This window comes from Erpetoichthys calabaricus, chromosome 1, assembly GCF_900747795.2.
Source record: "Erpetoichthys calabaricus chromosome 1, fErpCal1.3, whole genome shotgun sequence".
In the NCBI taxonomy this organism is placed as follows: domain Eukaryota; kingdom Metazoa; phylum Chordata; class Cladistia; order Polypteriformes; family Polypteridae; genus Erpetoichthys; species Erpetoichthys calabaricus.
In genome coordinates, this window is record NC_041394.2 from 51,353,474 (window position 1) to 51,497,652 (window position 144,179).

At 37.7% G+C, this 144,179-nt stretch overlaps 1 protein-coding gene across 3 annotated transcripts; it reads left to right on the top strand.

Moving 5' to 3' along the window:
- The first annotated feature begins 6,351 nt into the window (after nucleotides 1-6,351).
- On the top strand, nucleotides 6,352-115,797 carry LOC114649914 (transcription factor 7-like 1-A). Of its 3 annotated transcripts, XM_028799293.2 has the most exons (13): nucleotides 6,354-7,613; nucleotides 7,763-7,832; nucleotides 7,982-8,109; nucleotides 55,899-55,982; nucleotides 96,529-96,661; nucleotides 97,218-97,320; nucleotides 99,382-99,465; nucleotides 105,924-106,067; nucleotides 109,101-109,260; nucleotides 109,861-109,968; nucleotides 110,167-110,221; nucleotides 111,162-111,218; nucleotides 114,850-115,797. In XM_028799293.2, exons 1-13 carry the CDS (start codon nucleotides 7,428-7,430, stop codon nucleotides 115,347-115,349), a joined length of 1,812 nt encoding a protein of 603 aa, XP_028655126.1. In that variant the 5' UTR covers nucleotides 6,354-7,427; the 3' UTR covers nucleotides 115,350-115,797. The 3 variants fall into 3 exon arrangements, with proteins under 3 accessions (XP_051775863.1, XP_028655126.1, XP_028655132.1); XM_051919903.1 differs by lacking the exon at nucleotides 55,899-55,982 and having other exon boundaries at nucleotides 6,352-7,613; XM_028799299.2 differs by lacking the exon at nucleotides 111,162-111,218 and having other exon boundaries at nucleotides 6,355-7,613.
- Nucleotides 115,798-144,179: the final 28,382 nt, after the last annotated feature.

Here is a 144,179-nt window from a genome sequence, read left to right on the forward strand (position 1 = left end):
GGAGTTTTGAAATTGTGGACTAATTTTGTTTACTTCTAAGCAAATCTTTTTTCAAATCCAAATATTAGCAATGTTGTTTTTGTTATTTGGGCCAGAGGTTTGACAGTTCCTGTGTGGGCTTATAAAAGTAGTAAGTAAGAAGAAAACAAGTATAAATATGATTTTGAAGCATAAATAGAGAAACATCATGAAATACAGGTAAAAAATGTATATGGATATGATGATTGTAAGTTTTAAATAATACTGTATGTGAGTAAATACTATGTATTTTATATCATCTGCATCATCTCTAAGAATTATTCATTTTCTAACATAACTTAAAAAGTATCTGATTATAAAGTTTGAATAATGCATATCCATTCAAATTCCAGTTCTATGCCCACACCCACACTCAAATACAGTAATGACTGTTTCTACTCAAGTGTATTCATTAACATGAGCACAGGTAGATAAATGACTTTGTCAATCAAAAACAACAGACCGACCTAAAGGCAGGTTTAGCTAAAATTATACTGATTTTAATTTTGAGTGACGGAGGATGGATTCCTCAAAAAACAAAAGTTTCATACCTCCTGAAGAGATGGTTAACACCTTAGAGGCTTTCATGCATGACCGCATATAACAAAAGGATACTTTATAAGAGTAGGGTCATTGCAGACGTATACTAGTAAAAATGTCCAAACTTAGAAAACTCCCACTAGTAAAAAACAGAATGTGAGGCAGCAGCTTTGGGCACAGAGATAGCAGACCAAAGACCTACCTGTTTTCTCTGACTTCTTAATTGCTTTCCCTTCATATTTCAATAGTCCCTTCTATTTATTGACATGGTACTATACTAACTTGGTCTGCTAGCTTTGAAAGCTCAACCTAGAAATGATGAGATCAGCCTGTAATCTAACTTTATGTGTCACTTTTTTCAGGATATTTGCTATTTTTGATGTTATTGTATTATAAACATGTTAGAAAATGGGTAGATGAATGGGTGGATCTTTTTGTTTTTGCTCTGCAAAGCATCTGATGGTAACACATGTTTTAATACTGTTAATTAAAGATAAACTGACAGCATGCTGGTGTGAGCATCAGTAGACTGTCCTTCTATATAGCCAAAATATTTAATGAGTATTTAATGAAAAAAGTCTCATCTAAATGGGTACAAATCATGCACAATTATTTTAGCCTACATTTTTTTTTTGCTCTCGAGTCTGGATTCATTATAGAAGTCTGTCTTTTTTACTTCTGATGTGACCTTCTATAGTTTCTGCTGGATAATACGACAAAGTCTCATTATTGTCAAACTACATGTTTCTCAAATTATTCAATTAGAGATCACATATATTCTTTCTCTGGGGTGATTTTTAGACTATAACACCTGACATATTAATTAAAATTAAATGCAAGATGTGCATTACCTTCTAGATAATGCTTGTGTTATGTTAAATATTTTCCTAATGCCGAACTGCACTAAAAGAGTGAATTATCACTCCACTTTTGACCCTTAGCTATTTGAAATGCTGAGACATTCAGCTGATACAGCTGCAGATTTCCCTCTGCCCAATACCAGGCCAAGTATGCAGCCAATTGGCAAGTTTCCCCTCCCCAGCCAGGTGGCAAAGAGTAACATGGGGGTTGGAGGGGGAGGATTTTGATTTCAGACCTCATGAGGCATACCCCCACTGTGACTTAACAGTTGAGAGGAACCAAAAGAGGTGTGGAGAGAAAAGGATTCAACATCTGGAGAGAATGGCAACACTCCCAGTTCTCTCTGATTTCCTCACCAGTTTCCAATTTTTTCCCTTAATTTGCTATATTTTCTAGGAAGCTTTAACATAAAAAAATGCAAGAATACTACCTTATCTTTTCATTTTACAGTGTTAACAAACAGCCAGTTCTGCCTTCTTATGTCTTGTGCAGTAAGTGTCAGATGAGTTAAGGAAAGAGAAGTGGAAGACTTTTTTTAAATGACGTCATCAGTACAACTGCCATATGGTAAACAGATCTTTGTGAGTGATGCATTTTAACAGTAAACCTCTTAAAAAATGTTCTTAGAATGTGGTATTGAAAAAAACACCACATTCATACAGTTTGCCTGTATAAATATCTGAATGTACTGATAAATATTTTACACAAAAAATGCAAAGTTCTCCATACAGGAAAAAAGAGAGATTATTTTTTTTTTGTACTAAATGTGCTCTGTGTTCTTTTTGGAATTTGATCTTCTGCAACTTGGAAGGCCATGCAGTCAAAATCAATGCGTGGTTTTCTTTAAAAGCAAAATGTAAAAGCCAAATCTAATTAGGTGAGTGGACCATCACTTCGCTTGTTTATACTATGCTGTGAAAGCTCAAGCTGTCCTCAGGGTGCCACCAGTGGCAGACAGACTCAACTTGGTTTATCAATAATTGAAGAGTCAACTGTCCAATACATTGTGGCCACAAACATAACATTTGAAAAGCTTTATATTCTAGGTTTTTGTTCTTGTAGAGTGTGGAGTACACTAAACAGGTCTTATTATTACAAATAACAATTACATTCTCCTGAGCAGGCATTCTCCACTGTCTTGTGAAAATCTTCACATCTTTATATGTTTTTCATATTCTGCTGCCTACAACATACAATATAAAATATTTAACTTAAAATTGCCTTCACTTATCAACACAACATACAATCCAATTTTTGTAAGACAAGAACAACACAGCCCACGGATGATCTCTATTTAACTTTCAAGAGCATACAAAGTTTTGTGCAATTGTTTTTACTGTATGTAATTGCCCCATGTCTTTATCCTTTACTCAAGACAACTTATGAGATAAGAATGAGACAACTGTTTACAAATAGATCTTACATTTGGAGCAGAGTCACACAATGGGTCAAATGTGGGAAATGAACTGGCAGATTTGGGGATTAAAGTTCAATGCCTTAGCCAATACACCATAGCATATTTCGTAAGAATGATACGTTTGCCAAACAAGAGGAACCCATTCAGTCCATCGACTTTCATTGTTTCCCTGATCTACATAAAATTATCCATATTTTTCATTTGAAAGAAGACTTTCTGCCTATCTGTTTTGATGTAATACTTTAACTTGATTCAAGCTGCAGGCAAATCATCTATGGACTGCATTCTTCAATCATGTCTACTACACTGAATGTTTCTTTTATTCCTTACCTGTTGACAAGGCAGAGATGTGAAATACTGAATAAAATTAAATGACATATACAGTATATGATGGTTGAATTGGGCTACACTGGATAGTACTGCTGTTTCTTCCTAATAATCTTGTTTCCACCTACATTACAAAGGTAGCCAAGTCTGGATAACTGTGAATGTGTTCACAAGTTTGCCCTACTATGAACAGACATCCAATTTAGAGATACTGCTTCTGCCTTGTGCTCAATATAACTGAGACAGTCCGCATGTCTCTGAGAACATGATGTGGAAAAAGCTTACTCAGAAAATGGGTGGATGGATGACTAATGTATAAATTAGGGTAGATTAACTGTATAGTAGTTAGTAGCTACTACCTTACTGCCCAAATTCAAACTAGGATTTTTTTAAGAAAAATTGAAGTTATATATTTTATCACAGTTATATCATGGTGCCAGAGAATGGCACATTGCATGTTGGTTTGGCATGCAAGAAGGAATCTCACTGTACTCTAAACACATGACAATGCTACTATTACTACTGCAGCTATTGGGACTTGTGTCCTCTTTTCTAGCTTGGCCACTGTCTCTGTGGAATTTGCATGCTCTCTGAAAACTCTGCAGTGGTTTTCTCTGGAGTGTTGTGTTTATTTCCACATGCCAAAAATCTGCATGCTTGGATAACTAAGGAATCTAAACTACTTCTATTTTAGCTAAAGTGATCATGCTTGTAGGCATGTGAACTGTGGAGAAATCGGGTTCAGAAAATGTTTTTGAATCATATAATATAGATAACGGCACTTGGACTCCAGTTATATTCCTATCTGTGGTGCCTTCTGAGTGGATTTCTCCATGTTTTCATGTTGTTCACACGAGTATTTACTATGGACTCAGATTTTTTCCACAATGAACGAGTTGTGTTTGCAATGACATCTTGTAATGTCCTTTGAAACCATATGGTGTGAGAAAGGCTTTGGGCAATCTGGTACTACAATTAAAAAAACAAAATTTCAGAAAATAGAGATAAGTTATTTATGACACAACCTCCTCATCCAGAATTCAAAGTGGACTCCTAGTACTCTGAGGTATTCTTTATGGAGTTTTTGTGTTATTTCTGTATCTGCAACAGTATTCTTCATGAACTGTATTTCCTAACAGAGTTTAAATGTTTTGTTAAAGAAATTACTTAAAATTTTTAAACAAACAGGAAATAGTATGTTTGGTTAGGTCCCCACCACTCAGACTGTCTCTGTATCTGCACAGGTCCTGCTCATGGCTGTGTACTTTTTTTGCCTACTCTGTTCCCTATACACCAATGACTGCAGGTCCACTGATCCCACAGTACAAAAAAAGCGGATTTATTTTGTTACAGCAACTACAGAAAATGAATATTTACAGTCCATCATAGTACAATGCCTAATTGAAAATGTGATACCATTCTCCATTGCTGTCTGGTTTGGTTCAGTAATGGTCCCTTCCAAAAATAAATTACAGCATGTTGTGAGGTCTGCTAAGAAAATAATGGGTTGTTCTCTTCCATCTGCTGCAGACCTGTATGCATCTAGTCACTAACCATGTCAAAAGGATCACAACTGACTCATCTCACCCAGGTCATCACTCTTCTACAAACTGCCCTCTGGTAAACACTTCAGTTCAATTTAAACTAAAGCTAACAGACACCTAAATAGTTTCTTTGTCAAAGCCAAAGCCTTCACAAACCATTAATTCCACCCACTTTCCTAGCTTACGTATTTATGTGTTCTTTCATATATGAAGGTGAGTGTATGTGTGTGCATACTATAAACACATACTTTCATTTATACATCTAATTCAACTCAAGGCAGAATCCAGCCCTGGACAAGAGGCCAATCCAACACCCAGGGTCGATTTAAATAAGCAGTTAATGTAACCTGCATATCTTTACAGACATTGTCTACTCCACACAGATATGGGAAGAAAATACAACCTCAACTTAGTCAACCAACACACACAGGACTGGAACCCAGAACAATAGACCTGCACTATTGTGCTAATGGGTTAAAAATGTATATAGACTAGTGAAACACACAGACCTATGACCTAAAATAAAATGCTACAAAAGGCTAGATATAAATAATAGTAAATTCTCTGCCCATTGGTTACAAAAGTAACAACTTACACATCATTACAAGTTCAGAACACGTTTGTTCCATGTCTTAGGAGATTATTGAAAGACGGGCTTGCAGGGACCATGCTTTAATTACAAGAAACTTTTCTGCCTACAAGTAAAGTGTCCACCTTGTTGCTGCTACGTAATATTATATATACATCATTAGTTTGCATGACAGATGGACAGACATTAACATTTTATATATCGTGAAAAGCACTTTACACAGACAGTGGGGAGTCTCTTTAGCCACCATCAATGTGTAGCATCCACCTGGAAGATGCAAATGCTGTCATTTGTGTGCCAGTACACTCACCACACATTAGCTATTAAGTGGCGAGAGACACAGGCAGTTAGAGATAGGGGGTAATTACGCCTTGATGGGCAACTTAGCTAGGGTAAACCATACACTTTGTGAAGGATAATCCGGAATCTTTTATAACTACTGAGCGTCAAGACTTTGCTTTTGCATCTCATCCGAAAGACAATACCAATTTTTACAGCACATTCTCCAGGTCAGTGATCTCAGTTCCACAGCGCATTGACAGGTATCGCTTTTTGGATGAGAAATAAAAGCTAGAGCTCCCTGTTAGGCTCACCAACACTTTGTGCAGCAGCAACCAAAGCTTTTCCTGGTTAGACGCCCATCCAAATACTGGCCTGGGACAACCACGTTTGGGTTCAGGAGGATTACTTTTCCAGAAGTCGCTGGTGGTATGGCTGCAGTTTGCTAAATTAAAGTGTGTGGTCTGAACTGACATGACAGAGAGTGATACTGTGTGACTTTGCCATGGTAACTATCCCTTGCATCCAATGTTACGGAGTCAGACACAGTAATTAATGATGCAAATTCGTAAAATGAATGTATTGATGGGTTTTTGTGTCCCGTCCAACACGATTTCCAATCTGGGAAAGATTCATTGCCCCCCAAAAAAATCATAAAATAAATGGAGGATCTACGTAAAATACAATCTCAGTTGCAACAAAACTAGTTAGTTCAGGCACCCCCAGCAATACATTCCGTAAATGAGTGTGGACAGTTGCGTTTATCTTTGATTTCCTCCCCGGTGTCAAGGCAGACGCGAGCAGTCTGTTGACTATTTTCAGCCCGCTGTGAAAGTGCTCCAGGCCCCTTTAAGGATACCCCCCGTGGCGCCCTGTTGAAAAGGGTGTCGGTTTTCATGGTAAAACTCCTCCTTCTGTGTTCTAATCAAGCGAGCCCTCTCTCTGCTCAGACTCATGTCTCCGCACATTCCTCGGCGACTCTGAATGCATTCGGATCCGCAACTGCCCTTGTTTTCGCTTCGCTGCCATGCGGGTACTGGGCTGTCTGTAGCAGCAGCCCCACATACCTGAACTGGACAGGTAGCTCCTGCAGGAAGAAACGCTACGAAACACAGCGTGGACAAAACTCCAAACCGGACGGGGCAAAAAGTACACGCTTGCATCCCAGCACGGTTCCGTCCGCTTGTACATCGAGGAAGGAAGCGTAAGGCCACCCGAGGGATCAGTAAAAAAAAAAAAAAAGAAAGAAGGAAAAAAAGTTTGGCAGAGAAGCCCCTCGATTGTCTTGTCAGTCACCTCCATGAGGACTCCGGATTAGACGCCGTATCTGCTGCCGCGGTCGCCCTAACTTTTCACGGCGTAGCTCAGTCGAGTGCAAGGAATGGTTTTAACGACTTTGCCAGCTTTAAAGGGCTCCTTTTTTCCAAGTCTACCTCTTAATAAGCGACACCAGCGGAGTCCGGGAGAGGTGTTCACATTTCAGCCAATGGAATAGAAGAACCGAGTTTTCACTGATGTCGCGTGTTCCTGCGGCTTTTTAACTTTTATACCGTACAGATTCCACGCCTGTCTTCTTTTGGAATACTTTTATTTTAATATTTGCTACTAGGCTTTAATTTTGTTTTTATCTGGCAAGAAAATGTCGAAAATGTTTCTCCGCGACAACAATTAAACCATCGGGAGCGGCGGCTCTGAGCACAAGAGAACAGCTGCGAAAATCTTGCGGGGTGAAAGTTTGCACAGGACCGCCAGTCTCAGGATTGAAATCCAGTGTATATTTTTCGTGCCTTGGTGGGAATTAACCCTTTTTTTCTCCTCTTTTGGCGTTTCCTTGTGTTTCTACGGTGCTACAATGCCTCAATTAAATGGAGGTGGGGGCGATGACTTGGGAGCCAACGACGAAATGATTTCTTTCAAGGATGAAGGAGAACAGGAGGACAAGATATCAGAAAATGTTTCGGCCGAACGAGACCTGGACGACGTGAAGTCGTCTCTGGTGAACGAATCGGAGAATAACAGCAGTTCGTCCGATTCTGAGGTAAAAACAAAACGAAAAAAGTGTTCTAAAGTTTGTGTTCTCACGCCATATAGCAACTTTAATGATCAGAACTGTTACATGCCTCGTAGATCGTCGCACGAGATGGTGTTTTTTTACCTGCTTTTCTGTGTGTTTTGCTGCTTTAACAGGTAGAGCGGAGACCCCGAGCGAGGCAAGACCCTGAAAGTTATGAAAAACCTAGGGACTACTTTAGCGAAGGTAAACAACCGGCACGTTGCGCTTCTAAATATGTGCATTTACTTGGTGGATGTAGAGTGTTAATTGCTGCTGTTGCGTAATTTTGTCGCTTCTTTGTAACACGTAATGTTTTTTTTTTTTCTTCTTATCCCATACCCTTCTTCCTAAAGCTTTACGAAGACAGCAAGATGGAGGTTTTTTTAAGAACCCCCCTTATCCTGGATATCCCTTCCTAATGATCCCGGATCTCTCAAACCCGTACCTTTCTAATGGGTCTCTGTCCCCAGGCGCCAGAACGGTAAGCAGTTGAACGATAGTATCCATACCACCGCCGCTGTTCCTCCACTACTACTACTACTACTACTACTGTGTTTGTATATACGGAGTACGCCAGTTCCCATGGAAAGTTCCCAGTAGTAAGACGCGCTTCTCTTGACAGAGCAAAAGCGCCATGTTCCCTTGAAGTGGCCTCTCGAGGTGAGTTCTTTGTTCACTTTGGGAAGTTACAGAGCCCTCCTTCTACCCCTGAGCTTCAACCCCGGGTATTTTCTTACACTTCTAGTCGCAGATGTACACTCCTTCAGCTTTTCCTTTCACACGCCCGCCCCGATCACCGTCTATCACGATACGTACATGCGGACTGTTATGAGGAAAAACACAACAAAAAGTTTCCATATTAAGTTTTAACCCAACCCCCCCTTAAAGATACAAACATCTTGTCAGTGAAGGATCTTCGGACTTGTCAGTAAGAGTTGGCTCAAAATAAGCCGCTTTTAGAATGCCACATACTGCACTTTCTTATTCTAACAAAATTGTGCAGTAGATTTAATGTTGGAAGCACAAGCGCATTACTTTAGTGACATACTAATAAGAGCTATTTAACACATTTTTTTCGACTTTTGCACTTAAGATAAATCAGTATTCCTTGTATATAGCGCCAGTAGGCAGCATTAAAGGGACCTTTATGGAAGCAACGGGATTGCAATACATTATCAGACGGAGAGGCTCGTGAGTAGAATAAAATTAAATCCAACACAAGTTCAAACAAGAAATGCAGTATTGACAGACACTAGGAGGAGCTTGGCAAGGGCATGACACCAAGAATAGAGAATAATGCATTGTGGAAGTGTGTCTCGGAGCACAGTCGGTTAACAGTTGTCATGACCTGATTTCAGGCAAAACTTAAATTCCTGCTGGCATTGTTATCTGGTCTGATACTTGCATTGAAAGGCCTCCAGTAAAATAACTGGTTAGGCATGCAAGTCTGCAGCTGATGTTGGTACATTTTGTTGATGTTTGATACTCCTGTTAAGCTATTTAAATTGTACCAAAGTACTGTAAAGTGGTATTGATTGAGTGTATGTGTTTAGGCATTATTCATTTCAATTGGTGAGTTTGTATGTGTTGGCTACTGGGTTGGGGCAGAGGATTTTTCAAAAATTTGTAAGCAAACAGTTTTTGTAATGCACATGATTCTTGATACCTTTACATTTTCTTAAATTATTTAAAATCTTTAATTTGGAATAGTCATGTTTTTCATCAGTCTTATCTTGCACTAACACTTCAAAATACATAAATAACAGTTTCTGTATCATAGGATTCTCTTGCCACTTTTAACTCCGTTTTCTTTTGGGTTGCGGGTTTGTTGCTGGGGAGTCTTTTTAGGGGTTATTTGTAATTTGTTTACAAATACTTGTAAAAGTTATATAAGATGATTGGGGAAATCTTGAGTTTTTATTGGAATATCATATTGTTCCTTCCTATTGGTTTTTCACATTCACACATTTAAATGCATTTTTTGTTTCTGTTTTGGACATTTATTATTTATTTCTAATGTTGGCACAGTGGGTTAGCAGTGCTGCAGCCTTATTGATCCAGGTTTGAATTTTGTCCCCAGTCACAGACCCTTTGAGTTGACTTAATAAAGGTGGATAAAGACATGCAGGTTAGGTGGATTGGTGATTCTAAATTGGCCCTAGTGTGTGCTTGGTGTGTGGGTGTGTTTGTGTGTGTGTGTACTGCGGTGGGTTGGCACCCTAATGGATGGATGGAAGTCTGGATATCTACCGTATGCATCCCCCTTACCCTATACTGGATTAAGCAGCCTTCACAAGTATATCGGTTCACTTCCAAAAAACTGAAATTTAAATAAACCCAACTCTATTACGTTATTTTGACATCTTTGTATGATAAGTGGAATAACTGACAAATATGAATCAATAAAAGAAGTCTTGTTTAACTGAAGTTTGGTTTTGCATGTGCATTTATCTTAGCAGTGTTTAAAGTTATAACCAGTAATATCCCATTTTGTTTAAAAGTTATTTTCTTTTTAAATAGTCAAATAATCTGCTTTGTAATTGTAAAAACTCTGCATAATTATCCAAATTACCCTGTTGCTGGTTAAGAAACAGTGAGCATTTCATTTTCTAACTAGTTTGCTTGCCCTGGGCAAAATAAAGCAATTTAGAATCCCATTAGTCTTTATCAAGCACATTTTACCTTACCAGGTCAGGCCCACTCTTTAGGGGACATTGACAGACTAAATAACAATTAAAATTTACACCCCTGCTTCCCAAGAATGCCTTACAAATTGAATTAGTCTTGTGAAACTCAGTTAAAATCAAAGCTGATGTATAGCACAGCATGCATGAAGCTCTTAAACTTCCAGGTTCATGTTATTTCTTAATAGCAGTCAGAATACATAATGTATTTAATATTTCTGCTCTGATAGAATCAGAGTGCTAGTATTTTTTAATGTATGTATTATGCTTCTGGGGCCAGCATGGTAATTGTGAAGGTGTCTGATACAGTTTATTAACAGCAAGTTTTGAAAACACTTTTTTACTTGCGGAAATGTATCCTTTAAACCAAAAGTAAATGTCTGTTGTGTTTGATTGCTGTCTTTAGGAAAGACACCTTGATTTTCATTGTATTCTTATCCTAGTCCAAGGTATTTCAATTTGCACCTAACTGGTGTTGAATTCTAAACATTCTAATATCCAGTTTTTTGCTTTGATTGCCTTTGTCCTCTTCCTTTTTTCCTTCATTTTATTATGGTTTCATGTATAAACCTAATTGTTTATAGTTAATAATGTTGGAACTTTAAGTTTTAATTTGAAATTTTTATTTACCGTATGTCTAAATGTTACTTATCATAAGGTAGGGCTGTATGGCCTAGCTGCTCATGAGGAACATAGTGTTTACACTCCACCCCCTACCCCCCACCCCAGTAATGTACTGAGTGGTGCTTTGATTGTCAGTCCTCCAGTATAGAAAATTGATCTATAAATCTGCTTATACCGTGTATACTTAACCCCATTAAAAACGATTACTGTGCCAGGTTTTTGGAATAAAACAGTTTGACCATCTTATAGTTTACTCAGGGACACTGGCTGGGACAGAGGTGGTGAGGAAGATGCTTGTATGTTTGTCTTACAGATTTGCCAAATACAGATGTTTAATATGGTGGGTGTGAGTATGTGGTGTTCCCCCCCCCCCCCCCTTCCTTAATAATGCCATAGATACCTCACCTTTTAACACAAAGTATTCCAAAATCTTTATTCTGCATTCATTCTTAATATGGTTCAAAGTTTTAAGTAATTGATAATAGTGGTGGTGGATCTCTCACCTCTCTAACTTTGCAATATATTCAGGTATTTTGCTCAGCATGGTACCATACTGTGTAATGCCTCTGTGTACGAAGTGAAAGTATTCTTACTTTTCAAGGTAAACCTCGAATATTAATGTAGTTACTTCTAAGCATAATAAAACTTAGTAAATACTAATAAAGGTCAACTTTAATCAATCTTAAAAACACCTTTGATTATAGACTAAGCAAATATGATCTTAGCAAACTGATAATTGAATGCACCTTCAATTTTGTTGTTCCTTTGTAAAAGTGACAATGACAATAAATATCTATCTATCTCTATTTCTATCTATCAACCCGTTTGCATTATGATATTTGTTGTTTAGTCTGACATATGTAGCATTCAACCTTCCTGAAAAAGTATTTCTTGCATTCTTCCTGTTTTTTCCCTTTTTTTTTTTTTTTCCCTGTTGAATTTTACAGTTTTGATATGTAACACTTTAATGTTAGCACCACTTTATTGGTGGATCTGATATTTTAGCTTGCTAAATTTGACCCCCTTTTTAGGCCATTTCTGTCTAAAACCAAATGCTGTGGTTTGTCAAGAGGAAGGGGAGAAGTCCTGGTGGAATTCTCAATGAAGAACTGTATTTTTATGCAGGCATCTGGTCTTAATACTCCACAGAAAGGGTGTTTATTTATTTATTTATTTATTTTAATTACATCACTGTGCACCAGTGGTGGTTGTGGGGTTGGTATCAACTAACAAATGATAGAAGCAGGTTATACCACAGAGCATTATTCATTGTAGGCAGCCCTGAACAATCCAGGTCTTAATGCAAGAAGGGCAAAGCGGGCATCTGTTTCAATGGGATTTGCAACTTGTATGTATTTCATTTATGGTCAGTATTCTATTGGGGGGGGGGGGGCTATTTTTCAAATGTGAAGTACAAAGTTCACCAAACCTAGTCCAGTGAAGTTGATGATAAATTATTTGTAGATCCAGCACAATTTTATATAAATTGTGTGTACCCTGCTGAAAAATGTTTTTAAAGGTTGTTTTGCAAATTTTTTTATTTTTTTTTGTTACTTCATACAATTAAGTACATAAGATGTACTTTTCATGAAGGCATGTAATGACTATCTTAAAGATAAAACAACAAGTAACCTCTTAAAATCTTTATTAACTTTGATCTTTAAAAGGATCAATAAAGAGACTATTTGAAATGCAGAGAGGGATTAAGGATAGTCTTCACTTTGCATTACGATGTCTGAGTTTGTCCTTGTGGAGCTGCATATCTTACAAGTTGTCTTACAGAATCCACCTATGAAAATACTAGAGCAATTAGTTGACGTGTGTGTTTTGTTTGTTTTAAACGTTAATAATATTTATTCTGCATGGATTTTTTTTGGTTTGTTTGTTTTGGTGGTTAATGGTTTGTGTTTTTTGTTTTGCTCCTCTCCATACTCAAATTTTTTTGTAGGCTTTTAGTATGAACGTGTGCTATTTATTCCATATCCGTGTCCTCCTCAGCTTCCCACACTAGTGTTTCCAGGCAGGGCATATGTTGTAACTGTTCAGTTTTGCTTGGCTGTCCTAACACATTCAGAGATAGCATCCAAGCTTTCTGAGCTTGGTTTAATTTGTGCATAGCTTTATGATTTCTATAGCTTGAAAATCTGTCATGTCAGCAACAACAGAAGAAACGTTTCATTGAATGTGTTAACAAAACAAATCTAACCAAAAATAAATAAATAAATAAGAGTATCTTTGACACCTCTGCAACATACGGGTAGTCTGCAGACTATAAAACTAACAGTGTTCTTTGCCTAGGTCCAGTAGGAGACGAATATATTGCCTCTTGTTTGATCCAACCATGAATGTAGAAATAGTGTGCCGATCATAAGACAATCTACCAATATCAACCGAAGGAAATGTGTCCCATTTACTTAGTAACCATGGCAGCTGTAGGAGGGCATGTGATGAGAGGATTACCACTTTGCCACAAGTTTGGCCAGCTTATTTATAGTAGGAAAATGAAGGCCCTGCTGTGGCTTAGCTAGCTGGTTCTGAAATATGTTCATTCATCCATGTTGTTTAATAAAAATAGTTGATTTTTTTTTTTCTTTCCCCCTGTCCTCCGTTGGTGATTTCTGGAACTTGACTAGATGTGAGTGTGTCTCACCACAACCAGTGGCATTTTCCCCGTTCAGTATATTGACGGTGAATGCTGAAGGAACATTTAAATACTGGTTGTCACTGCACAATTTTGGTGAAAATTACATAGAACTTTGTAATAAGGTAATTTTCAAATCCATGTTACCAGACTTAACTAATGGTTGTTATTTTGATACCACTGACCATTCTAACACCGGCAGTGTTAATGTATTTGGTTGTTTATTTGCACTAGATCATTTTTTTGTTTTTGAAGTACATTTTAAAGCAAAGATAATTTAAAAATCATTTTTTGGACATGTTAGGTTTATGTGGCTTAACAGATTCTCAATGATTTTGCAAGCAATATTTACTAACCACAGTGGTATTAACAAGCCGCTTCTGTAGTTTTCTAACGCAAATTTCTATATTTTTGAGAGATGGTTGCAATGAGGAATTTGTTTTCTGAAGTTCAAGTGGAGAGAGTGGATGGCCATAAATTATTTGTTTGGGCTTGCTTATTCCAGATATTACATTATTATGAGAATCTCACTACTTCAACTATATTGTTGTTTAATCGGTAGGAGCATTGCATTTTAATCTTGTATCATTTAAAATTGAAAACCTAGTCATGGCATATTTATATTCTGCATTGTTGTATTAGTGGACTTGTGTAGCAATTGAAGAGTTGTGCTCTGCCCAGGGATGCCTGATGAATTACATTTAGTTTTCTGTGACGCTGATTACATTTAAAATGTTATCTGTGTTTCTGATTTTAGTCTTGAGGTGAATGCTGTATCCAGAAGTTAATCTGTTCCTCCTTTCTAATGTAATAAAGTAAAACTTTTTAAAATATAGCACACAGGCATTACTTTACTGTCAAGTCTATTTTTACTTTGTAAACCATAAGGACATTCCTTCCCTCTATCTGGTACAAAGAGTGATGCATAGCTTGAATGTATCTTTTTATGCAGTCCTTTGATCACATCTGACATTGAGAATCTCTGTATGGTAAGTCAGATAAATTAATGGTGGTTAGAACAAGACCAAAACTAGTCGAGAATTTAGTTAAGGTAAAGAGTGCTTTGCAATGGTGCACTCTTTGAAATCTACAATATGAAATAAAGACTCCCTGTTTACTGGACTGAGGTATAAGATCTACATATGCTAGACAGCATAAAATTGAAAATGAAAACATTCTTTCCTACAAATGTGGTGAGAGAAACTCTGTGCACATGATACTTTGGATTTTCATCAACTTGTCAGTCCACAGTCATCTTTGGTTTTCCTCTGGTTTTTACAAGCTAAATGGCTCGCTAACTTGCCAATAACTAAATAGATGCAGGTTCTTCTTGCTGTAGCCATTATCTGCAAGTTAGGCAGCATGGACCAGCTACACAGGCTGAGTGAGCGACTTTGCATTACAGTATATGAAGCTGCACAAACAAATTAACTAATTTGTGCAGTATTAAAGTTGCCTTAGGTTCATTGGACTTGTCTGGAATCAAATACCACAAAAGACAAGCTTCTCAGATACAGGGATCAATTATGAGTAAGTATAATAAAAATGGCTTCTCTATACCTCTCTGAGAGCATTCTTTGTGTGAAGCACATCAAGAAAATAGAACTGAAATAGCCAATGTATTATGGTGGTGCTTAATATTATACAAATTTATTTCCTTTTCACTATAAATTCTTTTTATTGTATATATTGCTGATGCCATTGTAATTGTTTACGTTTTAATGCTTGGATCATAACCTAGATATGTCCCACAATATCTTGATGTGCTTAATGCTTAAGGTTTAGGTTGATTTCAAAATTCACAAAAGTCTTTTCTTCAGAGTACTAATTGTGTATACCTATATCTTGTGAACTTTGGAATAGTGGTTTGGCTGCTGTTGGTATTAGCTTCAAGCTTTTTAAAAAGCCGAATAGCTAGGATTGACGCAAAACCTAGTCCGCTTTTAAGACAAGTGCCGCTTGTCCAATAAAATTTCATAAAAATCAATCCATTTGTTGTTGAGTTATACATTGTCCTCTAAATGTTTACAACGCACACATTGTCAAATCCATGGCAAGCAGTGGCAGGCAGGGAGGCAGTGTGGTGTAATGGTTAAGGTTTTGGATTTCAAACCCTATGGTTGTGTGTTCAAAACATGCTACTGATGTTGTGTGACCCAGAGCAAGTCAATTGATCTGCCTGTGCTTCAATTGGAAAACCAAAAAGAATTCATAAATGTTGTAAGCTGCCTTGAATAAAGGTGTCTGCCAAATAAGTAAATTAAATATACTGTAATAAAAACCCTGTCAGTTTTCCTTTCATTAAAATAATATTCCAGCTATATATGAAATGTGAAGAAAGTAAAAATTTAGTTCATAATATTGGATATTTTAGTCACACAAAGTCAAATCTGCTTTTTAAATTGAAACAATTTAAAGGAGAAGTCTTCAGTGGTATTGTATGTTGCATATGTTTTTGTAAATTCTGTACTAGCCAGCCCGCGGCGTACCATACGCCGCATAATTATGTATTGATGGGTGAACACTTCCTGAAAGACACAGTTGTCCAAATGGGGTGGGTTTGAGGATACGACTGTAAGTGAATGAAAAGATGGAACTCTGGAGAGCGCAACATACAATTGTCCGTGACTGAAAACTGGAGGACCGCCGCTGCGCCCCCACCTCCCAGAGTGAGGGACGGGGCTGGACGGCGGTCGGGCGCGAACGGGGGGAGTGGGGAAGGATGCCCCCTCTGCCTCTCTGGAGAGAGTGTGGGGAAGCGGGCCTGAGAGTTTTTGGGTCCTAACCGTCCAATGACGGGTCGGCACAACTGGTAATGATCCTTCCGCAGGTTCACCTATGGAAACCTTGTTACGACTTTTATTTCCTCTAGATAGTCAAGTTCGATCGTCTTCTCGGCGCTCCGCTAGAGGCCACGAGCGACCACGGCAGGGCTAATCTGAGGACCTCCCCAAACCATCCAATCTGTAGTAGTGACGGGTGGTGTGTACAAAGGACAGGGACTTAATCAGTGCGAGCTTATGACCCGCACTTACTGGGAATTCCTCGTTCGTGGGGAGCAATTGCAAGCCCCGGTCCCCATCACGAATGGGGTACAAGGGCTTACCCACGCCTCTTGGCGCCGGGTAGACACACATTGATCCATTCAGTGTAGCGTGCGTGCAGCCCCAGACATCTAAGGACATCACAGACCTGTTATTGCTCAATATCATGTGGCTGAAAGCTTAGCAGCTGTAATAGTTTTACACTCTAGTACATTGTGGTGAATGCTGGTAACAGTCAGTCAGACGGGCGGGCGTTCTCGTCCCATGGTCTTAGAGTTGGTTGGCGTGGCTCTGTGAGTTGTCGTCATATCCCATGGTCTTCGAGTTGGTGGGTGGGGCTATGTCGTGCATATCCCGTGGTTGTCTTGCATGCCCTGGTCGGCTGCTTAGTGAATTTTATATATATATACTGCACTCATTTATTATGTAGAAAGTCACGCACTGGCCAATTTATTTTTTAACTTTCTCTTTAGTTGATGTGTCTGTCTGTTCTATTAATAAACATCATAGTTTGGCCTAAACCAAAACTAGTCTTGCAGAATATTAGCAAAGTTTAATATCAGTGTTTTGCGACTTTCCCCAAGTCTATGATAATTGGATGTTTTTTTTTTTTTTTTTTTTTTAAGATTAGTACTGCTTACACATTTGCACACTAAAATTTAGCTATTACAGAAATAATTTTTGAATTCTGTCTGGAAATGGTAATGAGAATTGTCATGCGCTCATGCAAGTTAATACATTCAAGGAAATGGTTTTGGTAAAGCAGAGGGTTTTGTAAATTGTGTATGAAACTTTATTTCCAGTGTAGCTTATGGCTAGAAACTCATACCTAGTGCCATAAAAAGTCAGCCATGTTTCTTGGTGCTGGAAATATGGATGTGAGAGGGGTGCAAATGAATATTAACTCTCAGCAAATTCCCACCTTTGTTTTAAACATAAGTGGCTAGTTCTAAACTTTCTTTAGAAAAAGGATGGGGTACCCTGGTATTACTGTAAGGTCTCTCAGTTAGTGTTTTCATAAATTTCTTTTTACCCTTAAGAGTTGCTGAATTCCATTTTTATAGCATATAGCCTGCATAGTGGTGAAATAATTTATCTGCCTGACAAGCTCCTTGAAGGGGTATGAAGACCAGACTGGTCATTGTTCTAGGAGTGTGTGAGAGCACCCCATGTTCATGAGAACTTTTCTCCCACTTCCCAAAAATGTGCATGCTAGGTTTTTTAGTGACTTTACTGGCCTACTTGTGTGTAAGTGTGCATCAGTATTGTGTTCAATTTGGGTCAGTTGACCTTTCGTTGTAGAAAGAAACTCTGGCATTTCACAGTGGTAATGAAGGAAGTGATGAATGTGTGTTCTTTTGTTGTGGACTTCATTATTATTATTATCATCATGGTGCCATTAATATCTTCCTGTAACTACTGTTCACTTCCAACAACTCAAATATTAAATCATTATTGTGGTCAGTGCCTTTCATGATTCTATTCTGGATTTATTCTGAGATTGAACATACTATATGATGGAACCAATAAGCAACAATGAAATCTAGGTATTTATGTATTTACTTATTTCTAGGTCTGCTACTATCCACTATTTTGCTAATTGATTATTTGGACAGTTTTTTTTTTGTTTGTGTTTATCAAGCTTATAAAAAGTTGCCACATTGTGCAAAAGTGTGAGTATTCAAAAATAAGTTTTATTCCTTGCCCCTTGTTTTTTTTTTTTTATAATAAGTATGCAGTAGAATTAAATTTGCCAGAAAAGGGTATAGCAACAAGTATTGTTATTGAGTTTAAAGTCTGGCTTAACTCTTTCAAGACTGTTGAATGTCGAGGTAAAAAGCTTGAACTATTTTAAGTATTGATAAAACTTGCCTAGAGTGTATTCTTTGATTTTTATCTGGTAGATGGCAGTGAAAATCTTAAGGTGAACTGAATGTTGTGTATTTCATGTCTCCTTTTCTTGGCATCAAGTACCGACTTTCAAAACAAATACTTGGCCAAATTTTACATATTGTTCATGAGTCCTGATTCTGCCCTGTCGCATAAGGACTTTTAACTGCTAGAAAAAAGTGAAATTAAGAGTGAAGGCATCCCAGTTATGCTTATTTTGAGTTCTTTTGATTTTTCAACCTTTTCCCCGTTACTACTCAGATCTCAATGTGATTTACATTGCCCTTGGTCAATGAAGTGATGTACATAATATATAAAGGGTTTGAATTTCACATATACTTGACAATAAACTTGACTTACTGTAGATGAGATTACAGTGTGGGGTTTATATCAAAATATTTGATCCAGTAAATGAAATAATAATAATTAAAACCTCAGTTAATGAAGTTGATATGTTACAGGACTTTATTATAAGAAGCTTCTTCATTGGCATTAAATGTACCTTAAGAGGAATAAGTGTACTGGTGTAATGACCTCTGCTGCTGGGGAGTGTCAGTATTGTTTATTCCGCAGCCATGCCAAAACTACCGTCTTCCTCTTCAGTTACCCTAATCCTACATTTTGCCTTTTCATTTACCTCAAGCACTGCTTTTCTGCATATTCACACAACTGAATTGCCTCCTGCTGATCACCTGGGGTCAGAGTCAGCACTCTCTGCCTTATTTTCCCCCATCTCCATGAGCGATCCAAGTCAAGATCCTTAAGGAGATGCGTCTTGGCCACACACCCAGACCAATCTCATGCTCGGCACTGGCTCCTTTTGTGACTGGGTGCAAACTATTCATTGAACTATGTGGTACAGCTACTCCATGTACAGAGGTTTTACACTGACCTTCAGAGCATTCTAGCTGTACTTGAACTTGTGCCTGTGCCATAGAATGTTTTATGCCACCTTTGTTATAAAGGAGTTTTGTTCTGAGAATTGTATGAGTGATCACCCTGCAATTTGGCTGTTGAACTGTTCTAGTTTTGTACTTAATGGTTGCTGGGATAGGCTGTAGCTTTCCCACAACACTGCAGTAAGTTCAGAAAATTAATGAATGAATAATATGGCTATTTCTTATGAAGAGTAATATTTAATAGAGAGATCAATTCAAAGTCACAAATGCCTGATATTTTCCAATTCACACCCTCCATTTTTTTTTGATTTATCCTAATTGTAAGGATACCTTTTGTGAAATCAAACTTGCCTATTTAATATAGTATTTGAGAATTACATTAAAACTGTCTGTTTTCTTGTTTTTCAAGCATCCTCACATTAGTGATCAGACATTGCTATTAGATATGTCTGTGAAGCAGTAAAGAATTGGCTGTTAAATTGGACAGTAAGTTCAGTAATTTATTCTTAACTGGAGATGACATTCTCATTCACAGCTATACTTTTGAAAAATATGTCATGTACTTTCAATACCTAATTCACGTTTTAGTAGTTGTGCTAATAAACATTACTCTCTTAAATCCCAATGAACACAGAATTTTAATGTTTAGTTTTCAGAAGTGTGCTATTTTAGCAACTTACCTGCACATATACATATATCATTTATTATTTTTTTGCTTTCATTACATCATGTAATGCATTATTACTGCGTTGCCACTTACTTCAAAGCATTATGGGCTAAGCCACATAAATACTGTATCTGGCCAATGTAAAAGTAGTTGCAAGTGTGGCACCACATCTAAGGCTGAATTTGGGATAGACACTAAACCTGTTCATAACAATCAAGATGAATATAAAGCCTTTGTTTCTTTATCATGCCTATGTATGATATTTTATTAAACAGATTATCTTTTTCAGCCCCCCTCAAATGTGCGCCACTACAACTTAACACACTATGAGGTAACTGATAGTTGATTGGTCACATCGTTGATCTTTGAAGCATGTACAAATCATGCATTTTTATTTCTTAGACCATTCATAATGGTGTAAGACTGGCAATGACAAGTGTTTTTGCTTTGAAAGGACATCAGGATTTTTCCACATACTGTACCTGAAACTATGCAGGATTTTTTAAAATTGATGCAATACCCACAGTTCTGCACTGCAGCTCAAGCACTGGTCTTTCAATGCAGCTAACTGATAGCAAAATTCATTGACCATTATTAACATTATGGATTACTACTTCTAAAGTCAATTAATTTTTGCAGTTCTGGTTGTTTTCACTTTTGAGTGAGAGCATGCAATTTTTAAAAACTGGAGCTAAGATTAAGAAGTAGTAATCAAATCTACAAATTAAAGAGTCCTAAAAATTGAATTCACAATGGGTTTATCTTTTATATAGTGCATTTAACAGCATACACCTTTTACTTTCGTTTCTTTATAGTTCTAACAGTAAAACATCTAAAGTAACTTTATATGAAAATGTTGAATGTAAGTCAAGTTGCAAGACTGCTTAAAGTAAACAACGGTAGCAGACTATGTCAAAAAAAAGCAAGCAAGCAAGTACATCCTTAAAGGGCATGGTCCTATTTTGGAAGTCTAAATAATAAGCAGAGCATCTTCAATCTTCAGCAAAGAAGGCAATAGTAGATAGGAATCTAATGCAGATTTTCATAGTTGTCATGACATTGATTTTAAAGGTAATTTGAGGTGGAATACATCAAGCTAAAATATGAAATATGTACTCTCAACATTGGCAAATGAAAGGGAAGTGTCCATCCATCCATCCATTGTCTCCCGCTTATCCGAGGTCGGGTCGCGGGGGCAGCAGCTTGAGCAGAGATGCCCAGACTTCCCTCTCCCCGGCCACTTCTTCTAGCTCTTCCGGGAGAATCCCAAGGCGTTCCCAGGCCAGTCGAGAGACATAGTCCCTCCAGCGTGTCCTGGGTCTTCCCTGGGGCCTCCTCCCGGTTGGACGTGCCTGGAACACCTCACCAGGGAGGCGTCCAGGAGGCATCCTGATCAGATGCCCGAGCCACCTCATCTGACTCCTCTCGATGCGGAGGAGCAGCGGCTCTACTCTGAGCCCCTCCCGGATGACTGAGCTTCTCACCCTATCTTTAAGGGAAAGCCCAGACACCCTGCGGAGGAAACTCATTTCAGCCGCTTGTATTCGCGATCTCGTTCTTTCGGTCACTACCCATAGCTCATGACCATAGGTGAGGGTAGGAACATAGATCGACTGGTAAATTGAGAGCTTCGCCTTGCGGCTCAGCTCCTTTTTCACCACGACAGACCGATGCAACGCCCGCATTACTGCGGATGCCGCACCGATCCGCCTGTCGATCTCACGCTCCATTCTTCCCTCACTCGTGAACAAGACCCCGAGATACTTGAACTCCTCCACTTGGGGCAGGATCTCGCTACCAACCCTGAGAGGGCACTCCACCCTTTTCCGGTTGAGGACCATGGTCTCGGATTTGGAGGTGCTGATTCTCATCCCAGCCGCTTCACACTCGGCTGCGAACCGATCCAGAGAGAGCTGAAGATCACGGCCTGATGAAGCAAACAGGACAACATCATCTGCAAAAAGCAGTGACCCAATCCTGAGCCCACCAAACCGGACCCCCTCAACACCCTGGCTGCGCCTAGAAATTCTGTCCATAAAAGTTATGAACAGAATCGGTGACAAAGGGCAGCCCTGGCGGAGTCCAACTCTCACTGGAAACGGGTTCGACTTACTGCCTGCAATGCGGACCAAGCTCTGGCACTGATCGTACAGTTACTGCCGGCAATGCGGACCAAGCTCTGGCACTGATCGTACAGGGACTGAACAGCACAAATTAGGTGAGATTCTTACCCTTTCATTCTTTTGCCTGATACACCAAGGGTCCTCTGAAGTTCTTGGGTAAATTTCTGATGAGTTGTTAAAAGTGAGTGATTTTTAAACTATTTTATTTAACTTGACTCCTTTGTCTGTTTGTCGGGTCAAATCTTGCAACTGATTTTAAACCTACTTTTGGCAAAGCGAATTTCTTTAGATTTTGCATACGTATTCAGTATCGATGACAATAATCAATCAAAACCGATGCAATTACGTAACAAATTTCGCCATAATTTAATGGTTTTATATGATTCCAATTAACGCACACACAACAATGTCAGAGAGACAGTATAGTGAGATATAGGAGCATACTGTACATGTGAGAGACGCATCAGGGTAAATATGCATGCTGACTTTACTCTTGTGAAGGAGTAGCCTTGATGATCGCAGTAAGGAAGTGTTGCCGTAAGCTTAAACTTTTATCATAAAATATATAAAAAAAATTAATTCTCCACCATGCTAAACAAGTTTCAAAATTTTTTTGAATCAATTAAATTGTGTACCCCATGATTTTATTTGGTCACATATATCCATGAAAATTGTGGTTAAAGAAAAATGTACTTTTTGCTTTTTAGTGCATTTATAACTAAAGTAAAGAAAATTGTTTTACTTAACGTTTTTTTATATATTATAAATTGGCAGGTCATCAGATCTGCCTACACTTATGAGAAACTGGCTTCCTTTTGGCAAGTGAGTGGATTAAAAATGTAATCTCAAAAATAATATAAAATCTTTGATCATTGTACTGCAAATGTATTTTAAATGTATGAAATGTTAAACAAGGAGAATATGTTGAGGTTCATTTCAGGGCAGAAAGTAGCCTTTGGTTTTGATAACATGCCATTCCAGTTAACACATGCCCCAGATAATACCATATATTATTAGTTTAATGCAATATTTAAATTATAAATAATAATATGCGCACGGTGACTGGGTGGCTCCCAGTTCCATCTACTTCAACTCAATCTGTGTATTATTAATTGGGTTGTTTGCCTATTTTCAAGAGCCTAGAAAGCATTTCTACCTTATCTGGGGCCATCTGTGTGGTCTGAGGTGGATTGCTCAATGAGTAGGAGGAGTTGTTTGGGATTTAAGAAGCTGAGACAATGCTGAAGTAAATAGTTCACTTGTATCCTAGATAAGTAGAGTACCTCCCTATGTAAACAAGGTAACAGTATGTGAGGCAGACCATTTTTAGGTGTACTCTGTATTTATATATTGATAGACAGCTCCTTATGTTCGACTCTCTGGCTCCACCCGTCTGTCTTTATTTATTTATTTATTTTTAATAAAACTTATTTACTCAGTAGAGCATTGCAGGGGGCCAGTCCCTATTGTTACGATATTGTTATAAATGTGGTCCCAGATGAGACTGCTGGGTAGACTTGTGCAATCAGCTCATCATCTTGTCATTGGACTGTGGAAGGGAGCAAGATAAATTACCTGGAATCCAGATGAAGTTGGGGGAGAAAATGTAAACCTTTCACCAGAAGTTTAGTATCTCTAAGTCAGAGTAAAATATGCACATTCTGTAACAAATATTTGCAAACACTTTCTCTCTTTTACAGCATAGTTGGAGGCACCTCTGTTTTCTCTGTATAAGTAAGACTAGCGGAGTCCAGCACTAGAGCGCTCACCCCACCCCCTATTTGCCTGAATGGGCTGCACATTCTCCAAAGAAAACAAAACGCTCTTGTCTAGTTTCTCCATGTTCTCACATCTGGCTTCAACACAGCACACTTGGCAGAGTGTAAAGAGTTTGTGAGACACGTGCCCCTGTGTCTAAGGCATTAGAGGAGTGTGCACCTTTCAGACAGTTTTGAGTTTCCCTTTATACAGGTGTATGCATGCTTCCAAAAAAACAGGGGTGTCCCTTTTGTCCGTGTTAAGGCTATAGTTGGATGGACCAAATTGTTTGCCTTCCTGATGAAGTTGCTATTTAAACAGTGTTGATGATCATTGCTTTCTTTTCCCCATCTTTTTCAGTAGTGTTTGTGTGTCCTTTGTTTAAATCTACCAGGCTCTTAACCCCTTCCCATTTTCTGGTTGTACATTTATTATCCCCATTTCTTACCTTTCTGTATTGCTGTTTCTGGTGAGGGTTGTGGGCTGAACATATAACACTTAAGAGCATTTCCTCACCAACCCCACCCCAGCAACCCTTCCAACTGATGCAGTTAAACAGAGTTAAAAATTAGCCTTCCACAGGCATCATTACTAGGTGTGTGAACTACCTAAACTGGTTGTTCTTGATCCGCAGGCTACGCTTTCACAGAAATCCATTTCTGACCTTTTTGTTTAACAAGACTCCATTCTGACATTCTAGCTTAACAATGAGAATAATGTGTTCTTGGGCAGCATCACTGGTTTAATATTTTGTGACCTTTTTGCTTGCTGATGACATTGTGATCTGTAGCAATAGTAGGGAGCAGGTTGAGGGGAGACCCTGGAGAGGTGGAGATATGCTCTAGAGGGGAGAAGAATGAAGGTTAGTAGGAACAAGACAGAGTACTTTTGTGTAAATGAGAGGGAGGTGAGTGGAATGGTGAGGATGCAGGGAGTAGAGTTGGCGAAGGTGGATGAGTTTAAATACTTGGGATCAACAGTACAGAGTAATGGGGATTGTGGAAGAGTGGTGAAAAAGAGAGGGCAGGCAGGGTGGAGAAGAGTGTCAGGAGTAATTTGTGACAGACAGGTACCAGCAAGAATGAAAGGGAAGGTCTACAGGACAGTAGTGAGACCAGCTGTGTTATATGGGTTGGAGACGGTGGCACTGACCAGAAAGCAGGAGACAGTGCTGGAGGTAGCAGATTTGCACTGGGTGTGACGAGGATGGATAGGATTAGAAATGAGTACATTAGAGGCTGCCAGGGAAGAAGAAAAGAGGAAGGCCTAAGCGAAGGTTTATGAATGTGGTGAGAGAGGACATGCAGGTGATGGGTGTAACAGAGCAAGATCCAGTTGACAAAAAGATATGGAAGAAGATGATCCACTGTGGCAACCCCTAACTGGAGCAGCCGAAAGAAGATTAGCTAACCTAAGTACTATATAGTATAGTTTCTAGATCTTCAGTCACATCTAACTTTGTCTCAGATCTGGGTTATTCTGAGCTTGTACTTTTCATCCACATGCAACATTTTTTTAGTTTGGGTATAAATGATCATGCTTTCAGTTTTTTCTTTTTCTGAAATAATTCTCTGTGGACTATTAATGTGATTACTGTCATTTGAATGTAAGAAAATATCTGGAGTGCGTAAAGGATACAACAGACTTGAATAATTGTAGGTTGGGGGATTGCTACACAAAGATGAATAGCTGAAGTACCGTATTTCGAGGCTTTTTGTTCATGAGTGAAGGTAAAGATGATAGTGGTGGTTTTCCACATATTATACCAGACTGTCTTGTTCAAGCGAAAATACAGTCAATATACAAACACTGTATTTTGCTTGTTATAAGGTCTGGATAATGCCTGAATAGAGGTTACAGTATCTATCTATCTATCTATCTCTCTCTATCTCTCTCGATCATGGGGCCCACTTTTCCATCTTGTAAGGCATTGTTGTATAGATTCTACTGCTTCTCCAAGTTGTGAGGAGATGAGGAAAAGGAGGGAGCTGTGGATGCTCCTGATTTACCAGGCAAAGCACAATCTGAGAAGACACTCAACCTAGTAGGCGGAGTATGTTTCTTGCCTAGAAACAAGTACCTAGAGAACCTTGTCCATTGAACTTGGCATGTTGCCATCATGAACCTCACCAGAATTTTTTTTTTAATTTAATATTCATATACATGTCATTCAGAAAGTATTCAGACCCCTTTTTCACATTTTTATGTTGCAGACTTGTGTTAAAAATCATTTAGATTTGTTTTTGCTCTCAGCAAGCAACACAATTTTGATAAATTTGTACAAATTTCTAAAGTCCTGTTTTTGTTTTGTTGTTATTAGATATTAAAAACTGAAATATCAAATTGACACACATTTTCAAACCCTTTACTTTGTACTTCGTTTAATAATAATTTTGGCAGCGATTTCAGCCTGGAGTCCTCTTTATTATGATGCAACAAGTTTTGCACACCTGGATTTGGGGATCTTTCTGCTGTTCTTCTCTGCAGATCCTCTAAAGCTCTGTCAGATTTCACTGAGATTTTCCCCAGAGATGTTCATTTTGGATTCAAGTCTGGGTTCTGGCTGGGCCACTCAAGGACATTTCCAGAGTTGTCCCCGGGACACTCCTGTCTTGGCTTCGCTTTGTGCTTAGGATTATTTTCCTGTTCGGAGGTCAGCCTTCGGTCCAGTGTGAGGTCTAATCCAGAGTACATGCTGCTACCACCGTGCTTCACAGTTGAAATTATATTGCACAGGTGATGAGTGCTGCCTTGGTTTCCTCCAGATATAACACTTAAAGCCAGACAGTTCATTCTTTACTTCATCAGACGAGAGAATATTATTTCTTAATGACTAACAGTCCTTTAGGTGCCTTTTTGCAAACTCCAATCAGACCTTCATGTGTTATTCTTTTACTAGGCTCTGACTACTCTGCTAGAAAGCACAGATTCATGCAATGTTGCAGTGATGGCTGTTCTTAAGGAGGATTCTTCCCTCTCCACACAGGTGCACTGGAGCTCAGCCAAAGTGACCATCATGTCACTCTAAGACCCTTCTCTTCCAGTTGCTCAGTTTGGCTGGGTGGCCAACTCTGTGAAGTGTCATGATTATTATACACTTCTTCCGTTTTAAGAGTTATGGTGGCCACTGTGCTCCTTCACCAGGCCTGTGCCTCAACACAATCCTGTCTCAAGGCTCTTCAGGCAGTTCCTTCTGCTTCATGGCTTGGTGTTGGATCTCCTGTGGGACTACCTAAATATTAGTGTATTTCTTTCCTAATCCTGTCCAGCCAATTGAATTTACAACATGATGACTGCAAACAATGTTTGGAAACATTTCAGTTTTGATCAGTGGAATGGGATACATTTGAGGTGTATTTCAAGTGAATAATTCTCTCAATGTTATATTTGTGTGTGGGTTTTTTTTTTTTTTTTTTTAATTGTAAATATAAAATTGCAACATTTCTAAAGTCCAGTTTTTGCTTTAACACTTTGGAGTGCTGAGAGTTGCTTGATTAGGGGAAAAATGACTTTAAATGATTTTAGCATTAGGCCACAACGTAACAAAATGTGAAAAAGTGATAGGAGCTGAAAACTTTCTGAACGCACTGTAAGTGCATACATGAACAAGCATCTTAAGTTGTGAGTGATAAAGAAGGTATCGTCTGTCTTTTTTTTTTTTTTTTTTTTTTTTTTTTTTGTGAATTATGCATCTGCCACTGACTGCACTTATGGGGAAAACCCCTCTTTTTACACTTTTCTTAAGCTTATTCTATTCGTAGGTAGGGAAAAATAGCAATGTCACATCAGCTACTCATGGGCTCATTGGATGAGCTCACGTTCCACACTTGGCTTTACCAAAATCCCTGTCTTTTGTGCCAGTGTCTCTGCCCTGGCTTGTTCCGTGTTTTAACTAGCATATTCTTGAAATAGGTTGCTATGGAAATGGCAAGAGAATAACCTGTCCAATGAATAAAGACAGGATATCTCCTTCTTGGGCCTTTGTGTGTGTGTGCGTGTGTGTGCACGCGCTTACCCAAAAAAGAGAGGAGGGGGTGTTGGTGCATGGATTTGGGCTATATGTTGTCAGTGGAGTGAAATGTTTTTTGTCAGAAAAAAGAAATTATGCTTTTCACATTTTGTCCAGGTTTTCTTAGTCTGTGACCTATCAGTTTTCTTAGTTTTGTTTACTTCCTCCATACTTCACTCACAAAGCATAGAAAAAATGGTGACATATTTCTTGCCATGTGAAAAGATTCAAAGTTTCTAGTGAGTATGACTTTTTGCTGTGTTAAAGAGCTAGCGCTTAGATGCTGAAAATGTATTCAATGAAACCTATTTAGTGATGACTTTCGATTTATTCATCTTTTTCTTACTCTGTATTCATGATCTTAATAATAGAATTGGTAATACTATTGCCGTCGAACTTCCTGATAATGTAGAAAATCTCAATAATGAATTTGTGGTGGTTCTTTAGTATCTGCAGGCCTTTAAAGATCTCGGTGAATCCCACTTTTGAACTAACTACTGAATCTGTAGTCTCATGCAAAAGTGCGCATTTAATTCTATGAATCATTATTTGTACATTCTTCTCCCTTCCCAGAGAAATCTGTTGTTGGTCTTCCAAGCTACAGTACCTCTTTAAAAAGATTGCTTACCTCTTTTGTAAGTCGCTTTGGATAAGTGTCTGCCAAGCAAATAAATATAAATGTAAAATATGGGTATCTTTGCTTAGTCTTATTATTTGTATGCAGGATTGAATCCTGGCCCAGTCTGTACTGGACTGTTCATATGGAGTTTGAATGGACTCCCACTGTCTGCATGATTTTTTTTATTTATTTTTTTTTTCTTTTCTAAAATGGTTTTGGTATTCTTCCCATCATATGCTGATTTGACAATCCTAAATTGGTGTAGAAGGTGTCTAGGTAATCAATTTGCTTCCCTCTGCCCAGTGTTGGCTACTGCCCTGCACCTCTTGTTACCAGGAGAGTCTCTGAAATGTTTATGAAATGAAATAAGAAGGTTGGATGGTTCTGTGAATATTTTTCATTTACACTCAACACTCATTTCGGCTTACGAAAGAGACTTGGTACAGGTCTGAACAGAGCTTGTAATATTTATACATTTAAAAGCTAAAATATCTTGTTGTTCATACTTTGCATTGGTAATTCATAGCATCATTTTTTAGAATTTCCCAGTAGTCTCATTTTGTTTTGAGATAGACAATACTGCTAAAGAAAACGTACAAATGAAGAACTTGATTTATGTATGGTGAAAATTATTTATGGAAATATAAAGCACAGTTCAATCAATAAATAAATTGCAGAAAGAAAAGTCATCTGTAGTTTGTGCATTAAACAGTAGAGTATCTGTGTACCTGTTAAAACCATAGGTAGCAGTTCCTAAACCTTGCACCATTCTGTCCTGCTAACTGGCTTTTACTGTCTTTAGTAATGGATCTAATTAAAGTGGATTGAAGTAAAAGCTGGCTAAAATGAGAGGAACTCCACTAAGTCAATAAAAGTTCATGAGTATAAAATGCAAATTTTTATTTTATGAGCATTGATAGATAGCCACTACTGAATTACTCTATCAATGATGACTTTGAAAACTGCACTCCTGTAAATTATATTCAGCGTATTGTACCTCAGGGTTAATTACAAAGTGCGTACTATATTTATAATAGTGAATATGATTTGAAATAGTTTGTTTTGACATTTCTTTAATCACAAGTCTTATTTATATGTCCCTCAAGAATCCAGTTATTCACAGAAATCTGGTTTCTAAAATGCAATGTAAACTCTTATTCCTGTAAGAGAAATCAGGTTATTGACCTCTTTGAAATCTGGTTAACATAGGTAGATTTCTCCATGATTAACCCTAATATGTAGCTTTGTAAACCCTAAACCAGGTTACTGTTGATGATTTTGCAGTCTGTACATTTCAGTTGCACTATTTCAACCTGCGTAAGTATTTTTGCTTTGCACATGTCTGCAGTTGCGAGTAGAATTGTCGAAAAAACACATTTCCAGAGGCAATGTCCAGGCTATTCTCCTGGTTGAAATAATCTTTCAGTATATCTGAAATCAGTTAATTTATGTTGATGAACTGAATATACAGTGCTAAAATAGCAACACAATGTCGAACAGTAGGGTAACGTGTTTAAAGTAATGTGCATTACATTGTCAGATTACTTTTTAATGTAACCAGTAACCAAACTCCATACTTATTTTATTGAAGTAAAAATGCCTGCATTATTATTATTCCAGTAGTGTACTGGGTGTAAGAGGCAAAGCCAAGCATACTTATAAAATTCAAGAAAATTATCACTGGTGTCAATGTTTAACTGTTGTTTTTTTTTTTTTTTTTTGCGCAGTTTAATGTCTGAATGTTTTGCCAAATTTTAAGAAATCAGGTTTCTGTCTTAACCATCTTATTCATCTTATTCTGGTTATGTGTGTGCAAGTAAATGCATGGAGTGTACTTGACATGTCAGTGTATTTTCATCCCACATGGCTTTCAGAAAAAAAAATTGTTCATATGTTTTTGTTGTCACCTTCTTTGAAACTATTTTTAAATGAGATTATTCATGTGAGTATCCACCTTAGAATGGAAGCACTTCCATGACATTCTTTGGTAAATGGTGGTCAGTTTACCGTAGGCTAGACTGTTAATGCTCTCCCACACAAGTGATGAATTATTTAGAAAACCTAGATAGTCATACATGTTCTCTAATGAAACATAGGTAAAAGTCAGTCTGCCATTTTCTAACCTACTTAGCCCTGAACCAGTTCATGTATGTCTGTTGGAGCCTATTCCAGCTAGCAATGGGCACAAGGCAGGGAAAAAATCCTGGACAGGACGCCAGTTCATTGCAAAGTGAACATAAACACACACAAACACACACACACACACACACACTAGGGCCAATTTAGAATTGCTAGTTCACCTAAACTGCATGTCTTTGGACTTGGGAGGAAAGTGGAGTACCCAGAAAAATCCCATGCAGACACGGGGAGGACCTGTGACGTGACTTTGATCTCCTTCCTGTGGTTGGGCAGCACTACCTTTTTTTTTCCTTCTAATAGATAGAGTCCTGTCTTGTTGCTGACCTTCTTTAGGTGCCTTTTAAAATTGTGCCAAGGATACAAAAACGGGTTATGTATACCAAACAGCCAGAGATTCTTTGTAGGTCAAGTTCACCTCCAAACCTGAACACACAGACCTTAATACGGCATGCTGTTGGCTTTGGGCAGTTGCTTCACAGGAGGTTCATCAGAATATTCAGATGGCAGTGGCAGTGAAATGGACGCCCAATAGGGTTTTTTTTTTTTTTTTTTTCTTCTCTCCTTTTTGGAAAGGAATTGTAAAACAGTCCCTTAGGTCCAATGAAATTGCTTCTTAACTAAACGATGATGTTTCTGTGGCAGCATTGTTCTCTTTACTAGGCTGAGCTCATTTTCATTAAGAAGGAAGTTTTGTTAATTAGTCAATTCATGCCAGACGTAGTTGTTGAAGGCCTGGCTAGTGTGTCTGTCGCTGACGTGAATATGTATGTGCAGTTCTATGTATTTTTTTTAACTGTTGTTCCAGCAGTAAAATAAGTGCTCCACTCCAGGCTAATAAAACTTGATTGTGTTTAAGGGCAGTTTGTTTGGGGGGGGTGGGGGGGGGGGGGTGGAGAGGTAGTCTTGGGGTTGGAAATCATCAGTCTGGCATTCTGAACAGCTGCTTTTAGTTAGAGTTGCAGAGCTGTGGCTTCCTGCGGCCAGTGAGTGAGCAGTGGGGGAGGGAATCGGGGAGTTATGTGTATGTGGGGGTGGTGGTAGTTAGTTGTGTGTTTTAGACAAATTAGAACAAAAAAAATATCTTCACCCCTGTCTTGTGTTCTGGGGCTTAAAGGCCAGATCCTCACTCCTATTCCCACATTTCTGAACTGCCTAAAACAAGCATTATTGCCTATTCCCTTGTCATTCTAGTCTAAGACCCCACTTTTCTTGACCTGCACTTTTTCCAAGTGTGAAAAATGAGGGGTGTATTAAAATCTGAGTCAGCTTATTTTAGTCCCAGTATTGAATTTTACAGGGCAGTTTGGGGTCTATGTGGATTTGGTGCCAAGTAGGCACAAAGCCCAGTGGAAGAAATCAATTTATAGGTAAGTTTAATATAGGTCTTAACTTACTACTTTGGATGTAATGTGGAAAATTACAGTCAGCATCTGAATTGTTCTTAGCGTTGGGGTCATTTTGTTATACACCCTGGTATGTTATAAAACTAGTCAGAGCTTTGCAATATCCTAAACTTCTTATGTAAAATAGATTGTTGTCAGCCCTGCATTATGGATACCACTCTTTCACATTACTGATACATGGAGAAATGTGTGCAAATTAAACATCTGCCTGGCTCTAGACCTCAGCTAAGAGCACCATTCTTTTCACTTACTACTGAAAAAAGAACAAAGCCTTAAATGTGTATGTGTTTAAGTGCAGTGGGTTGATAGTTGTTGCCCATCTCAAGATTCAGACTTAAATTTTTGGTGTTTTGTTTTCTCCTTAATTAGCACAATTGGAAATCCTTCATGTAGGACTGGGCTGTCCGGTTCTCATGTGAATTGAGTAGAGTGAAGGAGAAGGGGGGGGGGGGGGGGTGCTTTTTATTTTTGCTAAAAGCAACTCTCAGCTAACCGCACTGCGCTTTCTGTGTCTGCGTTGGCAGGGTGCACGTTGGGGATGAATGGGGTCTTTGAGCCCCGGCAGGCGAGACTGAAAGGCAGGACAAAGAGCGAAAGAGCGCGGGATAGAGACTTAGAGTCACACAGCTGGGTGAAAGAATAAATTCAACCCCATCCTAGACTCCCACTCCCTTCAGCCTCCCTTTTCTTTATTTTAAGTGAAGGAGAAAAACAGGGTGGGGGGGTATTAGGGGGTTGGCCACATGACCAGAATGAGTTGTCTGAGAGAAGCTCCTTTTTTTTTTTTTTTTTTTTTTTAAAGAATGGAAATACTGGACTGATGTTGGTCAAGTATAAAGCAAAGCCTCTGCAAAGAATATAGAAATGGCATTTGTCCTTTTGGGAGATTTTGAGGGACCCAGTTTTTAGCCAAGCAGCTACTCGCCATTAAATTAGATAATGCTGATGTTTCACATTTGTATTAAATTATGCTATGTACTAGATACTCCTTTTGGTTTATTTTTCAGGTTACTTTCTTGAGGTTCAGTGGGCACTCAGTAGGATAGTACTGCACTAGGACACTAGGTCTTACTCGGGGTGGGGGTGGGGGGGATAAGAGAAGAAATCTATAATTACCCCATTATAGTCCAGACTCTTTGAGAGAGAGAGAGAGAGATCAACTAAAGACTGGGTCTTTTCCTATTTTTCAAATTAATGGTTCTGTTCTTTTCTACTACTTTTATTGCTTTTAATGTTTATTGAACTTTTCTTGTACGTCTTAGAGGATATTTTTCTGTTCAAATTCTTTTAAAGAGAAATTCATCAAGGTACACTTAAAATAGTAAAAGTAACATTTTAGTTGGACGTTTAAGTACAATTTTGAGCATGTGTTTGTTGGACCACAGCTCTACTTATTTGCAAAAAAGTAAAGAGAATTAAAATAAGTTGCCTACATAATGTGTGTCTGAGAGGCACTTGACCTATAATATTGAACCTGTTAACTTTTTTGGGTCTTCAGATATACATTTTTTTGTTAGGCTCCAGCCCTGTTGGTAATGTCATTGTTTTCTGCTTTTAGAAATCATTGCCATTATTTTATGCAAGACTGAAAGTATCACTGAGAATTCATTATATATTAGTACCCGTTTGCCTTTTCTCTCATTTTTAATGTAGTACTAGGGTGTTTTACCGTGTTAGCCATTATAAATGTAGTGAAAAGTCAAACAAAATGACACCTTTAATTGGCAAACTAAAAAGATTACAATATGCAAGCTTTTGAGGCAACTTGCGCTCCTTCTTCATCTTGCCTGAAGAAGGGGCCTGAGTTGCCTCAAAAGCATGCATATTGTAATCTTTTTAGTTAGCCAATAAAAGATATCATTTCACTCTCATTTTAATGAAACTGAGCAAGTGGTTTGCTTTTATTGGGAAGTCCTTTCTCGTGAGAGGTGTTTTTCCCCCCCTCCACCCCAATCTTCCTTCATTTCCTTCTCCAAAATCTATTTTGGTTAAAAATTAAAACCCAGTCTGTTTCATGGAAGGAATGAACTGCTGCTTGGGGGTTAATAGTTTTATTCTGTATAACTCTCTCATTTCTTCTCTGTGGTATCATCTTCCTTTACAGCACGAACTCTTGTTTATCCCACCCTACTCCCCTGGGGTCAGAAGGCCTAGGTCAGGACCTCCAGTGAAGGGATTCCAACTTTTTCTTTTTTTATATAAAGTGGTGTCACAATGCAGATTTACCAATTCAATCACTTCTACCAATTTGACTGCCCTTAACTAACACTGGCTACTTGAGAACTGTGGAATCTTTTTTACATTTGTGTGGTGCTGTGTGTAATTTTTTTTTTTTTTTTTTTTTTTTGTGAGGCACCGCCTTCGCTTTCTCTTAAGAATTTTTCACAGTCTCAAAACTAGGCACAGCCTAGCCCAGCTGTATTTCTCTCAATCTGGATCACATTAGTCCAGGCGCTGTGATTTATAAATTGCTTCTCAGGCTGTAAATCCCTGCAGTAATTGTGCACTCCCCCATTTCCCCCCCACAAACACCCACCCGCTCAAAGCTAATTGTTTGCAGGACAGCTAGCATTTGGGGTGTGGCAATGATTGATAGAAAGTTAATGGGGTATCCAGGTACCAGTGTATATATACAGTATATATGTGTACCTATGTATTTTTTTTTCTCTCTGTCTCTGTCTAAATCCACTCTTCACCTTAATGTGAAAATGGAAAAAGTATGATAAGAGCCTGCACATTTTGTGCTGGTCCCTGGCTGTCTCGCTTGCTGGCTCCCTGGGTCCAACTCTGCATTCCTCTGCACTCGCAGGGTAATTTTCTGGGGCCTCTATTAAGCTTGTGCTCTGGGAATCTGATATTTAGAGCACAAAACTCTTCGTCAAGTTTTTGTGGTTAGATAAATGCAGAGAAGGCTTTCCAAACTTGGGATAGTTGGGGGCTGGGGGTTTAGAGCAGTTGGAGAAATATCTTTGGTTTATGAGCATGTCTGTGTGTGCATGTGTTTACCGTCACAGTAAGTGACTATCTCTTGTGGACCCTTGTTAACCTAATCAAAAGCAATCAGACTTTCTGCAAGTTATGCTTTTTGTCCTCCATTTTCTTTGATTTTTTTTTTTCTTGGTTTTGACATCTTTTGTAGTATGATTTAGCCTTTATATTGAATGCTTATTGATTTATAATGGTGTTTAACTATTGATCACAAAACTGCAGAAAAAGGTGTGCAGAGATTTACTCTCCCATTACAATGGTGAGGGTGAAAGATCTTTGTTATGGATTGTCACTGGGAGTAACACATGGATACAATGCTTTGAACTGTACACAGAAAGACTGTCATTCCTATGAAGAAAAAGTGGAAGGTTAGCACCTTCATTGGATATAGTCATGGACACTATTATTTTGGGAATGCAGAACAAGTGTGTTTTCTTTTTTTTAATATAGTAGAGATTATTCAAAGTGGTCAAACCATTACCTCTCCTCTTTACACCGAAATATCATTGAAATCCTCTTTCAAACAATAATACTCAACTTTAAAAACCTAGGCGGCAATAACAACTACTCTTTCCCCCTCTGATTTATGGTATATTTGTTGGTGCCTCAGATTTAAATTCTTTGTAACCTTTTAGTCAAATGATCCTTGGAGGAGGAAAGGTTTGAGAGCAATAATTAAGGCTGTTAAGGAAATGAAGAAGTAGCATCAAGTACAGGATTTGGAGGAGTACAAGAATGGGATACATAAGGTTCTTTGTCTCTGGTGCAAGGAGGTGGCAGTTCATATCAACAAATGAGGAATGTAGCAAATACAGTAGTTATTCTAGGATTATGTTCAGTCCGTTCTGTAATAGTTTAATGGTTGCCCGATATAATTTTTGCAGATATCGGTGCACTAGCTGTTCACTCTTACTTTTATTCATACTTGCCAATTTTAAGCCTTAAAACACTATGCTAACTACCATAGATACTGGCGTATTAGTCGATCTCACAGATTAGGCGAGTGTATTTTTAAGCCAAAAATTAGGAAATTTGTTATGACCCGTGTAGAAGTCGAGGGTAAAACTTGACAGCTGTCAGAGATAGAGGGCAACAATCAGCTGTTAATGGCGACAAAACTCACTGTCACGTCACAGGCATTCCCTCTGTGCTTGGAGAAATGCTAGACTCGTTGATTCGGCAACTAATCCTTGCGTGTGCGTGAGTTGCGAAATGTAAACAAATGTAAACAAAGGCAAGATGGTGTCGATATGTCACAAGGGAGCGAAGCGAGTGCAGAAAAGACAACACTCGGCAGACGATGTTTTGCACATTATCGCTGAGTCGGACTCTGATTTTTCAGAGTCGGATTTTATTGACAGTGATCAGGAATCGAGCAAGAGAGTGAGAAGCCGGCATCAGCTGATCGGACACCAGCCGATGCCGCGGCAGCAGATCGGCTGCCAGCTGAACTGATTCGCGCAGCCGGCGCACCTACGGCAAGGTTCGCATGAGAGGAATACCCAGACATTGATCCGTGGGAGCCGAACTGGCTACCGGACTTCACAAGACAACATGGCTTGCTGTTGGACACGACCGATCACCCGCTGCTAGACTACTTCAGGCTGCTCTCTCCTGATGCTGCTTTTCAGCTACTGTCAGACGAGACAAACAAGTAGGCAGAGAAATTTTTTGAATCGTGGGCTGCGCTTGCATCGCATTGATAGCGTGCGTTGCCTTGGTTCTTTCAATTCCAAATCTGGTTGCATGTGGCAGCTAATGGCATGTTTGTTATCCAAAACCTGCAAAAGCTAATGCTCAAATTCAAGTATTTCACAGTTTAAAGAATTATTTAATGAAATTAGAAAAAAACTAGCTAATTAGCAATAGTATTGCTGGCTTATAATTATTTCAAAGACCATGGGAAACGGCAGATGACCGGTGACTTAACACCGTGAAGCGTTGAGTGTACAGTGTCATTACCCAAATTCTATGGACAATTGTGTTGCCCCGCGGATAAGTCGACCCTGTTTTTTTGAGTGAATTTTAAGGCATAAATTTTTCAACTTATACGCGAGTATCTACGATATGTCTGGTTATCTTGGAGAAAAATAAATTATAAAAAGAGTGTTGCTTACAGTTGTGCAGTGAAGCAGAGATTGTCACAACTAAAGCATGCATCATATGTTGGTGTTTCTAAATTAACACCCAAAATGGCTACATTTACACATCTCCAACTGCCTGTTTTTTGATGGACTGGGTTTCACTGTCATTGTTGAAATAAACTGCTTTTTGTCTAGTGTGAGAGCAGGCAGTACATTTTGAATTTCAGCAGGACCTGTTTGTAATGTTAAGATTGGTAAATAAGACCATTTCATTATGCATTTGATCTAAAATACCTTCTTTCTTAATGACTAATTGACCTATTATTAGTGTCTACTAGGTAACATTTCTTTTTTTTTTAAAGGATCAAAGAAGAATCTCAAATAAGCTTGATATGTATGTCACTGTGCTTTTATTGTTTTGCATTTAAAATGCATTGGCCAAAATAAAGCTTAATTTAAGAAACTTTATCAAGTGTAGGTAGAATTGATGATAAGTGTTAATGGTTTGTCGAATAATCGAATGCAGGGGGCCTTTAGTCATCCTCTACACTTACATACAAGCTTTTGTTGCGAGTGTTTACACTGATGACATTTTTTTGTAACATGCCTTCAAGCTCATTATAAGTAATCATACTTCTAGTCTTCTGGATGAAATATAAAGAGTGAAACAGTAAAATTTCTCTTGTCTATGTCAAGATAAATAGATTCTTTCTCTCTAGGTAAGGCTGTATAAATGTGTAGCTTGGCTAATTCTGTTAGGTGATACAAGTATTTAATCTGTGTTCATGTTGCACTGGGTGGGGAGAGAGAGAGAAGAGATGGTATTCTTTTGTTTCCTCTCTGTTCCCTCCTTCTCCCCCTGAAGTAGTTATATGCATTTGGACACCTCCTGCTATCTAAGATATTACCTTTTTGGAAGCATGTTCTGCATAAAAACCAAAAAAGAAGTGTGTGTTATTTATTTTGTAACATGGGAATTACATGATTTATTTTTTTTAATCTGGCCAGGTATAGCCAAAATACATCACGTTGGGCCAAAATTATAGGTCTGAAACAATTGTTTGCAGTAAACTTCTCAGTTTGCACTTAAACGTCTCAGCTATTGTGCTATTTTCTGTCACTATACTGGTTCATTCAACAGTGATAGTATAACTACAGTACAACAACAGGGTGTGGTAATTTTATGTTTGATGTTTATGCTCTGAAAAGACTCATTCACTTTGTTAAAACTAGAGCATAACTGAAAACTCTTGTTTGTCATTTAATGCAAGATTAAGAGAGTTCTGGGAGTTAAACTCCAGTTTAAAAAAAAAAAAAAAAAACCTGGAGTTTGTCTGCTGATTTGGGTTTACAAAGATGTTGGCATGTAGGCTTCAGTCAGTGTGTAATGCTTTGCTGCATAAGTATTTTGCTTTCAATTGCCAAGACTTTAAGTCTAAAACTTATGATAGTGTTATGACATTCTATTTAAAATTATCTGTACATCTTATTGTCATGTTGCATTGATCAGTCATGAGCAGAGTGATTATACAGAATCAGGTTTGTTAATGAAAGGATGACAAGTTATGTGTAGACAGGTACTGTATTTGAGTGTACATCAGTGGCTCACCTTGTTGAATTAATTTATGATTTTGAGTTTTGCTGAAACTTGGGGAAACATTGCATTCATTAATAATCCTTCATTAATATTAGTATGGTGCATTTCCTTTGCTCCTGTTGCTTATTAAGTATTCTATAGAACTCTCCTCCTGCTTGACTTGTGTCATAACCATTGAATATTTGTGGGTAACTGCAGGAAAAGGTAGGCATTTTCAGGGCTGTACACAGAACATATTTGTTATTTTTACTAACTTCAGACATCTAAAATTACTAGCTGCAATTTTCTGAAAAGATGGAAGTTGTTTAGAGGGTGATTTATTGACCCTGGAGTTGGATGTTCTCTGGTGGATTCCTTTTTTATGCATTTAATGAAGATTATGAACCAATCGTCAAAGATCAAAGTGGTGTATATTAATTTGCATGTTATGAGTGTCAAATTAATTTGGGATTAGAGAATTGTTAGTTATGTACATCATCTTTATTCAGGTGTTTACAGAGAACTGTATGATGATAATACCTGAATCTTAAAATCAGCATTTTTTGGCAGATTTGAAAAAATCCACCCGAATGATGTGATGACAAACTGTATTACTGCGTAAGGGATACAATTAGAAATCTTCCAATTAATGTTTCTAATGTTTAGGAGTCCAGTGTATTTGAGCACAGGTCTTCTTACTTCAGTTTTAGGAAAAAAAGGGACTAGAACTTGTCAATTTGAAGCATTATCTGTTGTGTTAAAACAATTGTTATGATGGTGTTTTATTTTCTCTTTCAAATAATCATTTACCTTTCTTAGGAAAGTACTGTTTTTAAATGAAATTCTCAGGAGAGTTGAATCGTTGGACTTTCTTTATTGATGCTCATACAGGTTTGTTTACTTTTACTCTGAAAAGATTTGACCACTAAAAACAGTCTTTTTGAGACTGAAATTTACTGTGGCAAAAGTTGGTGTTTTAATTTGGGACAGTAACATTTGTAAAGCTTTTTCTAATAAAATAATTCCATTTAGAGTAAATGAAAAGGACTTCTGAATATTACTTTTGGCTTTCATGCTAGTGCCAGTAAGATGACTGTCCTTGAGTTGTGTGTTGGGAAGTGTTTTGAATGTCCTTATCCCTTTTCCAGTTCCATCCCCAAACATTGTCCAGTGAAAACTATTGCACATGAAGACTTGTGTTCTTTGAGGAATTTTTATAAATTAAGTGGAAATAATCCTGTAGATCATGTGCTTTCCCTAATTGACAGTTCATTTTTGACATTGATTTTTGCCTTTTCTCCATAGTCTGTGTGCAACATCTTCATTTTTGGGTCGTTTTAACTTTGTCCTGTCACTCTGAAAGCATGATGGACTATATGAGCATGCTACCATTGCAAAATGGGGGAGTAAGGCAGCTTTGTGTCAGATTGGAGAGTCCTTTTGGCAAAGATTCTTCTTTTTTTTTTTCAGTCCTTAGTAGTATAGGATTGGCACTAAAATTTTGACTTTGGCATTGATTAAAAGCATTTTTGGACCTCTGTAGCAGTACCAAAATGGTTTAAAAGCAAATAACAGATATCTCCACGACCCCTATCCTACTCCAGCCTCCCTTGTATGCCTCAGTTATACAATCGGGACACATTAACCATCACTTCTGTCATGATACACATGAAGTCCTGATAGCATTAGTAGTGGGGGTAGTTCCAGTTGTGTCAAAGAGAGAGTAGTTTTGTCTACAAAGCAATTTTTTTAACGACTGCAATAGTGAGTATCAACTGAAGTGAGGGTGTTAGAGAGAGGAAAGCTGATGTTTACGTCTAACCCAAAATGCTGGTTCTGGACTGTATTTAAGGGTTTTTTGGCACTTCTTCAGTACTGGTATACTGAACAACCCTATTCCAGAATATCATCGGAGCAAAACTAGATGCAGTTACACTGGTAATTGTTTTAATATTTAAATTTGCATAAAGAGATAATGTAGGGACAGTGTCTATTGTTTCTAAGAGCAGCATTTTATGTCAGTTTTAATGTTGCGTGTATCTATTACCTTTATTACAATATATTATCTTCTGTTGTATTTTATGAAGTTTTTTTTTTTTTTTTGCTTTTTGTGAAATATATGTAAGAAATGGAGAATAAGGAAAAAAAAATGTGGTGATAATATTCATTAGTTGACTGTTGGCAATGAAAGTAATCAAAGGTTTTGATGAGTGGTTGAGATTTTTGTAGCAGTGTGCATCCAGATATATTATGGGAGGGTGATTTTAAGCAAACGTATAGGTACTGAAATGGATATTTAGTTCTGTACTAATAACCTTGCCAAACATGTATTTATGGCCTATTAAATATTTTATTTAACTTTTAATTAAATAGTATTACATACAGGCTTTGCCCTTTCGTGTCATTAATTTGAAGCAGAGATTGTTTTGCTTAGACCAGGGGTGTCGAACTCTGATCCTGTAGGGCGGCAGTGTTTACAAGTTTTCATTCCAGTCACACTCATGCAGTAGTAATTGGTTTCTAATCAAGTGGGACCAAATTTTCCTTTCCTTTAGCTGACTTGCTTTTTTAAGACTCCCATATTATTTCTTTATTGTTTTATCTGTTAGTTAAAAACGATATGCAAAGCTAGCCAGTAGATGACTTGCACTAATGTCTGTCACACAATTTCTGTTGCAATACAATATTGGAAAAAGTAAATGTCTAGGAAATAACGATCATTTCTGATCCACAGAACTTCTGCTCTAAAAAAAGGAAAAAATGTTTTGCAAAATGTCTGTGTGGCAGAATGAGAGCACAAAAAAGCCATAGAATTAAATAACTTATTCAATTATCTTCTAATTAAGAAATTAGTTGGAATGAAAATGGCAGCCTTCCAGGAACAAAATTTGAGACCCCCGAGATACATGTCATCTGTTGACTCATTTTTCATCTCATTATAGATTAACAGTAATGTTAGTGTACATATTATTTTGTTCCGTTTGTTAATCAGTTGGGAAGTACATTGCTTAATTTGCCTTTAAACAAATCTGTATCTTTTAATTTGTAAAGTTGTAACTGCATTTTACCTGTCAGCTTGTTATAGTTATCTAGGCCTGCATTCAGTGGAGAGTGCTATGCTAAAATAAACTTCAATGAAAAATTGAATTATTGCTTGGCTTCCAGTTAATGAAGAAATAAACAATAAAGGATTCTGAATGCTAAAAAGCAAGCCAATTTCAATCAAGGCAAAGTAGTATCAGTAATTGATTATTAATTAAGGAAGTGGCAGGAATGAAAACTTGCAGCCACTGCGGCCCTCCAGGAATGAAGTGTGACACCCTGATTTTAGGCTATGGAAACCAGGTCACTATCTATATTTAGTTTGCTTGTTATTCCCTTGACTGCACAGGATTTTCTCCGAGCACCTCAGTTTTCCTTTGACATCCTAAAGTAGTACATCTCAGGTGATTCAAACTTCGTTCTATTTTGTTTAACCCTCAGGAATTCTCTCTCTCTCTCTCTCTCTCTCTCTCTCTCTCTCTCTCTCGAATTTTGCCTCCATTAAATTAATATTTATGTACAAGTTGCATGTATTAATGAACCAATCATAACCTTATGAACCATGAAATTTCTTTATACTTAAGACTGGATCTCACATGAAAGAAGGTGCTGAATGCACCTTAATTTCATGAATACAGATTTATACCTAAAAGTTTTTTATAAGGGTTGTTAAATAGGACAAAATCAACCATAAAGAGCTGGGACACCACCTTGGTGACTCCATATAATTGAAAGGCTTAAAGCAAAGACAAACACGACAAAACAATTGTGGCATCATCTTCACAGACGCGAGATCATGATGAAAGCTGCTCAAGATGGCTGATTTCTGGGTTATGAGTTCATGAGGCAGGAAGTGGAGGGTCTAGGTAGATGGACACGGACGTGACATCAGATCAAGTGGTTGTCAATCTTCCATTCTACAGACAGAGGAGAAGAGATGACCTTAACATACAGTGCCAGCCACTGGTCCGGAGGGTAATTACCATCACCAGAATCCTTAAGCTGTCTCCCATGTGCACGAGCGTGACAGGATTCATCCTTTGTATTTTGCTGAAATGACATCTGTGACCCATTTTCTGCATTTGCTTGTGACCATTTCCTATATTTTATTAAGCTTTTGTAATCTTATCTCAGTATGCCAAATGTTGGTCTCCATTTGTTATTAGTACTTCTTAAGTTTGCAGTTATCCAAATAGTTTTACAACTAAGCAGCTTGAAATGTCACCATCGCCTTCAAAAATATTTGGAAAGATGGAGTGAAACTGGGGACAGATATTTATGAAGCAGTGTGTGAACACATGTAGCAGTGTATGTAATGTGAGAGAATATGCTTGATATGCCAATCTTTCTTATTACTTTGTTCATTTTGCTCGTTTTTACTTGCTGCTTGTTATAGAGAAGGGAGAGTTAATAGACTCCCTAGCCAAAGGTCTCTTTCAGCTGCATTGTTCTATATTTGCCAGAAGATGATTTAGAGAACCTTGAGGCAGTGTGGGACGGAGTGGCTACTGACCCTTTCTTCCTGTGTAGATTGTTCTCCTCCTTGCCGATAAGATTGCACTCTTTTTGTTTTTGGGATTCTTCAAACCAAACACCCCGCCCCCACCTTTCCGCTGCTGACTACGCAACCAAAATTAATCAACATCTATCTTTTCCTCGAAGTGGATTTTTTTGCAAACCCAGAGACCCCAGAGCATGACATTTTAAATTATTTGTTTATGGCATGAAATGAGTGCTCCTACTTTTGGACCTGTTGCTGTAGTTTCAAACAATGGAAATGTATATGTTGATGCATAACAATGTTGGGATATCCTAGTTTTACTATTTGAACTCCCGTGCTTTACTTAGATGGCCACTGACTAAGGCATTAATTGAAAACTTTATTAAGTGCCTTATCAGTGCCCATGTTCATTTAAAAACTCATGATGTGACTTTAGTTGTGTTCTTTTGTGAAGTGCACCCTTCATCTTGTGTGATACAGGAGTTTTTAAATGGGCTGAATCATTGTGATACCATTAATGCATTTATGATATTAAGGTCATCCTTAGGTTGGAGTAAAATGACTGCTTTTCTTAAAAATGTAAAAAAAAAAAAAAATCTTCCATTCATTTGTTTTTACTAGTTACTTTTAAAAACCTATGAATTTGTAGCATGATTTAACAGGAACTTTTTTCATTCTGATTCCTTACAGTTCTGACTGAATTAATCATTTAAATCTTTTCAGATATGTATTCACATCTATAGTAGCTCATTTTAAACATTATCTGAACATGTCTTGAAAGATGTACATTTAAAAAATAAAGTGTTGCATTCTGTCCTTCAGTGACCAAAACTAACTGAAAATTGGAGATGCAGAAATACCTGTGGAAATTTCAAATGCATAGTATATAATCCTTGTTTTCCAAACATGCCCATTGCTGTACTTCCACTTACTATCCAATCATATTGCAGTTGTGGAAAAAAAACTGCATAACATCACACACAAGATGACCAGTTAATCTTTCTCATTTACTTCAGTAGTTATCAACTGAGCAAATTAAGCAATTTATTTAGTTTTGTGTTTAAAATGTGATGCATTAATTGAGTCTCATTTTCACTTGCATCCAATCTACTCTCCTTATCAGAGTTGTGTACACATTTTACAACTTTTTTGTAAAAACTACCCACCATTAACACTGAGATTTCAAGTCTAGCCACTTCCGCTTCCTGAAGTCTGCTGACAATTCAAGCAACAACACTTTAGGAATGGTGGTAGTCAGGATACAGGCAAACACAATTATACTCCTGCATGTATTGTTTTAGGATAACCTTCTGTTGAATTTGGATACCAATGATTGGACTACTTTGTGTTCTCTGAAGTCAGTGAATTATTAAATTGAGGTTTGTGATCTGCAGTAATGCTTTAATGTAACGTGGCAAACTTAAAAGAACTTTAGAAGCTAATAAGGCTTTTTTTTTTTTTTTTTTTTTAATCAATCTGGTACCCAGAGTTCATTACATTCAAGTGTTTTTAGCATTTCTTTTTAAACTTCTTTCTCTCTCTCTCTCTCTCAAACTTTTATAGAAACAAATTAATGCACTAGCTGCTGACCTCTAACCCCTAGGTCTTAAGAATGTTGATCCTCTGATTTCAACCAGGGCACATCAGTACTCCATCCTAATGAAGTAAAAATGGTTCAGTTTGTCTTAGTTTGGGGGAGTTGCATATTTACAAGGTGGGATGACAGCAATGCAGAGTGGGCTGCCACAGAAAGGAGAGCCAGGCTGCAGCCCTCCATGCAAACACAGGAGGCATCTGTAGGCAGCTGTGAGGAGGGAAAGGAGAATGTGGGGGCGGAGGAGGTGCAGGGTGTGCACAATCGGCTCTCTGTTTTCATATGACTAGTGGTATGTGAGCACTGAAACAAATGTGTTCAATTTGAAACTTTTTTTTTTCTGGTTTTTAATAGACTTCTGCTGTTCTGTGTTTCCTGCCTGGAGCTGTTTCTTAAATAAATTTCATTTTTAACATCATTTTTAAAACCTTAAATGCCTGGGAGTTAAAGGAGACAGGAGTGACTTGTTTGTGGTGTTTTGTGGAAAAAATATTATGCTCGTTTCATCAATTATTTGACCCCAATATAGTACCTTTTTAATTGTGTAATTATTGCAGTCTGCTTTACAGCTGTACAATCGGGCAGCATATATATGTTTTTAATACCTTTTTGTACATAGGTTTCAGTGCTATATGTACTTTCCTGTGTCAAAATGCAGTGCATTAAAATAGGAAGGATAACACTCATGCCCTTTTTGAGTTTAATATGTTTGTCGGGTTGTACTTGTGTGCAAAACCTGTCATTGTTCATGAATAATGTGATAAGTTTCATATTAATTAACCATTGGTGGGGAAAAGATATGGGATGTATTCATGCATCATTGTTTAAAAGGCATACAAAAAAAATGACAATTCAGAAAATTGCTACAATCAACACTTAAACAACCCTTCACAAACACTACAGTAATCTTAGATTCTTCATGTGTAAAATGGCAAAATCAATGAAAAGGCAGAGAATTCAATAAGCTAAAAAGCTTATGTAACTGCCTGTTTCACTACTGCTGTAGTTTATATGAAACAGTCTTAGTTTTTAATCAAATTAATTAATTGAATTTATTAGGTTTAATTAACATTATACAGCAGGTGCATTTATTCAAAGCAAGTAGGTATTGGGATTGTGCTAAGTAACAAATAATACTGAGCTCATCTAGTGAACATTTGAATAGATTAGTGGTAGTCAACTTAAACACACAAGATCCCAGCTCATTGTTGTGAATAGGAGAAGGGAGTTATTTAAATAACATGTAACAGAAAAGACAATCTTTAAAATTTATTTTTTTCAGTTACTGTATTAGTTACACTTTTTGTTTTAATCAATTTGACTGCTTGAAGGTAGCAGGAAACACTCCAGTCATGTGGAAAATAAAAGCAATAGTGTGAAACTGTTATCTGAGGTGGTCTTCTAGGAACTTAAGTTACTGCTATTGTCATCACCCGTATTGCCTTATACAGCAGACACTAAACAAATGTATATTTCAGATTGGCAGTAATGCAAAAGTGTTTCCAGGAGATTATTCTATTGGGAAAATAGACCAGGCCGTGCCACCCACTAAAGATTGTAATAAAGTTGAATGGAACTCCTCGACATATCCTAGCAAAGTTAAACTACTTCCTTATTTTTCCTATAATCCTATAATATGGCCAACCCAAGCTTCAGTATATGGAGCAGATCACCAGACCTCCAATAATGTGGCCATTAATATTACAAAAGGAAAAAAACTAGCTTGTGACACTTTTATTGTTCATTGTTTCTAAATTTTGTAGACATTTAGTCAGATCTCCTTCAAAAGACCATCAGTATACCAATAAGGAGTTTGTCTGCAGGCCAAATTGAAAACTCCAGGTTATGGATGAAAACCTAATAGTGTATAAAAGAAAGAATTGCTTTGCTATGCATGCTGAACAAAGAACCAGTCTTCAGCCTTGCTGTGTTTAAACTTCTATTGGGGAGGTTCTCTGTTTTCTTGGAGATCAAATGTAGACTTGAAAACTGACCCAACAACATTTTTAGAGTTTTTATATATTTATGTATTTATATATATATATAATATATGAGAATTTTGAATTTCTCACATTTTACAGAAATTATAAATTCTTTTTAAGATATGAATTGCACCATGGTGCACAGTGCTTTCAAAGTGCAAGCATATTTTTGTCTCAAGAATTCTAAAGGTGACGTAACTAACAGCACTTTTATTCTCTGCAAGTGTAGTTTTATATCTAGGTGAATTGCTTTTACGCACCAAATGTTCAAGATGAAGACTGTTTTTTTTAAATTTAGTTGAAAAGCACGAAACTTTTTTAAGCAGAATGGAGGAAAAATAGATCTGTGCCACAATGAACCCTCCTCCACCCCCAAACCCCCCCAACACCAACCCGCCTTTCTTCACCAGTCTTTGCTGCTGCTTGCTAATGGCTCTTTTGTATACAAGTAGATGTGAAGAGCCCTGTACGCCTGCTGTAAGTGGTCCATGTTTCCTTGGAGACTGTGGCGGACTGAAGGCGTGCTCTTTGACCCTGTTTCATTACCTGGTTGAGGGGTGTAAATGAAGTTTTGGTTGCAGAGTAAGTTGCCAGATGTGAATGAAAAAAGATGGTTATTGCTTGTTGTAAACCTGCAGTTATTTCATCATCCTGATTATGTTTAAATGGTCACTTTTTACTTTTTTAAAATTTTATTATTAACCCTGTTTTAAGTGTGTTCCGCAAGTGGGCTGGCGAATACTGGTGGTTCTACCCACCAACCTATCAACCATTGAGGTTTATAAGTAATGCTTAATCTTGGACTGAACTGGGCAACATTAAACATTTCATCTGGAAGTTACATAAACTCTGACCACTTCTTTAGGGCATGAGGGGTAAAGGTGGAAATGTCACAAAAATGAGAACTGCATGGATACTTTTAAAGATTCAGTGAACTATATGGGTTTATTTTTATGCACTTGTGAGTTGGAAATGACTTGCATAGGTACATTAATGTCTTAACATTTTGATCCTGCTTACTGCATGTTTTTCCAAGATGGGCATGAATTTGTGCAAGTTGTTGAACTATATAACCTCTTACTCCTGCTACTGACAACAGTATATACAGTATAAAACAAATGCCCATTTAAGTTTTATTATTTTTTCAATTAAGAGTGGTTTGCAGGAGAATTCCTCCTGTAAAATCTCTGTTGACACAGCACAAGTAGTCAGTGGGGGTTAAATTGGTCTGAGTATTGTGTGTATGTGTTGTATAGGGGTGGTCACATTGTCTTAGTTGGAATTCTAAAAGTGTAATCTAAAACAAAGACCAAAGTGTTAATTGCCTGTAAAATGTGAGGATTAAGTAACACAATACAATGTGATTGAGCAATTCCGAGATTGCCAGGGTCATTGTCTTAATGCTAAAGTAGACTTTTCGTGGAGGAGTGTACTCCAGACTGAGGGTGGGATAAAGCTCAGCCCAGTAGATTTAGTGTGGATGGTAGGGGGAGGTCATTTATGTTAGCTCCCCTCCTGGGGGTGGGGTTGCAGTGGGGATAAGGATGGTCATTTCATGGTATGGGTTTCATGGACACATGCATAGATTTCTGTCAGCCCTGGGGGATGGAACTGAGTTAAATTCATTGACTGGGTTTTCATGTGTAAATCCTCCACTTAAGAACAAGTGAATGGGGATTAAAGAAATTACTATGGGCCATCGACTGCTTCTTGATGAAGTTGAGGTTCTGAACCATTGATTTCAGTGACACTAATGAGACTGGACTTCAGATGGTTAGGCTTTGTGCACAAAATCTCTCTCACTCTCTCATTCATTTTATCTATCTATTTATCTATCTCTCTATCTAAAATGTAAAAATGTGTATATTTGTAGACCTTCAAGGACAGTTTTTAGTGACCTTAATGTATGATGCCAGTATAAACATTATAAAATATTATTTTTTTTTTTTTCTGTTAATCCTTTGACCATGCTTGTTTCAAATTCCGGATTATATAGAATTGGAGTCGGATGGTGTTTCCTTTCTTTTCCTTATCATGCAATTTTTTTGGATATAAAACACCTTTAGCCATATGATTGCATTTGATGTATTGGCTACACAGCGTTTTTACAAACACGTTTCCTTAGTGTTTCCTAGTCATGCAACTTTTGGCCCCACCCAACCAATCAATTGGCTAAAGCCACAACTGCCTTCATATACAGTACATATTTTGATAGCATAAAACAATTTGATACTCCTCCTTGACAGTGTCTGTAAATCACATTAAACTCATTCTTCATATGGCTGCTTCTGCGTTTGGTTTTTTTTTTGCGTGTGTGAACAACATCACAGAATACACAGTCTTAATATATATAAATGATACATAATTTTATTACTCTTGAATTGAAATAAGTCTTCCTTCGCTTTATCCTGCATTTCCATGCTAGGTTTCTTGTATAATTTATGCAGTTGCCCTGACAGACCCTATGGTGCATGAGGCCTTTGAGGATACAAGAATCTCATCACTAATTATGTGGCACAAAAATTAATGCTTAAATGCTGCTTTCTTAAATCTCTGGACGGAACAGAAATGAAGAATCCATGGACGACTTTTCCTAAGAACCTACTGTTGAATTTGCAAAGTAGGAACCTCTAAATATGTGTCATATGAAACAATCAAGTATTTAGTGAAGATGTGTGGTAGAACTCTGTTATAGACTGCATACGGTATGTATAATTTTATAATGTACATGGTTTTTCTGTGCCTCATTTTTAAATTCCAAAAAACACTAGTTAGCTTGAAGAGTCACCAGAGAGTTAGCCATGGTGGGATAAGAATACATGAAATCATATTTTGGGACTAAGGCAAAGGTAGTGACTGGTCATCCCAATGGTCTACTAAAGTCCGGGACATGGCTCTTGAAATGAAATTTGAGAAGGGGCCTGCTTTTCAGATGTTGTTATAGTGCATTCACCCAGCTGTCAGGAAGCAATCCACTTGGACTCTGCAGACTGACAAATTCCTGCATATTTTTTATTTTCTTTTAAGACATAATGTCTTTTCCATTTTTATCCCAAAGCCTTATCCAAACTTCCTTCCCTGTGATAAACTTCAGTCCATTGAATAAATAGATACACTCCTCTCCCCTGCCCCCAACTCCAACAAAAAAAGCAAAAAGAAAAACTTGAACAACTTTGACCCTTTTGCTGCCAATTTAGTGTTTTGTGTTACAGTGATAACCATGTATTTGAGTGCTGACTCAAAAGAAGAAAAGAATGAAATTGCAAACTATTTCATATGTACTTTTTAACCTGTAGATCAAATTTTGACAAAACGTTAAAAGGAAAAGTATGATGTCAGGGGAAAAAAAAAATTGCTCAATATACCATCTAATGAAATTTAAGTCAATACTTGAATCGGCCTCTTCAGCACATGAAGGTGTTAAAAGCCAGTTTGGTAGTAAAATGGTTTATGAAGTGGTTTTTAATGTTGAGTTGTGCATCTTAAAGAGAAATTAGACTCTGTGAAGCGCAAATGTTATCAGCAGTATCTGTATAAGTTGAAATTTTTGCACTATGCTAATAATATAAACAGCAATATTCATCCACTTATTGCATCATTCATGTTTGAGTAGATAACTTCACCGATGCAAGGTTCTGGTTGATTTAAGCAGTGAAGCTGAGTTAAAATACAGTATGTTTGCTCTTAAAAATACAGTATGTATTTTAGTAAAATACAGTATATATTTCAGTACAGTTAAAATACAGTATGTTTGCTCTTAACTGTATAAATCTGGGTAATTTTCCTTTTTACTTAAACCAGCAACAAACTGCGTGATTTTGTGTTGTCAAATGCAAGTTAATGGATTGCCTTGAGGATGTCAAATTAAACATCTAGGAGTCATAGGGAGGACTGATTACACGACTGTCTGAAAATTATAATGAAAGCAATAGTTTGAAAGTATTGCAATCTTTCCTCATTCTGCTAGCCAATTAACATGCTGCCTACAGCACTATTGGCTGTACAAATGTTTTTCCCCTCTTTGGGAAGTCATTTTCTTTTTTTATATGCTTCATAAACGTATCAACCAAAAACTATAATAGTAACACAAGTAACTGGGGGGGGGGGGGGCTTTTGTGTGGAGGGGAGGAAATAACATTCCTAAAGCCACGTAATTCAGTTGAAGGTTTTGGGCGACCAGAGCCTATTCCAGTAGCATTGGGTGCAAGGCAGTAATAATAATAATAATAATAATTCTTTAAATTTATATAGTGCTTTTCTCACTACTCGAATCCCTTCAGTGAGTGGTTGAGCCACATCAATTACCCTTAATATGTAGCATCCACTTGGATGATGTGACAGCAGCCAATTTTGCACAAGTAGTTTCACCACACATTAGCTGTTAGGTGCTGAAGTGGTGAGCGAGAGAGAGCCAAATCCAAGACTGGGGGTGATTAGGGGGCCCGAGTGACTAGGTTTTGGGGCAATTTATCCTGTTTATAGGGATTATACCCTACTCTTTACGAAGGATGCTCAGGGATCTTTTATGACCACAGAGAGTCAGGACCTTGGTCTTGTGTCTCGTCTGAAGGACCGGCACCATTTTAATGGCAGAGTCTCCATCACTGCACAGGGGATTTGGGATCCATATTTAGACCACAGGGTAAGTGCCCCTTTCTGGTCTCGCCAACACCTCTTCTAGCTGTAAATCAAGCTTTTCCTAGATGGTCTCCCATCCAAGTACACTGCCTGGGCCAAAACATGCTTAGTGTCAGGTGGATGACCTATTCTGAAGTGCATGTGGTATGGCTACTGGAGAAGTTGCCAGTCCACTTCCACTTTCACAGTTTGCAATCATCCCTTAATAACCTGACCTGAACATCTTTGGGGATATTTAAGGTAAACTGGAGTTCCCAGAGAATTAGTAGAGTTCACAAAGACAATGACGAAGCACAAGATTTAAACATAGGATGTTTGATGTGCTGCATCATTAACTCTGTGTACCATCACTAGCTGAAGATAACCAATTGTAATTTTAACTAGTCAAAATTATTTACTATTCACTCTTGAATATATAAACTTGCTTGCTACTAAAATCCAGAGTTCTAAGTTTGCATATGCAAGGTTTTATTGGGTAGTGATTTTAGGTAATTTGGGTGTGACACCTGTGCTTACAACTTTCTACTGAAGGGTATGGTTCTTTCTTTGCGTCAACTTTTACATAAGGAAAAGGCTTCAGGGTTTTGGCATTTTAAAAGTGATATAAAAATGATGGATCTGTATATTGTCATATGAACTTATTCTTCATTTAGGACTTTTTTTTTTTTTTGGTTTTATTTAGCTGTGTTAACCACAACGAATTCTTACGTTTTTACTTCCTCTTATGGCATCATATAAGCAATAGCAATATGTATATATTTGACTTAACTCAGGAACAAAGTTTTTGACCATTATTTTTATTTTATGCATCAAAATGACAAATCACACACATTCCTTTTTTTATGTAATTGACACCTGTGTTTCTTAATATCAATTCTGCAAATTTGTCTGCTTCTCATTCCTTAATGATACTGAGAAGTGCACTATAATGATTTCCTTCTTGCCCTATGTTAAGCAAAAAAAATATTACTATAGATTGTTCCCCTTTATTGGATTGTTGTACTGATATGCAGAGTACACATTAGTAAAATTTTATGTGTTTAATTTTTTTTGGAATGCTTTTAAAAGCTTTTCTGCTTTGGGCACAATAAAGTGTAATGCTTTCATTCCTCTGTGCCTAAATTGAAATACTGTATTCCTCTTCTGGAGCAAAATGTTATACCTTACATTTTCAGTGTTAGGTTCTCTTTAGTCTCTGTGTTTGCTCTGTTTCTCCTACTTTTCTGTTCTTATTTTGGGTTATTCATTATGCAGAGTTGACAATTCTTAAGTCTTGCAAGACCAAACATGGTTCTCAAGTACAATTCTGGGGACAACTTATTAAAAATTTTGTAGTAAATAGCAATGAAATCCAGTGCTGCAAAGCCTCTGCCAACATGACTAAAACACTGGTTCTCAGTTCCACCATTTTGTGCCCTCTAAAACACCAAGGTTTCAGCGAGAGAGCAAAATAAACTGGACAAAAGGCTTGATGATGAGAGAGAAAATAAAAAGCTGGTATTGCTGTTATCAATTCAGGAGCTCAGTAGTACAAGGTAACTAAAGCTTAATGATTATACATTGTAATGAATGCTACGAGACAGACGTGGACTATTGCTGCTACTTGGCTCCATGCATTTGAGAAGTGCTTCTGTCGGCTATATCATCATTATTTTGAGTATCACATCAATATATGGCATAACAACAGCATATAAAGTTTAGATAAGCATTATGGTTTGTGTGTATACCAAGTGTTTAAATACTGTGGCACTATTCTGGCATGCATGTTTGCATTTCCAATTAGACAGGAACGTTACCTTTTAGTTATTTATTTAGACGTGCAGTCAGAAGTTAGATGTTGTACAGTCTTGTCTATTCTTTTACTGGTTTCATTAAGCAGAATTGTTGATTCTTTTGAGCAATTAAATCGATCTCCTGTGGCTCTTCATTACCAGCTTTCTTAACGGTTGTCCTTTTGATGGATTGTGACACTTCTTGTGTACTTTGAACTACTGTTGAACAGATAAGTAAATAATGCAGATTCTCAACTTTTATTTTTATAAAACATATCTAGCATAAATAACGACTTATGTCTGCTTGTCGCCAAATGGGCAAGTTGATCTTAGAGTTCCACATCAATATAAGAGAAGGAGACGCGTGCCCTATGCATGCATAATTAACCATGTGGGAAATGAAAACAAACCTTGAAAGAGCCTGACACCACCCCCTTAACTCAGGAGACTCCATGAAATAATAATAATAATAATGAAAGATCTATTACTATTTACAAGACATTGTTACCTTTTTGATAGAAGAAAGTGCAAAGCATCAGCACAGACAGTTTGGAGAGACTTCAACATGACTTTAAAAAAAGTCGAACAAGCCAGCAGCTTCAATCATGACACACCAGTTTGATTTTTCTGCCTTTTAATTCTTTTAGGGCTGATTTATTGATTTTTCCTTTTCTCCCAAGGATGAAAATTTAAAAAACTTTTCTGAAAATCACACAAAGCAATAGTTTCTCCCATAAATCAACATAAAATGACCGATTGTATATATATATTTTTTTTCTCTTCTGGGTTTTGACTACAATTTCAGCATTAAATGCATGTGTTTTGACGAAATATGATTTACATTACTCTGTATTCTTTCTTCTTTGATTTCATGGAGGCACAGTGGTGCAGTGGTTGGCACTGCTGCCACACAGCCCATGCTGCCTTTTCAGCTACAATAATTAGTCCTGTATATTTGGCAGATATTTCCAGGGACACTTTAATTGATTTCAATACATTTCACCAAGTTTAGTGAGAGTTGCAAACAGTTCTGTAATTTCTCCAAAATCTAAGCGAACACAGTGGAGTTCAGTCATCACTACTTTGAACATATATTTTGCAATTCATATTTTCAAGAGCATAGCTGCCATTTCTTTCAATCTTACATCTGACACTATTGTCCTAACTAAACGCCAGAGAGCACACATAGCACTTACAACAATGCATCATTCACTTTTATAACAAGTCCATTGATATTTTCGAATACCAATGTATAATCTGATGAAGCAGAAAGGTTTATCAGACAATTTATTGTAATCTCTGCTTTGAATCCTGCCTTCATGAGCCGTTGGGTTGGTTTTGAAATGTGACACTTTGAGCTATCTAATTTTTCCCACCTAGTTTTAAACAAAATTCACTCACGGTTGTGGTCTAGACCAAGTTAGCTTTAGTAATCATTCCAGCAATGCCATTGCTTACATGTTGTAAAACACCCACCACAGTGGTGGAAGATGTGTGAAACATTATTGTTTCTATTTTGTTTTGGATTATACTTTAATTTACCTAAGTATGTGATGGTGTAAATTAAGTGTTGAACAGATATTTAAGCTTTTTTCTAAGCATCTGTTGAATACTTAGCATTGACATTTACCCTTGTGGATGGTAAGAGCTGGTCAATTACATCCCACCCAGCCAGTTTGCAATGAATGTGTGATGCATGCTGGGACTTCCTTCCAGCTGTTTTCTTCCCTCTCACCCCCCATTGGTGAGACTAACTCACACAGCTGTGCTCCCTCTGCTCCACATTCCCCGACAATCCCTGATTTCACAGTCCTGCTGTCAGTCATCACTCACACTCTCCAGCATGACTGCAGCCTCCTTCCTTGGCGTCTTATTGCAACAGGGATGTTCTGATGTTGCTGCAGACCAGCATCACCCACTTTTTACATTTGGCATGTCACGGTTTTCCTGCTTGCCATGTGAAGGGTTAATGTGTAGCTTTTCTATGCCATTTATGTGTCTGTGTGTTGCATCTCTCTCTGGCCTTTTTGTTCTAGAGTTGCCAGACTTTGATTCTGGGTACATTATCCCTAATACCATGTTTTTACCGCCCTATCTTTACAGCTTATGTGGACAGGATTCCTTAAAGTAAACCTGCTGGAAACCAGAACTGGTGTTAAAGGATTATTAATATTATTAATAGGCAAAGAAACTGCATTTAATTATGCTAAACCTTTGGAATTCTGCCTTTTTCCTTATTTTTTTTCTTGGTCCCGTTTTATATTTCTGTTATATGTTCTCTTTCTGGCCCTACTGCTTAGGTATCCCAGTTCCCACCTGTACTCTAACACACCCCCTTTTAATTAAATATCTCATTCCCTTGTTTAATCGGCCGTCTGTCAGTTTCTCCCTCTCTTAGTTTGTCATGGTGCTTATTTTTATTTCAGCAATCTCCATTAACAAATTCTACTTTCCATCTTTTTGCTACAGTTTTGCAAATCTTATGTGTTTTTATTTTCTTTCAATCAGTTATACATTTGTGTTTTTCATTTAAACATTATTTTAATATTCATTCCATTTTTACTTTTACTCCCTCCCTTTTCGAACACCACAGTATCTGCAGATGAAGTGGCCGCTGCTAGATGTTCCGGGCTCAGCTGGACTTAAAGACTCCCGGGCCTCTACTCCAGGTCATCTAGTAAGTACTTTGTATCATCCATCCTTTGAAGTGCCACTATGTATGTCAAAATTATTTTTGTTCTAATTAAAGTTACAGTTGTATGGACAAAAGCACAAGGAAATTTACAACAGTGAATTACAGATATGCTACAAATCAACACTAACATATTAAGGATATACACGTGTGTGTGTGTGTGTGTGTGTGTGTGTGTGTGTGTGTGTGTGTGAGAGACAGATATTCTATGAATATCCTTGATATATTCAAACTAGTTAAAATAAAGTTGAACATATTCTTCACTGTTAGAATGAAATTAAGTTGGATATAAAGATTTTAATGGAGTTGCCTTGTATTTCTGTAGACTACTGCATCTTTGGTCACCTTCTTCCCTTTATTTGCTGATGTAGAAGCTTTTGTTATATTATATCATTGGTACAAATATGAATTCATGTTATTCTTTTATTTTTCCTAGTAATCCCATATACTTTCAGGTGTATGTATGGGGAAATGTTTACATTCAGTTTATTTTTTATGAAAGTCACCTTTACTTTCAAGCTTAGCGTGCTATACACTAATTAGATATGCTATAATTAGAAAGTAATACATGGTTGAATTGTCTACAAAAATATCATGCAGTACACAGTAAAACAGTTTTCCTTCCATTATTCCTTTTTTAGCATAACATTCACAAATTATAATGATGTCCTGTATTAGCATGTGTGGAAGTTGGATGTGTAATTGTGTATGTAATACATTATTTTATCATTTTAATTTGAATATTTGAAATCGGTTACTTGTCTTTCTTTCAATCCTCTATTGACATGTTTAATCATCTGAAGACTTGAGTTCAGGCAAGTAGAGGGCTTTTTATTTTTCCTCCCTATTTTTAAATTCTTGACACATGCTGGGATCTGCCACTTTGAGCCACTAGGAGGCTGTTAAAGTGCAGCAGTTTGACATTTGGAAAGTAGCCCACATTTTTGGGAAATGAATGCCCCTGCAAAAAAAAAAGAAGAAAAATGGAAACAAATAAGATTCAGTTAAATTTCTCTGCGGTGTGGAGCCCTTCTTTGTCACTGCATAGATCGACTGGCGGAAGCTGCAATAAACCTGTCAGCGTCCCACTGTGCACGGTGTCGTTAAACATAGGCTTAAGTTTAATACAAATTAATAAAACAAAAAAGCCTTTAAGAAAGAACTGGGCCTCCTGTACTTTGGCTGCAATTTTCATGCCAATAAAGTGGAATATTAGCACCCAGTTCAGTGCTACACATTATAAATCAATATAGAAGGGTAAGCCTGTTGAAAAGAAATATTTTTTTTGACATCTTTTACCTGAAGAAAGGCTGTGGCCATGTCATTCTTCAACCTCCTATGAGGTTTCTTTTTAACTGTTAAATGCATTGCTTTTTATATATATATATATATATATATATATATATATATATATATATATATATATATATATATATATATATATATATATATATATAATATAAAATATAAATTTTGGGGTTGTACAGTTTCTGTGTGCAATTTTATTTGGCAGGGCCTGATATTTCAGTTAAATTAGGTTTATTTGTCATATATAGGTTAACACAGGGTCAACTTACAATGAAATGTGTATGACGAGAAAAACAAGTCACTCAGCCTAGATCCAATAAAGCTTAAAAAAAAATAAAAAAAATTACAAGTTAAAAATAGACTAGCTATATAAAATAAAATGTGTACGTTTTAAAAGAAGTTATAGAGCAATATGAGTTGAATGAGCAGCAACTACAAATGACAGTTATTGCACAGATAATGTTTTATATGTACAGATGCATATTCCATAAAGTGCAGATGCATGTTCCAGTCAGTATTCAGAGTGTGTGCAGGTACAGTTTGTGTGTGAGTAGTGCAATGTAGGTGTCATGTAAGTGTATGTAAATGTTCAGGTGTTGCTATTGAGGAGTCGAATGGCCTGGTGGTAAAAACTGTTCTTAAGTCTTGTAGTCCGAGCAGCCAGACTCCTGTATCGTCTGCCAGACGGTAACAAGGAGAACAGCTGGCGTGCTGGATGACTGTGGTCCTTTATGATGCTGTTTGTCTTGCGCAAGCACCGATGGAGGTAAATGACTTCAATGGCAGGGAGACTCTTGCCCGTGATGTGTTCTGCGGCCTTCACCACTCTCTGTAGTGATTTCCAGCTGCTGGCAGAGCAGCTCCCATACCAGACGGTAATGCAGCCCGTCAGCAGACTCTCGACCACACTCCTGTAAAAGTTTGAGGTGATGTTGGCATTCATGCCAAACTTCCTCAGCCTCCTCAGGAAGTAGAGCCGCTTTCTTGACCACACTGTCTATGTGAAGGGTCCACATCCTTGGTGATGTTTACTCTGAGGAACTTGAAGCTGTTAACCCTTTCAACTTCTACGCCGCTGATGTAGATGGCCTGGTGTTCTCTGCCTTGTTGTTTCCGATAGTCCACGATCATCTCTTTGGTTTTGCGAACGTTAAGAGACAAGTTGTTATCCAGGCACCAATTACTCAGTGCCAGCACGTCCTCTCTGTAGGCCGTCTCATCGTTGTCAGAGATAAGGCCTATGATGGTTGTGTCATCTGCAAACTTGATGATGGTGTTTGTGCTGTGTTTTGCAACACAGTCGTGGGTGAACAAGGAATACAAGAGGGGGCTAAGCACACAGCCCTGCGGCGCTCCTCTGTTTAAAATGAGTGATGAGGACATGTGTTTGCCGACTCTCACCACCTGGGGCCTGTTTGTGAGGAAAGAGAAAATCCATCTGCAGATGGTCGTCCCCAACCCAAGGTCGTCAAGCTTCAAGACGAGTTTTGAGGGGATGATGGTGTTGAATGCTGAGCTGTAATCTATGAACAGCATTCTTACATATGTATTTCCTCTTTCCAGGTGTGTGATCGCAGTGTTTATTGTTAGCGCAATGGCATCCTCTGTCGATCTGTTTCCAAGCAAATTGGAGAGGATCCAGCGTGTCGGGTAGGGAGGAGCAGATGTAACCTTTGACCAGTTTCTTGAAGCACTTTATAATAATGACATTATTTGATAAAACAGAGTGAAGTTTGTAGTTCTGTTCATTTGGCTGCTAATAGGCCTCTTCTCTGTGATAGTTCTATTATTCGATAAGCAACGTTTAGCTAATTGAGTATTACTATAGTGGAACATATTAAATGTAAAGGTAAACGTGATGGGGTTGGAGATTACAATCATATTTGCTATCTTAAAAACAAAGAATATACCTGCAAAACTGGCTTTGATTGTTGTCTTTTCCCAAGTTTAATTTTACAGTAATGTATGTGGAAACACTAGGAAAACAAAATTGATTTGGCTGAGTGGCACAATACCAAGTTGAGTTTTGTCATTGGAGCACAAATGTACAGTGCTTTTGGTTTATCTTCCCTCTCAATGGTGTTAAAAAAAAATAATGCAGTAGTATGGCACTATTTCTTGTATGAGGAAAATTTCTATAAGAGAAACCAACACTGTCTTTCTTTCTTGGATAAGTGATTAGTGGACACAGGGTTTCCTGTTTGCATTGTTGAGTGGCCAAGAAGATTACACACAACCATTTATAGCTTGCAAATGCACATTTGTAGGTACTACCAGAGACTTGCATTAGTCAGTAGAACATGTCACTAGCAGTCATTCTTATATAAACTGTAACACTTCATGTATTTTTGTATATAGTGTACTTAAATGTAAAAAAAATGGCTTGTATTGATCAGTGTTTCCATTAGAGAGCTGTGCTGCTTATCACTAAGCCAAATCTCGATTTTTCATATTCCGTATGTTCTCCAGTTAATGGCACCCGAGTTTTAAACACATGATTTCCTTTGCCCAGTCCAGCTGAAGTTTGCCCCTGATGAATGTTTAAATCCGGTCTTACACTAAGCACCCTAAGTGATGAAGCCTGCTGTGTACATAGAAAGTTGATTTCTTTAAAGAACTGCATGTACCGATTAAAACTTTTTGTATTTGGTGTGTTTTAGCATTATTGGCAAATGGTTACACTCAAATTTATCTATTTTAAAGCAGATGTTGGTATCTTTTTTCCCCCTACTTTAACAAACTTCTGAATTAATTGACAGACTTGCTGTAGAATTATGCTATTCCTCACAAATGTAAAGGTAAAATTAATCTGTGGAGACCAGCATACTGGATTTTCATAGCATGCTTTCATCATCTGCACCCACTTTGTCAAATTCAGAAGACCAAAACCTGTCCTATCTTAGCAGCGCTGCTGCAAGTCTTTAAGGAGTACGAGTCCACTCAAAGATACACCTGCACGTGAACACCCATGTACCCAGGCCAATATAAAGTTTACAGTTAACCTAATAAGTCCATGTGTGTATATCCAATGTAACCAGAGAATAATCAACACGTTCATGATGAGAACATGCAAATTCCAGACAATAAACCAGCGTTAGATTAAAAATATGTACTCGGGAGCTGTGAGGCAGCAGCATAGCCGCTTCACCACCTTTAAAATATTTCACGTTTGTTTCCTTATAAAATTTAATGTGATTTATTATCAAAGTAAGATTTTTTTGAGAGCATACGATGCTGTCAGTTCTCATAGTTAAAGTTGAAAATAACCTTTTTAATCGGTCTCATCAAACACAGTGATACACGTTGTACAAACTTTTCCATTGCACAAGATTCAGATGTTTACTAGTGCTGTCTCCAAACTAGTACCAACTGTTAAAAAGGACTTTCCTCTATCCAACATATAAAGCTGCATCTTTGTGTTTGTGCACTTGTCTGGTATGCAAATTCACGCCATTTAACCTAACTTCATCAAATTTTGTAAAGATTCTTCATTTGTACAGAGAATATTGAATTTTACGCTTTGTTCCAGAGCTTAATCTGTGCCCCCAACCCCAATTAATGCAGGGTACCCCTGCATATAATGCTCAAAAGCAGTGTATAGGGAGTAGGTTGGTGTTCTTTCATTTTACATATACTGTAAGTAGTGCTGAGCCAGTGTACAGGCCTGAACAGTGAAGCAGTTTTTTGAATGGTGTAAATAAAAGCATGGGTAAGCAGAGCTATCCGAACACACAGGCCATAATTTTAATCTGTTTCAGATAATTTTGAACTGTAAATTACAGTTTTGTTTTTTCCTAATTTATTATGATTTTCTACCCATTTGCATGTGCTGCAATTCTAAGCAAAGCATGCTGCATGGCAGCAGCGCTTTCCTGTTTTTTAATGTAGAGGAAAAGCTACATAAATAGCATGTTGTCCTTTTTTTAACCTCAGCATTAACTTATTTGTGTGTGTTGTTTTTTTTTTTTTTTCTTTCCCCTTCTTGTTCCCACACAACTAAGAATATTCCTCTGAATGGTGTCATTGTGGCTTCTTGTTTGTTGCAAACATTTTGATTTTATTTGCTTAATGTATTAGATTAATGACCACATGAGGACTATTTTTTTTTTTTTTATAAGGTTGAGTAGGACCATGCTGAGAGTTAAGAGTACCACAAGAAATTGTATTCATAAAAGCGTTCAGCATAACAAAATTACCTGGTTGTTTGTATTTTTTTTTTTTGGTAATTTATGACAATATAATGGGGCGGCTCTTTAAGATTTCAGGTTAGCAGTACTGTATGTACACCAAAAATATTTAATGAAATAGTTTTCTTTAATTCTGTTGTCAACAAAAATAATGCTGTTTTTGCCTGAAATCGAATTTGCTATAATAACCTTTAGAAGCTTCCATACTCCCTAAATTCCATTTATGTTTAATCTGCAGTAGGAATCCTTTTATTTTTGCCTTTATTTTTTACGTTTTACGATTTGTAAAGAACCTCATTCTACAGTAATATAGCAAATTTTCATACAAAAGAAATGTTGTTGGAAATATTGTGACTGACGAGGTTAAAAAAGCATTGCAGTACATTTACAGATGAGAAAGAAAGTGAAAAAAATAGAATCTGGAGAGTCAAAACGCTGACAATTCAACCAATAAAACTGTAATTGTTACATTTCACTAGGATAGACTTTGTGACCCTGTATGGACAAAGGAATGAATGAATGAGTGGATGGAGTCTTTTCCTGCCTTTGATTAAACCACCTTTACATAATCTTGTTCTAAGCACCTAAAATTTTCTTTGTGTTAGCAGAAGGCTGAAGTATACACAGATGCCTAGTTTTTGGTTCTGTGGAGGAAAATCTGAATTCTCTATGAACTAGTTACTTTGTTCAGCTTGTGAACGTATGTTCATTAACAATTTACTCCATGTAGTCACTCAAATATATTTGTCTGTCTCGGCAGTTATAGGTCAAAGCCGGTTTACATGGTGAAATGTAACCCTCATTCCATACTGTGGCACTTGGAGAGTAAACTCCTCTGTACTGCCAAGTGATAGGTTGGTTTAGGATGTTTAGGAATTGCAATCTGTCTCTTATAATATCAAAGTGTCAAGGCAGTTTTGGCAGTCCTTAATTTTTAATGTATTTATGAAATGCTAAAGTTCTTGCTCTTAAAGCTGCTCTATGCCATAAAGACTTGTCAGAGTAAAGCCAGGTCATGTGGATTAGTTTTGAGGATAGACTATTGCATACCAGTTATTTTTAATATCTGGTACATTTATTGAATACCAAAACCCATTCCCATGTGCCACTGCTGCTGCAGATATTCATGTTTTTTTCTGCAGCTTCTTTTGTACTACTTTACAATTCAAGCTTTCAAATATTCTGCCTAAAACTAGAGAAATAAAACTTTGGCTGGTGAGTGGTCATTAAGAAAACAAAGTATCTGCAGCTTTTCCTTTCATGCAAGCACCCAATTGTTGCTTATGAATTTGCTACTTTCCTAGGCCTCAGCAACTTTAAATTGTTAACCATGCAAAGGGACTTTCTATATATTAATGACATGGATTTGTAAATTCATCCAGTAGACCAGATAATTGGATTAGGTTATCCCAAAATGATGTCATGCACACCGCCGAACAAATTTGCAGGCTGTGGTGTTTCAACACAAATTCTTGAATTTTACAAATATGGCTTGTTAGAGCATCTTATTTTATGAATGCCTATTAGAATTACTGTCATACTGACAAGGTAACATATTGCATGCATAACGGTTTTGTGAGTGCTCAAGATAAGCACCCCCTTTCATGCAGTATTAACACTGCTTGTATTTTATTTCTTGAAAGCATTAAAATGAATAGAAATTATTATTTCAAAGAAAGATTTTGAATCATTTTGGTTTCCTCAGAAGCATGTTGCTGGGTTAAGTGATGTCTGATGTTGGGCTAGTCCTTTGTCCTCCCTTCCTGTCACTCATTTAGGGCGGTCTGATTTTATACTTTTTTTTGTTTGTTTTGTTTTTTTTTTTCCTCTCTCTCTCTGGTCAAATTATCCCTTTTGATTTAATTCTTAAAATGGCAAATATCTTGGATCAAACATTGCACATACTTTTTAAATCTCAGTAGCTAGCACAGTTGCTTACTTTCCTAGTGAAGTCAATGGCAAAGTCTGCGTTGTTATGCTGACATTCCTTGGTTACCTTACACCATTGGTTTTGAACTGCAGAAAGCATTTAAAGGCCACTTAATGCAAACTTTCCATCTTGTGAATTTGAGATATCAGTTGTACATTTGTAAGAGAACAATAGTAAAACTTACAGTATTAATTTAAAAAAAGCCTAGAAATAAAACTATTGTGCCAGGAGAAGTAAAAACCACTATTACACCAATACAAGTGAAAACTGGTTTGAGGCTCAGATGCTGGTTTCCTTGGAAGCTAATTGCCTCCTGTTGAAGCATCATAATTGCATGAAATTATTTTAAATTTTATATAAAAATGTAGCATGTAGAGGATTGTACAGGTCTTTAGTGGATCTCTCTTTTTGCATATGGTGGTCAGTAATGGTGAATGATTAATTGCAGTTTTATAATTACTGCTATAAGACATTCCAGTGGTAAACCTATCACTGCATCAAATATATGGCTGTGATAAACTTAAGCTGCAATTTAAATTATACAAGTAACTGAACTACAAACTAAAAGGCTGAAAGCAGAGACTCTTTTTCACACTGACGACACTCATTGCAAACAATTACGTCTTCTGTGTATGAGGCACAACAGCAGCTCAGTGTCTGTCAACTCATTTATTGGCAAAGGCAGCAAGCGCATGGATATAGCTGAGACTGAGCTAGCAAGTCTATTGTGTGGCAGTACCTTGGCTTTAAATGGCAAGACCGTTTACAAATGCAAGTATTTTGTAAATCCTGTTGAGCGGTGGTGGCTTCTTTGAGAGTAAACACAACAAACCTGTTCTACCATTTGAAGCACAGTCATAAAGAGCAGTACGAAAAGTGCTGTTCATAAATTTGTGCAAGCAGCATGGTCAGACTGAAGAGAAAATCTGAACCATATCTAAAGCGACCATCGATTTTCCAAAAAGTTTTGAATGCACATCGCCATACAAGCCCAAGACCCGACATCAAAAAGAAACCACGCTGGCCATTACCCACTACCTGTGTAAAAACATGGTGCTGATAAATACTGTCCAGAAAAAAAGGTTTTGTGTACCTTTATCAATAATCTCTATAAACTATACTAGATTCCATCCCATAATATTTTTCCCAAGTCGCCAACTTGGAGATGTATGACTAGTGTTGCAAACGGGTGCTGGAATTTTTTGCATGCATGACTGATCGTTGGTCAAGCAAGACAATCGAACCCTGAACAAACCTGATAATTTACTTAATCGACGTGACTTTGAAATAGACTAACGTCCTGCTTCTCAAAGACCTCAGTGGGGAAAATATAAATATGGGATTAAGCGAGGCTTTGATTAACTGGTGTTTGAGAAGATGGGCTAGTGTGTTTTACTACTGACAATGTGAAAAAATATGATCAAAGCTAGTGAAGTAAATGACTGGCCCAGACTACATTGTTTTGGACACAAACTGCACCTGGCCATTGGTAAGTGTTTATTTCAGATATTTAACTAGCTAGTAACAGAAAGTTACAAGGTTAAAATGTTTGCCATTCTGCTATGCCTTGCACTACTTATATTTACCGTGTTTGGCAGACACTTTTAGGGTGTACTGGCAAAGATTAACTAGATTTTTAGTAAATTGAATATCTGAAGTAAGATTAAAACAAAGAATTTTTTCCTTTCTCTCTTTTTCCTGAAGTGCACTGCCCCCTGTTATGTAATGTTGGTGGCAGTTGCACCGCAAGGCCTGGATTGTTTTGTTACAATCTGATTTGATAGTTTTATTTTTTTAAAATGTAATGTTATAGGCACAGAATAATTTACAGAATTATTTTTGTAAATATTTTAAAGCATGTATTGCTTTCTGCGTGAAACATTTTCACTTTTTTGCAATATTGACTATCATTTTGGTTTTTTTTTTAATAAACATACAGCTAACAATCTGTTTACTGTCTGTATGGCAGCTTGTACAATTGATGATACTGCACAGTATACAACCCTAATTTCTGATTTACCGCGTTTATTGTTTTTATATCATCATCGAGTTTATCTTTCATTGTTTTTTTCCCCAATATCGTGAAGTCTTACTGGCCAGGTTACCTTTTTCTCCTAGATCGCACTTTTCTTAACTAAATTTCAGTCTTAGTCCAACAAAAACTGACAAAGCATAAAGTTGAGTATTTAGCCCCCTGTTCATAACCTAACTTGTGTTCAGTATGTTGTCATTAGTCGATTTAATCACAATCAATTTTATACAGATTTTCTGTACATGAATTTGGGTGTACTCAGAGTGCATATTGTCTACTTGACTCATGTATGATAAACCTTTGTGTTATGATATGGTTGTTTTGGCCCATAGAGAAAGCTTATAAGATATGAAGAAGAAAAACAAAAATCCACAGATAAATGTGGAACAATATCCGTTTGCCTTTTCTCTTGAGGCTCTAAATTTAAAAATTTATCTAGGCAGTGTTGTGTAGTGGTTAAGGCTTTGGACTTAAAATCCTAAGGTTGTGGGATGAAATCCTGCTACTGTCACTGTGTTCAAATGTTTCCGTTTTTGCATTCAAAGTATGCCAAAAAAGCACACGACACTACTCTGCCTAAAATGTCGATACCCATCAGGAAAGATGCACGGACTGGCCTTCCAATACACATGAATCAGTATAGGAACTAGACTAGACAATGATCTCTAGCAATTTAGTGTTGTTTAGTTAAGTGCACCTCTTATTATTGTTTCACAGATGGCACAGAGGCTAGATTGAATCATTTTCTACCTTACTTTGAAAAAGTGGATGAGTTGTATGTTCACGTGCCTCATTCAGTACCACTGTTGTACTCTTGTTTTTAGTTGCTTGATTACAATCTCCAATCAATTTGGTCTCTATCTTTCATTAGCCACTTACATTTGGATCCACAGAGTAGCCATTGTATGGATTTTTTTAGGTGTTGACATCAGTGACTTTGCTCTGTATGAGAAAGTCCAACCATTGTGACTGTTCCTGATGTTCTCAAGCCAGTATCTCTTGTTCACACTGCCAAGCTGCATTCAAAGGCACTTGTATCTTACCTCATCTGCGATCGATTGATACCTGTCTAACTGATTTAAATAGATTTATGTATGCAGACAGTGGTATCACAGAGTCAGTTACTTGGGGAAAACAAAATGGACTTGGCAAGTTAGTCCTTATTTTCAACAGATTCCACACACAATGCTGCTGTTGGTCATCTTGCTTTTTGCAAAACTGTGAAGTGAAATGAGGATGTAACTTTGTTGGGATGAAAGTCCTAAGATCACCCAATAGTATAAGCAGGATGATGTTTCTGACCACTAAGGCAGGGGCTGGTACCAGGGACCTCAGAATTCATTCTTTCATTACCAAAAAAAAGCCTTTAGTTTCAGGAATACTCATACAAAGCAATTCAGTTTTTTTTGTCTATGAGAGATTTGTTTTTTTTCTGCAGGGCTGTTCTAGAGAGAGACCAAGGCATTGTAGTAAAACACCTCAAACAAAAACCTGACTTTCAAACACAACTTTCTGCAAGTAAACATTTTAGTGAACTTAATAGTTATGAAATATCATAGTATATACTTAGTACATGTAAAATTTAAGCCATCATTAAGACTTGGCTAAAAAATGTCAAGGATGACCAATGAAGAACAGTTGGGCCCACAACTTAAGCTTGTGGATGTTTATTAAAGTAAAATGTATTTAGAATGTCAGTGGTTTGGATGAAGGGGTATTTGAACAGGTTGCCATTTATTCTTCATTTTTTTTTCCTGTATAGAAAAATGTTCTGAGACCCCTTGTGGTCAGGGTTTTAGATTGGAACAACTTCGCTCACAGAGCTCTCATGCCACAGGCGTCACTTGCCCTAACCAAAAAGCGACTGTGGGTTTGGCAAGCAAGTGTTTAATGTACATAGAAATTTAAGAGTAAACAAATCCATTGTGCAAGTTTGGCTTGGGATTAAAAAAGAACTACTATAAGCATTTCGTTTTAGATTTAGAATGTGCATTACCATGTGTTTGTTTTATTTACGAAGATATTTATTATGGATCAAGTTGATAGGATTTTTAGCTTTAATTTGGAACAAGGCTGCAAGTGTTGGGTATTTTCAGCAAATACACACATTGGATATCAGTTTATTAAACACAAGTGTGGCAACTACAAAACGGAGCACATAGATTTTATGCCCATCTTGCAAGCTCCATACCAATTTTGAAGAGACATTTGATAATGCTACTGAAAGAGAGTCATGCAGCAACATGCCGGCTGGATTTGTCAATAATTCAGGAAGAGTGGTGTATTTGGCATTCCGGTAGAGACACCCCCATCTTGGAGCCTGCTGACTGGACCAGCTCCTGGGGTTTTGGTGAATCTCGCTTGGCTGCTGTCAACCTCTTTCTGATGCCTTTGGATGGAGTACTGTGCTATTAATAATAGATTAAAAGAAAGCTGGGGCATAAGCAGGTGATGATGTGTTGCTTGTGTACTGGGAGAAAAAAATCTGTTCACTCTATTTATGAAAATAAAAAGCAAAGACGGGAAGCTTTTTTATTTTGTTAGTGACCTTGCTACTGTTGAGAAACATTTGTCTTATATGAAATTTTATTTGGCTAGAGAGATTGAGTGAGATTTCTAACAGGTTAGGGGTCAATTGCTTATGAAATCTCCAGTTTAATTCCACTACTTTCTTCTAGACAGATGCATTTTGGGAATAAGCACAAGCTGTTTTAGGACCATAGCAGTGTGACTGAAAAATGCTGTTTTTTCAGCTTAATGCTGACACTTTGTGGATGTTTTCTCCCATTAATCTTTTAATCTTCTTATATTGGGTTGTGGCCTCACAGTATTGCCATTCATTTATGCCTGCATTTTGCCATATTAAAGTGATGTTTATGGGACAATAATGCCTTTGCCTGTAAGTAATCCGTTTAAAAAATCCAGGTACGGGCAATGTATGTTTTTTTTTTTTTTTTTTCTTTCAATTTAACGCATGTGCTTTCATTAAGAAGTAAGGATTTCTTTAAAGAATCACAAAACGTACATATTCCCTTTTATATTTATTGTAGCTTAAGTGTCTATTTATTCCCTTTAGCCAAACTGGGTTTGGGTACTGCTTTATGTAGACTCTACATTTGATTAGAGTGCCTTTTGTTTCTTGTCCTCCACACTCCACGTCTTTTTAAGTAATTTCCTGCTATATTAGAAATACAGTAACACATTTTAGGAGTCCACAACAAGTTACCGTACACAGCAATGTTTGGTGAAGTTGTGTAGGACAGGTATTGGTTTGTAATGGCTATCCATTTATACATTCCCAGTAAATATTTAATTTTAAATGTAAGCAATGCCTTTTAAGGTGGAAATAAGACATGTCATCTCCCTTTGGTTTGCGGACCGCATACTTGCTGGATTTTTGTAGCATGTCGGATCAGCTTGGTCTTTGGACCACCTGAAGAAAGGGTGTAGCTAAAAGAAGTACATGCAATATCCACAGGGACTAGTAAATAAATTTAAACTGCCTGTGTTAATTTGCTCACAAATTTGGAGAGAAGTGGGTGATACGGCTACTAGCTCACATTGTTAAACTTTGTGTTTAATAATAATAGTGCTGGAGTTGGTATGTCTTATTTTACAGTGTGAATGATTTTGTTTTGCATTATTCTTTTCATATTTTCATTACAATGTGTATATTACCATTTGAGGCTTGCACTGCCTCATCTTATCTCATTTATTTCAAATACTCCCTTCACTACCCATCAAAGCTAAGCATTTTAAATTCATTTAAGTTCCCACAAGTTTAGCACAATATATTTGCGCCTTGTGTTCATTGAAGAGGTTGAATTTTTACTACATTTTGGCAATTTTGCAAAATCTTCTAAATTGTGTACAGTAATCCCTCCTCCATCGCGGGGGTTGCGTTCCAGAGCCACCCGCGAAATAAGAAAATCCGCGAAGTAGAAACCATATGTTTATATGGTTATTTTTATATTGTCATGCTTGGGTCACAGATTTGTGCAGAAACACAGGAGGTTGTAGAGAGACAGGAACGTTATTCAAACACTGCAAACAAACATTTGTCTCTTTTTCAAAAGTTTAAACTGTGCTCCATGACAAGACAGAGATGACAGTTCTGTCTCACAATTAAAAGAATGCAAACATATCTTCCTCTTCAAAGGAGTGTGTATCAGGAGCACAGAATGTCACATAGATAGAGAAAACAATCTCTAGCAAACAAATCAATAGGGCTGTTTGGCTTTTAAGTATGCAAAGCACCGCGGCACAAAGCTGTTGAAGGCGGCAGCTCACACCCCCTCCGTCAGGAGCAGAGAGAGACAGTTTGTTTTTCAGTCAAAAATCAATACGTGCCCTTCGAGCTTTTAAGTATGCGAAACACCGTGCAGCATGTCGCTTCAGGAAGCAGCTGCACAAAAGATAGCAACGTGAAGATAATCTTTCAGCATTTTTAGACGAACGTCCGTATTGTCTAGGTGTGTGAACAGCCCCCCTGCTCAATCCACATACGTCAGGATCAGAGAAAGTCAGCGCAAGAGAGAGAGAAGAGTAAGCAATCTAGCTTCTCAGCTATCTGCCAATAGTGTCCCTTGTATGAAATCCACTGGGCAAACCAACTGAGGAAGCATGTACCAGAAATTAAAAGACCCATTGTCCGCAGAAATCCGCGAACCAGCAAATAATCCGCGATATATATTTAAATATGCTTACATATAAAATCCACGATGGAGTGAAGCCGCGAAAGGCGAAGCGCGATATAGCGAGGGATCACTGAATCAGTAGACTAAAGTAAAAACATTTGAAATTGGCTGATCTCCATTAAATTCTAATAGGATGTTAATGAATATGACAGGGTTACAGTGTCACCCCATATTCCAGCTTCAAGATCCTGATTTTTATTTTAATCATGTGTAAAGGTTTCATGTTTTTACTAATGCATTTATATAAAAGTTGTCAGATTTCATGCTGTCATCCAAACATCAAATGTTATGTTTTTGAGAAATGGTTTATTGTCTGCATGTGGATATATATTCATCTTAAGGGGGGAAATATATTCTGTTCAGACAATGGAGTTCGACAGCACCTGCTGGTTTTCTTGTAGACCAGTGTCTTAACTACCTCTTTGTTGTTTGTGAACTACATTGATAGCTAGGCTTGTGTTTTCCTGTTTCAGAAACTAATCTGAGAATTTAGAATATATTACATGGACCAAAATTAGACAACTAATCTTTCAGTGTTGGTGTGCAGCTCATTATTATATATTTGATTTTTGACTGTTCATCCATCTATTGATCAGTTTTGATACCTATTTAAACCACTTACAGACATAAAGTTAGTTGGCACTTCCCTGCTGCATCAGGCACAAGGCAGGAGCCAGAGACCAGTTCATCATGCATACACTTGCACATTCTAAGTCACCAGTTAAACTAACATGATGTATTTGGAACGAGTGAGTAATGACCTGTGGAGAAAATTGTAATCTCCATAATCTTTTTAAGCTGTGAGGTATTAGCACTATACTGCTTTGCTGATTACTTGTTGCTGTTCATTTTGATGCAAGATTTATGAAAAGAATTTAACAGTCACATAAGAGAGGCAAAGATTTGGTTATGAGAATGAAAATTCCCTAACACAAACTTGTTTTAGTAAGTATTGTGGAAAAAATGCCTCTGGTGTTAGTGTATTCAGAATTACAAATGCAAACTTGAACTGGCAAACTAGAAGTCTAATTAAAAGAAATCCTGTAAGAATGGATTATCAATTGGTCTCGATAAAACCTCCACAGACTGAAGCCCACTATAAACTGATGTGAGTAAGCAGGCACTGAAGGATATGCCATGTACCGTAATGTATGCTTATGCTCTGGTAGCAGACTAGCATAAAGGAGATGATTTCCCTTAAACATTCTGTTAGGGGCAGATTTGGATTTAAACAGCTGTCGCCCAGTATGCGGGGGGCACTATTTACTTTCATAACCAATTTTTCTAGTGAGCAATATACCAAGGTAATTTATTGTATGCATGTCACCTTCTGGGCTGGCTACGTTGGATCCATAGTTCTTGAGGCTGATCCTCCAATTAGCTGTGAGCTATTCAGTTTCGCTGAGATGCACAGGTAGTGAATCAGCTGAGAGTAGTGAAGGCTGTAGGGATCTGTGATATCTGGGGTGAACTTCTCCATTCTAGGGATAATACTGTCATCCTGGCATTGCAAGCAACCTTTGCTTCCATTTGTGAGACTGGCATGAATCATTCCTACTGACTGGGAAACGGGACTTGTCATCCTATCTGGAAAGGGAAGGTTCATCTCCTGGATTGTGGCATCTACCTGGGGATAACACTGCTATTGGTGCCTGGTAAGGTCCTTGCTAGGGTCATTCATAATAGGATCCATGATCACCTGCTCAACATCAAGTGACCAGAGCAGTCTGGCTTTTATGCCTAAAAAGTCTACCATCAACTGCATCCTTGCACTGAGAGTTCTCATTGAGTGTAAACGCAAATATCGGCAGATTTTCTTTTCAGCCTTTGTCAATTTTTGTAAAGCATTTGTATCAGTTGATCAAGCTTCCCTAAGGGATATCCTGAGATTTTGTGGGATCCCCCTTGAAGATGCTGGATATCATGGCCAGCCACTACACTGGTACTGAGAATGCTCTGCAGAGTGAAGGCAAAACCTCGGTTTATCCCAGTTGATTCTGGTGTTCATCAGGAATGTGTTCTTGCTCCTACTCTGTTCAATGCTTGCATGGACTGAGTGTTGGGCAGGGTTGTGGTGTCTAGTGGCTGTTGGGCATCTGTTGGTGAAGAAAGATTCACTGATCTTGATTTTTGCCAACGATGCTGTGATCTTTGTGTAGTCCATGGAGGTTCTGATCGGGGTGCTCGAAAGACTGAGCGAGGAGTCTGACGGTCTGGACCTGTGAGTGCCCTGGATAAAAACCAAGATCCAAGCCTTTAATAACCTCTTGGGTGTAGTCATCGGCAGTGCTTCTCTTTGTAGAGAGAATGTCCGCCTCGTCAAGAGGTTCACTTACCTTGGCAGTGACATTCATGGCTCAAGTAACTTTTCCTATGAAGTTATGTGGATTAGCAGAGAATGGGAAGGGAGTCATGAGGTCACTGGAAAGGGCTGTGTGGCTCCCCTGATATCTGTTCAAAAGTCCTGGTGCTCACTATTTTGTGTTATGGTTGTGAGATATGGATGACATCTAGTGACCTGAGACAAACACTGGACTGCTTCGGTACTGTGTCTGCTTGGAGAATCCTTGGGTACTGTTGGTTTGACTTTGTGTCAAACAAACAGTTGCTTATGGAGACCCGAGTGAGACACATTAACTGTATATTGTGGGCGCGTCGGTTATAGCGATGTGCCGCAATTCCCCAAGGGTGCTCCATCTCGCAAGATCCTCATTGGTGAGGACCGAAGCGTCTGGACCAGGCCAAGGGGACACCCTTGTAATTCTTGGCTGCAGCAGATAGACGGTTATTTTCAGAGGGTGAGACTGGACTGCATGTCTGCCTGGGGTGTTGCCATCCAGGATCCTGAGCTGTTTCATCGTGTGGTGGGAGCAGCTATGCTTTGTACTAGTGCATGCTTCCCAAGCTGACCTGACCTCATTATATTTAGAGTGCTTTCAGATTAATTGGTTTACTCAGTGTCATACAGTAAGTCAGTAGTAGTAACTAAATGTGACATCCTTGTGTTATGTAGTTCAGATCCTGGTCATTCTGGCTCCACAGACTGCAATTAAATTACACATGTCTATTGTACATTTGTGGCATTCATGTTCTTTAGTTTCTTTGTGAGTACAGTCTTAATAAATTAAGTTCATGACAGAAAGCAATAGAAAAGATTTGCTTTCTGCGGACACTGTTCTTCTTACAACAGTTTAAAGTTGGAAAGACTGGAAGTATTTTATCTTACTCAAAATTAAGGTGTCCTGATGTTTTTGTTCAGACATAAGTGTTTAATGTTCTATTTTCCACTTGTCTTCAATATGGTTTTAAATTCCAAGCTTTGTTCTGTCACAATTTCCCATTTCTCCAACCACTACAAACCATACCATCAAGGCTTCTCAGCTTATTATTTAAAATTACTTGTTGTTTAATAAGTAGTGTGCACATTATGTAGACAGATATACCACCTTGTCGTTGGTTTTACTAGATTACACATCGCAGTTTCTTTTCATACAGAAAACACTAAACTTCAGGGTTCTATAGCCATCTTAAGCCAAAGAGGTCAACAGATAGCAAGTGTCAGAAAATCTGACCTGAAAAGGTTTTGTTCTTTTGCTCAGAATGAGATTAACTAGTGGTATTTGTTTTTCAGCAGGGTTGTGAAAATGTGCAGCTGCTTAATTTAATTGACTGGGGGGCTGGGGGCGTTGTGTGGATTTTAAAGTGAAGTGTGCTAAAATAAATAGACATGAGAGTAGCTTTGACTAAAACCAGCATTTACTAAATTGAACAGAACTGTTGATCAGGGTGGGTGTTATAGTTTAAAAATATTATTCCAAAGTGTGATGGAATGGTCTACTGCAATTTGTGTGTGTGTGGGTTTTTTTTTTTTTAACTGGGTGATTCCCTGATGCTTTGTTGCTTTGACTTTATTTTATTCTAGTGTGTTTAATGTTGAAATTGAAATACTTGCAGGAGAGTCTTTTCTCACTTAAAATAAATTGGGGGGGGGGGGGGGAGCAAATTGCCCATTTTTAATATTGAAAATTTCCTGAAACTTCGACATTTCATAGGAAAGCCATACTTATTTAAGTGGGTGACGTGGAAGAGTCCTTTATGCTTTCTGGGCTGCTCAAGTTCTAACTAATGTTTATTTGCTTTGTGTCTCCATAGAATTAGTTTTGTTTTTAGTTTTACTGGCAGAGCTCTGGTTTCTGCATTTCTTTAATGGAACACCATGTTCACTAGAAAAAAATGAGTTGATATAATGACATCTAACTAAAGACTTGTCTGTGATATGCAGAGCATCTTTCTTGTCGTTTTGGGAACATGAGGAAATATGGCAAAATGAATTGTGCCCAAAAATTATTTCCAGTATATTGTGAAACACTGGAAGAATGTTGAGTTTTGAGCAAAATCACTCTAGTGTGAAGTAATGAATTTGCATTTTTGCACACACCTATGCTTCAACTTCAACACAATTTGAACATCAGACATACTTTTCTATAAATGTGCTTCTTCTGGTTTTGCTGTATGTTGTCCTGTAGCATTTGACTGCTAATATCACAATGTTATGGAGATTATTTTTAAATAATGTAAAACATTGCAGTGCTTCTAATGGAACTATATGGAACAGATTGTGATGTTGACTGACTGCAAAGGAGTTGTTGGGATTGTAACAAATGTACTAACATGGCATTCCTTAGAGTAGTGGTTCCCAACCTTTTCTATGCCCTGTATCCCTAGAAAATGTTTGATTAGTGTCCGCAGTCCCTACAAAAGTAATATCACATTTGAGGATCAAAGAAATAAGCTTTTAACTCTGTGCATATAATTTTAAAGATAAATTGAGAAATTTACCTTTATAAATGTAATTCATTTTGTTAATGTGTCCCCTGTGAAGCATGGACACTCGGTTGATGATTGGGGTGAGTTGGGGTATCCTGTGAAGCATCAAGCACTGCAAGAAAATGACACAAGATCAATGGTAGAGTGAGGGATTGGAGACCCCCACTGAAGCAATGGGCGCTGGTCCGCCATTAAAGCAATGCAACATAGCCGAAGAGCTTTGTGCCCAAATGATACCTGCAGTGCAGTTCAAATTTAAAAAATGCTGCGCTCCTGCCAGTAGGAGAGATGGACCGAGTGTAAGCAGAATGTGTCGCATCTAATTCAGTCCCCCACTTTTCCTGTTCGGCAAAAATGTCAATCAAACCTTGAAATCAGTGACATTTTACAATCGGGACTTGCACAGAAATCAATATAAGACCCCTCTATGGATTATTGCAAGGTCCAAATTCCATTGCCTTGAAAAAAGTACTTTGTCTTTATAAACATTCTGCCCATAACAAGGAACACAAGAGTATGCTCATTTCTGTGGCACATTTATAGGTGACAGTTGCGTGCACTTGCTTGATTCTTTTCATATCCATTGAATAGGAGCACAAATTAATAAATGATCTATCAATGATGGCACACTGCAAGACACTGATTGCACCACAATAAATTCAGACAACGCACCTCACTTAATTTTTTTAACGAATTACAACACCGCTTTCCTCTTTGTGTCACCCCTTGGGAAGCCCTGCCTTAGAGTGCATTGTGTTTAAAAATAAACAATTTTATCTTCTATATTGTATCTATCTTCTTCTTAAGTTCAGTTTCCATAAACAGTTTCTTTTTACAGCTTTTGTAGAAGACCATTCAGAGTTCAGTTCAATTACAGGCTGTGTACATTCAGGTATGTACACAGGTATGTAGTGGTCAGTAGTGCTACTCGGCAAATCTGTCATCTTTTATAAATATCATGATCCAAGCATGCACTAGATAAATATTTTGTGATTGACAGACTCAATATAATGAATTAGTTTGATTTAGAAAAACCCACAAGAACTTTAAATTAGGACCACAGAAGAATAATAGGAAACCAAAGTTTAGTTTATTCTATTTATGAATTTCATTTTTGCTGTATGGTGGGACATGCTCATCATTTAAAATATATTTATGAGCTACACACAACACATGAGTGTTTTGTTTTATTCTTTTTTTCAACCATGTTGTAATTTACTCAACTGTATGTCCATTAAAAGCTATAATGATACATATACTGAAAACATTGTCCCATCATAGGTTTTTTGTAATAACTTTTGACTTGACATAATCGAAAGATTTAATCTATGTTGTATAGTAAGAGACATTGTGTCTTAAAATGAGGCAAGTTTAGAAAATTGCATGTAAAGTGCATTAGACTATATCCTACAGATTAGTGATGTCGGTGGCAGACAGGTTGTACTAATCTCATATTTATTTGATAGTTTCATAGTGATGTTCAGGCATCAGTTAGCCTGTGAGGAGCTTGATATAGACTTATTTGTATAAACCAATATGTACCATCTATGAATTGAGTGACAAATGATTATTACATGACACATGCAAGTTTTGACATGGAATCCCTAATAGCAGTTTTGCCCGGCATAACACAAAAGGCCTTATTAACCAAAATACGACTCTTGGAAATTAGTTGCAAAGATGATTGTAACAGATGTGGAAAAAATGTCAGGTTTTCTTTATCTTTGGGAAACCATGATTAAAGGAAGTATTTCATGTGTTTTAGAATGATAGGCAAAAGGATTCATGAGATATAATTTGTGTGCTACTTCCATTTTGGTTTATTATTGTATAATACACTTCACTGAGGAGAGAATTGGCACTGCTCACACAGATGAACCGATATTTACACTATTCACCACACACAGTGAACCATAATCCAGCACAGGATGTTGGGGACTAAAGCCAGTCCATTACAGGGCACAGTCACACATTCCCCACAATTTAGACTAACCTGTTATGTGTGCCTTCAGGATATAGGATTAAAACTAGACAACTAAGTGATAAATCCTCTGAGACTGAAAGAAATGTGCAGTCTTTGTATAGATAGTGGCTGGCTTCAATATTTGGGCTTTGGACTCTGGAGCTTTGATGCTTCAAACCTATATCATTAATTAAATTAGAAATCTTTGTTTTAATACAGTACTCCCCCAAAATTTGCGGGGGTTACGTTCCTAGAGCACCCGCAAATTGTGAAAAACCGCGACTTTTGGATGTGGTTAAATGCTTTGTAAATGCCTATTTTTATAGTTTCAACCCTAAATACAGTGTGCCCCCAAAGCACTTTAATTTTGTTGCAAACTCAGCTTAATACATTAATACATTACCTAAAAAATTACCTTAATACATTACCTTTACATTCTGTTTTTAGGTAAACACGTATACTGTACAGTACTGTACTGTTTTGTCTCCCGCGGTGCTAGAATGTAAAATACCGATGTTACTGCTATACGTACTGTAATTCATGCAAGCACGTTTTCTCTGGTATGCGCTATAGTTTTCTTTGTTATAAGCAGAGTAAATACATAATAATTTCCATCCATCCATCCATTTTCCAACCCGCTGAATCCGAACACAGGGTCACGGGGGTCTGCTGGAGCCAATCCCAGCTAACACAGGGCACGAGGCAGGAAACAATCCCGGGCAGGGTGCCAACCCACCGCAGACATAATAATTTCATTTAATTAAAATACAGTAAAATGTACGGGTACTCACCAATGATGAATGATATTGATGATGAAGAGCTGTGCAGTACAATCCACAGGATTCAAAACTCCTCGGGTGGCGCCTCTTCTTCAGTCGCTTCAGGAGGAGTTGTATCTTTGTACAGGTCATCTTCTGGTGGGGTTTTGTGCTGGCTTTTCTTTATAGGTTTCAGGAACATTGTGATAGGAAGTTGCTACATTGTCTCCTGTAACGAACTGCTGGTACAATTTCCGTGCTTTCTCACGGATGATGTTACCGTCCAAGGGAATGTTCTTCCTGCAGTCGGTGATCCACAGTGCCAAGGCAGATTCCATCCTGACGATATTTTTATTCCTTACGGTTGTTACCTTTTTGGCACCATCACAGAAACTTACAAATATGGTACTCCAGATCGCTGCTTCGTTCTTCTTTATGTAGCATATGGTGCTTTCATTAAAGTCATAATGGCGCGCTACTGCAGCATAACTTTTTAGTTCCCGGAGCAAATCCAGTAGTTCAACCTTCTCCTGGAGTGTTTTAAACTTATTCTGGCACTTAGGCTCAGTTCCAGAAGCCTTAGAAGGTGCAGTGCGATTCAACGACATCATGTGCGTTTAAGAATAAAGAAACAATAACAAAATGGAAAACACGAGGGCACTCAGCTGGACACGCGTCACATGGCAGCAATCAATCAGCAGCAAGGAGAAATGAGTAACGCTCTCGGATTGGCTACTTTCACCATCCCAAACCGCGTTTCCCTCAGCGGTTGCTTCCTGTTCTCTCTACAGCACAGTATTGCCACGAAAAAAGCCATAAAAAATTGTGGAGGATATTTGCGCTTTCCGCTAACAATTAATAGTTGGGTTCTAAGAAAAAATCTACAAACGACTGAGTCCGCGAACCCTGAACCGCGACTTCGCTGGGGTCTACTGTATAGTCACATTCATGCTATTGGAGATTTGACAGGCAAAAAAAGAGAGAGAACACAGACAACAAACTCTTTGCAATGTGAAAAGACTCCTGCAGTTAATTACAGTTGTTAAAGATTCTAACTGTAGTTTTAATATGACAGTGTTTTGGCATTTCAGTAACCTTAGAACTTGCAACTTAGATCTTAATTTCCCAAAACATTAGTTTGAACAGGGTAAGTAAGATGGGTCGTTGATTGGGAAATTGTCATTTACAAACATTCTTTTAAGCATCTATTCCTTGTATGCTCTACACATCAGTTAAGCAAAAGATTTATACCTGTGGCCTCAACAGAATAGGAAGAAAGATTTTTGGCACTATTACTTGTGCCACATGACAAATTGGCACATTTCATTGATCATATGAGTATTCATAATAGGCAATCTTAAATAGCATCACTGTAGGGGACATGGAAGATAACCTAAATAAACGTAGAAGAAAGTTCTATAATGGAATACTAAAGTACTTAATTTACTCTTAAACCAAATCTTAAAATAAACTGTCAAATGTCTCATGGCACAAATTCTCATTCCAGTGTGTTTGCATGGTTTTATCTTTAAGCAGGTATGAAAAATAGGAATGTGGGTCGTTCAGTGTAGATGATTCGAGCAAGTAAGTTTTGTTCTGAAACAAATGTTTTGTTTAAAGTTGTATTTTTCTCTGGGTCATGGTAAATTTAATAGAGATTAGTTTATAAATTTTCATCTGTTTTACTGAATTCCTCCCAGAGTAATAGAATGGCTGCTGGGCTATAGATAAGACATTACACTAGGTACTTTCCCATGAACTTCTTCCACACCCCCGCTGGTGCTTGCTTTATGGTTGGAATGTAGAGTATGTTGGTCATGATCATGGATTTTACATTTTCCTATAGAGACCACTTAGTAGAATTACTCGGAACACCTATTTTACTGAAATACATGGTTCATTTTTCATCCTTAAAGCTGAAAACATTGAGATTGAATTCTTAATATCTCAGTAAGCTGGCCAAACCTTAGAGCTCGAGACTGTGATCTATACAGAGGGCACTAATGTATCTGAGGTGTGCTGAAAAAGAGTAACATTAAGCTTAAAAAAAAAAAAAAAGTAACAAAATGAGTATTATCAACATTGTCACGTAGCGCACCCTACACTGACTTGATATCTTGCATAAAGGTGTCTCTTGAATGCTGTATTGTCCTCCTCTTCCTATTCAGTAACAGAAAAGGTAAACTATGGGAACCGATTAAAAGATAATTGGTAAAAATCAAAGATTACCTTCATTATGCTGGTTGCTTTTATATTTTTAGTTTAGAAAGTACACACATTTACCAAGATTTCAAGGTGTGCTTTTTATTTTTTTTCTTTCACAAAATAGGTCAAGATAAATACATATGTCTTTGACTAGAACTTTATATTTTGTTTCAAACAGTAATGTTTTCTTAGAACTGCTAATATATACTAATTACTAATAACTTCTCCAGGTCTATAATATATATTAACATGTTCATTTTTGCAATTAATATAGCCTGTTTAATGCATTAAAAAATATTGTCTTATACAGGGCTGGCAAGAGGCAAATGCCTCAGGTAGTGCTTTGGTCAGGGTGGCATATTCAATGTTCCGCACTGGGGACGGGGAGAAAGAACACTGCAATAGTGGAATATATGGGGACAAGAAGAAGCAGCACAGTGTGTGAGAACATAATAAAATTTAAATATGGGAGTTTGCAAGTTCTCCCCGTGTCTGTGGGGATTTGCTCCCACAGTCCAAAGACATGCTGTGATAGTGCGAGTCCTGCTCCATGCTCCCTCTTCTAGATTTGGGAGCATCTCGAACCCAACACTGTCAATTAATGTCACCGGATGAGCATCACAAATGGGGACTAAACACTCCAAGCAATGAGATGGTGGAAAAGTGTTCAGTGCTTTAATAGAAAACAAAATTGTGCCCAAATAAATAGTGCAGTGCTCAAAGATAATCCATAAAAACAGGTGAAAAGTGGAGGTTAAAATCCCCAAAAAAAAAAAAGCTTTTAAAATGAGGTTAAAACCATGGCAGGAACCTTTGTTGTTTTTTTTTTTTTTTTTTTTTTATATAAACGTACAGGCTCCATCACCAGACCAACACTTGGGTCCCTAACGACCAGGGCGCTCATGCTGGGCCTCTCTCTTGCTCCTGCACAGGCTTTTATGGCCTCCTGCCTTCTTCTCTCCTTAACCTCCATCTTTTCTCTTTTTTTCCTTCGTTCTCTCCCCCGATCTCCTTGCCGACGTGTACTTATACGGCTCCATGGGCGCAGTGTCTGTCACGCACCGCAGGAAGCCGATGCAGCAACTGAAAACGATGTGAAGATGCGTCTCTTCCCAGTTCCTCATCAGCTCCTTGCGGTTGCACAAGTGCGCCCACGGAGACTGACACGGCCAGACAGGTTATTTAGTAAAAGCTGGTCATCCGTTCCAACCTGCTATATCACCGCAGGGTGAACAGTCTAGTAGATCAACAGTCGAAGAACTCCATGCTTCAGGGCCGTAACACTGAAATGGAAGACTAGTGTATAAGAGTTGAACAAGTCTGATTGCGAGTATAAAAGTTGAGGTGTCTCCCACAGCTAGAACAGTGGGAGCTTACCTGGACAACAGTCGATAAAAGCTCATCAGTTTCAAACTCTTGAAACATGTACTGGTGATGTTCCTCCCTGACTAACTGTGGGTGTTACAATACAGATTTTCTTGATTTATACATACTTACATAGGTTCAGGGGAGTGGGGGGGGATTACATACATTTATGCAATTAGTTATTTTTATTTTATTTTTTTTTTATCAACTCCAAGCCCTAATATTTTATTAAGGTATACATTGTATTGTCTTAGTCTTGCCAGTGGGACCTACTTTAACTGCAAATGACACTGTACCCTCCTGTGTTGAAGATTTTTCTTAAACGTTTCTAAAAGATTGTGGCCTTTGAGAGGTTTATTTTTCCATCCTTTGGACTTTGTTTTAGGTTACTGTTTGTTTATGTAATATGGTTGAAATATACTGTATAATAAGTGCTGCAATATGTTCAAAATTAAATAAACATCACAATGACTTTCTTGCTCGTACATTTTGCCCAGCACTTTCCAAATAGTTCACCTTCATCAAGCTGCTGTCTGCTACACTTCAAAAGCATTTTGAAGACGTATTTCAAAATTAAAATCTAAAAAGCACATTTATAGTGCGGACGATGCGTGATGTCAGCAACTGGTAATTCTTGAAGTGCATGTCCAAAAAATCTTTTTATAATCAAAATAATGTGTACATATAGTGGGCCAAGGGAATTATTCTGGGCAGACAAATTATTGCCTACCTGTGCCTGCAGCTCTTATAACTTCAGTAAGTGTATATCTTCAGTATATTTTTGCACTAGCTGACTTGGCTCCAGCTCTTAAAAAATAATAATAATAAAAAAAATGTTTTTCTCCCATGACATATGAATAAGATCTTGCCAAAGCTTTGTTCAAACATGCAAATGCAAATAGACGTTAATCCTAAGTAAATAAAGTAATCTGCTGCTGTCTGCTCTGTAAGAATGATTTTCCTAATCTGTGAAAACTTTGCAGCTCATTATACAGTATATAATTATAATGCTTCGTAATAATTTAATACTGTGGCTTACTAATTAAAACCATTTCACCTTGGTTATTCCTCAAAGCTACAGGTTCATCAATCTTTTAACATAATGTTGCTGATGGAAAAATGTTTTGTGCTTATGTTACAATTCTTTTTTCCATAATATTCTCATAAATTGCATTTATTTCCAAAAATCTGTATTATAGTATGACAATCAAATGCATATTAGTAAACAAAAAATTAGAAATACAATCAGCTTTTTTTGTGATATGATTAAGGTTTGTAATCTAAAACCCCACTCTTAAAGTGAATTTCATGCATTTTTTTTCTTTTCTAATACACAACAGTTCCTTTATTAATATTTAAAGTGTGCTTAGTAACGATACATTGAATATAATGCATTCCGGGTTACATGACATGTATTCAGTGTATTAAAAAAATTAGGGGTGAACATTTTTAAAACTGTTGAGCAGGTTGATTTATAGGACTGGGTTATATTTGCATAGTAGTGCTAGTGAGTGGATTTGTAACCTCATACTGTATGGTTTCAAGTGATAGCAGTCAAGTGAATCTTAATACTTGTGGTTTTCTCACTACTCAAAATGCTTTACATAGTAAGTGGGGTGCCACTTCAACCACCACTGTTTGGTATCCACCTGGATGATGCCACTACTGCCATTTTTGTGTCAGGACACTCACCACACATTAGTTGTCAGGTGGTGAAGTGGTGAGAAAGGGAGCCAATTAGAGACGGGGCATGATTAGGGGTCAGAATGACAGGATGTAATGGGCAATTTAGCCACGACATCAGGATACACCATACTCTTTAAGAAGGATGCCCATGGACCTTTTATGACCACATCGAGTCAGAACCTCAATATTAAGTCTCATATTTACAGCACAGTGTCCCCATCACTGCACTGATCATTGGGATCATTCAGACCACAGGGTAAGCACCCCCTGCAGGCCTCGCCAACACCTCTTTCAGCAGCAACCCAAGCTTTTCCTAGATGATCTCCGATCCAAGTACTGGCATAGCCAAAACATGCTTAACTTCAGGTGGATGACCTGTTCTGAAGTGCATGTGGTATGGCTTTAAAGTACGTTGGTAAAGTAATATGTAGGCCTACTTACTTGGGAGGCTCTTGTATTTAAATATTTCAACCAAAGAGTAGTGTTATTGCAGTATTCGCTAGGATAAGACAAAACACTTTTTGTTAATCTTACATTTCTAAATTCCATTTTTAGGATGCATGATGTTTTGCTGTAATACATCTTAACAATACAGTAGATCTGATTTTTAGCAGTTCTGCCTAAATTATTTTTGCCAGACTTTACATTTTTAATTCAATCTTTGACAATGGTAAAATAACTTTTTTCTGTTTACTACATATGTGAATCAGACATTTGTTTAAAAGTCCTATCAATGGCATCCTGCAAACACCAGTATAAAGTTGTACTTTTATTATAATGGTCTTAATATTAAAAGATCACTTGCCTGTTGGATTCATTGATAGATAAATTCCCTTATTTTAAAATTTAGTTTAGTTTAGGGATAATGAAATTGTAGAACATGATTTTGTGGATAGATACAGACTTCCTGTAACTGTTAACTGGATGAATAGGTTCAGAAATGGCTGACTGGAGAGACCTGTCCATGGTTTAAAAAAAAAAAAAAAAAAAAAAAAAAAAAAAAAAAAAGTAATAATAATAATTCTTATACATTTATTTGCAGTTCATGTCACATTTCACTAGTAGTATTCTTATATAGGTGTGCCATTACATTGTTGGGGCTCCACTGGCTGAGAAGTGTTTTCTTTTGTCTTTGCTCTTTATTGGTTATCTGTAGGGCTGCACCTAGCAACCTTTTTTATTATTATTATTATTATTATTATTATATAAACAGTCTGGCGATTTTACTTTTTCAGTTAGTCAACTAATCTAATGACTAACTTGTCAATGAACATAATAAAAATTTTGAATAGCTAAAAATCTAACAAATACCAAAAAGCACACATGAAACAGAATGTACTGTGTAATAAAAGTGCAAAAATCATGCAAATGGCATCAGATGTCACAGGTCAGATCTGCTTAACAGTTCAGAAACATTAAGTTCAAGTAACAGTAGAGTCTGTTTGAATCTGATTCCATTAACACACAGACATGATCTGCCCAACATTAGTGCAACAATCAGTTAAAGTAAAACTTGAACACCGCTTAATATCAGCTCAAGTAACACTTCAGATTATAGTACAAAAACTAGGGAAATCTTAATCAGATCAACATTTTTCCATTCTCCACCAGTCTCTTTGTATGTGACTCATTAAGCTGTCCTGAGCCTGGACTAGGGGTTAAGTTTGGCATTACAGTGAAGCAATGCAAGCATGTCTGCATGCTCTGCAATCAGATTTACTCCTTTCTTTACCACAATATTCCCTGCTGTTGAAAAAGGTGTTCAGAAGGAGGGACTGATGCTGACAGGGTTTTCATTCCACCATTTGAGTGGTCTCTTTTCCTTTGGAATCCAAAGTACAGCACTACCCCCTTTTCACCATTTTGCTGTTAGCAGCATATAGCACATGGCCATTGCCTTCCTCACTGCTGCTCTCATCAGGGTCTGAGCCAAATAAAATCTGTCAAAGGGACTTTGGATTTCCCTTTGAATCTTGTGACTGGTTACTGGCTGAGTCATTCTGTTTCACAGTTGTCTGCCAAAGACTGTCCTCCCTCTTTTCCGTTTTTGCATGAGAAACGAGAGCTTCCAAATTAACATGTACTTTTAGGACTACCTTTGTTGATAAGAACTTACGTTTCCAGAATCGTGGATCAAGGGTAGTAGAATTTTTACAATCATCCCTTAACAGGAGTGGACTCAAAGGGTGTTTTTTGGGGGCCTTCCAGAGCGCCCTTTATCAGTGGCGGTACAACCAAACCAGTGACAAACCGTGCCCCTCCCCATCCCAAGCTGAGGATTAAAATGGCCATTCAAGTCGACTCCATTCATCAAGTTTTAAAATTGCATTTGTGCTTCCCTCACTGTGTGATGTCTGGATTGAACAAGGTTTTAATCACAGGGTATCTCTGCTCCAAGAGGTGACCTATCATATAGCAAGAACTGTTCAGGCACCCCTTCCTGCTGCTCTTATGCTTTCAGTTTGCTTCTGATCAGCTGACTCTTCTTAAAATGTTCTTCAAGGCATCTTGAAGCCCTCAGTTTACTTCTGAGCTAAGAATCCTTAAGAGCATGGTTGACCACTAATTGAAGTGTATGGCCAGTGCAACAGTGAGAAGCAACTTCGTGCCTCTCTTCCACAATCCTCAGAGCTGCTACAGAATTAGCTGCATTATCATGTACAATAGCCTATATTTTTTGAAAGAGAATCTAAACACCTCTGCTGTCTTCTCAATCTAAGCAGCAATATTGTCTGCCGTGAGTTGTTCAAGTGGCATTTTGGTCAAGCTAAATAAAGTCTGCTCCCTGTCCTGAATGTTGAAGTGGTAGGTGACTCCTAAGTGTGCCTCTCTGGCAATATTTGTCAAGGCATCTATGGCGAGTGTGATCTTTAAATTTGATACTACATTTTTAAGTGTTGCTTTCACACACTCTAGAGTATCCTGATATATTTTGTAGTACTAGGGTGTTGTACCGTGTTGACCATTATGAATGTAGTGAAATGTCAAGCAAAATGACCCCTTTTTATTGGCCAACTAAAAAGATTACAATATGCAAGCTTTCGAGGCAACTCAGGCCCCTTCTTCAGGCAAGATGTAATCATTTTGCTTGACTTTTCACTGATATATTTTAAAATTTTTATTTTGCTTCACATTTGTAAGCAGTGTCTGGAGGGTAGTGTACACCCTGGGTGAAGTGTGTTAATCATACCTGACAGAAACCCTTTCTGCCACAGTAGCAATAGGTCTCATGTCCTTAATGATCATCTGAAGAATGCTGTTGGAGAGCTCAACAGCCATTTGTGGCATGCACATAGTATTTCTTTTTTGGAAAAACTCAAACACACTACTTTGTCCTTTTAAAAGAAACATAAATCATAGTATATTATTCATGTATTTACAGTTTCTGCGACATGTCTGTATCACTAGAGCAATATATGTATATAAATGAGATATATTGATAACGGCTAACTAATGCAAACTAAGGGATAACTTATTCTAAACCTCACAAAAGTCGCTCATTGACGATTCGTTATCCTTCTTATTATACAGTTGCTTCCCAAATAGATTCTTTCACATTGTACAGTATATTTATTTTAGATTACTTGAACTAGGTGCTGCCGTTTTGCCCTCTTGAAAGATGGCAGAAGTGCGATGTGCCAGCACATGCCTCACAAACAGTCATTTTTGCATACTACTTTGATTATGTGATTGTGCTATAGCAGCACTAGTTATCTGTAAAGTAACACCACCAAAAAATAATCAGATGTAACACATTCTTCATATCACAGGTCCGGATTGCATTTCTAATTTAGCATATTTACAAGACCAAGCTTTACATTTTAACAGTTTAAAAACTGTGGTAGATTTTTTTTTTTTTCCACCCCCCCCAAACCTCCAGTCCCCCCGGGTTCTCTGCTCTGTCTATCTCCTTATGTCTTCGGATTGATTAATCGTTTTGTTATCATTCAATAACCTTAGCATGGTACTGTCCACAGAAAGGAAAACATCTGCCCTTGCTGACTTCTCTCTGATGGCTTTCCGGTAAGGAGGTTGCACTTAGTGAAGATTGTGTGTCTGTTTGTTTCCTCTGAAGAGTTAGACGATTTATCAACCAAGAATACTTCTCATTCCTTCAGTTTAGACTAGGTTTTAGTCAAAAAAATGTATGAATGTTCAGGTCTGTTTGTGAGTTGAACTTTAAATATCAAGTATTTCACTTATGAATTTAAGTATTGTTATACATACATTTCTTTATGTAATTAGATTTTTTTTAATACTGAAAAGGGCTCTTGGACATTTTTTTTTAACCAAATTGGTCGTAAATGCCATTAGTGTAAACTGTTTATTAAATATTCTATTCTATTTTGTTACTGCAGTAAACCGCAACAGAAATAAAAATTCTGTACTCATTTTCATTGACTATTTGCAGTATGCATTAGTTTAGCATTATTCATAAGGTGTTTTTGTTTTTTTTTGTTTGTGTCACCAGATAGTGGCAACATTGCAAGTAAAGCAAGATTTTCATGGTACTCTATCCATATGACAATATCACGGCAACAACAAAACATTTGTTTCATCTTGATAATTTCTGCTTGTATAAATGGATACACCTATGCTGCTTGTTCCCTTCATTACTAAATTGAAAATTACTGTTTTGAAATTGAATGTTTTAAAGAAAAATTTTTTGAAAAGTACAGAATATCACCCTTTTAGTTTTATATATACATGAACATATAAGCATAGAGATTTTGCATTTTACTTGTGCATTTTCAGACTATTTGTTAGCATTGGGAGGCACCTACTATAAATTTAAAGTAAAGTAAAAATTTCTTTCCACATAAGTGTATCAAGCCTGTGATGTGTTACCGTCCCCAAACTCTTGGTTTACTTTTTTTTTTTTTTTTTTTAATTCCTTTGCAAAGGACACCAAATATTAGGACAATGAACATCATCATGTAACATGCGTGTAACATTTAGAATCAGAGAATAAAGAGCTCCAGGGAGCAAAATTCTTATAAAAATTTTCAGTTGTGATAGTGTAAATAATGCACTGAATCTACCCATGATTTTTACAAGTGAGTGTTATTTCTCCAGTGAGCAATATGTACAAATAACTTAAGTAAAATTGGTATATTTTTAATATGTAAAAAGGATATGTTTACCTACTGTGTGTGTGTGTGTGTTTGAGTGTATTTATAATTACATTAATGCATATATAATGTGTATCTAATATTTTACTGTCCTCAAATCAGTCTTCAGTTACTTTGAAATCTGAACTATTGTATAAATAATGTTATTGACATCTTTAACATTTAAAGGTATGCAGAAAACTGAAGTATTTTTGTTACTATATTTTATCCTCAGTGTTTAGTTTCATGTGCTTAAGTTTGATCTGTAACATCTAAAGTGGAAGGTGCCTTAAATTTGTAATGTATTTTGCACTTCAGTACTGTGGTACTGTCAGAAAACCCTTAATTTGTGCACCTTTTTAGTTTTTCCTTGTGATGCTGCCATCTCTTCCTTAGCAAGGGAGTGGCAGATACATAAGGGTACTTGCCCTTAAAACATTGTGCTGTTTTACTAGATGAGCTATGCCAGAAGAAATAATACAGAGGACTTTTTGATTGGTCTTGTTTAAGACACATTCTAAATTGTGTGCCTGAAGCTAGTGTGTCTTTGTTTATTCTTTGAAGTGGTAAATGATAGAGCAATTTTTTAATATGTTGAGCATTTATTTGGATAATAGGAGTAATTAATTGCAGTCTCCAATCCTATCCAAGTACAGTTATTTGATCGGCGTGCAAGCAGAGTACTGCTGGTAGGAAAGCAACGTTCCCAGTGCTGGATGTAAAAGTAGCCTGTTTTTCTGAATATGGCAAAGCTTATCCATAGTGTTTATATAAAAAAAAATAAAATAAATTGGCGAACTTCGGCAAGCGTTTTTCATAAAGCATATGCTAGTGCTGTTACTGAGCATCGACATAGTCTGTTATTTAACTACATCGGTTGGTGCAGCAAACGTCAATGCACTGCATTTTCACCATCTTAAAAGATTTAACACGGCAGCACCTAGTTCATCTACAAGTCCTTCGTGTAAAAGATCGTGGACCTTTGAAGTATGAGAATACTTTAAGCAAAAGCCAAATAATACTGTGCTCTGTACACTCTGTAAATGTGAAATGGTGTTTCATAGCAGCACAACAGCTATTCAGGAGCATTAACACGGAAGCATTCTGGAGTTTTCTATGAAGACGCCGTTAAGATTGCATTGTAAGTTCTAATTACTTTTGTTAGTTCTGATTGGTAAATCACTGCATTCTAGTCATTTATTTTCCAGATTGCTGGACTTTCATAAAGGACCCATCAGCCCAGCAAACAATGCAGTAGTAGGCTAGTGCTGAGTAACAAGACCTCCAGCCCTCCCACCCCCCCCCCAAAAAATGGACGAAGCCTTTAATTATTAAAAAAAAAAAAAATTACGATCCAAAAGTAATGTATGGTTTGACCGCAATAGTGTATGATAAGCGGGATACCATATTGTTAGCTAGTGATTATCTAGAGCTTCATGATACATTGCTTTACACTTACTTAATAGTTAATTAGCCATTATCAGTATATGTCCTACTCATATATATACACTATATGACTCTAGTAACACAGACGTATGCAGAAACTGTAAAATACACCACTAATATACTGTGGTTTATTTTTAAGGAGAAGGCAAAGCAGTGTGGCTTATGTGTTGATCCGATTCAGATTGTCCTCACAGGTGGCGCAGTGGTAGTGCTGCTGCTTTGCAGTAAGGAGACTGTGGAAGATTGTGGGTTCACTTCCCGGTTCCTCCCTGTGTGGATAGCGCTTTGAGTACTGAGAAAAGCGCTATATAAATGTAATGAATTATTATTATTGTCAAATTTTGGTTACATAATTTGAAGTGTTACTTGAATTAATAAGTTGTGTTCAAATGTTACTTAAGCTGATCTTTGCACTAATGTTGGACTGCTAAACGGATTATGTTTGTTACTGAAATCTGATTCAAAGAAACTTCACTGTTACTTGATTTTGCGTTTTTGCACTAATGTTGAGACTGCTAAACAGATCGGAACTGTAATATCTGATTTAAACTGCACTGCTTTTGTTATCAAACATTTACTTATGAACTAAAATTATTTTGTTTTGGAAAAAATTTGTTTGCATTCCTTTCTGCACTTTATTACACAATACAGTGATGATATTCTAATGATAATTTTTCATATTTGCTTTTTGATATTTTAGATTTTTTTAATGAGTAATTCAAATTATTACTTAGACCAACAAGTTATATTTTAGATTAATCGACTAAGTGAAAAAATAATCTCAAGACTAATCAATTTAAAAATAAATAAATAATAATAATAGTTGTTAGGTGCAGCCCCAGAGTATGTGGTGTTTGCCAGTGACATTGTTTGGTGAATATTTGTTTCCCAGTGCCCCATGATGCTTTGCAAGACCACAGTGACATCAGAGCTGTAGCAGCCATGCCTAGAATTTTCTTGCAGGCCTATTGTATGGTCATTGCCATCATACACCTAGAAGTACTCCAGCTTTAATTCCATTTTTTAAGTAAAAACTTGCAATATTTTATTTTTTCTCATTTTTTTACACCATGGTGCCTCTTCTAAAATAGTCGTCTCCTCTGCTTACCCCACACGGGATCTTGCAGTGGACAAGATGCCCAGCTGACAGCCAGAGCTAACTTTTTTTCCCACAGACTCTGGTCCCGTCTGTCCATGGCTTCCAGCAGGTCACCGCACTGAGCTTTCCTTTGTTTGTTCCGCTGCCTTCCCCAGCCTTATGTGGGAGAGAGCCTTGTATCACTCCACATTCCCAGGAAACACTTGGTGGGAGCGACCCTCTGCAACCCTGAGCATCGCATTCAGGCTTCCACAAGGGTCTCTTCTCCCAGCTGTCTGCCTCCTCTCCTTTGCATCAGCTCTCTCCCATTCCTGCCTTCCTATCCTCTCTTCTGTTTTTCTCCCCTTTGTCCCATGCAGACTCCTTTTTATTCTCTGCCTTCCTAATTAGGCGCAGGTGTGATGTGTCACTTTCTTCTAGACAATAATGAGTTGCACCTGACTGTGTATGCATGTGGAAATGCAAGAGTCAATGAGCCGGGCACCCCAACCATCCCGGGAATAAAGTACGTTCACACCTACCTGTGTCCAATTGGAACCTGCGCCTCATGGTGCAAATCTACACAAGTTGCATACAGAGCTGCAACTTCAAATGGTAGAACAAGCCAACCCCATGCTGCCGCTTTATGGCACAGCCAGTTGTGCCCCAAGTCTGGAACTCTTTGAGCTTGATAATCTGTTTTATTTACTTACTCTAGTTTGTAGCAATTTGTTTTTTGTTTGTGGTACTTGTTCTGTTTTCATCTTTTTTGCTGCTTGAGACCCAGTGGTGCACTGGTTGGTACTGCTGCCTTACAGCTCAGATCACATTTTTGGCCTCAATTAGTGCAGCATAGTGGCAGATGGTTCCATAGCCCAAAGGGACACTTACAACACAATTTCACCATTATAATCCACTCAAAACTAGTTCATTTCTTTCTTCCCCATTGACTTTGTTGCGTTTGGTGGAATTCTGCAAAGTTCCTGAACATTTGCATGATTTCACTGAATGGTTTTCTCATCGTTATTTCTCCAAGACTTAAAAAGCATCAAAAACATATTATTATTCTTAAATATGCCTTTATTAAAATGAGTAGTGAGGTGCTAATCCATAAACTGTCCTAAAATTTAATAGGAACTTTTTGTTATTGACCATTTGTACATGCATAAACATTAAACCGCCCATTCTTCTCCCATTTGATTTATTCTTAGGTTTGCATTGTATTATTCTCTTAGCTGCTGTAGCTTTCTGATCTTTAATAATGAGTTCATAGTGTAGTCTGTGGTCTGTGTTTAAAAAGACTATTAAAGTAATTTTTTTATTATTTTCTTTGAGTGCTTACTTCAATATAATGGAGCATATATCAATGAAATACCCATTTTGAAGTAAAATTCAGCAGATGGAACATTCTCACACCCTTATTTGCACAAACATGTTATAACATGGAAGTGCACATGAATAGCATCACTGCACTTGAGAAAAACACAACATGCTATTTCATGAATTTCAAGTTTAAAATGATTGTCATATGTAAATGGTTGCATTGTGTAATTACGTAAAAACATGAGTAATTTGTAGATCATAGTACTATAATTAACATTGTCAAAACTGGCGTCAGTCAAGTTTATAGAGCATGCTTAATATTACTATATTTATTGCATCTTGTATGTTGGGACAGCTACTCTTGCACAGGTGCTTACATGTGTGTGTCCCACCACACTGGTTTCTGAGCAGATAAGAGTTGTTTTTGCTCTTCACACTTCCCTGCGTGTCTAATTTCTATTGGTTTTGTCCTACAAAATGTACTACTTAAATTGTCTTCGCAAATAACATGCATGAGAAGTTTAAACATTCTTTTCTGTATAGCACTAAACCGCAAATGCTCTCTATCCCAGGAATTAATTAGTAATCAGTGAATGAAAGCCAGATTTGGTATACCAACAAACTCTAACCCAGAAGTTTCTCAAGGTGGGGACATATGATTCCCAGAAACTACTGCCTCAGCCTGTGTGTGACCAAAAGGGTTAGCGTTAGGCTTAGGGTTTCAGCATTCAAAATTCTGAAGCGTTCAGAACATAACTGAGGCTTACTAACATTAATGGGAGTAAAGTAGTGATAAGGGATTCTAGTGGTGAGACATACAAATCTGCAAGTAATTTTAACATTTTCAAACAAATGCTTTTGTTTTGCTAGATTAGTAATTTTGTTAAGCGTGCATTTGATGGACTTTGAAATAAGGGACTTGCTGTTTGAGCTAGTGTGTTAGTATCTTCTAGGAACTTCAAAAAAAATATATATATAATTATTTATTTATATTTATTTTATATACCCTGAATCAGTGAGAACCTGGGTCTATCATGTGTTAACACTGTTCTGTGAACATTTGAATTCCCACTATAGCCCTGCAATATCTAACCCTTTAATGTCTCGGACACTTTGTTCTGTTCTGACAAGCCACTTCACATATATGTCAGAATGTCCTTTACAAAGATGTGGATATAGTAGGCATCGTTTAGTATAGCTTAGATAAATTTAGAATAATAAAATTACAGACAGAAGATAGTTGGGTTTTTTTTTTTGCTTTTAAAGTTTAAACATTTTGACTCCAATCAGCAATTTGCTGTCTTTTGATACCATTGTGAGACGTGCTGATGTGCATTTACTTTTCCCGATGAAAAAACTAAATTTAAGAGAATTTGACTAGTTTGGTTTACCCATTGATAAACTGACTGTTGAGAAGCAGGTACTCATTTGAAGGAAACACATTATTTTCTACCAGTAACAGCACTCTGCACGATAACAGGCAGGAAATACAGTTGACTTGAGCATTCATAGTTTTCATACACTTTCTCTATATGTTTAGCATTTGTTTGCTCAGAGGTTGATGCGCTTGCTGCTTCCTCAGCTGTTCTTCTTTCCTCCAACCTAGCGGCCTGCTTCTTCTCTTCTTTTGTCGGCATCTTTTCGTGTTAAAACTGATGAAGTCAGTATTTTTGTTGCAATTACATAGTATGTTTTCCTTAATTTTTCACTTAAGCTGGCACTTAAGTCTTCAATTTGCCTCAAGATTGATTTTAAGATGAGAAGAGGTAGGGGAAGTGACGGCGAACGTGGTAGGGATGAGAACAATGTCCGTACGCATGCGCCACATCTGCCGAAAGTTGATTCTACAATAAAATAAAAATAAAGAGGACTAGCCTTGGAGGTCAATCATCACCCTGAAAGCAGATCGTAGACTTCACATAGTATATGTTTACCAAATTCCAGGCCAATAGGTCAAACGGTTTGCGAGCTACAGGTGATTTAAAATCCTGGACAGACAAATGAGCAGCCACAGTAGCGTATTATATATAAAGAAGATAGCTCAGTTCACCTTTAAATGTTTTTGTTTAAAAACACAAACATTAATCTCTGCCTTCACCTTTTGTCCACACTGTCATGACTATTTCAACTCCTGAAAACAAAGACTTTGTGAAACACTCTCTAGGGCTGTATACTTCTGAAAATCTGGCTTCACCATTGCAATGTGAACAGGCAAAAATGCAGCTTTTTCAAAAGTGCAGACTGTAATCGTGCTCTGAATTGTTAATGTTTATTAAATGGCCCTTCCCTAATTGGATATTGCTCATTACAACATCTTATTCCCAGATTGGCCACCGTTTACGCAAGAAAAACATATTCTAACATTGTGAACATGGAAGAGTTGGATATATTTGAAAATGGTATGTGTTGTGAAGTGCGCTTGCTTGGATTCTGGTGCATTTTGTAGTGTGTGTTGTGTGGTTTTTTTTTTTTAGGTTTTTTTTTCTTAATGTGCATTTATTGTTTTTGGGGGGAATGAGAGAAGTATTCCCAGCTTAATATGTCAAACATCTTGTTGGAAAGGGAGGAATAAAAATTATTTCCACTGTAAAAGTAGTTGAGGCAAATTTAGTATTTTTGAAAATCAAAATTAAAAAGTTTGACTTCACACATGTTTCACAGCTGCATTGGGTTATAGATGGTCCAAAAGCATCAAAACATGAGAGTACTCAAGCTGTCATTAATGCTTACAATTACGTGTGTAAGTGAAAGATCACTCATCCCCCAAATTTGTTTTTTTTTTTTTTTTTTTTTCACTGAACACTTTAAATAGATTAACCAGTATGGTATGGAATGTTTCTGCTCATACTAAACTCTGACTTACTGGACACAATGACCTCACACTTCTGTAGAGCTTTTGCGCAGTTTTAACTCCATTTCTTTCACTCATTTGTGCAAAGCAGCATTCAATTTTTTTTTTTTTTTTAAGCAATTGAATTGTTTGACGTGTGAAAAATGGCCTCATCTGTTGGTCCTTATTACAAGAGGTTTCACCTAAAGTGTCATTATCTTAAAATTGAGTGTGCACTTTGTCTACTTTGTTTTATTCATCTAAAAATTCAAACTACATAGTACATTAAAACTGAAAATAAAGTAACTGTTCTTTTCCACAAAGGTTGGCATTTTAAAGTATTCTTTAAAAATGTTGCTTCATACTAGAGCTATTTATGGGCATCCTGCCACTGCAACTGTGACTCAACACTAGAAAACTAACACCAGCTAGTATTGGATAGGGAATAAATATTCCTGGTGGAGTAACGTTAATGTAGATTGTTGAGGAAATGATTTTTTCTTTTACTATATTGTTGGGCTAAAAAAGGAACCTGTATTGGTAATTTTTCTCTAAATATAATTTTTTTGATTGGATACACTTCTGCGTGCTAGATTGATAGATTGCTTTTTAATTTGTGTTTTATGAGTGAGTGTGCCATTTGGCAAATAGAGTTAGTTCCTTAATTGTCCTCAGTGCTCCGGTGATAGGTTATCATTCCAAACAACCCAAAAACACTGAAGTGAATTAAATTACTTTTAAAAATGGGTGGCAAGAAGGAGAGATGAAAGTAGCAGTTTTATTCCACATATATACTGTAGATCTAATGGCACCATAGGAATGATCATCTGGAATTTTGTTCTTGATAGTAAAACTTTGGAATTCTGTTTGCTTACTTGAGCTACCTGGCATGGCAGTGGAAGTTTTTTGTTTCTTGAGAGAGAGCCAAACCATAATTCACTTGTGAATCAAGTTTTAGATTTGCTAGTCATGCAATAAGTGATCTCTTAAGTCCACGTGCAGGGTGGACTGCCTCTCAACTTGTTATGGTGTGCTTTGTGCTGCTGTGGAAACGGTTTATTTCCAGGCTTTTTGGCAAGTTGCCAGCCTTCTGCATCTCTTGATTTCACTCCAGATTGCATCATGAGTTGATTGTACATGTGCTCACTTGTACCCCCTCCTCTTCTGCACCATGGTTTACTACTAATAGTTTAAGTCTTTGCAATTTTATTTTGGAAATGAGCAGTTTCCATGGGAATGTGTGTTTGTTTAGGATGTCTCATCGTTTAAACTTTTTTGGAACTCTTCCTATTTTTATTCTGAAGCTCATTCAACCTAATTAATTAAATGTGTATTACTGGAAAGTCACTATACTGTTGCTTTAAAATGTTAGTATTTTTCTCCATCCTAATAAGTATTATCCAGTTTTAATTTATTTACATTCTCTGCTCAGTTGTCTCTTATGGTCTATTAGATTCACAATGCTACCTTTGTTTTTAAAATTATAATACATTACTCTTGTATATTTTACAATTTACTTGATTTCATAAATATAAGAGGCAGCACTGATTATGAAAGAAAGGAGCTGTAAAAAAAAAAAAAAAAAAAAAAAAAAGTTCAGTGATAAAGTGTCAAATTCAGATGTGTTGTCCGAAGTTTATCACTGCAGACTGACTTCACTATTACCAGCCTTCAGATTTAAAGCTCATGGCCTTTCTGAAATTAATAAACAGCTGCTACAAACCTTACACACTGATACCATATTTAACCCATGTGCTTCTCTACATTTCTTCTTTTGTCTTACAGTCAAACAAAGTTCCAGTAGTGCAGCATCCACATCACGTCCACCCGCTCACCCCTCTAATCACTTACAGCAATGAGCATTTCTCTCCAGGGACTCCTCCCTCTCATCTTTCTCCCGAGATTGATCCTAAGACAGGTAAGAAAAAGCAGTAAGCATTAATTAATTAATTAATGATGATATAATCTATTTAATTTAAATTATGAAATGGATTATACATACAAGTTTAGCTAATAGCTTACCTTCTTTTTTTACCCCTTTTATTGATATTGCTGCTAATTTTGATCACAAAGCAAAAAGGCAGTAATGTGACATACTTGTTAAACAGGACGACAGTGGTCATAGTTTTATTTTTCAATAAGTTTTATCTTTCAGCATCTTAGCTACATAATGGTTGTCATTTTAGTTTTTTGGTGTACCCGGTATGGCATGTTAGCTTGATTAACTCCAAAGTATTAATGTGTTTTTATTTGCTTGTACTGTGTAATCTTTATACATGTTTGTTTTTTAATGTTGTATTTTCATATCCTTCATTCTGTACAACTCCTTAATGTTGTATTTTCAGTGAAAGGCCCCAGAGTGGAGAGTGGTTTGTGTAGAATTTCCACACTATTATGTGCATTGTCAGCCTGAACTTATTTCACCATACAAGTTTAGTGTTTTGATATTTTCAAATTTGCTGTTTTCCTTGCAGGCATACCAAGAACTCCTCACCCTTCAGAGCTCTCACCATACTATCCACTGTCACCTGGTGCTGTGGGGCAAATTCCACACCCTCTGGGTTGGTTAGTTCCACAGTAAGTCTCCATTTATTTGCAAGTGCTGAGCTGTAGTGTGCCCACTATGTCTTGGCTTATGGAGTAAACCAAACAAATATGAATCTGTTCTCCCCTCTTTGTGCCATTAAATGAATGAAATTGTGCTTTGTACTGTAAAGGTTCAATGCTTTGTTTCCAGAGCCCTCTTAACGATGTTTACTTGTCAAATTTGTGTCCATTATCCTTTCAGTGTCATCAATATAGAAGAAAAGCAAGTTAGAAGTTTTTTGGACTGTTAACTTGTTTGCTCCCCTACTACTAGGCAATGTTAAATATGATGTGTACCGTTTGACTAGGTGAATTTCTGTGTGAAAATGAGCATTTATTTTGTAGATTCAAAATCCCAATATAGTACCAATTTGTCTATCAGGTTATTTAACCACCTTGGTGTGTTAAACTCTATGAAATGACCTCCAGAATGCCACTGATGTGAATGTCTCTGACTAAACAATCAGGAACAGAGTATATGAGGTTGGCCTGAGGGCCCGACGTCCTCTTACGGACCCTATGCTCACTGCCGGCACCATGGAACTCAATTGGCATTTGCCATAGAATACCAGAATTGGCAGGTCCACCACTGGCACCCTGTGCTTTTCACAGATTAGAGTAGATTCACCCAGAGCACATGTGACTGACGTGAAAGGGTTTGGAGAAGGTGGTGAGAGCGTTCTTCTGCCTGTAACATCTTACAGCATGACCGGTTTGATGGTAGGTCAGTGCTGGTGTGGGAAGGCATATCCATGGAGGAACACACAGACTTCTATAGGCTAAACAACGGCTCCTTGATTGCCATTGGGCATCGGGATTAAATCCTTGGACCCATTGTCAGACCCTGTGCTGGTGCAGTGGGTACTGGGTTCCTCCTGGTGCACGACAATGCCTGGCCTCATGTGGCAAGATTATGTAGGCAGCTCCTGGAGGATGAAGGAATTGATACCATTGACTGGGCCCCCACACTTGCGTGATCTTAATCCTATAGAACACATCTGGGACATTGTTTCGGTCTATCTAACGACACCTGGTTGCACTTCAGACTGTCCAGGAGCTCCAGATCTGGGGGATCTGTCAAACATTAGGAGCATGCCCTGACTTTGTCAGGCATGTATACAAGCACATGGGGGCCATACAAACTACTGAGTACGATTTTGAGTTGTTGGAATGAAATTTCGGCAAAATGGACTAGCCTGCCACATCATTTTTTCACTTAGATTTTTGGGGTATCTTGATCATTTTCATTTCCATCAAACAATGTGGCATCCTTTCATTCCTAACACATTACCCAATCCATATCGGTATAGATATCCAGCATGATTTTTTTTTCCCATTAAGATCTGTGTTTTCAAAGGGTTGCTTTAATTTTTAAAGATATATATTAAAAATATAGTGTGTGTATATAATATAAAAATTTGACATAACCCACTGTACTAATTACATATTTGAGCATGGTGTGCTCATATTGGTTATATGACAAAAAATATGCTTTACAGGAGAAGTATATTAACAGACATGTATTTCTATAAACAAAAGGAAGAAATAGTCCAATCAAATACAATAAATCTTATATCACAGAAAAGGTTATGTTAATTTTAAAGTAGGCAAAAAATTCCAGCTTTAGCTATAATTTCATGTCTTTTTTTTCCTAATATACTGTACATTATGATTTATATGATTTTGTGGGTGCAAAGTAGCTGTTTACTTCCTCTGTCTCCAGTCCAGTCTGCTTTTAAAAAGTAGGATATGCATGTTCATGTCAGTTGAAGCATATAGTGTGTGTTGTGTGGTACCCCTCCATTTGCCTTCCTTTTAGATTGTGTTTCCTATATATTTTGTTCTCTGAAATTGCTTTTTGGTTTGTTTTATTTTTTATTGTTTTTGTTAATAAAATGCAACAAGGTTTCTGGTTATGATTTCTGTTCTGAAGTGTGTGCCCATATGGTGCATGACTGTGGATTCAAATGCCTCATATTAACGAGCATTTGTCAGTTGAGAGAGCTTAATTAATGGTGTGTTTGTTTTTTTTTTTTCCCTTCGATTTTTAAGGCAGGGCCAGCCAATGTACTCCCTACCTCCAGGTGGATTCAGACACCCCTATCCTGCACTTGCAATGAACCCCTCCATGTCCAGGTAAGAGACATCCTTTGGACTATAATAAGCTAAATCCTGTGAATCTGCTAAGGGGAGATTATAGAGATGTAGAAAACGTGATCATAATGGACAGCAGGATGTACTATCCATATTCAGTATAGACATTAATGATTAGTTTACATTGGACATGGCATATTTCTACAAACCTACAATGTTGTTCACTTTTGCATAGTTTTGTTCTTTGTGTTAAAAGTGTGTTGATTTAAGCAAATTTATTAAAGTATCTTTTTGATTAATAAAATCTGTAGTACAATTTGACAACATCTTTAACACGTATGAACCTCCCAAAAGATGTCTGTTTATGGGGTATTCATGCATCTGGTTTGTGTGGAGGCCTGACTCACTGAGCCTGGCTCTTGCAACATCAGTTGAGTTGCATGGTTTATTATGAAGGTCATCACATTTTAAAATGTGCATGCTCTCACTGAATGGGAATGTTGCAGAAAGTATTTGACTTGAGACTAATGTGGTCTTCTGTCCCTTTGAATCTGTTTCTTACCAGCTTCAGAACAAATCTTTTTTTTTTTTAAACCCTAATTAATGATGATTACATTTTTTAAGCTTAAAATATGGAATTCTAGAAGTGCTTAGACTGGTTGTAGACCATTCATTTTAATGAAAGTAGGTTTATTTTAAAAACTAGAAACGCTTAGCACGACCCTGCTACTGACTTTAGTGAGTGTTGCATACCTTGTGTCTGTCTAGGCAGTGCATTGTGATAGTTTAATATTAATGTTATTGTTAATGTGCTGAAGGAGGAAGTGCAGAGAAGAGATGAGACCTTGAGATGACAGGCATGTAGGAATGGACTTCACTGACGAGAAATGCCAAACTCTACCCTAGAGGCATGTCTACCTGCTTCACTTTGAATAGTCTGAATGTATTGGATTAGCAGTGTAATACTGAACTGTCATGAGATGTATAAAATGAGCAATGCCTCTTCAGACTTTTATGTTGCGTTTTCTGCTTAATTCTATTGATCATACAGTCCAACTGCTATATATATAGAATCTTCTAAGCAGAACTTTTACATTCTTCCTTACCACTGATCTCAACAAAACTTTAAATCTTTAAGTTTACCACTGCTGACCTTGAGCTGCACTTTGAGTCTAATTAGGTTAAAAGAAGTCCAGGGGCCTCATGTATAACGCCGTGTGTTATAACATGGCGTAAGCACAAAAGTGGGATTGTGCGTACGCACAGAAAAATCCAGATGCAGGAATCTGTGCGCACGCAAACATTCACGTTCTTCCACTACATAAATCCCGATCAGCGTGAAAAGTAACGCACATGCACGTGCCTTCTGTCCCGCCCCAACTACTCCCAGAATTACGCCTCGTTGAATATGCAAATCAATATAAATAGCCTTCTGTGAAAAGACAATGGGAAAAGCACAGGGGAAAATATAAGAATTTCAGCGAATACCAAGTGGAGGCAAAGGAAAAACGTACTATTTGTTAGTTTAAACAGTGGTATAATCAACAAAAGAAAGTTGATCAAGTGACAGAGTGTCGGAGAAACTCGAAGGCTCAAGTTCACAAAGTCACACAGTGCCGAAATAAAAAAGAAATCACATATCAAAGTCGCCGTGAAAAGGCAAGTCGTAGCCCACCTCTGAGTGTCATATGAAAGCTTATTAGGGTAAAGACAAAAAAATAGGCACACAGTGGGGAAAAAAGCACGAAATGTCAACTTTAATCTCAAAATTTCTACTTTAATCACGTAGTTTATTTTGCCATTAAAGTAGAACATCATAAACTTCATCTTAAAATCGTTTATTTTACTAGTTTCTCAAGTAGCACGTTAAATGCTTTGTTCTGTAGGCCTATTTGATATTCTATGTGCTCTGTGTGTGTGAATCACTACGTGCTTCCGTTCTTTCTCTTTCTCCGACAGGACACAGAATCCATTGAATTCGTGATATTACAGCTCTCTGAATAATTAAAATACCGAGATGTATACGTGATATCTTTTTCATGATGATAGGAATGAAAGCATGTTATTAAACATGGAAACACGGTGGCGCAGTGATTGTTCATATCTCGCGCAAGAGGCTTGCTGCGCCATGCACGACCTTCAATGAAATAATTTATTACAGAAGTACTGTCTCTTTCAAACGTACTAACCTCCAATTCCTGTCCTTACTTTTCTATCTCCAAATACCCAATCGCCACACAATAAGCTCTATAATAGACGTTAAGCCATCTGTAAGCTTAGAACGCCGATTCTTCAAACCTTTTAAGGAACACTGAAATATCTTCGCAGTACATGTTTAATTATTGTATCCATCTATCCTTCCAGTGTCGTGTCAGCACCAGCAATAACACAGCGCAAGGCAGGAGCTATCCGTGAACTAGCTAGCGCTGTGGCACCATGTCCTCACATGTTTAATTATTAACAATACAGATTATTTAAATGAAGTTAGTTTTATCTGTATACTATAAGCAACATATTTTGCTGCATTTCATCTTAAAAATGATATTGTCATCATACGCGCTTTATAAAGTGGCGCAGGTTGTGCAATATTATAACTGTAGTGTAAGTTTACAGTGAGGTAATTGTACTTATAAGTACAAACAGATCTACAAGGAGCACTTGATGGACTGATTGAGTGCGTTTATAGTTCTTGGGATGAAACAGTTTCTGAAACGCAAGGTCCGTACAGGAAAGGCTTTGACGCTTTTTGCCGTGGTTGAGGTAGTGTGTGCTTGAAACTGTATACCGATAATTCTCTTTCCAATCAGCTGCTGCTGTGATTCCCCACTCATATTCAGTGATATAAATACTGTGGTGCAGTGAGAGTAATATGGAAAAAGATGATCCGCAGTGGCAACCCTTAACGGGAGCAGCTGAAAGAAGAAGATGCAGTGAGCATAACAACGCTAAAGCAGTTATGGTATTTGGGATACTATGGCTATTCCCTGGACCATTATATTGCTACAGGTTAATTACAATCAGATGCATTACACTAATAAACAATATGCAGTTAATTTCAGTGTATTTATAAAGCCGCGTCAGGAACGTGGGTCTAAGAAAGAAAGGCTGACCACACAGGAACAGTAGCATTGCTTTGACGCTGGGTGCCGCCAGTCTGCAAAACCGAGTGGAGAAATTGCGTACGCCAAGGTATGAGGCACCGTGGAAATGTGCGTGGCTTTACGCCAAGTTTAGGTTTTATACATCGCGATTTGAGCGTGGAAACGTTCGTACGCAACATTTCTGTGCGTACGCACCGTTTATAGATGAGGCCTCTGGTGTTTTTAATAGCCTCTTATTAGGAAAAGAGCCACTAGACTCCAAATTTGACCAAGAATGGGTTTGAAGACTTTGTGGATCTACAACGTGTTACATTATATCACAAGTGGAAAGAACAAATGTTTCTGCAACTTTGATAACACCAGTAATGCCACTTTTGTCGTGACTGGCAATTTTCCAAGGATGTTTTTTTTTCTGTTTTGATGATGCACATCCAGTTCACCTTGTCTGATGTATGCTGTCTTCTCTTAAAGTTTTGATTAAATGAGCAGCTATTAAAACACAACCAAAGATGGTTTGCACAAAGTTTTTCCAGCATTGTGCTGCATTCTTGAGACCAGTAATTACAAAATGTGGCAATCCCACAACCAGCTGGAGAAGCAGAAGTTTCATGATCCAGTCAAACACTTTAACTTGCAAAATTGACTTGTTTGAGTGAGAAATAAATTTTGGATTCTAAACAGATGGAGAGCCTAATGCAAATGCTTACAGAAGTCTTGGCTGTGCTAATGGACATTATTGAAGTTCATCAAAGTCTTTGTAGTGTAAGTCATAGACACAGTTTTAATTTGTTTAATACTTGGTGGCATCAGCTCTGTTAGTAGTCCGTATCCTTTGTAGAGTTGCCTGTTGGATCAAACCTGTTACTAAAATCATGTATTTGAACTTAGAAAAAACAAAAGGACTTTTGGCAGGAATAACTGCAAGAAAAAAAGTTGCACTCTGTGTTCGCAAAATGTTACTGTGTTCTGTCAGGATCCAGCGCACAAAGGACTTTGTGTGCAGATTTCCACAGAAAATGTATCTTTAGGGCTAAACTTTACTCACATTAGAAACCCAATGTAGACCTACAGTGTCACATCTGTAAGCACACACACATTTCTTAACTTAGAGAAGCACTTCAAAACTTTAATCATGTGTCGAATTAACAGGCTACCCATGTCTTGCATATTTTGGGGAGCATTCAAATGTAATTGGGTGATGTTAGTATTTCTTTTTTTTTTTTTTTTTTTTTTATTTATTTTTATTGTAATCATTCCATACAAATAGATCAATTTATAACCAAACAAAATTGAAGACAAATCAAACCTCACCCCTGAGAAGGAGAGCTTAGCCAAAGGAGAATTGCTTAGGGCTTTTTAATAAGGCAACAATAAATAAAAGAAAGGGAGAAATAAATATATAGGTAAATAAGAGATGGAGAAGGGAATTAAATGTGGTAATAGTTATTTCTCTTATTCTAAAATAATATGGATTAGATCCTGCCAGGTTTTGAAAAAAAAATTGTACAGATCCTCTAACTGAGAATTAGATTTTTTCCAATTTCAAATAATATAAAACATTGGTTTCCCACTGACTTATCAGAGGAGAGTTAGGATTCTTCCAATTTAACAGAATAAGTATGTGTGCCAAAAGTGTAGTGAATGCAATCACCGTTTGCTTGTCCTTCTCCACTTCAAGTCCGTCTGGGAAAAACACCGAACACAGCTGTTAATGGGTTAGGAGGAATTGTGATACCAAGGCTGTCTGAAAGGCACTTAAAAATTTTGGTCCAAAATGATGTTAGTTTGGTGCAGGCCCAGAACATTTGACCCAGTGAGGCAGGAGCTTGGTTGCAGCGTTCGCAGGTTGGATCTTGCCCTGGAAACATTTTGAACAGTTTTAAGCGAGACAGATGAGCTTGATATATAATTTTTAGTTGAATAATTCTATGCTTTGCGCATATGGAGCTCAAGTGAATTCTCTGCTTTGCTACCTTCCACTCCTTTTCTGATATATTGATTAAGAGATCTTCTTCCCAATGTCCTCTTGGATCTTTGAAAGGTAGGGACTCTAATAGGATTTTATATAATGTGGAAATGGTGTTTAATTCCTCGAAATTGAGCAGTATTTTTTCCAGCATTGTGGAGGGTGCGAGGTGGGGAAATCGGGCAATTTCTGTTTAACAAAATTTCTAATTTGAAGATAGTGAAAGAAATGTGTAGCTGGGAGGTTGAATTTTGAACATAATTGTTCAAAAAATGTAAATATCTTGTCTATATAAAGATCTCTGAGCATTTTAATCCCAAAACTTATCCAGGTATTAAAAACTGGATATGTTTGCGAGGGTTGAAAGAGGTGGCTCTCTTGCAGAGGTGCCACAGATAAAAGGTTTTCCATCTTAAAATGCTTTCTAAGCTGGTTCCATATTCTGAGTGAGTAAAGCACAATTGGGCTATTAGTATATTTGCGATAACTTGCATTTATTGGAGAGCAGAGCAGGGCGTATAAAGAAGTACTACAGGCAGCAGGAGATTCTGACATCCATTTCCTTGTTTGCCAATTTCCACCAGTCCTTCCACTTTCTAGTTCACACACATGACATTGTCTGTCAACCGCTTCTCAGATTCAATGGTCAAACTGCAATAATTCTGTTACTATTGAATATATATGCTAGCTACTGAGTGAATAAATTAAATTCACAAGCCAAAAAATAGATGTTTATAAAGAAATCGGAGCTGTACTGTGTGACATTTCATTTCTAGAGAGATGCTTAGTTTTAACAAAGCTAGTAAGCGTATATAGGCAACAGTTCTTCACATTTGCTGGACAGTGGAAGCGTTTCAGAGTACATACTTAGAAACTGGAATTGTTAACCTGCTGGTTTTCCAGGTACAAAAAACCTGTGAGTTGTAATTTTGCAATTTACAAATCCGTTTGTATAAATGCTTAAGCTTAATAATTGCAAAAAACTTGCATTTGGGTCCAGGGAAGCCATTTCAGTCAAACCTACAAAGCTCATTGTATACTTGATTATTATGACTTCAGTCTGTTCATTTATGGTTTGTTGGAAGAACTCAAAAGAAATCTGTCAAAGACCAACACAAGCAATGCTACTCAAGCTTGTTTCACACATTTCCCTAAAGCCTGAATAACTGACGAACATTTTAACCTCATCTCATATATTCTTGTTTTCTGTTTTGTCCATCTGTGTTTGTTCGGTCTTCCTTTTTAATTGACTGCACACAGTTGATGAAGACTCAGTAATTGGAATATAACTGCTTTCTTTATGTGGAAATAACTTTCACCTAATTTTTGTTTTTAAAAATTACAAACTTTTGGTTGCAGCTTCCAGATGTACAGATTTTCTTGAATTTCATCTTCTTTTTTTTTTTTTTTCTTTTTCTTTTTCCTCCCCACAGTTTGGTGTCCAGTCGATTTTCACCACATATGGTACCTCACCATGCACATAGTATTCATCAGACGGGTATACCCCATCCCGCAATAGTGTCTCCAGCAATTAAACAGGAACCTGTCCAAGACAATATCAGTCCTACTATCCATTCGTGAGTAATTGTGTTTTTTATTTTTATTTTTTTAACCCTTTCACAGAATGCTTGTAATCACTATTGAAAAAAGTTAAATAAGTGAAACACAATTTCCACATTGGGAGGGCTACATAACTTTTTTCTTAACCTTTTTGCTGATTTCTTTGTAACTTCTGTAGCAGAAGTATGCAGCTTCCTCCCAGACAAAAGGGTCCAAGAAGTCGGGTAAAGTTGTGATATCTGGGAAGGAGTTAAATTTGAAAAAATTGGCTACAAAACTCTTGTCCAATATCTGTTTAACCCATTTGCCTGCTTTGATCAGCAATTTTTAATTATAGCTATTAGTATCTTTACATTAGGTTAATTGTTTTAGTCAACTTGTTTAAAAAGTAACTTTTTTAATTTGTTTACTAATATTTACTAATTAGTAATATCTTCTAGGCCCATATTTGGAATTTTATAAATTAAGTTCCTTTGAACCAAGTTTGTAAGAATATGATGACAGAACATTTTTTTAACCCATTATTGTTTACAGAATCTTTGACCCTCTGTAAAATGATGCATTAACTTGTGATTTTAGACAAGTACACCCACAGCTATAGCACATTAAGTGAATAGCTGAATATTACATTTTGTAGGCAGCTCAAAAAAAATATTTAACACTGGCTTAAAAGATAAGCATGTAATTATTTGAAACTAGTAAATGTTTATTTAGCAGATAATTTTCCATAAAAACAAATTCATTGGTGTGTTCATACAAATGTAAGAGAATTTATAAACCAAATTCTTAAACACGGGTATACAATTAAGCCAAATGGAATTAGGGACATGCATCCCAAATATTCTTTTTTTTTTTTTTTTGCAGTGGATTAGCCTGTAACCTAAATCTGTCTAATTTGACTGATGGTTGTTGTTTGGCACGGCGTAAAGAGCACAAGGGTCCCCAATAGATTTTTGCCTCTTCTTGTTTCCCTGATAAACAAACTACTATCAAACTTAGACATGTAGGTTACTGAAATCTTTTCTTTCTGTATATCAAAGCCCAACATTTCAAGTAGTGTAGCCTTGGAAATACCACTCCTACCCACATTGCATGAATAAGCCTTCTCTCATTCATTAACAACAAGGTGGGTGTCAAAATAAATCCATGTTGCTGCTTCAGTGCACTCAAAACCCAAGGGCACATCGTGCTTATTCATCAGCAGCCAAATTTAGGCTGACCCAGTATCTCTGAAGACCACACCATGACATCTTGAAGAAATGGTATTCCATGAAATCCCTTCCTATCTTTGTGCTGTCAACAGAGTACCACATTTAGTTATGTGACTCTGCCATAATTGAGATTAACAGCCAGAGGAGCTGGCAGCTGCCACTTCACTGCCAATAGGACTGGAGTCCCCTTTCACCAAGATAAGTTTATTGCCTTTTTGTGTAAGCTGGAGTGTAGCTTGATCTACACTTTTGTCTTTCGACCTCAAATCACCCAGAAATCACATAGAAGTAGAAAGAGAAGTTGTCTACTAAGGCAAGAGCTAGGAATTTGAGCAGTGTGAAGGACATTTTTCAGGGTTCATTCTTACTCTGCTTTACAATCATGGCGCGTAAATGTAATAGAGGACACTATGCTAACAGTGTTGCGCTTTGCAGTGGTTGTATTTAGTAAGTAGCTCTTTAGGAAAAGTAAAATGATTAAGACTTCTTAATATTCAAATGTTTCATACAAATGCTAACAATTTTCTAAATGTTTTAAGTGGGAAAAAATCCATTTAATATAGGAGATTAAATATGAGTCTAAAGTTGTGATGTCAGTTAGTTTTCTAGTTGGCACCTTGAGCCACAGGCACTGTAATTAAAACTCTTAACTCCTATGTTGGTGTTTACATTCATAACCGACTCCACATTAACCAAGATTGTCAGCAAACACATCCATGGTCAGTTAGGACTGACAGAAACTTTAGTTACTGTTACCAGTAGTTATATGTAGCGAACTGTTGAAGGCCTATGCTTTAGTAAATCTTTTTAAGGCCATAAAAAAAATTCACACATTATTGCAGTCATTAACATTTTGATTCCGCTTCTACTACCCCCCCCAATAAAGAAAGTCACTATGATACACTATCTTTATGCAGCTTCAAGGAAAAATAAGGACACGTTTTGCGTTTCTCCTTATCAATTTATCTATTCATAAATCCATCCATCACATTTTTGAACCCTCTTAATATAATTTAGGATCTTGGAAGGCCAAGAGCCTTTCCCAGCAGCATATATCTTCTCATTTCCTACAAATATAAAAGATCTCCAATTTAAATTTCTTTCTTTCATTCTCATAGGAATTTTTAAATAATTTTTTGTTTCATTGTGCTAAATATCTATTTTATAAAATAAATATGGTGTGAATATTTTATTTTGGAACTCTATAAGGGGTTAACGTAATAAAAATACGTTTTAATGGACTGCTTCTGGTTCTGGGTGATTTAAATATTCCTCTTGGTTGAAATGATGGAGTTCAGTTTTTAGTACTGTCTTTTCATAAGCTTTAATAAATCTAATGATTTTAACACTAATTCATTCAAATGTCAAGGATTTCAAGTATATTTAATAGCGTAGTTTGAGTATTGAATGCAAATACTTTTTAAGAGGTTTATATATTAAAATGTAATTGAGGGCTTTTTTTGCTGTTCAAGATCATTTTACAATTTTTTCCATCTAATAATAACTTTGTGTAGTTGTACAGCCCTGGTCAAATGTGTTTGTTAATGTAATCATATGTAACTAAAAACTTCCCCAGTGTTTTCCCCATACATGTTTATGAAGTATTTTGAACACAGATAGGGGGATACTTGCATGGCCTGGAAGAGCTTAGAGGGCTCTAGCCCCTTAAAGTTGGATGCAAATGCCAGCAACTGGTTGTGAATTGAGCTCTTTGACATTCTTTGGATTTGTCTTAGGTAGCTGTAGCCTTATTTAACAATGATGGGTGGGGTTCCTGAAAGAGCCATTTTTGCAAAGCTGCAACTAATTTAGGATTCATCTTCAATTGTTTCCCCATAGGAAATCTCCAGTGCAAGTAAAGAAGGAGGAAGAAAAGAAACCACATATAAAAAAGCCCCTCAATGCCTTCATGCTCTATATGAAAGAGATGCGGGCTAAAGTGGTGGCTGAGTGCACACTGAAAGAGAGTGCGGCCATCAACCAAATACTAGGAAGACGGGTAAGAGAAGAAGTTAAGCAGCGGGGTCGTGACACACTTAGAGGCTTCAGTTGGGCACAATGGGCATGAGCTCAGAATGAGATTTTCTGGTAGGGCTACTACTCATAATTAAAGAGAAGAATACGTAAGAAGCTAAATAAGATGTTAGGCTTAAATTAGGTTTCAGTAAATAAAATATTGTATATCAAGGTGTGAAGATGACTATGGTATAATGGGACTGCTAATGCACCAGATTCAGGTTCATTTTGTAGTTTGTGTTAGTGTAACTGAAGTTGTGGAATTGGGAGTTGTCAACATGAATATAGAAAGCGTAACAAAGGAACACAAAAGGCATTAGTGGAGTAAAAAAAAAAAATGAAAAGAAAAAGCATTCTCCAGATATTTCCAGATATCAATGAAGTTCAGTGTTAGAGAACAATGTTTGATATAAAATACTTGATCATTGAGACCATGATGCTGCATGTAAGAAATCAGGCGTATTTAGTGAGAAGAGTTGGATCTTGAGTCTCTAGTTAGCCTTACTTGAAAACTTTAAAAGCTATATATGTATATTGCAGAAACAATAGCTAATTCATCCTTGGGGGCATTTTCTCATTGCAGTGGCACTCCTTGTCACGAGAAGAACAAGCCAAGTATTATGAACTTGCCCGTAAAGAACGACAACTGCACTCTCAACTCTATCCTGGCTGGTCCGCTCGTGATAATTATGTGAGTATCCTTTGCCTTTGTTTCAGTTCTCCAGTATTAGCTGATGTTCACTCTTCTTAATTAGTAATCACGCTCCATACCATTACTAACTAAATAACTATTTCTTCTCTGCCTTTCTCATTAACTGCATACCGTATTTTTCCCCAAAAAAATATATATATATTGTGAAACTATTTGGTGTCTACATCTTATTTTCAGGGCAAGAGGAAAAAGAGAAAGAGAGAATCAAAACAATCTAGCTCTGAACCAGAAGGTAAGAAAACAGCTTTTGTATTGTTTTTATTCAGTTGTCTCTGTGTGTGACAGATGTATGTGTGTTTGCTTTTTTTATATCCTCCTTCTTATACTTTTTGCTTAATTAAGAGAAATACCTATTGAATTTCTAGTTTATTATAGTGAATATGTTGGGGAATACAATCCTTTGTGTTGATCTGAAGTGCAAAAGAAAAGGACGGGAGGCATTGGTAATTTTTGAAAAGTAGCCTTGTTGTATGGAAATATTTTTTAAAAATTACATGTTCGAGTTGGACTCTGTGGATTAAGATGAGACTACTTTACATGTTAGATGACTTGGGTAAAGCAGTGGCTGTTTAACTTAACTGAGCATAGCAAATGTTTGATATTAGCATGAGGGAAAACATTTGTTTATAATGGGTTTCAGATATTCCGATCCCTATTCAGACCCCTTCACCCTTGCACACTTTATTATGTTATAGATTTAAGTTACACAATTTTGCCACTTTTTCCCCATCCATCTACACTTGATAAACCATAATAACAAAGTGAAGGCATGATTTCAGAAAGGTTTGCAAATTTATTAAAAATCAAAAACTGCAGTCTCTTTTTATATCCGTATTCAGACCCTACTTCAGTACTTTGTAGAAGTTCCTTTGTCAGCAATTACAGCTTTGAGTCTTCTTGGTTAAGTCTCTACACCTAGATTTGAGCTGTGTATCCCATCCTTCCCAGTATATCCTCTCAAGCTTGATTTAGATTGGATGAGAAATATCTGTAAAAGGCCATCTTCAGGTCTGTCCACAGATGTTCCATGGGATTTACAGTAAGTCTGGGTTTTGGCTGGGCCACTGAAGGACAGTTAGACTTGTCCTGAAGCCATTCCAGTGTTGCCTTGGTTGTATGCTTTGGATCATTGTCGTGCTAACAGGTAAACCTTTGTTTGTACTCTGGAGCAGGTTTTCTTCATGGACCTCTCTGTATTCGGCTGCATTCATCCTTCCAGTCTAATTCTGGTGAGTTCTTCCTGTCCTTGCTGCTGAGAAGTACCTCCATAGCATGACACTGCCATCACCATGCTTCACTATATGTAGATGATATTAGGCATGTGATGAGCAGTGCCTGGTCTTCACCAGACATTGTATCTGGATTTGTGTCCAAACAGTTCCATTCTTATCTCCTTAGACCAGAGTGTATGTGTGTGCATGTGTGTATGTGTGTGTGTGTGTGTGTGTGGTGTTTTTTTTTTTTTGTTGTTTTTTTTTTTTTTTTTTTGTTTTTTTCCCTCCTCTTCATGCTGTCTGAGATCTTTAAACTCATTTTCATTTTACTCAAGAGTGGTTTCCATCTAGCCACTCTACCATAAACACCTGATTGATTGAGTGTTGCTGAGATAGTCATCTTTCCAATAATTTCTGCCATCTCAGCAGAGGACTTCTAAAGCTCTGTTAGAGTAACCATTGGATTCTTGGTCACCATCCTAGGACCCTTCTTGCGTGGTTGCTTAGTTTGGCCAGATGGCCAATTCTAGGAGTACAGGTGGCTCCAAACATTCCATTTCACAATTATTGAGGCCAATGTGCTCCTAGAAACACGGAAGGCTTTACAAATGGTTTTATCCCTTGCCCCCTGGTCTTGGTCTGGTTGATTGCAATTTATTATTATTATTATTGCAGAGGTCTATAGACTTGGACTTCATGGTTTGGTTTTTGTCCTTACTTGCAGTCTGAATTGTGGGACCTTAAATACAGAGTTATGTGCCTCTAGAAATGATATCCAATCAATTATATTTTCGACTGACGCACAACTAAGTTCTAGACACATCTCAAGGAGAATTAAAGCAAACTGGAGGCACCTGACCACAATTTGGAGTGTCACAAAAAGGAGTCTGAATACTTATACAAATAAGAGATTTCAGTTTTTTAATTTTCAAAAATTTGCAAGCCTTTCAGAACATGTTTTCATTATAGGTTATCATTGATATGTAGATTGATGGGCAAAAATGGCAAATTTTAACCATTTATAATTTAATATACTACACAAAGGGCATAGAAATTGACAGTCTAAATTCTTTCTGATTTCACTGTATTGTATGGCTTTCATTCCAGTTAGCTAGAAAAGTGTTACTTGCTTCATTTGGGGTTAAAGAACTTGAAAAGGTTCTAGTATTAATCTGTGAATGATCCTTTTCAAATTCCTTGTTCTATTTTTATGATTTGTCTTTTGGAGGCTTCACATTGTGCTTGATCAAGAGTCTCTACCTGCTTTTGTGAAATGATGCATGAAGTGAATCCAACTTAGATGAAAATAACATGTTGTTAGTGTCTACTAAACATGCAGGCTTTCCAGACTTCTGCAGTTGGTTTCTCCATTTTATGTTGATTTTTCCTCCCCTAGGCCCTTATCCTGCTATCTGATGCGTGTCTGTGTTGCTGGAAATATTTCTTATGTTTAGTGCTCCCTCCATCTCTCTCTAGTTTTCATATTTACTAACCCTTGTCTACCTGTGTGCCTTTCTCTTTCTCTCCCCTTCCTTGCTTTGTCTACACACCCAGCCTATGAGATTCCCTGCTAGCATTGACAGGTATGACGTTTACTTTGCTGACCCTATCCTGCTGTGTTTGTATGCATCTGTGAACCTCTCTCCAAAAATCTCTTTCCAAGTACATTTTTGTTGTTTAAAAAATGTTCACTTGGACACTGTATTTGACCAACACATTTATTTAGTATTTATTTAGCCAAACCCTTTACCCAAAGTTATTGTGCCATTCTGTACTGCACAATTGGAGCATTGGCAAATTAAGAGATTTGCTCAGGGTCACACAGCAAGTCAGCAGTGGAAACTGAAATAAAATAAATTGATTTTAAGGGTCCTCCTTGATACTTTGCTTACACTGCCTATTTTAAAAACAAATGACAACTTAGTTGTCCTTAACCTTGAGCTTAACCTGACATGAAGTGGCAGGGTGAGATCCGAATCACTACTACACCCACAAAGATAACCCAGAAAAAGTGCTTGAACAGTCTGTATTGTGCATTTAAGTCTAAATATCTGTTGCTGCCTGGCCCGATTTATTATTATTATATCAAGGGTCTAACACTGACGCCAGGGTAATGAAAGAAAAGGATTTGCAAACTGAAATTTAACCAATGTATTTTAGGTTAGAGATTTAGAGAGTAGTCTGGACATTTTAAACCACAGGATGTCAGTTCACTCCCAGAGGAAGTCACTTTTCCTGTGCTCCAGCTGTAAAAATGTGTAGATATATGCACTATGAAATTGTTACTTGCATTCCTTTCAATTATCAATTAAATGATAAAATATCAGTATGGTATAATTGGTATGTAGTCTGTGTTGATAAATGGTCTGTTATCTGCACATTTGGTATATATGTAGCTGTGACAAAAATATAAATTTGTGGAATGTTTTGTGTCTGTAATTTGTTGGGAATAAATAGCTGGGTAAGTAGTACTAAAGTACAGGTGGTTAGGAGAAGAGCATACAATTTGTATATGTCATGTTTTCTGTTATGGTGATTTATGGTGATGCTGGATGTCTATGGTGTCTAGCAGTTAAACTTGTCTGAGTCTTCTATTTGTGTAATTTTTAAGTTCAAAAACAATGGGAACAATTTGCTGCCTTTCACCATATGCTTCATATATTGCAATTGTATGCAGTTTATCTCATTATACTATCTGATAAGGATGTGTGAGGGGGAAAAAATGTAGTTTACTAATCTATATGTAGGATAAACACCTGCTGTCAGAGTGGAACTCGGGGATCCCCGGGTAATGTGTGTGTTTAATGATCAGCTGTATTGACACTTGATTAGGGCCATGTCACATTTGACCTTTTTCTAGAGATTTTCAGTTGTAGCCTTTATTTATATAATTTTCGCAGCTCTGAGGCAGTTCTCAGCGTAGTTTCATCAAACCTGTCATGTAACGTGACATGCCCAGTGACTCACTCTGACAAAATCGATCAAGTTTGATGTTGTCTTAGGTTTTAGGGGTGGGCTCTATGTGCATGAGAGCTGACAACCAATGAATGCTCATTTGAAAGTACGAGGCATGGAGCTCTGCGGCAAAGAATAAGGAATGAACATGTTATAGACCTCACATACAGAAGAGAGGCTTGTCTGTCTGATGTCATGCGTTTCATGTACCATGACAAAATGGGGAAAGAAAAAAGGGCAGAGACTGCTGCTGAACTCGCTGTACCTTTTTAATTCTTCATACAACACCAGGTCTGTCAGGTAGCTATCAGGAAAAGGGGCAAGCATATACTGTTGGAATGGATGGCATGCAGTCACAAAATTTGACATGGTTCACGATTCTCCAGCCATGTGAACTGATAAGTTTTGGCAATGAGGTCAGCAATGCAGACAGCAAGTTTGACAAACCCAATGACTAGAAGCTACTTAGCATAACATTGACGTTATTGGAACTTCTTTGCAGACTTCCTCCATTTGACAGCTTCTGATTTAAATAGTAACTCATTGTATTTAAAACATTGTTCTTTTTTTCCCTTTTGCATGCAGTACATTTAGAATATTGTATCCTAGTTTTGTTTTCAGATTTTTAACTATTTTGTTTAGCAATTATGGCATTGTGTAACTATACATTTTTATTTATTTTTAAATTTAGATAATTTCTCCTCACGGAACAAGAAGCAGTGTGTTCAGTATCTGCCTCCAGAAAAGATGTGTGACAGCCCTGCCTCTTCTCATGGGAGCATGCTAGACTCACCGGCCACTCCATCTGCCGCATTGGCATCCCCAGCTGCTCCGGCACCTACTCACTCCGAGCAAGCACAACCGCTGTCGCTAACCACCAAACCCGAGGGAAGACCACAACATCATTTTCCGTTACCTGGCAAGCTCTCAGCGGCTTCCTCCTCTTCTTCTTCTTCCTCCTCCTCCTCCTCCACCTCTTCCTCCACTGCCTCTGTCCAGCCCAGTCTGTCCCTCCCAATTGGATCTCCTGGCTCCCAGTCTTCGCCTCTTCTGTCCCGACCAATACCATTCTCCTCCCTGCCACCTTCAATGTTAACAACCGCTTCACACTTTCACCAGGCTGCTCTACATTCCCACCATGCATTGCTGCAGTCCCAGCCTCTTTCCTTGGTAACCAAATCAAATGACTAAATATCTGAAAAATGAATATTTTTCTCTTTTTTTAAATGCTGTATATTGCTTTTTACCTTTAATAGATATTGAAATAATAATACAAAAAACCCAAAAAGTAAAAAAAAATATATATATATATTATTGGTCAATATTTGACCTCTTCTTTTTAATTTTTTTCCAAGTTTTATTTCTTTTAAATATTTTTTGTAAAGTTTTACTGCATTTTTTTTTTTCTTTAAAGCATTTATTCAACAAGCGTACATGTATAAAATTCAACAAACTGTTTAAAAAAGTTTTTTTTGTTTTTTTTGTTTTTTTTAAAAAAACACTTGTAGTTAATCGTTTTGTAAACTGGAAAGTTAAGTTCCAGAGTCGGTCGTCTCCTGACCCTTTATCGTTCCCCGAGTGTGTGTGTGGACAGTACTTTGAGTCACATGTTAATAAACCATGGAAATGTTGTTTCTTACCCTGTTGGCTCTTCTTGCTTTTTGTCTTCCTGTAAGCAAACATGATGCTGTACTTCTGGTTCTGGTTTTATGACTCAATGATAATCAGATTGAATACTCCTTTGTGTCCTTGTACATGCAGATACAAACCCGGTGATAAGGTGAGTAACCTGGTTAAGGCAGAACCCTTTTTATATAAGCTCCCTCATCAACATGCAAGTCCACTTGTAGAGATCTCCTTAGGCAAAATGCTGTGATGTCATGAAAATGTGGCTTAAAAAAAAAAATTAAACCTAGTTGATGGCTGCTGTGAATCTGAAAACAGGGGCATAGAGCTTGTCACCAAACCCCCCTCACCCTAAGATTACGCTGCTGAGCTTAGCACTGTATGAACTTAAATGTAGTGATTTCTGAAATATTAAGACAGATTATTTCAACCAGGATAAGAAATGATATGATTGCCAGAGTGTTTGGCTCAAGAAATTTATATTTGTGAACACTTCCACTGTTTTCTACTCATATCTGCTGGATGTGTATGCAAAGCAAAGATAAACAGCAGCTAGGAGAGTGCAGCAAACATGCCTAGACTACGAAAGCCCTAACTGCAACCCAGTTAAGAGTTTACATGGCCTCATAACTAGATTATTGATGGAGAACTCTGTGTGTTAACCCAGCTTCTCAGAGACCAATTTCCCAGTTTCTCTTACTAGAATTAAAATATACAAGGCATTTTTGAAACTGGGCTTCTTTTTATAACTGAGTTATTAAAGGGCACATAAGCAAACTCTTGCATTTCTGTCTACACAACAGATTAAGTGGCAACCTTCTGTTAGTCGTTTACGTCATTATCATTGTCGTCCTGTTCTTACCTTTTGTGACCTGGAAAAGAATACAATAATACTTTAGTGCAATGTGATCTACTAACAAAACTCATTTTGGAGTTACTTTCGGTGGCTTAACACTAGAATTACCAGAGCCTACGAAAAAACTCGTATATCCGGCCCACCTTAAATCGCTTCTTAAATCCGTTCACACCTCTCTGCCAGCATCCTTTGTCCTCTAAATGTGCTGATAAAAGACAAGCTGCCAACAGCCGGCTATTCCATCCCCCCACCGACTTAGAACGTGAGCGAAGTTTTCCCAGCTCAAGCCTTCATTGATTATGTGGGAGTGAAGTGGAGTTTTACAGTGGAAATAAGAGATCATTATTCTAAAGTAATCTGTGTAAACACATTGTTAAAACAGAAACTTTGTCATATTTTAGTAATAAATGTTACAAAATGTAGTAGGCATAAACTATAGAATGTGTAAAGCCCGAGTTCCAAAGATCAAATAAACACTTTCACAAAAGCTTCAAGGACAGTACAACAGCCTCTGTGGCATAGCGCGTTAAGATTTGCCTCTTAGAGCACAACAGCTCTGCCGCCTCTCAGACCTGAGTTCGATTTCCCGCTAGGGATAAAATGTTGCTTTTTTTTTTTTTTTTCTTTTTAACCTCAAACGGACATAAAATTTATAAATTGGTATGCACTGTCAGTTAATGAGATCGTTATATTTTCATGTGGGATGCTCCTTTTAAAATATTTTTTTAACAATTGAGACTGCAATTAACAGGAACAACTGTCCTTATAACTGTTATTTTTAAGATCCATAACACACAGACAGACGAGCACTGCGTAATAGGGAGGACAGACAGGCAGAGATATATAAATAAACAGGGAAGGCACATGTACTGAAAGAAGAAAAAAAGATCAACGTGCGTTGTTCCTGTAGCACTGAATGAGCTCACCTGCTCTAACATCACCCCTCCACCCGCTCTTACTTAGAGAGTCAGATGGGGGGGAGGGATGATGTTAGAGCAGGTGAGCTCATTCAGTGCTACAGGAACAACGCACGTTGATCTTTTTTCTTCTTTCAGTACATGTGCCTTCCCTGTTTATTTATATATCTCTGCCTGTCTGTCTCCCTATTACGCAGTGCTCGTCTGTCTGTGTGTTATGGATCTTAAAAATAACAGTTACAAGGACAGTTGTTCCTGTTAATTGCAGTCTCAATTGTTAAAAAAATATTTTAAAAGGAGCATCCCACATGAAAATATAACGATCTCATTAACTGACAGTGCATACCAATTTATAAATTTTATGTCCGTTTGAGGTTAAAAAGAAAAAAAAAAAAAAGCAACATTTTATCCCTAGCGGGGAATCGAACTCAGGTCTGAGAGGCGGCAGAGCTGTTGTGCTCTAAGAGGCAAATCTTAACGCGCTATGCCACAGAGGCTGTTGTACTGTCCTTGAAGCTTTTGTGAAAGTGTTTATTTGATCTTTGGAACTCGGGCTTTACACATTCTATAGTTTATGCCTACTACATTTTGTAACATTTATTACTAAAATATGACAAAGTTTCTGTTTTAACAATGTGTTTACACAGATTACTTTAGAATAATGATCTCTTATTTCCACTGTAAAACTCCACTTCACTCCCACATAATCAATGAAGGCTTGAGCTGGGAAAACTTCGCTCACGTTCTAAGTCGGTGGGGGGATGGAATAGCCGGCTGTTGGCAGCTTGTCTTTTATCAGCACATTTAGAGGACAAAGGATGCTGGCAGAGAGGTGTGAACGGATTTAAGAAGCGATTTAAGGTGGGCCGGATATACGAGTTTTTTCGTAGGCTCTGGTAATTCTAGTGTTAACTGAGATGCATTTCTCTTGATATTACTTATTTAATGTAAGACCTGTGAATCTTTCATATTAGCAAGTAATTTTACCATTATGTCAATATGCCTTTGCATGGAGATGAATAACCTACTTTATCTACTGATGTTTTATAAAATGAAGACTAAAAGAAGCCTCTGTTAAGGTTGTTTTACATAAAAGTAAATGAGTTTGCTATACTTAAAGTGTTGCCAAGAATAGAAAGAGCATCTTGTACTGGCCAGGCCTCCAGCTTGTAGTTGTACAACACCCATTATTGGCTCTACTTTGTAAAAGCAGGGCTCGTTCTTTGATTATATGCTTATACCCACCTGCCGCCTTGCGCCTATAGTGCTCTGCAAGTGTACTTTAGCATGGGGACCAACCGATGTTGAGAGCACAAAGTGCAGTGTGACAAATGATGAGAAGGCGGCAACCAGAATGTGTCCACTGCATGTGTTAGTAAGAAAAAGGAATAACGTGGACAGAGCCACATGAGTAATAGAAAACAAAACCTATGGGATGAAATCTGTGTTATGTTACAGTTTGTGTTCTCTCTGCAGTGTTGGGGAGGACATGTTAAAAGTAATATGTGCTAAGTTGTCAGATTACTTTTTAAAGAAACAAGTAATGTGGTATCTGTATTACTTAAGAAAAAAAAAGTGCATTACTGTGTTACTGTGGAAGCCAATTCCTGACATACCTAAAAAAAAAAAAGGGGGGGGGGGGGGGGGTGGGGGGAATAGCACCGTGTATTGCGTTTTTTTTCCCCCCTCAGACGTTGCCTGCAGGGGTTTGGCACATCGTGCACGTGTCCACTCCAGCCATCCACTGACAGCCGGTGAGAAAGACATTAAGCACGTGCATTTCATGCAGTAGGGTGTAAAAGATTAAATAAAAGTTCTGGATATACATTTAAATCTGAATGTCTTGTGGGGTGGTCAAGTTAATCTGACCAGTTTAGGGTCACAGTGAGCCAGTGATTGTCGCAGCACCACTTGTATAAGACAAGAGAACAAACATGGTGGATAATACACCGCTCGTTTTCAGGGCTAAGTTGTATAGTCAAGCAGAAGAGAGTGTGCTGTCTGTAATCCAGTAAGAGAAACTTACTAATAAGTGTCAGTTTAGTCTTCAGCCAACTATTTGCTATAGATTCTGTGAAACAGTGTGACTGGGTGGTGCAGCGGGTAGTGTTTATACCGCGAATCTTTGGGGGGGTTAGAGTGGGAATGGATGTTCTTTACTTCATAGCACATGAAAATGATGACATTTGGCTGTGGTTTTGGTCAGTTCCATGAAGGTTCATTTATGGATTTAGATTATAATAACAAATACTGGCCAGTCAGTTGTGGCTTTTTTCATACTAAAGAAGAAAAAGTAACACTCTTTGTAGCATGTTATATTTTTTGATAAATAACTTTAGAACATATTTAGTTACTTTTTTTGTTAGCAATAAGTAATGTAATTAAGTTAACTTTTAAATGCAACCTTTCCCCAACACTGCCTCTCTGTTTGTATGCTTGTCACCTGTGGTCCGTTCAGTTTTTGCAAAGGGAGGACCACAAAGCACCAGAACAAGCGTATGTTGTACTAATGTGAATGTTTAAAAATGGGTGCCATTCTAGTACTAAGCTGACCTTGCCTTCTAAGACTCTGACAGTACAGAGCTCCTATGGAAGCCAGTAAAATGGATGCAGTGAGGCAGCACTGCACATCAATGCTCGCTGATGCAGGTCACCCAGCGTCAAGGTTTCCTTTTTCAAATAATAAGCATAAGGAAAGCAAAGGCGAGTTAAGGGGTCACTTCCCAATGCTATGCTCTGAGCTGTTTTTTGTTCTTGGGACAATCCGTGAAATCTAAATTTGCATTTAAGCACAGGGCAAACATTGTGCAATGCCGTGTTTAAACAGTAACATAGTCTGGTGTGAAAATGATAAACTGCACAAGCTATTTGTGTTGGAAATGTGTTTCATATTTTTACAGGGTCAGCACCTCTGACTAGACTTGGGATTTGTTTGCTAATCTGTATGGTGAATTCTGAATGTTGCTTCTTTTGAATAAACCTCTGGTCTTCACGCAGGAGTATAAATGTTCAAGAATTCCACACTGAAAAGCCTTTTGTAAAAATGTAAAGTGTTTTTGATGAAAAGCTATGTACTTGTGGAATGTTACTGTGTCTGAAATGCTGTCGCCATCACCTGCTGCTTAATGGTCAGGGTAGGTGTTATGTGTAATTTCTTTCTGTCAAGATGTGAATTTCATTGTAACATATTTACTTCATATTTTCTGTTAAGACATTGCCTGCCTTTGTATTTATATGCTGTATATTGATAGTAATTAGAGCATTTTTTTTAAATATCAAACTGCCACAAAATAGTTGTCATCCTTTAGCATTGTAAGCTTGTTGTGGTGGCACAAAGGGCAACGATATGGCCTTACATGAAGTCCAGGTCAGTGTTTGTGGCTCCCACTTCTCCTCAGCAGGCCCAAAACCCCTTGATGTTATACAAGGTAGGTTTCATCTGTTTATCTAATTGCTTGCCTTATTCACAGCACACAAGACACTGCTGTGTCTTTGAATTTTGTGCTTGATATTTTGGTCAGTCAAGGCTGAACTGTGGATATGAACTCTTCAGTTGCCAAAAGTCTAGCATTACGTGTCCTATTAGTGCAAACATGTGAAATCCGACCTTGAGCCAGGAGCGCTTTGACCACCAACCTTCTCCGTGATTTAATTTCAGTGTGCGCTGCCTACTCCCCTGCTCATGAGAGCAGAGTTTCATGCCTTTATACTTTCAATGGTGGGGAATCTAACCAATGGGCCATCCCTACTTTGTACATTTATGAAGTAACAAAGGTTCCCTGTGCAAAGAAAAAAAATATAGACTATGCAGGGCTATCATTTAGATTATTAGATGAAAAAGAGCTGATTTTTACGCAACACATAAATAACTACAGAAGTAGGCTTCTGCTGCCTTTGGCATTTTCTCTTATTTAAAAATGTATATATTGATAATTTGAACTGTTCATGTTATTGTACAGTAAAGCATATAATATGAGCAGTGTTATGTTATTTGATGCTTACTTCACTTAAATTTTAAAAGTGAATGATCAAAGATAATTTCTTTTGTGACTCTAAAAGCTGTGTAGTTGAGTAGCAATTGAAAGCTCCCCTCTCATTGCTGCCGTCTCCACACAGCGGGGGCTCCGTAAGCAAGTCTAGAGAATGAGAAATGGAGAATTTTATAATGTCCTCCTCGTCTTCTTGGACATGGCGAAGAAAATGCAGTTCAAAGAAAGATGTGTGTGTCTTGAGACATTGCCAATGTTTTACCAGATCACTAGGGCTGGGTGCATGCTGTTTTGAGATGATTCGAGCCAAGAGGGTCAGGTTTCCTGCCAATTTTGATTTCAAATCCTCAAAAATATGAATTGTTACCTTCTGGTGGTAGTACATGTTCATGATCTAACAGCCATTGCATTGTGGGTTTTTTGAGAACATTCTAGCTGCAGATCTCCAGATTTATGTTGAACTGCCAATCGAATTGCATGTTTTCCGCTGGATTTACATGACAGAAATCCTAAGAAGGGTCTTCATGCAACCCACAGCACCATACGACCGGCGTCAATATCAGAGACAAGGGCCCACCATGTGCCCACTGCAAGACACGCTTACTTAATAGTTGCCATTACTTGTGAGTAAGCTAACCCATAGTATAAAGGGGTGTGTGTTGTTTTACAATTTTATTGATTTTATTGAAATCACACAAAATTCCATATAAATATATCCATTTTTACAAAAATAGCATTGAATAAAAATAATCCCCCCACCCTGAGAAAGAGAGCATGGCTGGTAGAGTAAAACTTAAAGCTAGTAAAAATAAGTACATAGATGAATTAATAAGTGAGTAAAGAAAAATGGAGAAGAACAAGAAATGGAGAGAGAATCTGCTTCCTCAGTGCTTTAAGAAATTGGTCTAAAATATTATTGATTAGATCCTGCCAGGTTTTGAAAAAGTTCTGCACAGATCCTCTAAGTGAAAATTAAATTTTTTCCAATTTCAAATAATATAAAACATCAGTTACCAACTGACTTAGAAGAGAAGAGTTAGGATTCATCCAGTTGAGCAAGATAAGTCTGCGTGCCAATAGTGATGTAAAGGCAATTAGTTTATTTGTCCTTCTCCACTTTAAGCCCCTCTGTGAGCCCACCAAACACAGCTGTTAGTGGGTTAGAAGGGATTGTGACACCAAGGCTGTCTGAATGGCATCTAAAGATTTTGGTCCAGAATGATGTTAATTGGGTGCAGGCCCAAAACATGTGGCCCAGTGAGACTGGAACTTGACTGCAGCATTCGCAGTTTGGGTGTTGCCCTGGAAACATTTTGGACAATTTTAAACGAGACAGATGTGCTTGATATATAATTTTGAGTTGAGTAATTGTATGCATGCTTTGCATGTATGGAGCTCGAGTGAAAGGTGTTTTTTTGAGAATGAAGAGCAAGGTCCACCTTGAGGGTTCTAAAATAAAACACTCATGACCAAGTGCATCATGTAACATGACTGACGTATAATTCAAAGGCCGCTGAATGTCATCCAATGTGTACATTTTGATTGGCTCCTCAACAGAGAGGAGTTCTGGAGGTCTGCAGTTAGACTAATAAAAGTTAATGAAGTTTGGCAAGAGAAGATGCAGAAGTAACTGTTCATGAAAAATAATCCTAAGCCCTTCTCTGACAAACCACCAGCTTTTGCTTCATTTGTCAAGATCTGTTGATTTCAAAGACTAGTTAGAAAGTCAAATTACTTTGACAGAGTGCAGGCTAATTTTATTAAAAGCACAAGTGGTTTAAGTGGGTGGACTTCATTTTCTAGCTCGGCTACTGGAGTTAAGTAGAAACTGGGTGGGTTATACTTGATACCAGAAAAATAAAAACACACACACACACACGAATTGTGCATTATGGAAGCAAAGTTATAAACCATTGGCATTAGCACATCGCAGCCATGTGTTACATGGCATACAAGAACGGAGCGTTTGTATAGCAGCGGACCACTAGATGAGCACCCAGGCAGACAGGGTTGTTTTATTTCAGTCCGAAACACAGAATCTGTGTCCTCCAGACTATGTAGAAGGATTCGCCCTTATTTACTGCTGTGAAGATCTTCATGTTCTTTGGTGTTCCAGCAATCTCTGACCGCAAGGGAAAATAATAAAAAAAAAACTGCCTGTATGTGATTTGTGGCCTTTTATGTTAATCTTTTTTTTTTTTTCTTTTCAGCTAAACCACATTTAGGAATATTAGGCCATTTGATTCTCCGGTAAGATGGAGGTTGTGCCTATCATGGGGTCTTGCATACTAGTTAAGAACTTTGATGTAATAATCATAGTTCAGGGTACATGATGTTCTATCATCATCTGGAAGAATTTGCTGCTCATAACTTCTTATCAAGATGAATGATTTTCTTTTAAGAAAAGTACAGAAAGTATTTTAAAATGTAAATATACAGTATTAACACAACGAGATAGGAGGATGTGGTGTAGTTGGTTTAATGTGTTTCATTGACAGTAAATGTAAAGCACAACGTGTATTAGGGATGCTGTTATGAGTCTGTGTCGAGTGTAATTTGAAATGTACTTTGAAAAAGATCCTGCTTCCTTAACAGTTTGGCATGTTGATCACAAAGATCACTTATTTTTTTGTCATGTTTTGTTTTATTGTAATCACCTATATTGGCCATTTCTTCTCATATGACAGTCTAAGTGTACACATAGTTGGTACAACTACTCTACAACAAGAGCATCTTTGGTAACCTGAAAGTCGTAGGTCCTCCTACCTAGAGTGCTACTCAGATACACAGCGAGTTCTGCGAATGGCTCAGACGAGGTGAAGCGTCTCACAACATTAAAAGAACTGGCCACCCTATGGGAATTTTTATTTCCATTGCAGAAAAGTGACAACCCAACAAAAGTACGAGGGACGTTCAAAAGTTCGAAGTGTTTTCGTTGGAAATGGTGAAGGCATCAGGTGTAGTAAGTAACTGGGCATTAAAAAGTTGGTACGATGCTGCATCACAAATGAAGGTGACTATGTAGAAGAATTGATGTCATTTGTTTTTGAAATCCTTAATGAATAGAAATTAAAAAAAAAAAAAAAAAAAGTGTGAAAACTTTTTGAAGATCCCTTGTATTTTGCCTCCTTTTTATATACTTCTACTAATGAAAAGTTTCATGAAAGCAGTGATGGTTAAGGATTTTGAAATTTGCGACAAATATTTCCACAAACTACTGCCAAGATTAAGAAGGGCTTTTTTGTTCCACAAATCAGACGTATCATCTACTGTATGCCAAGCGGTTCGAGGATCTACCGGTGAAAATTGGAATGAAGGCAACCAGGAATATTGAGAATTTTCTTGCCACCTACAGCGTCCCAAACTGTGTCCAGCTGGTTGACACCATACTTTAAGCATACAACTTTATGTCAATAAGAATTCCTTCGCAGTTGGACTTCTTCCCTGCTGGTCTACGTGCAATCGTTGATGAACATGGTGAAGGGTTACACCAACAGATTGAAGCAATGGAAAAGCATTATCGGGGCAAGTGGAGTCCATCAATGTTGGCCGACTATTGCAGGACATTGAAAGGAGAAGCGTCAGATAAGGAGTACCAATGAAAATCAACAGCAACACATTAAGTCAGGTAAACTAATCCAACATGGCAGCAGCATTAAGTGATTAAACACACTAAATTCTATAAAAGTTTATTTAAACTTTCTCCAAATTCTGATGTGTTTGTGCTCAGCTTGAAGCTGTCAACCATATTCACCTAAAATTGTTCAATAAGAAAAACTTAAGTTGGTTCAGTGTTTTTATTCCTTTTTTACTTTCTCATATACAAAGTACAGTGGAACCTTGGGTCACGACCGTAATTCGTTCTAAAACTCTGGTTGCAACCCAATTTGGTCGTGACCCGAAGTAATTTCCCCCATAGGATTGTATGTAAATACAATTAATCCATTCCGGACCGTACGAGCTGTATGTAAATATGTATATGCTTGCTCGCTTGCTGCACCAGGATGCACAGGGAGAGACTGAACACGTGCGGAAATCATCGGCGCGTACGAACCGGAAGGGAAACTGGCTTGTTTGTCTCCCGAGTATGTGGTCGTGAACAGATGCAGAAGTTTGGCAAACTTTTTGGTCGTAACCCAATTTGTACGTGGTCCGAGACAGTCGTGACCCGAGGTTCCACTGTATAGGGTAAGTATTATAATCGTCCACAAATTTGATGTTGAGATTTTGATGAATCTCGATCCATTTTTGGAATTGTCTGTGTGTCTGTCTGTATGTAAACATAATCATTTGAATACGCTTTCACTTAGGTCAACCAAATTTTGCATACAAATATTTGGTACAAAAGAGAGCTCTATTTCTGCTAACTGGAAGTGGGACTCTGCAGCTGCCGCATGTATAAAAAAAGTACAATTCAACTTTTACTTGTATAATAACTGTTCAATATATTAATTTGATTGGTTGTTAATGGTTCTTTAATGTACATAATATATAATTCATTGTCTTGCAGTTTACTCCTCAAATATCCATCCCCATATCTGAGTATACGAGAAAGTCTAGGGGCGACCACTCACGATTTTTATTTAAGTGATGTAAAAAAAGGTGTGTGCAAACAAGTTATTTTTTTACACCAAAAGTGTAATTGATTTAGTTTTTCTTACTTAAATTTTTTGGTTGTAGAAGCAGATTTTAAGAAACATCGTAGTGGCCACAGCAAGACTGGCAACACTGTTCACCTAATGACTACAGACCAGTGGCACATCTCACATCATGAAGACCTTTGAGAGGCTTGTCCTGGACTATATGAGTCCTCTTGGGTTAGACCACCTGGACCCACTACAGTCTGCCTATCAGACAGAGACTGGAGTGGAGAATGCAATTGTCTATCTGTTCTATAAGGTTTATTCTCACTTCAACAAAACTCTGAGGATTATGTTGGTTTGATTTCTCCAGTGGCATCCAGCCATTCCTGCTAAGGGCTAAACTCTTGAGATATTCAGGTGGAGTGCTGGGTAATGGACTATCGGTCAGGCACACCATAGTGTGCGAGACTCGAGGACTGTGACTCTGATACGAATGTGAGAAACACTGGAGCACCACAAGGAACAGTCCTGTCTCCCTTTCTCTTCACTCTGTACATCTCCGACTATAAATATAGCAGCAGGTCAGGTGACTTGCAGCAATTCTAAAATGATTAACATTAGCAAAACCAAGGAACTGGCTACTGCCATTCTCCACAATAAAGAACCTCCTATGTCTGGTCACTCTTCAAGGAGTGAATGTACAGGTGGTCTACTCTTACAGATACTTGGGGGTTAATGATAAGTTGAACTGGTCTCAGAACACAGTGGAACTGTGTAAGAAATGGCAGAGCAGATTTTTTCTCCTTAGGAGACGGAGTTCCTTTAATTCTTTGAATCCTTCACATCTTCTACAATGTGGTGAAGGCCAGTGTGATTTTCTATGTCAAGGGTCCCCAACTCTGCTCCTGGAGGGCTGCAGTGGCAATAGGTTTTCATTCTAACCCTTGTTTTAATTAGTGACCAGTTTTAGTTCCTAATTAACTTCTTTTGAATTCATTTTAATTGCTCTTGAAGGCTCAGACCTCTTAATTGTTTCCTTTTTCCTTACTAAACAGCCAAAGAATAATGAGATACAAAATGAACCAAAACATGACTAGCAAACTGTGACCATCATACAATATCTGAAAATAAAGATGAAGGTCTCAGGAATGCTGATCTGTTCAGATCCCCAAAACATTTTAGCACTGCTCTTAGAAAAGATAAAATTAACAATTTTGGAAATGTCTGCTATTGCACAATGAGAGCAGCAACAAACCATAGAATTAAAGAGCAGGTTTTAATTAATAATAATTGAATCTGTGCCTAATTAAGCAACTGGTTGGAGTTTGAGGCCCTATTCAACTATGGGTTTAAAATTCTACATGTGTGTACATTCCCATATATCTGTAGGTGGTCATTAATCTACGGTTTTGACAATATTCATTAAACATTCACACATTCATCAGGTTGTGACACTGATGTTGAGTAATCCATGTTGAACACTGTTTAGTTATGAAATATTAATGAATGTTTGTTAATTGATCCTCAGGGAGGAAAGCATCCTACGATAGCTCAACCCAACACCACATTCTGCTTGCTTTTAATGTGAGGACAGCTTTTCATTTCATGTGATGTCAATTAATAAATAAATAAAATCTAGCGTAAAGTCTGTGAATCTGTACTAACCCTTTGGTTATATCAAACCAAAATTTGAATCTGCATGAAATGAAAATGGAATCCTTAAGCCAGCTTTTGACTAAAAGGCTGCTCTTTAAAATGGACAAAAAAAGGTCCATTCCTTTAATGACTGTAGAACCAACCAACTCACCAATTAATTATGAAAAGTCATTTTTAGAAGTGATGAATCTGAAGACCTCTCTGATATTGCATACCATCTGTGGAGTAGAAACAATGAAAATCAACAGTTGAATTAAAACTTAAATTTTCAAGCCATTATAAATATTTTAATATGAAAGAAATGTGGATTGGGCTATAATGGGCCTAGTGTGTTAGTCAATCAGTGTTCACACCATTGTTCTTGTCTTAAATCAAGCCCTATCTTCACTTCAAAATATATCCAAACATTCAAAAACAAATAAAGGTGATAGAGCAGGTTAATGGTCATGGTTGCCATTGCACATCTTACTCACTGACTATTCCCAATGTGTCGAAAGAGCAAAGTGTACTAAGGCGGCGGATCCCAAATTTGGTTCTGGATGTAGATTTTTGTTCCAGCCATCTTCTGTTTTTAATTGCAGCCCTAGCCTAATTAAGTGAGCTGTTTCTTTGTTGTTGAAATGAATGAGTATAAGGAGACTGGGTCTTCAGTGTATTAAAAAAATCGGGAGTGGTCTCCCCCAGGGCCGTCTTAACAGCATTATAGGCCCCCGGGCAAAGCAGTGCACTGGGGCTCCTACCTACACAACCACTCAGCAAGTCACAACATACTTGGATTAGCCCAGCGTGCCCATGCGTTAAGACGGCCCTGGTCTCCCCTAGACTTTCTCATATACTTGGATATGAGGATGGATATTTGAGGAGTAAACCACAAGACAATGATTATATTTTTATATTACGTACATTAAAGAACCACCAACAACAAATCAAATTAATATAATGAACAATTATTATAAAAGTAAAGTTGAATAAATTGGACTCTGCAGCTGCATGAATAAAAAGTACTACTTCCGGTTAGCGGAATTAGCTCAAAAGTTGATAGAAATCCAGGTTTTATACCTAATAATTGTATGCAAAATTTGGTTGACCTAAGTGAAAGCGTACTCAAGTTATCATGTTTATACACACACACAGACATAATTCCAAAAATGGTATTTTCAGGGTCACGGAAGTCTAAAACGTTAAGATTCATCAAAATCTCGAGGTCGAATTTTTGGACGATTACAATATTTTTCCTATACTTCACTAAAAAATGACGGAGAAACACCATCATATACCATGTTATTTCCTTCCAACCTCAGCAATCTGTGCATAATGGTTATTCACGATCTGCTTTCAAGGGAAACTTGGTAGGAAGCTTCCCAGCTTGAGTTCCAAGTGAGGTCTTCTATGTCGGTGTTTTCTGGGATGTCTTCTTAGTCCAAAGGATTGTTTTTTAGGTTGATGACGGACTGTAATTCATGGGGATTTCCTTCTCATTGCAGCTCGATTAGAATGAAACTGACTTCTCTGTAAACTGGGAAGGGATTCTTCCTGACTTACTGTACATCCGATGTTTGCTAGGATAGGCTTTGGCTTCTTTGCAAACCCAACTCTGGATAAGTGGGTTTAGAATATACATCGATAGATGAAGGTGAAATGGATAAAAGGAACTAATATGCAGAAAAAAATACGTAAACTTTTAAGATGTAACCGGTTATAAAAAAGCCAAACGCAGTGAAATGAAAGTTTCGGTAACACAACTTAAATGAATAAGTCAAACATTTAGATGACGAAAAGAAAACCAAGTGTTAAAATACGTAAAAACTGGAAGATCCGGTGCTTTGAAGTGTAGGACAGGCTGGCATATCAATTTTGCTATGCCCAGAACACAAGTCCTGGCAGAAAATGCTGCTGCCACACACTCTTAATGTCAGCTTCGTCTTGATTGTGCCTCTCTTTGGAATGCAGCCTCTGAGCCTTATCTGAAATGATCAATCACAGGCCAAGTGACAGCCCAGAGATGGCTCTTCGAGGTGCCATCTAAATATCTAAGCTCAGACAAAGAGCCATGACTGAATGCTTAACAGGCTTGATGGACAAAACTTCACTCCAGTAGTCAACCAAAAAGGATGGACTTATGTGCATCCAGAAAACCAGTAGCAAGACGTTTGCTTCTTCCTTTATAAACCCCCACACACCCCAAATCTGAGCTATTCTTATTAAGCTCAATGTTTTGAATCCGGCTGTAACTTCCGTTCTTTGTAACAGACACCCATAGCCTACAGGATGTGGCCATAACAAAGGTTGGAGCAATCCATTTTACTTTGAAAGGTAGTCTGGTGCGGGACTGGAAGGGTGGAAGACTTGTCTGTATTGGAGTCGGATGAGGGGTTGCCACAAGTTCAAACCTTGCTAAGGAAAGCAAATGTATGAGGAAGAGTGAGACCATACATAAAAGCCACACGCTCTTGGTGCTAACAACTGGAGCTGACTGATCACCAGCTGCCAACTAGGTGTAACTTTGCTAGCAACCAAACACATTGTTTGTAGAAACCTCAAAGAGAGAACTACAATGCCGTCTGCAACCACAAGGTGTAGCCAAGGCCAAGAAATAAACAGCTCTTGAACAAAGAAAGAAAATCGCACTTAAACTTCCTTCACATGTGCCAGAGAAAGCCAACCAGGAAAGGAACAAAGCATCACCTACACCAAACAGTTAGTACACCTGCTTTGATTCTGAGAACTATTAACCATAACTTAGTAGTTAGGGATAAAGTTAGCCAATCTATTCTGCTATTGGTGTCACGGTAACTGAAGTATGATAACCACCTCTTTGAAGGATAAATCTTTAGCTGATATAAGTTTCTTCCTAAATCCAGTAGGAAAGTTCAGAGTAGCATGTCACACATATGTACAGATACTGCTGTGGCTGGGGGAAAGCAGGTGCAGGCTAGCTGTGAGTAAATGATGGATAGTGAATGGTGAGCGCTGTTGGGCTAAATGGCGTGTTCTCGTCTAGACTGTTCTAATGTTCTAAAAAAAAATCAGCTCCATGGTGCAGGCTCTGCAAACTTAATAACTGACTAAATAACTCCTTTATATTAGCCACATGAATTGACAGATCAGAATTCATAAGTTGTTTGCCCTTTTCATTAGAAGAGAAAAAGTTCATCTAAGCTATCATGATTTGTATGTTTTGTGTTGTTTGTTATGGTCCTTCGTGTGTGTGTGAATGTGTTTGCGTATATATAATATATACTAGCTGTGTAAGCCTGTGCTGTAAAAAGCTCAGGCACCCAAAAACTATTGAAATCGTCAGAAAAAAAATTGAAATGCAGAGTCGGCAGTTTCATTTTGTGGATGTGCTCGTCCCTCCTTGTCTATCAGTAGGTAAGCTGAGTTTGTCTCCGACTTGTTAACTTGGGGCCACCTTGCCGGCTCTTTGAGCTTCATGCTGTAGCCTTGCACTTCTTTCTTCTTCCGACTTGTTAACTTGGGGCCACTTTGCTGACTCTTTGAATATCACTGCTGTAGCCTCGCACTTCCGGGACACCTCTCACTTCTGGACCGGACAGACACACACACACTTTCACGTGTAGACTTTTACATATAAGACGTACATATACAATATATACATATAGACATTATATTTTTCATTAGTAAAAATTCAAAGAAAACTCATTCACAAAAATAATTCTTTACAACATTTACGACACAGTTTCATGCTTCTGTATCTGTGATACATACAGGTATTTGCATTACTTACATTATATACAGTGTGGTGGATTGCCGGCATTTTACTCCGGCCCTCACCCCCAGGCCGCCAGGAGGAGCTCTCCCGACAGCATGATCGTGCCCCGAGTTCCAGCAGGGCCTCATGGACTATGTAGTGTTTATACACAGCCCTGTTGGATACCTTGGGGGCCACCAGGAGTCGCTGTAGGGGGGGCTAGCGGGCTCTTATGTGCCCTATAACCCGGGAGTGCGTCATCATCATGTGACAGGAAGGAATGATGTGCTCCCGGGCTGAAGAAAAGGACTGTTTACCCAGACCCGGAGGGAATAAGGACTTGTGGGTTTGGCCGGGAACCACTTCCGGGTCAGGGGATATAAAAGGATTCTGGGAAAGCCCAGACACTGAGCTGAGCTGGGAGGTAGGAGGGCGAAGTGTCTGGGCGAGGAGGATTGGTTAGTGAGAGATAGAATTGTGTTTATGAGTGTGGAGTGGAGGGTGCTTTGTGCACAGTGTAATTATAAAATAAATAGTGTTTACATTTTCATCTGGTGTTCAGAGTGGTACCTGAGGGTTCAAGAGGTGGACCACGCCTCAATCTGTTACAACAGATAGATACTTGTAGATAGATAGATACTTTATTAATCCCAAGGGGAAATTCACATACTCCAGCAGCAGCATACTGATAAAGAACCATATTAAATTAAAGACTGATAAAAAATGCAGGAAAAACAGACAATAACTTTGTTTAATGTTAACGTTTACCCCCCCGGATGGAACTGAAGAGTCGCATAGTGTGGGGGAGGAACAATCTTCTCAGTCTGTCAGTGGAGCAGGACAGTGACAGCAGTCTGTCGCTGAAGCTGCTCCTCTGTTTGGAGATGATACTGTTCAGCGGATGCAGTGGATTCTCCATGATTGATAGGAACCTGCTGAGTGCCCGTCGCTCTGCCACGGATGTCAAACAGCCCAGCTCCGTGCCTACAATAGAGCCTGCCTTCTTCACCAGTTTGTCCAGGCGTGAGGCGTCCCTCTTCTTTATGCTGCCTCCCCAGCAAACCACAGCATAGAAAAGGGCACTCGCCACAACCGTCTGGTAGAACATCTGCAGCATCTTATTGCAGATGTTGAAGGACACCAGCCTTCTAAGGAAGTATAGTCAGCTCTGTCCTTTCTTACACAGAGCATCAATATTGGCAGTCCAGTCCAATTTATCATTCACTCCCAGGTATTTATATGTCTGTACCCTCTGCACACAATCACCTCTGATGATCACGGGGTCCATGAGGGGCCTGGGCCTCCTAAAATCCACCACCAGCTCCTTGGTTTTGCTGGTGTTCATTTAACAAAATCCTTGATTAGGTCCCTATACTCCTATATTACACTAGCTGTGTTACTTGACAAAGACAGTTAATAGAATAATTTAAAAATATTTGGCAGCTCTTGCTCCATGTGAATCTCTCTTGATCAGTGCTTTTCTCTCAAGCGCATTCCCATAACGCTTGCTTCTCAGACTCCATCATTATTTTCAAGGCACATTTCTTGCCTCCTGTCCACTTTTATACTTATCGTCATTGAAGGCGACTCTCTCACCATGCCTCCTGTGTTATCGTCTATTTACCCCTTACACTTGTCAAGTTCGTTATTGGATTGGTCTACTCCCGCACCCTAAATAATAACACACACATACATAGATACACACACACACTCAGACCCTAACCACAACAGTGCCCTACCAATGACACACACACACAGTTGGCTAACTTTTAGCACTTTAAACCACACAAGTGCTATAAGAATAACAACTTGTCATTCTCTCAGCACATCAAAGACTTTATTATCGGCACGAACAACATACGATGTTTTAAATAAATCGCAGACCTAAATATTCCTTTTGGTCTCCAAGAAAATATTAAAACATGCAAAGACTCCGCATCCTTGACTATAGGCCATTTATCAGCCAAGAATACCTTCTTCACGTACTGTTCCCTTCTATTGAATGGAGCTCTCACTCGCAGCCTTAATAAACCTCGCAGCACAGAGGTAATGGCAAATCTCTGGCTACATCAGGTGCTCAAAGAAATCTACCTTATTATTTCAATCACTCTAGACATTAAGACAAAGCATAGAAAGATGAAAACATGTTACTTTTTATTAAAGAACAATAATAAGCAATAGAAAATAAGATTGATAGTAAAGTCTGGATAAAATAGTCTTAAGCTTACTGAAAGGAATCAGTGATGTCAAGGATGAAAGTCCCAGGGCGGCATTTGATTTAGCAATCGATATTCATGAAAATGCAGTTAACCGACGATCGGATGAAAACTGGTCACACGTTTCTTTGTTTTAGTTTCTGACGTCGCTCTTCCATCATCGCTGTTTCTCTTCTTCTGACGTTGCTTTCAAATGAGACATATTTATTATAAAGGTTCATGCCGTGGTTTCACAACACATAAATGTTCCATGCACCTAATTGGCTGGCTGTCAATATGATGGATGAATTTTGCTCAAACTCTTTAATCTATCTTTTCCCAGATAATAAAGTTTTTTGATATTGCCTCATGTCCTCCTTTCCCAGGCTGTAAACCAAATTGTTGTCCCAGATGTCCATCCATAAAGTAATCAATAGCCTGAGGTATCGGCTCAGTCTTCCTTTCCTAGGCTATAATACAAAGTTAGCACTATGCTGTGAACAACTGTTATAAAAGTGAGGTGTAAGGGAAGAGGATATGCCTTTTTATTATAATGCCTCCTACATCTGAATTCATCTTGTTGGGATTGAGCAAAATATAATAATAAAAAAATAGAGAATAATTTGTACATTTTATACACCATAACACCTCCTATGCTTTTTCACATGTGTTTCACACTCACACTTCCTCAACCAATCACGTCAATAAAGCCAAACTAACCAATGGAAGTGCCAGGCAGGATTATCCAGTATCCTGCCTGGGAGAAAACAGGGACCCTTGCTGAGATGGGAAGCCAGAATAGAAGGAGAATGATGGACTGGCATCTCATCCAGGATGAGTAGTGGACCCTTACCTGGACAGGAGGACAAAAAAGGAGCAGAATACGTGTATCCTCAATCAGCTAGGTGGCAGCATCCCAGGACCTCAGTAACTATGTGGACACCTGTAGGGCATGATGGGAGTTGCAGTGCAGTGAGCAGCCCTGCTGAGTCCCATGGTTGCTGCTAGGTGGTGCTGTGGGGATTCATGATTCCTGTTTATTGGGGCTTCCATTTGACCTGGCGGTGCTTCCATCGGGCTATACCCTGGCACCAGGATTACTCCTGGGTCCGACATAAAAGGAAGCCGTCCAGCCTCCTCCAGATGAGTTAGAGTCTGAAGGAAGGAAGGCAACACTTGCTGGAGGGAAGTGGACATAGATAGATAGATAGATAGATAGATAGATAGATAGATAGATAGATAGATAGATAGATAGATAGATACTTGATTAATCCCAGTGGTTCTCCATGAGAAGGAATGAAGGAAGAATTTGGTAGTAATTGTGTTTGTGCAACCTTTATGAGGAATTTTGATCATAAAAACCTCTGTTTTGAACGTGTTACTGTATTTGTGTTGGTTGTGTCCAGGGTTGGGGGCTCAGTGGCCCCCGGTATCTATCACAGGAATCACACCAAAGACAAACTGACCAATCAGATTGCTCTGAGGGTCTGGACACACAAACCTTGGTGTTTTATTACTGTATTTAGTACATTCTATTTTTTAACCACATGTCTGTTTCCATCAGAAAGCTAAATGCCCTGATACCTTGCCATTTTCAAATTAAAACTGAATCTGCTTCGCTAAACAGAACAAAATAGATGTTAGATTTATACAGCATGTTAGCTTGGATGCAGAGGTGGATTTACAGACCGGGGGCCTAAAATGCAGACTTTGTTGGCGTCCTTTTATTTTACAAAAAAAATAAATAAATAAGGGCAGTGTAACCTAACAATATTATGTTACATTTCAAGTGTGACCATAATTTGAGTAAAATATATTAAAAGCTAAGCTTTAAAAAAAGGCCAAAGGTATAAAAGACTGAGCTGTTTATATCAGTGAAAATAATGCAGTTAACAATTAAACTCCGGTCATCATCATCATTGTTATTAGATTAAACAATTTCAATAGATGACTTGTACTTGGTTAAGCTGCTTATTTTGACTTTGCAGTGATTAGAATTAACTTCATATAAAATGTTAAACAATTTCTCTTATATTTATAGACTCATTCATTAAAATATAGCTGAGTGTTTAGTAGTAGAATTTTGTATTTTTTATTTAATATGATAAAAGCTAAACAAAGGACATTAGAAATATTGGGGAAGAATGTGTACTGCAATATCTTCATATTATATTACTTTACAAATGTGCAGTGTTTTAATACAGAATCATTCTGAGTCTCTATGCCAAAGCGTAAAATATTCTTACACATGAAAACAATTAATATTGTCAGTTAAACACTGCTTAAAATAGAACTATACATGCATTTATCTGTTTAAAACATTTCACCTATAAATGGTGTGACAGTTTCACTGTTAAAATATGCAGTTAATTTAATGTATTTTTATACGTTTTTTACAGTGTACTAACAAGTCATTTCTGATACTTGATGTAATTATAAGTTAAAATGAATTGCCCTTATGCATTGCTTATTTATTACTCATCTTAAACTCTATGAGCCACACATTGAAATAATAAAAGCTGTACATACCCCTTTTATTTCAACCACATTGCAGTTATATTTTTCAGCGCAGAACTCTTGGGTGCTACAGTCGCTGAACCTGATAAATATTTATGAGTTATGGAGGATCAGAAGTTGTTTTTGACTGTCTAACTGAAAGTGTGCTGTTCATAATGGTAATGGACTGTCTTGTGTTGTGTTTATAGCACAACTACTACACTGCTTTTTTCTGTCTGCCAAAAGAGGCACAGACATTCCCACGCATACAAGTCACCCCAAACAAAATCTAATAAGCAAGAATGCTTGGGACAGAGCGACAATACAGTGATCCCTCGCTATATCGCGCTTCGCCTTTCGCGGCTTCACTCCATCGCGGATTTTATATGTAAACATATTTAAATACATATCGCGGATTTTTTGCTGGTTCGCGGATTTCTGCGGACAATGGGTCTTTTAATTTCTGGTACATGCTTCCTCAGTTGGTTTGCCCAGTTGATTTCATACAAGGGACGCTATTGGCAGATGGCTGAGAAGCTACCCAACTTACTTTTCTCTGTCTCTCTTGCGCTGACTTTCTCTGATCCTGATGTAGGGGGATTGAGCAGGGGGGCTGTTCGCACACTTAGACGATACGGACGCTCGTCTAAAAATGCTGAAAGATTATCTTCACGTTGCTATCTTTTGTGCAGCTGCTTCCTGAAACGACATGCTGCACGGTGCTTCGCATACTTAAAAGCTCGAAGGGCACGTATTGATTTTTGACTGAAAAATAAACTCTGTCTCTCTCTCTCTCTCTCTCTCTCTCTCTCTCTCTCTCTCTCTCTGCTCCTGACGGAGGGGGTGTGAGCTGCCACCTTCAACAGCTTTGTGCCACGGTGCTTCGCATACTTAAAAGCCAAACAGTCCTATTGATTTGTTTGCTAGAGATTGTTTTCTCTATCTATGTGACATTCTGTGCTCCTGACACGCAGTCCTTTGAAGAGGAAGATATGTTTGCATTCTTTTAATTGTGAGATGGAACTGTCATCTCTGTCTTGTCATGGAGCACAGTTTAAACTTTTGAAAAAGAGACAAATGTTTGTTTGTAGTGTTTGAATAACGTTCCTGTCTCTCTACAACCTTCTTTGTTTCTGCGCAAATCTGTGACCCAAGCATGACAATATAAAAATAACCATATAAACATATGGTTTCTACTTCGCGGATTTTCTTATGTCGCGGGTGGCTCTGGAACGCAACCCCCGCGATGGAGGAGGGATTACTGTAATCAGAAAATGCAACTACAACAAAGAACAAAACACACGGTAAATGAATGATCTCCTGCTCCTGAGCCTTCTTATATTACTTATATAGCCAGAGGGCGGGCTTAGGAGCAGTGATGTCAGGATGGCCCCGCCTCCTGGGGTTCTACCTACAAAGCACTGCAGAACATTTACAGAGATGGAACATAATTACAGAACTATAAATAAAACCAAAAGAAATAGCATAAAAATGTGTAAAAAAAAAAAAAAAACCTTCAAAATTAACAAAAACAATAGAATATATAATACACATAAATTCAAACTGATATTGAAAGTATATTAATGTTAGGTATTTTTTCAAGAAAAAAAAAACCACCAGGTCGACGCACAGCATGGTATTCTTGTGTTGCTCTCCTAAACAGATATGGGCTGACCTGGAATTCCTCCGTCAGAAGTAGCTGATCGTGGACAGAGTTGACATCAGCTCAAATATTATGTGAGAGTCAATAAGACTGAGAACTTGAACGTTTTTAAAAATCACAATTACTACAGACTTGTTAGGTACAGATCAAGCTTCTTATTGTTGATAGCGTGTTTTTCATTTTTTGTTTTTTATATTTTTTTATTTGGAGTAGGGGCTTGCCATTGTGGGGTGAGAGGGGCTCGACTTCTGCATACGCTACACATATCTGAAGGTGAGTTACACTAAGCTTTCAATAATATCAGCTTATACTTATCTCACTTTTATATATTATAAGTCAAACATTTCTATCAGAATTAAATACTTATGTTTAAATAGCATGAACGTTAGCTTGATAAGAATGACTCTTGCAGTGAAGTAAGTTCATGGGTCGATACAAGAGAAGAAGAGTTCATCCACTAAAAGAGAAAGAGCAGCTTCCATTTATGTGATGGAGACTTAAAGTGAGCCAAAGTGAATCGAAAAAGTGGGTCGCGACACCCCCAACCAAAACGCCCATTCCAAGGTGTCACTCACACAACGGCCACTGTAAGCGTGAAATTAATTTACTGTACATGTGTCAAACCTCCAAACTTATTGACATAAATTTTGAACTTTTACTTAAGCCAATAACCGTTTACATGACTTCTAGTTAAAGGGGATGTCAAAATTAATAACTATAGTTGCTGATTTCTTTGTCCGAAAATGTCAATTTACATGACTAGACTTTGCTGGAGATCTCAAATTAAATGACTGCTTGATGATTTTCCTGCACATTTTCACATCCCAAAGTATCTCAAGCTCATCCCTTTTTTTGGACTGCCAGTTTCGGGCTGCCTGACACAGCTGGTGGCCATGTGAAGGGTTTACAGGTTCGGTTATTTCAGCCTTTTTTTCAGCTATAAAAACAACACAAGACACTCCATTACCATTATGAACAGCACACTTTCAGTTACACAGTCAAAAACAACTTCTGATGCCCCATCGGTCTCAACTTCTAAATCCCAGCTGAAGACTCACTACTTCAGTTTAGCATACCCCGACTAGAGCTGCTGATTAACTGTACAGACTGCATCTCTGTTGTTAGTCATTAGCACTAAAACATAAGTAACATGATCGTTATAATTTGTTACTAACCCTAAATACAAGACGTCAGACAGATTAGTCTTTCTTCTGTTTGCTCAGGTCCGAAACACCCATGTTCCTTACCCCTTATCACACATTATATTACACTTCTTTTATATTTTTATTTTATTAATTTTCATTGTAAATCATTCCATACAAATAGATCAATTTATAACCCAACAAAATTGAAGACAAATCAAACCCCACCCCTGAGAAGGAGAGCTTAGCCGAAGGAGAATTGCTTAGGGCTTTTTAATAAGACAACAATAAACAAAAGAAAGGGAGAAATATATATATATATATATATATTTATGTAAATAAGAGATGGAGAAGGGGATTAAATGCGGTAATAGTTATTTCTCTTATTCTAAAATAATATTGATTAAATCCTGCCAGGTTTTGAAAAAATTTTGTACAGATCCTCTAACTGAGAATTTGATTTTTTCCAATTTCAAATAATATAAAACATTGGTTTCCCACTGACTTATCAGAGGAGAATTAGGATTCTTCCAATTTAACAGAATAAGTCTGCGTGCCAAAAGTGTAGTGAATGCAATCACCGTTTGCTTGTCCTTCTCCACTTCAAGTCCGTCTGGAAGAACACTGAACACAGCTGTTAATGGGTTAGGAGGGATTGTGATACCAAGGCTGTCTGAGAGGCACTTAAAAATTTTGGTCCAGAATGATGTTAATTTGGTGCAGGCCCAGAATATGTGACCCAGTGAGGCAGGAGCTTGGTTGCAGCGTTCGCAGGTTGGATCTTACCCTGGAAACATTTTGGACAATTTTAAGTGAGACAGATGTGCTCGATATATAATTTTGAGTTGAATAATTGTATGCTTTGTGCATATGGAGCTCAAGTGAATTCTCTGCAATGCTACCTTCCACTCCTTTTCTGATATGTTGAGTGAGAGATCCTTTTCCCATTGTCCTCTTGGATCTTTGAAAGGGAGGGACTGTAAAATAATTTTATATATTACAGAAATACTGTCTGAGTCCTTGAAACTGAGCAATATTTTTTCCAGCATAGAGGGAGGTGGGAGGTGAGGAGTATCGGGCAGGTTCTGTTTAACAAAGTTTCTAATTTGAAGGTAATGAAAGAAATGTGTTGCTGGAAATTTACATTTGGAATGTAATTGATCATAGGATGCAGATATGTTGTCTATATAAAGACTACTAAGTAATTTAATCCCAAATGTTTTCCAGATATTAAAAACTGCATATTTTTGCAAGGGTTGAAAAAGTTGGTTCTCATGCAGAGGTGCCACACATAAAAGATTCTCCATCTTAAAATGCTTTCTACATTGGTTCCATATTCTGAGTGAGTGAAGCACAATTGGGTTATTAGTATATCGGCGATAACTTGCATTTATTGGGTACAAAGCAGGGAATATAAAGAAGTACTGCAGGATTTTATTTCTATTGCAGACCAAGCCTGTGTATGTTCATCTATTTGTGTCCAGGTTTTTATAGCTTGTATGTTTGCTGCCCAGTAATAAAACTGAAAGTTGGGTAGAGCCATGCCGCCTTCTGTCTTAGGTCTTTGTAGGGTTGCTCCAATTTCCTCTCACAGTCCAAAGCCATACAGATTAGGTAGATTGACGATGCTAAGGAATAACTGCAAAGGATGCAAATATCCATCTCCTCCTCCAGGTTTATTATCACTTGGACAAAGCTGGCAGCACTGTGAGAATTATGTTGTTTGATTTCTTCAGTGCCATCAATACCATCCAGCCATCCCTGTTAAGGGGTAAACTCAGAGATATGCAGGTGGATGAGCCTGTGGTACCCCGGATAATGGGTGTGTGAAACTCAAGGACTGTGTCTCTGATATGAATGACTGCAGCACTGGAGCACCACAACAAACAGTCCTGTCACCTTTTCTCTTCGCAATGTACACCTTCGACAATAAATATAACACCAGGTCTTGTCACTTCCAGAAATTCTCGGATAATTTTGCACCTATAGGGGGATATGACAGAGTACAGGAGTCAAAATTAGCAAGCTAATTAAACAGGCAGGCTGAGTTATGGAACACACACTGAACCCCTGGAGGTCATTGCAAAGGAGACAAGAAAACATGAACAATACTGCACATCCTCTCTCTGTTGAAACAACATTGAGGACTTCGAATCCAACGAATCATTTAGCTGAAGTTGGTCAAGAAATGGTACTGGGGCTCCTTCATACCAGCAGCAACACGTCTGCATAATGTCAAGTCACTAGTTTTCTTCCATTTCAGTCATTCTGTTGTGTGTTCAGACAATAGTGTATGTGTTGTCACACACGTGCGATTGGGAGACATCTGAAAGACCTTTAGAATAGTACTGCCACGCCAGACCAGGGGGTGGCAAGCTAACTAACTCTCTTTCTCAATCTTCTGCAGACCATCCACAGGAAATTTTCGCCATGTCCTGGTGCCATGGATGATGCCACTTCTGTTTCCAGTGCCAGTGGTGATGTCACTTCCGGTCCCGGTGCCATGGATGATGTCACTTCCGGTATAAAGGACATCACTTCTGTTTTTGGCACCATGGATGATGTCACTTCCAGTTTGAAAGATATCACTTCTGGTTCCGGCGCCAGTGATGAAGTCCCTTCCAGTCCAGAACACACCACTTCCAGTTCCAGACCCAAATGATGTCACTTCCAGCCCCGAGCTTTAAAGCCGCCATCTGTTTCTATTACTTTCGGTTCTGTTTTGGACTCGAATCTGTGATCATCTCAATCAATTTAGACCCATTTGCAGCTATGGCACAATACACGGGTGGCTGCCCCAAACCTTTTTTATGTCTGTGGTCTGCTTTTGTGACAGTGTATATGTATTTATTTATCATATTTATGTATTTTCAAAGAGCATCTGTAAAAAGCCAAATTTCTCCCTGGGGATGGATAGATAGATAGATAGATAGATAGATAGATAGATAGATAGATAGATAGATAGATAGATAGATAGATAGATAGATAGATAGATAGATACTTTTTTTAATCCCAAGGGGAAATTCACCTGCATTGATATCACTCTTTAATTTAATATTGTTCTTTATCAGTATGTTGCTGCTGGAGTAGGTGAATTTCCCCTTGGGATTAATAAAGTATCTATCTATCTATCTATCTATCTATCTATCTATCTATCTATCTATCTATCTATCTATCTATCTATCTATCTATCTATCTATCTATCTATCTATCTATCTATCTATCTATCTCTGACATGTGCGTGTGTCTTCACAATGTGACGGCTGGCACTCCGTCCAGGGATTGTTCCTGGCTATGTCTGTTGTTTTTTAAGATAGGCTTCAGCTGACCTCATCCCTGGATAGGCCGGTTTAGAAGATAGATGGAAGTATCAATGAATAAATACTATAATCTGTCCTCTCTTGTACGTCACCACTCCTTAAAACATAGAAATATTCTGCACAGTTTCAAGTACAGGTTAGTTCACTGTTTCAGATTTAGCTTGAGATGTTACTTCAACTTGAATATACTGTATTAGACTATCCTGTCAGCAAACAGATCGTCAGTATTGTTAGTCCGAGAGATTGAAACGACTGTGCACGTGTGTCCTGTACTTATGCCTGCTGTATAAACAGTGTTGTAATCTAAACAAATCTACACCACACATCACCCATACCCTATTGTAAAATAATTAAAAAACAAAACTGTGACATTTGACTCTTTGATGAAGCAAATAAGTAAATAACAGAAAATGTTCCAACTTTCATTATCAGTTGACTAAGTCAGAATGTTATGCTATGAGTACATTTTGTAACTTCTTAAAGTAAGAAAGTGCTTATTTTGAAACAATTATGATACATAGACAAACTTAACAATACAAAGTTTTCTTTCATTTCATTTTTTTTAATAGTGTTTGTGTCCTTTATCATGATGGTGACTGACTTATTAGCCAATTTAGAAATCTTGAAGACATCCTCTTGGAGTTGTGTGCTGAATTGGGGCCTACATTACCGCTAAGAAATCACACAACCCCTGTTCTGTTACAGGTTTAGAAAACAGATGGATGGACGGACATCAGAATGTGCTCAATGCGTTATTGAAATAGGCCGTGAAACCTGATTTTCTGTTCGCTTTTTTGTCCTGCTGCCTAGAGTCACTAAAGTGTCAATGCCAAAAAATGTTTGCATAGGACTAACAGATTGTTGAAACTTTTCATAACTTTAAGCCAATTTTCACGCCAAGTTTGTGTCTTATAAAGCTTGACTTTTGCTGAAGAAATGGCTTATGTCCGTTTTCCGAGAATATGCAGGTTTTATGCATGAGGCTTCTGGTCTCCTTTCAAAATGGCTGAATGTCACAACAATGTTTCGCTTTTTTCCTTCCCGAATAACATGGATATGCCATTTTGCAATATGTGTGTAATTTCAAGACTCGGCTAAATATTCAAAAACATTTTTGGCTTGAAAAATGAACGTATTTAGTTAGTCTTAAGGCTTTTTTAATAATGGGACTCCTTCACCTTCATTGTAAAAAACAAAATGTATAAAATATGCTTCAATTTAGAACATGATTTCATGTGGCTAATTAATATACACAATGATTTAAGATTAGAAGGAGTAACTTAGATGGTGAAGAGCAGCAGAGCTCAGATGTACTTCAAATGAGGACATTAATGTGCACATTCTGATGGTCACCAGGCCCATCATTCAGCTAAAACTGTGGTGCAAAGCAAAATCTGAAATTACCCGAGTGGGTTAAGTGAAGAATGAACAGGGCGAGCGTGATGGAAAAGCGCATCCATTCTAATAGCCCCTCCATTAATAAAACTTTTCCAATAAATTCTATTAAAGAAAGAAAGGAGATACAGCAAAACCGTAAGAGAAACCCACCAGAGTCAGTCAGAAGTCTCACGTCTGATCAACATTTTTAAAGGGGCCTGCAGCTCAGTGTCAAGAGGAAGCCGACCACTGCACCACATGACTGATCGGAAAGCAAACAGGCATTTGAAAAGGAGATGTTTAGGAGTTTCATCCCGAAGACTGTTGACATTCCACTGGAAAGACCCTCCTCACTTAGCCCGGCTCTTTGTGTCCATTAACAAAGAGGTGAAAGATCACGTCCACTCCTGGAAACGTGCAGGCAGCCCCAGCATTGGATTTCACAAATTCATTCACGCCAGTGAGGGGATTATGGGGGTGGGCGGTAAC

Excerpts from the sequence above, each read along its gene's own strand:
- LOC114649914 (XM_028799293.2), top strand. The coding sequence starts at position 7,428 with ATGCCTCAATTAAATGGAGGTGGGGGCGATGACTTGGGAGCCAACGAC. Across the intron at positions 109,969-110,166 it reads GGTCCGCTCGTGATAATTAT|GGCAAGAGGAAAAAGAGAAA; the intron begins GTGAGTATCCTT and ends TCTTATTTTCAG. Across the intron at positions 110,222-111,161 it reads ATCTAGCTCTGAACCAGAAG|GTTTTCTTCATGGACCTCTC; the intron begins GTAAGAAAACAG and ends ACTCTGGAGCAG.